The 134,995-nt window shown below is 54.9% G+C and overlaps 36 protein-coding genes across 36 annotated transcripts in view; 21 read left to right on the plus strand and 15 right to left on the minus strand.

Annotated features, from left to right (window-relative positions):
* Positions 1–1,453: 1,453 nt before the first annotated feature.
* GLRG_00110 (uncharacterized protein) lies at positions 1,454–2,806 on the plus strand (the record flags this gene model as incomplete). The annotated part of the gene is made up of 2 exons (XM_008090795.1): positions 1,454–1,656; positions 1,726–2,806. 2 exons carry the CDS (start codon positions 1,454–1,456, stop codon positions 2,804–2,806), a joined length of 1,284 nt encoding a protein of 427 aa, XP_008088986.1.
* Positions 2,807–6,944: 4,138 nt separating this feature from the next.
* Positions 6,945–7,352, minus strand: GLRG_00111 (uncharacterized protein; the record flags this gene model as incomplete). The annotated part of the gene is made up of 1 exon (XM_008090796.1): positions 6,945–7,352. The coding sequence occupies one exon, from the start codon at positions 7,350–7,352 to the stop codon at positions 6,945–6,947; it is 408 nt and encodes a 135-aa protein (XP_008088987.1).
* A 21-nt stretch (positions 7,353–7,373) lies between these two features.
* Positions 7,374–8,882, minus strand: GLRG_00112 (uncharacterized protein; the record flags this gene model as incomplete). The annotated part of the gene is made up of 2 exons (XM_008090797.1): positions 7,374–7,505; positions 7,557–8,882. The coding sequence occupies 2 exons, from the start codon at positions 8,880–8,882 to the stop codon at positions 7,374–7,376; spliced, it is 1,458 nt and encodes a 485-aa protein (XP_008088988.1).
* Positions 8,883–19,258: 10,376 nt separating this feature from the next.
* Positions 19,259–19,869, minus strand: GLRG_00113 (uncharacterized protein; the record flags this gene model as incomplete). Its single annotated transcript, XM_008090798.1, has 2 exons — positions 19,259–19,391; positions 19,415–19,869. The coding sequence occupies 2 exons, from the start codon at positions 19,867–19,869 to the stop codon at positions 19,259–19,261; spliced, it is 588 nt and encodes a 195-aa protein (XP_008088989.1).
* A 298-nt stretch (positions 19,870–20,167) lies between these two features.
* Positions 20,168–21,212, plus strand: GLRG_00114 (uncharacterized protein; the record flags this gene model as incomplete). Its single annotated transcript, XM_008090799.1, has 3 exons — positions 20,168–20,236; positions 20,291–20,854; positions 20,931–21,212. 3 exons carry the CDS (start codon positions 20,168–20,170, stop codon positions 21,210–21,212), a joined length of 915 nt encoding a protein of 304 aa, XP_008088990.1.
* Positions 21,213–21,678: 466 nt separating this feature from the next.
* GLRG_00115 (uncharacterized protein) lies at positions 21,679–24,029 on the minus strand (the record flags this gene model as incomplete). The annotated part of the gene is made up of 7 exons (XM_008090800.1): positions 21,679–22,263; positions 22,315–22,452; positions 22,502–22,917; positions 22,965–23,370; positions 23,417–23,566; positions 23,680–23,764; positions 23,881–24,029. 7 exons carry the CDS (start codon positions 24,027–24,029, stop codon positions 21,679–21,681), a joined length of 1,929 nt encoding a protein of 642 aa, XP_008088991.1.
* A 1,003-nt stretch (positions 24,030–25,032) lies between these two features.
* Positions 25,033–25,625, plus strand: GLRG_00116 (sybindin-like family protein; the record flags this gene model as incomplete). Its single annotated transcript, XM_008090801.1, has 2 exons — positions 25,033–25,432; positions 25,522–25,625. The coding sequence occupies 2 exons, from the start codon at positions 25,033–25,035 to the stop codon at positions 25,623–25,625; spliced, it is 504 nt and encodes a 167-aa protein (XP_008088992.1).
* A 545-nt stretch (positions 25,626–26,170) lies between these two features.
* GLRG_00117 (peroxin-3) lies at positions 26,171–27,935 on the minus strand (the record flags this gene model as incomplete). Its single annotated transcript, XM_008090802.1, has 3 exons — positions 26,171–27,216; positions 27,274–27,686; positions 27,778–27,935. The coding sequence occupies 3 exons, from the start codon at positions 27,933–27,935 to the stop codon at positions 26,171–26,173; spliced, it is 1,617 nt and encodes a 538-aa protein (XP_008088993.1).
* An 863-nt stretch (positions 27,936–28,798) lies between these two features.
* GLRG_00118 (uncharacterized protein) lies at positions 28,799–29,687 on the plus strand (the record flags this gene model as incomplete). The annotated part of the gene is made up of 3 exons (XM_008090803.1): positions 28,799–28,874; positions 29,072–29,407; positions 29,500–29,687. The coding sequence occupies 3 exons, from the start codon at positions 28,799–28,801 to the stop codon at positions 29,685–29,687; spliced, it is 600 nt and encodes a 199-aa protein (XP_008088994.1).
* Positions 29,688–30,683: 996 nt separating this feature from the next.
* On the minus strand, positions 30,684–32,900 carry GLRG_00119 (fork head domain-containing protein; the record flags this gene model as incomplete). Its single annotated transcript, XM_008090804.1, has 1 exon — positions 30,684–32,900. One exon carries the CDS (start codon positions 32,898–32,900, stop codon positions 30,684–30,686), a length of 2,217 nt encoding a protein of 738 aa, XP_008088995.1.
* A 7,801-nt stretch (positions 32,901–40,701) lies between these two features.
* On the minus strand, positions 40,702–45,312 carry GLRG_00120 (uncharacterized protein; the record flags this gene model as incomplete). The annotated part of the gene is made up of 3 exons (XM_008090805.1): positions 40,702–41,863; positions 41,915–44,443; positions 44,501–45,312. 3 exons carry the CDS (start codon positions 45,310–45,312, stop codon positions 40,702–40,704), a joined length of 4,503 nt encoding a protein of 1,500 aa, XP_008088996.1.
* A 2,156-nt stretch (positions 45,313–47,468) lies between these two features.
* GLRG_00121 (leucine rich repeat protein) lies at positions 47,469–51,365 on the minus strand (the record flags this gene model as incomplete). The annotated part of the gene is made up of 5 exons (XM_008090806.1): positions 47,469–48,926; positions 48,974–49,281; positions 49,334–49,618; positions 49,672–50,144; positions 50,203–51,365. The coding sequence occupies 5 exons, from the start codon at positions 51,363–51,365 to the stop codon at positions 47,469–47,471; spliced, it is 3,687 nt and encodes a 1,228-aa protein (XP_008088997.1).
* A 5,290-nt stretch (positions 51,366–56,655) lies between these two features.
* Positions 56,656–57,747, plus strand: GLRG_00122 (oxidoreductase FAD-binding domain-containing protein; the record flags this gene model as incomplete). The annotated part of the gene is made up of 4 exons (XM_008090807.1): positions 56,656–56,809; positions 56,867–56,948; positions 57,002–57,545; positions 57,598–57,747. 4 exons carry the CDS (start codon positions 56,656–56,658, stop codon positions 57,745–57,747), a joined length of 930 nt encoding a protein of 309 aa, XP_008088998.1.
* Positions 57,748–58,090: 343 nt separating this feature from the next.
* On the plus strand, positions 58,091–59,161 carry GLRG_00123 (pre-mRNA-splicing factor SPP2; the record flags this gene model as incomplete). Its single annotated transcript, XM_008090808.1, has 1 exon — positions 58,091–59,161. One exon carries the CDS (start codon positions 58,091–58,093, stop codon positions 59,159–59,161), a length of 1,071 nt encoding a protein of 356 aa, XP_008088999.1.
* A 1,097-nt stretch (positions 59,162–60,258) lies between these two features.
* GLRG_00124 (uncharacterized protein) lies at positions 60,259–61,854 on the plus strand (the record flags this gene model as incomplete). The annotated part of the gene is made up of 2 exons (XM_008090809.1): positions 60,259–60,748; positions 60,773–61,854. 2 exons carry the CDS (start codon positions 60,259–60,261, stop codon positions 61,852–61,854), a joined length of 1,572 nt encoding a protein of 523 aa, XP_008089000.1.
* A 543-nt stretch (positions 61,855–62,397) lies between these two features.
* Positions 62,398–65,598, plus strand: GLRG_00125 (GPI ethanolamine phosphate transferase; the record flags this gene model as incomplete). The annotated part of the gene is made up of 1 exon (XM_008090810.1): positions 62,398–65,598. The coding sequence occupies one exon, from the start codon at positions 62,398–62,400 to the stop codon at positions 65,596–65,598; it is 3,201 nt and encodes a 1,066-aa protein (XP_008089001.1).
* A 1,453-nt stretch (positions 65,599–67,051) lies between these two features.
* GLRG_00126 (nuclear transport factor 2 domain-containing protein) lies at positions 67,052–68,862 on the plus strand (the record flags this gene model as incomplete). Its single annotated transcript, XM_008090811.1, has 4 exons — positions 67,052–67,240; positions 67,301–67,375; positions 67,455–68,507; positions 68,563–68,862. 4 exons carry the CDS (start codon positions 67,052–67,054, stop codon positions 68,860–68,862), a joined length of 1,617 nt encoding a protein of 538 aa, XP_008089002.1.
* A 518-nt stretch (positions 68,863–69,380) lies between these two features.
* Positions 69,381–69,641, plus strand: GLRG_00127 (uncharacterized protein; the record flags this gene model as incomplete). Its single annotated transcript, XM_008090812.1, has 1 exon — positions 69,381–69,641. One exon carries the CDS (start codon positions 69,381–69,383, stop codon positions 69,639–69,641), a length of 261 nt encoding a protein of 86 aa, XP_008089003.1.
* Positions 69,642–71,584: 1,943 nt separating this feature from the next.
* GLRG_00128 (uncharacterized protein) lies at positions 71,585–72,689 on the plus strand (the record flags this gene model as incomplete). The annotated part of the gene is made up of 3 exons (XM_008090813.1): positions 71,585–72,037; positions 72,179–72,303; positions 72,410–72,689. The coding sequence occupies 3 exons, from the start codon at positions 71,585–71,587 to the stop codon at positions 72,687–72,689; spliced, it is 858 nt and encodes a 285-aa protein (XP_008089004.1).
* An 862-nt stretch (positions 72,690–73,551) lies between these two features.
* Positions 73,552–74,841, minus strand: GLRG_00129 (PH domain-containing protein; the record flags this gene model as incomplete). Its single annotated transcript, XM_008090814.1, has 2 exons — positions 73,552–74,266; positions 74,333–74,841. 2 exons carry the CDS (start codon positions 74,839–74,841, stop codon positions 73,552–73,554), a joined length of 1,224 nt encoding a protein of 407 aa, XP_008089005.1.
* Positions 74,842–84,489: 9,648 nt separating this feature from the next.
* GLRG_00130 (endo-beta-1,6-glucanase) lies at positions 84,490–86,034 on the plus strand (the record flags this gene model as incomplete). Its single annotated transcript, XM_008090815.1, has 6 exons — positions 84,490–84,951; positions 85,004–85,071; positions 85,124–85,175; positions 85,226–85,420; positions 85,476–85,917; positions 85,967–86,034. The coding sequence occupies 6 exons, from the start codon at positions 84,490–84,492 to the stop codon at positions 86,032–86,034; spliced, it is 1,287 nt and encodes a 428-aa protein (XP_008089006.1).
* Positions 86,035–87,830: 1,796 nt separating this feature from the next.
* GLRG_00131 (uncharacterized protein) lies at positions 87,831–88,385 on the plus strand (the record flags this gene model as incomplete). Its single annotated transcript, XM_008090816.1, has 1 exon — positions 87,831–88,385. One exon carries the CDS (start codon positions 87,831–87,833, stop codon positions 88,383–88,385), a length of 555 nt encoding a protein of 184 aa, XP_008089007.1.
* Positions 88,386–90,023: 1,638 nt separating this feature from the next.
* GLRG_00132 (uncharacterized protein) lies at positions 90,024–90,182 on the plus strand (the record flags this gene model as incomplete). The annotated part of the gene is made up of 1 exon (XM_008090817.1): positions 90,024–90,182. One exon carries the CDS (start codon positions 90,024–90,026, stop codon positions 90,180–90,182), a length of 159 nt encoding a protein of 52 aa, XP_008089008.1.
* A 76-nt stretch (positions 90,183–90,258) lies between these two features.
* GLRG_00133 (uncharacterized protein) lies at positions 90,259–90,462 on the plus strand (the record flags this gene model as incomplete). The annotated part of the gene is made up of 1 exon (XM_008090818.1): positions 90,259–90,462. The coding sequence occupies one exon, from the start codon at positions 90,259–90,261 to the stop codon at positions 90,460–90,462; it is 204 nt and encodes a 67-aa protein (XP_008089009.1).
* A 1,506-nt stretch (positions 90,463–91,968) lies between these two features.
* On the plus strand, positions 91,969–94,599 carry GLRG_00134 (uncharacterized protein; the record flags this gene model as incomplete). Its single annotated transcript, XM_008090819.1, has 2 exons — positions 91,969–92,119; positions 92,186–94,599. The coding sequence occupies 2 exons, from the start codon at positions 91,969–91,971 to the stop codon at positions 94,597–94,599; spliced, it is 2,565 nt and encodes an 854-aa protein (XP_008089010.1).
* A 1,030-nt stretch (positions 94,600–95,629) lies between these two features.
* Positions 95,630–97,561, minus strand: GLRG_00135 (general alpha-glucoside permease; the record flags this gene model as incomplete). The annotated part of the gene is made up of 1 exon (XM_008090820.1): positions 95,630–97,561. The coding sequence occupies one exon, from the start codon at positions 97,559–97,561 to the stop codon at positions 95,630–95,632; it is 1,932 nt and encodes a 643-aa protein (XP_008089011.1).
* Positions 97,562–100,557: 2,996 nt separating this feature from the next.
* Positions 100,558–102,820, plus strand: GLRG_00136 (sodium/hydrogen exchanger 3; the record flags this gene model as incomplete). Its single annotated transcript, XM_008090821.1, has 5 exons — positions 100,558–100,603; positions 100,667–100,696; positions 100,767–100,913; positions 100,972–101,631; positions 101,694–102,820. 5 exons carry the CDS (start codon positions 100,558–100,560, stop codon positions 102,818–102,820), a joined length of 2,010 nt encoding a protein of 669 aa, XP_008089012.1.
* A 1,082-nt stretch (positions 102,821–103,902) lies between these two features.
* Positions 103,903–109,285, minus strand: GLRG_00137 (uncharacterized protein; the record flags this gene model as incomplete). The annotated part of the gene is made up of 3 exons (XM_008090822.1): positions 103,903–108,868; positions 108,993–109,145; positions 109,224–109,285. The coding sequence occupies 3 exons, from the start codon at positions 109,283–109,285 to the stop codon at positions 103,903–103,905; spliced, it is 5,181 nt and encodes a 1,726-aa protein (XP_008089013.1).
* A 3,046-nt stretch (positions 109,286–112,331) lies between these two features.
* On the plus strand, positions 112,332–112,829 carry GLRG_00138 (uncharacterized protein; the record flags this gene model as incomplete). The annotated part of the gene is made up of 3 exons (XM_008090823.1): positions 112,332–112,386; positions 112,441–112,565; positions 112,632–112,829. The coding sequence occupies 3 exons, from the start codon at positions 112,332–112,334 to the stop codon at positions 112,827–112,829; spliced, it is 378 nt and encodes a 125-aa protein (XP_008089014.1).
* A 1,187-nt stretch (positions 112,830–114,016) lies between these two features.
* GLRG_00139 (uncharacterized protein) lies at positions 114,017–114,769 on the plus strand (the record flags this gene model as incomplete). The annotated part of the gene is made up of 1 exon (XM_008090824.1): positions 114,017–114,769. The coding sequence occupies one exon, from the start codon at positions 114,017–114,019 to the stop codon at positions 114,767–114,769; it is 753 nt and encodes a 250-aa protein (XP_008089015.1).
* A 303-nt stretch (positions 114,770–115,072) lies between these two features.
* On the minus strand, positions 115,073–116,005 carry GLRG_00140 (uncharacterized protein; the record flags this gene model as incomplete). Its single annotated transcript, XM_008090825.1, has 2 exons — positions 115,073–115,330; positions 115,457–116,005. The coding sequence occupies 2 exons, from the start codon at positions 116,003–116,005 to the stop codon at positions 115,073–115,075; spliced, it is 807 nt and encodes a 268-aa protein (XP_008089016.1).
* Positions 116,006–118,794: 2,789 nt separating this feature from the next.
* GLRG_00141 (snf5/smarcb1/ini1) lies at positions 118,795–121,080 on the minus strand (the record flags this gene model as incomplete). The annotated part of the gene is made up of 2 exons (XM_008090826.1): positions 118,795–119,127; positions 119,200–121,080. 2 exons carry the CDS (start codon positions 121,078–121,080, stop codon positions 118,795–118,797), a joined length of 2,214 nt encoding a protein of 737 aa, XP_008089017.1.
* A 1,466-nt stretch (positions 121,081–122,546) lies between these two features.
* Positions 122,547–124,273, plus strand: GLRG_00142 (DNA-binding protein; the record flags this gene model as incomplete). The annotated part of the gene is made up of 4 exons (XM_008090827.1): positions 122,547–122,562; positions 122,887–123,075; positions 123,140–123,952; positions 124,047–124,273. 4 exons carry the CDS (start codon positions 122,547–122,549, stop codon positions 124,271–124,273), a joined length of 1,245 nt encoding a protein of 414 aa, XP_008089018.1.
* A 1,270-nt stretch (positions 124,274–125,543) lies between these two features.
* Positions 125,544–129,885, plus strand: GLRG_00143 (PHD-finger domain-containing protein; the record flags this gene model as incomplete). The annotated part of the gene is made up of 7 exons (XM_008090828.1): positions 125,544–125,564; positions 125,616–127,675; positions 127,879–127,972; positions 128,286–128,614; positions 128,721–129,167; positions 129,225–129,408; positions 129,466–129,885. The coding sequence occupies 7 exons, from the start codon at positions 125,544–125,546 to the stop codon at positions 129,883–129,885; spliced, it is 3,555 nt and encodes a 1,184-aa protein (XP_008089019.1).
* A 1,192-nt stretch (positions 129,886–131,077) lies between these two features.
* GLRG_00144 (uncharacterized protein) lies at positions 131,078–131,566 on the minus strand (the record flags this gene model as incomplete). The annotated part of the gene is made up of 1 exon (XM_008090829.1): positions 131,078–131,566. One exon carries the CDS (start codon positions 131,564–131,566, stop codon positions 131,078–131,080), a length of 489 nt encoding a protein of 162 aa, XP_008089020.1.
* Positions 131,567–131,725: 159 nt separating this feature from the next.
* Positions 131,726–134,995, minus strand: part of GLRG_00145 (uncharacterized protein) — a gene marked incomplete at both ends in the record, with an annotated part of 3,628 nt that continues 358 nt past the window's right edge. The window contains one exon of the mRNA XM_008090830.1: positions 131,726–134,995. This exon is cut by the window's right edge and continues 58 nt beyond it. Within this exon, the coding sequence (XP_008089021.1) occupies positions 131,726–134,995 (3,270 nt within the window).

The following is a 134,995-nucleotide window of genomic DNA, read 5'->3' on the forward strand; positions in this document are numbered from 1 at the left end:
ACGACCCTTTAAACACCACCCCCCCTCCATCCTCCTTCAACTTTTGTTTTGTAACCTCGTCTCGTCCGGCGCTCGCTACCTATCTTTCTAACCTTCTTCGCCTTCCCCTACCCTGCTCTTCTTCAACTACTTCTCTCGCGCACCCCCCACCACTTCCCAGCTTCTCAAACCCTTCCGCGCCCGACCTTTTCTTACCCCGACGTCGCAGACGAAGTCTCTCGCTTCCTTTTATTTATTTTTTTCCTCCTTCGCCCAGACCAAAAAAAAAAACACCAACAACTCCAGTCTCCCGTTGATTTGTCTTCACGACCCAACGGAAACCAACAAGACGGCCCCTCTCGCAGTCTCGCTCTGACCCGCGTCGCTTAATAAAGGATATATACGTATCAACCCTCTCAAAAAAAAAAGAAAAAAAAAGGACCACCGACTTTGCCTGGCCGGAGAGATATATTTCACTCGCGAAAAAGAATCGATTCAAATCTCGGAGAGAAAAGAGCCTGACTGGGTTGATCTGCCTCCCCCTCCCTTGTCCTTGGCACTACCTGACACACGAGCCGACTTGACGAACCCTCCCCCCATTGTCTTTGTCAATCGGTCAAATTCACGCCCACAACCTGCCCCAAGCACCACTAATTTTTTTACCACCCACGATTGGCACTGCACAGCACACACTCCAGTCCCCGACTTGCCCCAGCACGTAACAGCAGCAGCAACTTCTCACTTTATTTTCTCCATCGACTACTCATCTTTCTTGTTTCTCGGCCGTCATTACTACATCAGTCGGACCGTTGTTACACAAGACGATATCCGCAGGACCAACCAATCTGCGTCTGCGCTCCGACTTTTTCTTACGGCCAACAATCGCACTGCTATTGCCGCCCACCGTCACCCGGCGTATCCACTACCTGGAAGGCTAATTCCTCTCGACCAGCCCGCTCTCGGCCATTTTCGTCGTCGAGCTCAAAGCGCAGGCTTCAAGCGTCTTTCCCAACGACCATCGCGCGTTTAAAAAGGGAAGACCAAGGACAAAGAGTTCCAAACCAGGCCTAGCCACCAAACAGTCGAATAAAAGTCGAGTCCTCAGCACAGGCAGTAGCCCTCGACACGACGAGTCGCGCACCTCGCCCATTCCGCATCTCCTCCACCCTCGACCCATTAAAAATTGGAGCATCCAGCAAGGGAGAATCGCGCATCTCAATCACCCATCCATTTGACAATATCGTCAGGTCGTATTCTGTGTTCCAATCTGCGACCGGCTCCTCCTTTCCCTCACACATTCGCCCGCTACAATCTAGCGACACGAGGCACCTTTTTTTTTTTTTTTTTTGCATCTCAAAAGGGCAAACAGGTGGCACGGGTGCTGCACAAGCAAACCCGCCTCGGACGGAGTTTCCCCTCTTCATCCTTTCCACCCATACCAGACAGCACAGCAACTATGAGCACAGCGATCGCAATGGCTCCTTCTCCCGCTCCTCACGACAGACCGTCGTTCTCTACTGATCACGCCCCTGCGTCTTCGACTCAGCACGCGACTTCCTCGCCCTCCCAACAAAGAACTCTCGCTCCCACTGGAACCCCCAATGCGACGGCACATCGTTCAAGCAGCGGCAGCCCCAGAGGCGCTGCTCAAGCCCCCAAATCATCCCCCCCTAGCGCGTAGGTTACATCATTCATGAGCATGCCTGACTTCTCGGCGCCAGTCGGCTAACATATGCTCTGATCTAGTTCCCGAAACGTCAACGGTGCCCCGAAGATTGTCGTGAAGAAGGAGCCCAACTCCCCCGATCTTCCGACCACTCGACACAGGCCACGCAAATTGGACCTGTCCAACAAGGGTGCTCATCCGGGCTCCAACACTCCCGGCACCGCCAGGCCCATGACCGCTCGGGAGAACCTGGGCATACAGGAAGTCGGTCTGGCATGTCTGTCGCCTGGCTTTGTGACCCAAGACCCCGTCATGAAGGAGCAGCTGCAACGCAGCATGAGCGTGCGAGACCAGCAACGCATGATCATCGAACAGAGAATGCAGCAGCAGTCGGCAAAGGGCGACGGTCCCGACACCTCTGGCAAGGACCCTGTGTCGCAATTTGCTGCCAAGACCCCCGGGTTGTCTCGCAGGAATAAGGCTCAGCTTTCCATTCTGCCGCCCTCGGCCGAATCCTTTGCCAATGAGCGCGTCATCCAGTCTGCTCCCTTGGGTCACTCCTTTACTGGCCGTCAACACCCTGCACCTCTGACCCGCCACATTGCAAACCAGCCGAACACGCTGTCCAACACTTCTCACATTCACCACGTTCCCGCCAATCAGACCAACAACCGTCTGCCTCCCATCAGCGATGTCTTCGGCCAGGTCTCTAGCCATCCCGAGAACGCCCCCAACTCACTGTACCCTCAAAACAGTTCGCGCCCCCCGGCGACGTCGCCCGGCCATGCTCCTCAGACGCATCAAGGCCCTCCGGCCTCCGGGCGTGCGCGGGAGTACAAGTCCGCCGAAGAGGCGCAACACGAGATTGCTGGAGGTCGCCCCGAACTCCTCCCCAAGATCGTGCACTACGGAAACACTCACCAACCCCCTACGCCGCCCTCTCCCGCCCCGGGAAGCAGACTCGCCGATCCCAGTCGCAGTGCCAGCCGGCGTCGCACCCGTGCCGAGTACGAGGACGGGAGCCCACCCTTGGGCCACGGACCCGCTCCTCAAAGGAGAGGACCGTTCGGCGCCGGTCGGGATAGCCCCGAGAGCCAGAGGGCAAAGCGCGATGAGTTCCTCAAGCTCTGCGAGAGGGCCTGGGACCTGTTCCACTCTTAAAGGTCTCGTTTCCGCGTGTCCGACTCTTCCATCTGGGAAAGACACCAATGTGTACTTCTCGGTTTCAACTACTTGCGGGATTCAATCCTGCCCTTTTGTCGACTCGATCTCGAATACGTTGCATGGGTTCGGGGCGCTCTGGTTTGCGTTCTGTGCTCTTCCTTGATCGCCTCACACCGGTGACAGAAATATATCGGCATGAGAGGCACTGGGTCAGGGAATAATGTCTGTAACTGTCGAGAGATGCTTTGCGCACCGCGGCACGTCCATTGAATGAATTAAACCGATCATCGCGGGATCCAGTTTCCTCGCTCGGGGGCAGCCATGGACGGTTTATGCTTATAGCCGGGTGGCGGGCACGAGGCGGTCGACGCTATTGGCTCATGGGGACTCCTTCTATTTCAATGAAGGGTTTTATCATTTCGCGGAGGAAAACATTCTCCCCTTGAAGAGGGACAAGACTTGCGCCATGGGGGCGTTTATTTGCTTTGTTATTCTTGGTCTTCTTGGGTGTTTATGGGAAAATGATAGGTTGGCACGAGACTCATGAGCAGAGATGTAGAATTCTTTGCATGTATTATCTTGGGGTCGTCTGCAAACGGGAGAAGGAAGGCGGCCGAGGATCACGGTCCTCTCAGTCGCGTGTCTCTTTTGTGGGGTTTTTTTTTTTTGTCTTTTTTCGCACTCATGGTGCCTGCCAACCTGTGCGTGCTACTTTATTATCTTGGGCCATTCATGTATATCGGAGCAACGGATACTGAAGATTTGGCACGCAAATACAAGAAGAAGCCTGCGGGTTTCTCTACAGGACACAACGTGATCTCTCCTTGCCATGTGTCTATGACGGGATATGCGGTCACAGCAAATGGCCATGAACGGTGCATCACAACGACGGGAGGCTCTGCAAGGCTTCCTTCCAGGTATACGGATAATAACGAACCGCTACCGAGTCCGCCTACCATTTGCTTAGAATGATGGGTGCTAGTGCAACAGGAGTGTGAACGAGAGGACGAACATGAGGATGGTGGCGTTGAGGACATGGGCAGTGGAAAGGCATCACAGAGGCACGACCCTGGGTTGCTAGCGGCCTGTTCCTTAACACGAGTAGGGGAAAACAGAAGTGAACTCCCCAACTTGACGGGGGAAATGATGTGGAAGGGGGGATGGACCCCCGTCATACCCCTGCAGGCCATGTGCCCGCGGGGATGTAATCGCGGTTCGAGGTACGTATGAAGCGACTCCCCGGCCTGTTGCCCGTTGTCTTGGATCCGCCGGGCCCGCCCCCACCAGAAGGAAGGGAGGAGGGGATACAGTAAGGGTCCTTGCGCCGGATGCGTGCTTGGAAGGCATCGGCCCGGGTTCCACCGCTTCGGCGCTGGGTGGGGTCCGGATCCGGCGCGGCCGGGGTGGCTTGGTTCCCGAACTTTGTTTTTCTTCATTGTTTTTTACCTTTGGCGGTTTAGACCCGGAGGGGGCAGGTCTTGGCGGGGAAGGCTCTATTTTTGTTTTCTTTTTTTTTTTTCCCTTTTGTAAGTGGCTTGCGCGGGACGCGCGTGCATCCGTACGAAGAGGGACAAAGGGAGTACAAGCGTGTGTGGCCGGCGGTCGTCTTTCTCTGCTTTTAGCCCGCTCCCCGCAGACCTCTACCACCCGCCGGAACTAGAAGACCTCTGAGGGTGTGAGAGGGGAGGGTGGGCCCATCTTAGGGCAGGGAGATGTGAGAATTGAGCGTCAGGTAGCATGGAGGATGGGGGGGAGGGGAAAACATCGATGACGCCCGGTGATCTGGATTGACTGTGTTTCCTCCGCCTCCTCCACCGGGGGAGTCATCCGGCTCAGCCCCCCCCCCCCCCCCCCCCCCCTTCCAGACCTTTTACCAAGCTGCCGGATCTTACATGGTCCGCCCCAGAGCGTAGGGCCACGAGGTCAGGTACGGCACCAGCTGAGTGTGGCCCGGCCGGGTCTGGTCTAGCTTCTTTTTGGTTACCATTCTCCGTGGGAAGGGTGGGCCACGAGAACAAGTCGATGGTGTGGCAAGAGAATGTTGTGGGGGGGGGGACGAGAAAAAGGTTTTGCTCGACGAGCTTGCATGTCGAAAAAAAAGAGGGAGGAAAAGAGGCGGTGAATCCGGTGCGCCTCGGTGCTAATGACGCGCAGGCGGCAGTGCGTTGGCTCGATCCATAGCTCGGTTGTCTCCCCCCCCTGCCTCCTTCCCCTCCTTCTAGGCTCCAAGTCCAACACCGAGATCACGATGCGCGCTTATGGTGTCTTGTGCCCTGCGTCCCATGGCACTCAGCCGGAGGAAATCATCTTATCTGAACCGACGTCCCTGGGTCGTGGCCGCCTCCAGGTGAAGGCCGCATGTGAAAGTCTAGAGACCACGGCGGTCGGAGGATTCGCACTTTGGAAAGGGGGGGTGGTCAAGTCATGGCCGACAATGACGTTTCCAAGCCGAGAGAGGGGGGGGGGACCTGCTATGCAAGCGCTCTGCGATACCTCTCTCCCGCCTCTCTCTCTGGCCGCGGCAGAAGTATCAAGCGTCCTCGATCACGAGGCGACGTCATCCACAGACACTACCCCGTGTAAAGGTGTCCTCGATTGCGCCGGGTGTGGTTGCGAAAACGAGTAAAAAAAGAAAGGGGTGGCAGAGGGAGGCCGGGGCAGGAAGCGAGCCGAAACCTCGGGACACAAAGGCCCTTCCCTCCGCCATCCTCTCTGTCCCCTGGCGCCGTGAGGTATCGTGAGAAGCACTCTGCAGGCTGGGACAGTCAACAATGGATCCCGAACTTTTTTTTCGTCGTTCCTCGTTTTTCGGGGGGGGGGGGGGAGGTTTCTTTTATTTTGCCGTGTCAAAACGACCTCAGGGTCCGGGTCCGAGTCCGGGTCCGGGCCCGCAGCTGTCCATCCTCCCTCCCGGCGTAAATGCGGGGACCGCCGCACGGAGGTGAGCCGGTGGAGCCCCCCCAGGGAACGTCTTTGAAGCAAGTTAATTGGGTGGGGGAGATGGGAGAGCAAGCACGCTGGTGGCGACCCTCCCCTGGCCCTCCGGGTCGAATGGAGGATAAACGCACGGGCGAGACCGTTAGGGAAGGCGAGAGGCCGCGCTTTACTCTCTCAATCGCCCTCCCCCCCCCCCCCACCTCTCTCCCCTCCTCCATCCCAACCTGAAAGCCCAAAAATAAAAATAAATCAGGGGACGGGAAAGAACGAACGAAAACAAAAAGCGGCATCCGCTCCTGCCGCCTTCCTCTAGATCTGTCTCATGCTCTGGCTAGCTGTGGATCTGGGGCTTCCGGCTTCTAGAGTTTTCCCTTTTTTTTCTCCCCTCCCCCCCCCCCCCCCCCAAGCCTTTGCTCCGGGGACAAGGCCCTTCCCATCCCCATTCCAAGACGGACGGACGGGCGAGGCTTTGCCCCGTCATCATCAGGCGTGCAAAGGTCATCTGCCAAACTCGTCCCAAAAGCCAACGGTTTCAGCACGTAACCCATTCGGCCAGTGGCTGGGCAACTCTATATGCTGCGCCCGGTTCTTGGGGGTTACCCCGTCCGTGGCAACGGCTTGCTGGGACCCTGCTGCCTCCCTGCCTGCCTGTCGGTCTGTCTGTCTCACACCGACAATTATAACGGTGTTTGTTCGGCTTTCCTTTCCCTCTCTACGAGGGCGGGTCCCCTCCCATGACCGCCAGACCCGCAAGACCTAAGTAAAATCAATGGCAAAGAGTGGATGAGCACACACACAAGAGCAGTCACGGAATGATCACCCAGGATGCCGCTCCTCTTTGCTTCTTCATTAAGTTTTTTTCTTCTTTAGAATTTTGGCTCAGAATACAGCCACTCACTGTAGGAACAAAGCGAGTGGATCAGAGGCGTAGGGGGAGGACAACACGATCTATCCAGAGTTGTGTCTGGCGAATGCATGGAGATGGATGAGATCTCAAGTCCGCACATGCATGCAGCCTCCCCGCAAAGTGTTTCCCAAGACCGATGCATTTGCTTCTGCATCTGTCCTTACCGATTCCTCCGGGGCCAGTCACCGTATCCCACGGGACTTTCATCCACAGACCCACCCCAGTTCCGCCTTGCCGTTTGATGGACGCCATTTTCAGTCCGTCGCTCATTATAGCTCCGTTCCGCGGGGATTAGGGACTCCCGACCGAGTCAACCCAACTTATAAAAATGTGGATCCCGTCTCTGTGGCGTTGTTTCGCGATGCCAGTTCCACGGACGGGTGTGTCATATGTACGTTGAACAGAAGGTAGTGTGTCGTAAGCAGGATGGGGGGGTAAACGCCAAACGCCAATGCTTGCGATATCGAGGTCGCATAGAGGGGGTGTCGTAAAATCGTCAGGAAAACAAGTGTAAAGGGTGAATCGTAGCAGGCTGAAAGAAGTCAAAGGACCGCCGGTTGACGCACGCTGTCTGTGCAGACGAATTGATCTATCGATGTACCGTGTGAAATGCCGGCCACTCACAATTTCCGCCGTTGAGAAATGGTGTCCACAGAAAAATACCGGGTGTTCGCCGCAGACAAGGAAGAGGTTGCCCATTCCGGACAGGTCGGGAATCAATCAGAGACCCTCTTCGCCTGCCTTGCAGAGCTTGATCTCGCGCCCCCATTCCGACTTGAGGACCTGAGAGGCTGTGATTCGTCGGGTAGGGTTGGGGTCAAGGATGGAGTAGATGACGTTTCTGCAGCGAGCCTACGGGACATTAGCGTTTGCCGTAGCCTTCAAGTCTGCCGAAAAACTCACTCTGTGCAAGGACTCGATCGGCCCATATCCCTCCTCGTCACGACGACCCTCCAAGTACCTGGCGTAGAACTCGTCCTCGTCCTTGCGCGCAACACGCCAAAGGTGACGGCCGGTACGCATGGCCATGTAGATGACACCGCAGGCCCAGACATCGACGGCGCGGGCATCGAACTCCTTGTCGGTGTATTCCTCGGGAGCGATGTAGGGGGCAGAACCGCAGAGGCCAGACACCATGTGGGGGTCCGTCTCCCAGGCCATGCGGAAGCACTCTCCGTTGCCAAAGTCTGTAATCTTCAGGCCGCCACGGGTAGTGAGAAGCAGATTCTCAGGCTTCAGGTCGCGGTGGGCAACTCCCATCTCGTGGAGATACTCGACACCTCGCATCATCTGTTTGAAGTAGCAATCCGCCTCCTGGGTCTCTAGCTTGCCGGCGGAGAGCACGAGGGTGTACAGGTCACCGCCCGCGCAGAACTCCATAACTTCGCAGTAGTCGCCCTTGGCGTCCTTCAGCAGGTCCAGGGTGTGAATAACGTTGGGGTGGCGGAGCGACGAGGAAATGCAAAACTCGGCAGTCAGGCGCTTGCTGTACTTCTTCTCCGTTTCCTCGGGGCGGCGGCGGAACTCCTTGACGGCGAACAGCTTTTCCGTTCCGTTTTCGATCTTCTTGTGGGATATCCTGACGATTCCGAAGGCGCCACGGCCTACGACCTCTTGGCATTTTCCGTACTTCTCGACGAGGGACGATGTCGCGTTCGGGCCATTCTTCTTGTCTCCCGCCATATCCTCCTTCTCGGCCTTGAGGGTGTCGACCCAATTGGAGACGAGCGACAGATCATTGTCGGCGTTCTCCTGCTTCTTGCCGATGAGGGTGCGCCACATGTCGGAGAGCTTCTCCTGGCGACGGCTTGACTTGAGATGGTGTTCATGGCCACCCTGGAGGTCGGGATTCGCCATGAATCGATGTAAGTCCTTTGCAGGCGGTTTGGCGGGTTTGGCGACAGGTTTTTCAGGAACCTTTTCTGCGGTGGTTGCCGAAGGCTTTCTTGCCGGGGGTTGGGGTTTGTCGGAGCCATTAAAGCTGGAACCACGGGGGCGTTGGGGCACCTCGATAGTGTTTCTGGTGGCGTCTTTCGTGGAGAACATGCGTGTGAGCTTGTCCTTCATCGAAGCCTTCTCGGCAGGTTTCGGCAGGGCCTCATGGGACGAGTTGCCGCTGGCGACGACAGACTGGCCATTTTGCGGAGGCAAACGCGGCGAGTTCTTGCCGTCCGACTTGACTGAGGAAGGTTTGGAACTGGCGGCCAAGGAGCTTGTTGGACTCGCCATAGCGGGGGAAGCTGAAGGCATGAGCGCACGCAGCAGCAGCAGCAGCGGCGGGAAGGTTTCTTTTTCTGTGTGGGTTGTTGGTGGACGAGATTCAAGAGGTGGCAGAAACAGGGGGGATGAAGGGCGGTATATACGCGACTGCGACCAAGCAGCGGCCTTTCGCCTCAGGTTTTTTTTTTCTGGTCTAGTTTTCCTCTTTCCGGTCTGATCTCTCTTGGTTGCTGGCTGTCGGTGACGGACAGATGGTGTCAGCCGCAGTAGGGGTGGGAAAAGTTGCAGCCAAGTAGAGCGAGAGAGGGTAGGGGTAAAATTTGGGGGGCAGCAACGGCGGGTTATGCGGGCGATTGGCGGGGTGGGGAGAGTTAAGAGACTGAGAGTTTTGCGACTCGAGTCGAACACGGAAGTGCCGTCGAGCGTCGAAGCGCAGGTCTCTCTGGCAATGGAAGAGTGCACGCTGTGGCGTCAAGAACGCCTCGGCGTAGTGAGAAGGGCTCGGGCCCAAGTAGACGTGACTCGTAGGACAGACAAAATAGCAGGCGTGTTTCAACCCCCTTTTTCTTTCCCTTTTTTTAAGGTTGTTCTGAGGTTGAGATGTGGAGGACGGGCACCGTTATGGTGAGAGTTTGGAGAAAATAGGTCAGAGGGAGAGGGTAGCAAGGTGAAGAGGAAGGGATGGATGTAGGTATTAAGGTAATATGTAGGTGAAAAGAGTGGGTGAGAGGCGAGATGAAGAGAGAGTGTGTGCGAGAGCGTGAGTGAGAGAGAGAGAGAGAGAGAGAGTGAGTGAGAGAGAGAGAGCCAGGGGAGAGAGCAGTGGGCAGGACACAAAGATGGTAGGGGCGCAGCAACAAGCGGGCGGCGGGCGGTGGGCGGTGGGCAGCGAGCAGCGGGTATGGTAGCGGTCTGGTGGCAGACTGCGCGCGCGGCGGGCAGTAACAAAGTAGCCGGAAGAAGATGGATGGGTGGAAGTGAAAGGGAAGAGAGGGGGGGGGATGGGATGGAAGGGAAGGTCACAACCGCAAATGGCCTTCTGGTGTAAGTAAGGTAAGGTAAGGTACGTAGAGAGAAGGGGCAAGAGAAAGAGAGAGAGAGAGAGAGAGAGAGAGAGAGACTAGCGTAGGATGTGTAGCGTCTTTCCGAGGTGAAGTACCTAGGGCCGGGGTGGGGCTTGATGAAGCAAAGATTGGATAGCCCTGCAGGTCAGTACAGCTGAAAGATGCACGACCTACAGTGCAGCGCAGTCAGTCAGTTTGCAGAGAGCAGATGAAAGGCTGGATGGACCTGGGCCCAAACCCGAATTTGGTACCTTGATCTAGGCTAGCTGGTGGTGCTGGTGGTGCTGGTGCTGACACTGGTACCGGTACCGGTGTTGGTACCAATTGTGGTACTGAGACTGCGACCGATGGCTTGCAGCCAACAAGGGTGGTTATAAGGTACTGCGCAGGTTACGCCGGCTGTGTGGTTATGGCACCGGTACCGGTGCCACTTTGTTTTGCCTTTGCTCTGCGCGAGAAAAGAAAAAAAGGAAAGAAAAAATGAGGGAAAATGGCTGAGGCGGACGGGCGGTGTAAGCGAGCGAGAGACAAGTTGGGTGACGGGGCCAGTCTAAGAGCTTCAGGGAAGCTAGCGAGTGAGCAGCCCCCCTGCTCCCTAAAGATTTGGGGAGGAGCAACAAGCTGTTCCGAACTGGAAAGGCTTGGTCACCGCCGAAACTTTGATATGTCAGCAACACCGGCCCCACGAGGTGGGAGTGCGTGTATGGGGGCGGGTGTGGGTGAGAGAGCTTTTGTGGTTTGGCTGCTTGTTGTTGGATGACAGGCAGGAAAATCTGCAAACACCAGGAGAGAGAGAGAGAGAGAGAGAGACGGGGTAAGACGGCGTGTGATGGGCATAGTTGCCGCCTCATGGTGGTCTGTTCTTGGTGTGGAAGACAATGGATTTCACACATGCTTTTCTGTGACTAAGAGATGCCTCACCTGCACTCTGTGTCATAGACACAGGGCGGACGCATCAAGAGAGCCCAAAAATGTCCGCAGGCCAAGGTTGAACAAGGCCACTAGGCCTGGACCCGTGTTCAAGGCAAACCAAAACCAAATGTGTACCTCTTGTCCAAAAGAAGGGTGTGGTGGATTAGAGATGGTTGGTGGTGGTTTGGTCACTGGCAAAGGGGATGGTGACTGATGGGAGAGGCGCGTGGACCGTGGTTGGCTTTGAGCTTGGTTGCTAGTAGTAGACGTTTGGTGTGGGGGAGACGCACGCCGCCGGGATGCGTTCGCTTCTCAGCGGTAGCTAGGCATTCCAATCTTTACGTGTGTGTTAAGACGGGGGGGGGGGGGGGGGGGGGGGGGTGCCGGAGTATCTCCAATGTTGAACAAGCCGTGGTCGTTTGGTTGGTCGGATGGGGCCAGGTCGACGACGCTTTCACTGTCGTGATATACGGATAGATCTAGGGGAGGGGCCAATAATGAAATGGTATTGCGGCATATGCCAGGATATCTCTTTTTTTCCCCTTCCCTTTTTCCCTTTTCTGTTCTCTTCTTTTCTCTCTCTCCTTCCCGGTGGTCCCACGTCCTGGATATTTTAGTGTGGCTCGTTCTTATTTGTCTTTCTTGCTTCAACGGAGACTCTTCGTAACCTTCCACGGCGGCAGATTTGGGGGGGGGAGGGGGGATCCAGAGGGATTGGCCAGGAGCAGGTCCGTCCATCTGTCACTGGTGCGGTATAAAAAAAAGAATGAAAATCCACACAAAGCCACCACCTCCATGCGCGGTTCGGATACGGAACGGGAAGCAGGGCAAGTACAGACGCAGCTGCATCAGAAGGGGAACATGCCTAATTGTGGACCGCCGGCGTTGGGGGAAATGACGGTGGTTCAAGATAAGGTTAGGTTAGGGTAGGTTAGGTCAGGGTACAACAAGAACGGGGACATGAGAAGGGGAAGAGGGGGGGAAACAACAGAGCAAGAGACACAACGAGTCGTCGTCAGCTACCTACTTAGGTACTTAGTTCAATTGATACTTGGCAGTGAATGGCGGCGCCAGTAGTTGTGGCCTCTAACTGTAACTGTCACTGCACATTTTCTGGCTTTTGGTCTGGGTCAGGGTAGGGCAGACGGAGCCCAGGTGCGCTTACCTAACAAAGGTACCATTTCTCTTACCTAGGTAGGTGGGTAGCCAGGAACTCAGGTAGGTAGCTTTCAGTGTTTGATTAGGTAGACAGTCGAGGTTAAGTTGCAGTGTAATCGACGATACACGTATTGCCGTCTCGTCCCTCTTTTTTTTTTTTCTTTTTTTTCGTTTTCCCTTATTTCCCTGCATACGGCGACCAGCCTCCGATGCTGCCGTCGTCGTCACGTCTCTTGGCTAGGCTCAGCCAAGCACCCAAGGTGCGACATGGCATCGGGCTCGAGGAAAGCCTCGGGGACGGGATGGGTGTGACACAATCCGAACGAGAATCTGCCAGCGCAAGCTGCGCGCGGATGGAGTCTGCATGTGGCGACTGGCTGTCGTGTCAGTCATTACGTAGAATTGCCCATCCTATCATTCATTCCTCCGGCCAGTGCCCATCACCTGTTTCGGGGGAACGCCGGCCATGCCCATCATTTCCCCGTTGAGAAGCAAGTGGTAGGTACTTGTCACCATGGTGGTCATTCTGCGTTTGGCTTTTTATTTTGTTTTATTCTTGTCCCGCCTATCTTATCCGCATTGCTGGGCTGAGGCGGCAGCCGGGAATTCGATGACCACATCGTCCAGGGTTTGCGGCCGGCGCATATGTCAAAGGGCAGATTCAAGCTTTCCGGGTGCTCTCTTTCCTTTTTTTTTCCCGCACGGGCTTGGTTGATGATGCGGGAAGAGGACGGTAATTCGCCCAAACGAGCAGGGCCTGGGGTGATGACAGGTCGCGGTGGTGTCGCGCAGCGATGCGCAGGGCAGGCAGGCAGGCAGGCAGGCAGCGTGCAAAATTGGGGCTTCGGAAGAGAAAATGTCAGATTTGCCAGATGTGACACCGCGGACATGGTACACGATGGGAAAGAGAGAGAGAGAGAGAGAGAGAGAAGAGGGGCACTCGCACGGCAGAAAAGGCACACTTGGAGGGGTTCGCCCAGGGTTCGAGCAAAGCCAAGACGGGGTCTGCACAAGGTGCACTGGGATCTTCCTGTGAGCTGTGTGTAGACTAGATCTTGGAAATGTCTTGGACGACCTCATAGCGTGGAACGGAAGTGCGGCAGCACTTGCAGAAATAGAAGAAGAAGAAGAAGCCTGGCACTTCTCTCATGTCATACAGAGGAACGAGAGACTTAAGACTTTGAGAGAAGAGAAGACGTTTGTTCTTCTCGCTCGCTGATTGGGAAACAGTTAGACACTAGGAAAGTACTAGAGCCCCTCCCTCCCTCCCTCCCTTCCTCATCTTCTTACCTACCTAGGTAGGTGGCTTCTGTTAATTGTGAGGGAAAGAAATTCGCATCAAAAATCCCTCCCGCCCCTCAGCTACCGGCCGGCTCATCTCGGTATAATGGGAAGGAGACTTGCTATTTTGTGCAATTTTTGCAGAAAAGTTTGTGTGTGGAGTGATGAAATATGGCAGGAAAGGCAAATCAACGAACCGGACCGAGGGTTCGGCAGAGCAAATTCACGGCAGTGGGACAGAAATAGTGGTACAGGTACGTGCTTTCCCTTCATGTTTGGTGTCAGGTCTGGTCCTCTTTCCCGCAGACGCCCAGCCCAGTATCGCGGCAAGCGCTATACTGTCAGATCGTTAGGCGCATGCCTAGGCAGGCTGGTAGGTACCCCGCACAGTGTCTGCGCAAGCCGATGACGTTTGCGCTTGCCGGCCGAATACGCCATCCGTACATATCCGTACATGATACAGGTTACCCGGCCCAAGACATCCACATACCGAATCGCAAAGCTCGTCGGGACTTGCTTCTTCTCTGCTGGGTTTCCTCATCGGTGCCTGGCGCGATGCATTCGTACTTGCTGTCTGCTTGTCTTTGCTCATCCGATGCCCGTTCAATATCAATACGCACGCAGTAGTTTTGAATCTACCTACCTATCTACAAAGTAACACTGAGCACCCTTGCCAAAGTCCGGCATGTCTCGTCTGCTCTGCTCCTCTCCTCCCCTCCCGGCTGTCCGGTCTCACGGAATCCCCGAATCAGGACATCATTGAAGCACGGCTTTCCATTTTGCCGCTTTCCTCATCGGCCACATCTCTCGTCCCCTGAACCCTTTCTCAACTCTTCCTTCAAAACCTCTCCCTCGTGCTGTATGGCTGGCTTGTGCTTGCTTGCTTGCTGCTACTGCTACACACCAGCGTTACCCTGTCCAGCTCCATCCCCCGCCGTTGCCCTGTTCCTTGTGTCATGCACTGCATTTCGTAGTCCTCTGATCCTCTATCCCCTGGTCCCCCCCGCTCCATCCCAACCATCCGTCCACCTCCTTGCTCGTGTCTTCACCTCATCTCGGGTCGTGTGACTTTCTCTCTATGGGGATCGGGTCTGTCTCGACTGCGCGACCACGCAACCATGGGACCTTCATGCACTTGCGTAACTTTTTTTTTCTTTTTACCGGCATCTACTCGCGCTCTTCTCATCCGTCATCTTGGGCAATGAGCTCATACCTAGTCCTTCGTTTCCCACCATTGGCACTGGCTGCCCTTCGGCCCCGCTGTCTGGTAGCCGGCTCCCGCAACTCATTTGTACCTCGGCAGCTTGCAGCGGATGTGAGTGCCACTGCTACTGCCCATGATTTGTCCCCCCAGGTATCCGTATATGCACTCAACTCGATTTACGACAACCCGTTTTGACAAAAACACACTCGGGCAGCGCTGCCCCATATCAAGCACGTCCAGTCTAGCCACTTACATAATAACAAGAAGGCAGGAGGCTGGACTGCAACACCGTCAGCCCCGTTCTAATCAACCCGCAGACAAAGGAGGAGCCTTGGTCTTGAGAGGCTTGAGAGGCTAAGCCTTTCCGGAGCATTCGGCACGGAAGTAGCTTTGGAGCCCCCTTATACTGCTCGGCAAAGTCAATTTGCTAAGTCTAGCTAGCCAGATGTTGTTGTACATGCGCCTGTCTTTGCCCGTTGCATGATCCAGTGGTGCCGCACTCGTTCATTCCTTGGCGGGCGTGCGGCAGAAACGAGCAGTCCAGAAGACATGTCAACACATGACAAATCTGCCACCAACCGTACCGGACTGCCGGTACGGTTACATCAATTTCCCGCCCATAAACCATCTTGATCTCGCTAAGGCGGTACTTTGACCCCTCACCTTGAGCCATCTCATGGTGGTTTCAGTTGCAGACAGAGACGCGGCGAGGGCAAGCAACTCGTACAGACATGACCGCCGCCTCTCCCCACTCCTGCATCCGCGTTGCTTTCTATGAGGCATTTCCCATCCATGTCTCTCAACCCCTCATGCCCTGCCGTAACTCATTTCGACTTGTCGACACGACAGACCTTCCCAATACTATGCCGCAGCGCCCGTTTCGGCCTGTGCCTCCTCTCAACGGCCTGACGGAACTCCCGTGTTTGGCCATTAGTCAGGCAGTACGCGCGAGTTGATTCGACAACCCCCTCCGAGCTTCATCTGTCCCAAGACATATCACCTTTCGACTAGCACGAGCGAGGGCATCGAGGATCCTTCTCTCCCCCCCACTCAGCTCCAACAGCTACATACATAGTATGCTAGCTGCGAGCTGTCCACCGGGTCTGAGGGGAGGCCAGAGCTTCCTCCGCCTGGCTGTTGTTGGCCCTGCATGTGAGGTTGGGTCGGGGTATCGACGATGCTACGTATCTGCACAAGTCTGCAGGACGAGCAATAAGCGTAGGACGGCTTGCAGCTGGCGGCCTCTTAATTGCGGGCCCCTGCCTCTTCTCTCCCTCACCTGGTCCTGGGCTGGCTTGGCTTGGCTTGGCTTTGCAGCTCTGATTCAACCTCAATAGCAGGGCGGCTCCCCCTCACCGTCTCTCTGAACGTCCCATTGCCGTAAGTGGTGATATGACTGCGTCCCTACAGCTGATGATGTGCTTGATTGTACGGATGAAATGGCCCGAATGTCGAGACTGCCTGCGGCCGCCTGGAACGGTCACCACCGCTTCTCTCCTGCTGCTCTCGGGCAGCACCCCCGGGTCAACGGCTTGGCGGTGATGTTCAGCACTCACCTGTCTTCACCTGCCTCGGCGACCTCGTGTAAACAAGCTCGCAGCTCAGTGGCCCGTCAGCTTCCCAGCAGTCTGGCGTGCTGTGTCTTGCCAGCGTGTACATACCCTTTCCGGCTGCACGAGCCCGCGAAAACGCCAGCCGAACCGTCTGGCAGATTGGCTCGAACGCGTCTCCCCACACGCGGCATGCCGCGACCTCTGGTGCAACTTCACGATGCATATCTGAGCTGACACGCCCACCCCACCCTCCTTCATAGTGCCCGCAGCACAACACGGGTACCTGAAGTGTTCATGGGAGCTCACTTGTCAGCCCTACTGCGATCATGTACAGCTCCGTATCTTTCCACACTTTTATATCTGTTCTTATCTCGTGTGAACCAAGGAGGAGCATTGGCCGGTTTGGTACTACCCTTTGCAAACCGCTGCCGTCCGGGGGGGGGGCGGAGAAGGCGGTTGATGGGCTGGCTGCCCAGCAAAGCGGTGTAGCCTCATGGAGTGATCTCCTACGGCGATCTTTTAAACTACTGAATCGCTGCTTAACGGCCAGGGTGAATGGTGAACCTCGTTTGATCCTCGGTGTGCGTTCAGAGGCCTACAATGTCGGCACGTGGTTACATGCCTGCCCGCGGGTTGGGACCTGAACTTCGAGGGCCTTTGCTTGCTCCTCGACAACATCGCCGACCGTGCCAAGGTAACCCGACACTAGCCTGCACCCTGTCAGATCTCATGGGACATGCACGAAAGGGCGGAGGGCGGATGAGCGTTCTTGTCTCGTCAGCCGTCTCGGCTAAAGCTTAGCATTGTTTCGTGTCGCCTGGTGGCGTTGTCTTCCTCGAGGCCTAGGAAACAGGTCGTTTCTCAGAAATCAGTCGCACTTCGCTTCGGGTGAACACGGCGGCGGGCCTGGCTATCGACAGATAAGGAGAGGCGAGGATTTGCGGTGTAAGTGCGTCAGACGGTGGACGATGGAGGATGGATGATGATGGGCTCGGGATTCCCGTCAGATGGTGTGCGACTTGGCGGGGCTGAGGTGAGACCTGTAGTCTGAGAAAAGAGATGTAGGTCGAGCGATGGGGTTGAGACACGGGATGGCCTGTTCTTATCGTTGTCGTTCTTGCTGTTGTCGTTGCACTTTCGGTTGGCTTTCATAAGGCTGGTTGGTTGAAGGGTGTATCGAGCGCTGGGGCGGGTTCTTGCCACAGCTAAGGCTCTCGTCCCCGAGAGCCTTGGGTCTTCTAAGCCAGCCTTCCATACAGTGTGCCGCTATGGTATCATGATGCTGGATAGGAAGTCAGACTTGTATATTTGAGCCGTGCAAGTATTCGACGACTCGGTTATGGGTCCCTTGGAGGCGCTGGTCTTCTATATTCGCGTTCCGGTATTTTCTTTTCTACTGTCAACCTAGGTAGTATCTCTGTCTGTCCGATCCCGAAACACATGTCAGCAGTATAGCCTCGTTTTGAAGGAGTCGGACTTTCCACATGGCAAGGGGACGGGACGGGACGGGATGTGTTCAATATCAGCCCCCCCAACTTTTGTCCTTTGTCGTTCCCAAATGTCCACAACGAACGATGCCTGATTCCACGTCTGGCCTAGGTTGGTTTGTTTATGGACATGTGCTTGTGTATTGAAGCGGGAGCTTGTTTATGATGCGCACAGAATTGCAGGCATAACTTTTGTAACGTATCATGAGCCCGGTATTGTCAAAGCATATTTGAAACTCCAGAGTATGTTTCACACAGAAATCCATGTGTTAAGGTGCCTGGCTATAAGCTGACTTCTATGTGTACATTTGAACCTCATTCTCTAAGTGCCAAATATCCAGCCTCACTCTCCATTTTCCCCTCGGCATGTCATACCCATGCCAATGTCCCACAATAGACTTACATGGCGTAGCCACAAATCAGTACTTTGGAGGTACATAGTCGATATACAAGAAATAGAGAAGAGACTGTTGGTCCGGTGCTTGTTGGCACAGATGTGTTGTTTCTCACCGGAAGGGGGGGGGGCAGGCGTTATTCTCCATTATGTAGGTACCATATATCCCTCGGGTGCATGGCGAGTGCGACGGCGTTAGTGAACGAAAGCGAGGGAATCTGCAGAGCCCTTCCGTTCCTGCCCGGGAACTCTAGTGTTATGTATAGACAGAGAAGACATCACAGAACTTGACTCTTAGGAAACCAGGATGTAGAATGGCCAATAGAAGGAAGTCTGTAGGCGTTTCTTGGCGAGGTGGGTTGGCCAGCTGCAGTTCCCAAGAGTGTTCTTGTAGTGTTGATGAGAGGTTGCGTCACGGCAAGAAAGCAGATGCCGCCGATCTAGAAGGAACAACGTCGGTGTTGGTTCCCCATCACGAGGCACGTGGGAACCACAAGCCCGCGGATAGCGCGCCAGGCAACCGGAAAGAGGTGGCCGACTCCCCCCCGCCTTGTTTCGACGTCAAGCGGTGCGTCATGGGGTCACATGTCTGCAGGTACGCCGGTCCTTCGTGGATATGTTCTTGAATTGCACCCCTTAAGCTACGAAAAGAGCGCCAAGAACCAATGGTTGAAGGTTTTCGTGCACGGCTTTGTAGGGATTGCTTTTTGGGTCGGTATAAAATTCCGCGGGTTTCATTTCTATATTGGGTGTATCAAGAAGCCAGGGTCCGTGATAGGGATTTGGTACAATAAAGATGTAACTAGGACCAAGGACAGGGCAGGATTGGTTCCCTGCAAGCAAGGAATGGAGAAGGCCCCGGGTATCGACGTGCTTCCTGGTTGTGCCCGGGCTACTCATCCCCCTCTTTCCACCGTGAAGCGGTGCGCATCAACCTAGGACGGAAAAATACTCGAGCATACCATCCTGTTCGTTCAGAGGCAGTATGAGAAATGTCAACACAATACGGGAATCATAGCGCTGAGAGCGTGTGATGGAAGATGCAGAGAGAGACCGGGTAAAGTTATATGCGACATTGAAAGCGCGAGCGCAAGAAGTTCTAAGACGAGCGAGCGGCCGGGTCTCTAGGCTACCCGTCTGTACACTTGGTGATGATGAACGGTGCGTAGTATTTGCATATTCAGCAGTGTAGAATAGCAAACCCATCTTCTCTTGTGCTCGTCTATCCAGAAGCATGCCCACAACCAACGCACATGGACTGGACGGTAGTTGCCAGCCACCAATATTTACACTGCACTGCTTGATCAATGACCTACTCCAGCGATCCCCCCTCTACTCCTGATGTGGCTCGTGGAGGAGACGAGTAGAGCCCGAGTACAAGATGAGGAGTAAAGGCGAAGGAAATTCAGGGTGCACACTGTTCCAACAGCACTGCTGGACCTTGGTGATGAGGTGTTTACCCAAACTGGCAGCCTATTAGTAGCAAACGATAAACTACGGGCCTCAAATTCTATCTCAATAGCGAATCTGCTCCATGCTGCGGGTTTGCCCCGCGCCATCACGTTCCCGCCATCCTGTGTTTGCTCTACCATGTTGTCATCACCAAAGATGTCCACACGCATTTCATTGATCATCTTGCGGCCTCTGGTGTTGAAAAAGCAACAACAGCAGTTGAACAGCGAACTCAGCATGAGGGGCCCCGTGCGGAAGCATTGCGTGAGTGTTGACGCCAGACCTCGCTGCATCTGCAGATATCCCTCCTCGGTGACGATAATCTCGTCCGGGAGGACGGCTTCCCAGACGCCGAATATGTCCGAGACCTTGCCGTCGGTGGTATGCAAACGGAATAGGGCCACGCAGCCGGTCATGGCGCGCGACAGGAAGGTGAGGGTGCCGTAGACGGCACCGGCGGAGCAGGCCGTGTGATAGTTGCTGATGGGCATGCCTGGGAAACACATGGTTAACCGGCGGCCTGGGCACCATGGACGACATGTCCCTTACCTTGGTTTGCTGCCATATGCGGCACAAATGTCTTGCTTCCTTGACGTGAATACGCCCAATGGGGGCCATGGGGGCCACAAGAGGCCCGTTGGAAGTCTGCCTTGGCCTTGGGTTTCTGTTTTTGTTGAATTTCTAATAAGACCCGTGTTGGCCTAGACGGATGAAGAAGCCGGTTGACGAGTTGCTCTCAATACTACAGAGTTATACCTGCCCTATATCCAAACCCTTGATGCCGCTACGATGGCCGAAGGCGCGCAAATGCCAGGAGCCTGCGTGATCGAAGCAAATCTAGATGCTACTGGGACGGGAGTTCGTCAGACCAGCGCACCCCGTTCTTCTCCTTCGTGCTTACCGTATCCATAGATCCGCGCTTCAATCTATACCCTCTGCTTGGCTTCCGGCATCCTCAAGACCATCATCCAGCTGACCACTTCCGAGAAGAACTATACCGAGTTTTGCCAAGCCATCAACTCGGCTCTGCAGCTCCAAGGCCTTGCCTTGCTCTGTACCGCCGTGTACCAGACTTTAAAAGGGCAGTTGACGCTGTTCCACGCCATCTGCGTGCTGCACCTCCTCTCGCTGCTCGGCTTCGGTCTCGTGGCTCAGCGCCGGTACCAAGGCGGCGGCCTCAACCGGTGGCTTGTGATGGCGGCGCTCCGGGTCATCATCGCCTGTGCCTTCACCACGCTCACCGCGTACATCTGGGCAACCGCGCCGACGTTCGGGAACCAGCCGGACTGCAACGCGTCGACCGTCTACGTCGTCTTTGGCGTCAGCATCCGAGCCACCAACGACATCTTCCGTTACGTCATCTTGGCGCTGATGGCGTCTATGGCTTTCGGCTGGGTTCTTAGTATGGTAATGTACGTCGTCCTCGCCCACTGCTGCTGCGGGGGCGCGAGGTCGGGCATGAAGTGGGCGAAGCAGGTGAACCCGGATGTCGAGGTCTTGAAGAAAGTCGTCGGCCGGATCAAGGTCTCTGACCCAAGCTTGGTTCAAGCAGAACCTCATCTCTGGGCAGGTGGTGCAGCTCTTCATCCAGACGGGCATCAATGTCTACATGATTGTCACACTGGAACAGATTGTCAAACGTAACAATCTGTCGAAGGAGGAGAAGGAATGGACTTTTGGACAGATCCTGGCCATCTTTGTACTACTTGGGGTCGTAGTCGAGGTGATTAACATCTTGCTTCTTAAGCTGGATGGCGACCTTGAGGGGGTGCCGATGCAGAACGAGATTGAATTGCGCCCGCAAGAAAATGTAGGCGGCAGGCGGCTGCCCTAAAAAGGGCAACCGTCTCATCAGCTGTTCTCACAATCAGCACATGCATTTGGGTATGAAAAATGTAACCCGTAACCTGGAAAGATGACGCCATCAGCGTTGTTGTAAAGAGCAAACGACAGTCCTCCCGCCATCTTCAAGACATAACCTCCGTCGACTTGATACCGAGATAGATTCTTGTTATCTTGCAGAGTGCATTGTGTAGGCTTACTTACAACACCTTTAGCCACCCAGCTCCATTGATGTTCAGTCAACATAACTCCATCATTCAATGTCACCCCGCCTCGCACGAATTATGTTATGATAGTAGAGCTCCTAGTCCTCGTTCCGAGGGCCTGATTGATTTCTTTAGGTCTTGGACACAAGCAGGCATCATATCAATAAGTAAAAGTAAATACCGGGCAACAAATTCCGACGCCTTCCGTCTAACGCCAGGCAATGTGCTCCAGACACATATATAACTGCAGCCTCAGGACCTCTCATCCTCGCCATCCGCCGACTTTGAAGCGCCCGTCATGCTGGAAACCAAGTCTGCGAACCGTCCTTTCGACGCGGTCAAGTGGCTGTCAGCCCTTGGCGTGCCCGCTGGCGTAACGCCTTGGGAGGTCCCCTCCACGACGTCGGCCACCTCCTTGTAATGCTCCCGGTCCTTGACGAAGCGCGTCAAGTACATGGTTGGATGACGCGTCGGCTTCTTCATTATGCGCTCCACCTCGGCCTCGTAGGCCTTGTCGTAGATGTTGAAGTCAGCATTAGTCGGCGACTCGGCTATGTCACCGGCGGAGGGCTCGTCCTTGTTGAATTCATCCCGCAGACCGACGCCGATACCGAGAATAAGCGGCTCCGATTCCGGCCTGTCGTCGGCGAGGGGGATCCCTTTCTGCGTCAAGTATGCGCGGCGCTTGGCAATCAGGGCCTCAATGTCCTGCTTCTGCGCGTCTTCTCGAACAGGATCAACCGACGGGATAGAAGGGGTAGAGTACCCGTCCCTTGACGATTTCGAATTCTGCCTTTGTCTGGAGAGAATTCCCTTGAATTTGTGAATTGCTTTCATCTGAAATTGTGGTCAGTCCTCTCCCATCTCGACTTCTAGAAGCTTACGTACAACACAAAGGAGATGGTTCATTTTTCGCGTAAAGGCGCGGCTTAATTCAAGCTCGTTTGGGAGCTCCACAATGACAGAGCAGTTGTCTTCCTTGGACAGCAAGGGGTCAGTCCCCTTTTTTGTCACCCATGGGTGTTCCTATGAACCGTCAGAAACATCGAAAGTATAGAGCAGCGTTTGCACCCACCCGCAACTCAGACATCCGAATTCGCTTCTGGGGATCCTTCTCTAGAATGCTGTTCATTAGGTCTACGAAGTCGGGGTTTTCGTCCTCTGGAAGGACAGGGGATTCTGTCTTTATGGCTTCGTACATCTCGAGCACGCCGTCCTGTTCGAAAGGGAGCTTGCCATAGCGCAAGCAGTACAGGGACACGCCCATAGACCAGATATCAGCGGCCCTGCCATCGACATCACCATGCCTGAGTATGCAGAGCTCCGGGGCCAGAAAGGCGGGGGATCCGGCAGACTTGGCCGTCTTCATACCCTCTCCAGGTTTCTCGAACATCTCCGAGACACCAAAGTCTACGATTTTCAGAACATCATCTTCTGTGAGGAGAAGATTGTCCGGTTTGATATCGCGGTGGATGATGCCTTGCTCGTGTACTGGGGTGGTGTCAGCTCGGCCGAGGACGCACCAGGGGACAACTCACGGTACTCGATGCCTAGGATCAAGTCCCGAAACCAGTAACGGCATAGATCTTCGCCATATGGCTCTGCTTTCTCGGTGAGACCGACTTTCATGACGACCCCTTTCTTGCACATCTCGAGAACCATGTACAAGGAATCCTCTTCTGGGTCGTCGAGCACCTCGATCAACTGAACCAAGTTTTGGTGGTTCAGCTTCTTCATGATAGCGATCTCCTCCCTGATGAAGAAGAGGGCGTCATTGTCGTTCCAACCAGCCTTGCGCTCCTGGCCAAAGTCGCCAAAGTGCGGCGAGAGCGGCGCGTTGAGGCTTACACGGTGGGCGAAGCGCTGTGGCCTACGAGCGCCCTGTCGAAGGATGTTGGATTGGGCGCGTTTCCGCAGACGGGCCTTGGAGAACTCCTTGACGGCCTACAAGAGGTGAGTGGGAATCTTGGTTGTGACCAGAAGCTCATACGTATTCATTGCCAAACTGGTCAGTCGCGAGGTGAACGGCGCCATAGGACCCTCGACCTATTTCCTCTTTGATAACGTACTGGTTAATTCGGTGGTGGCTCGAGCCATCGTGATCCCCGGCACCGTATTGCGTCACGGCATTGAGCGTTTCCTGACATTGGTGAGTTCTTGCATGCCCGGCGCATGTCATCGTAACTACCCCGCCCCCCGCTACGAATGACACAGCGCGGCGAGGTTGGCGGGACAAGTTCGTGGCAGACGCACCTTGACTTCACGATGGGCCGAGGGCGTTCGTCGATGGTGCCGCAAAGGGCTTTGAAACTTTGTTTGCTGGGCCGTCGAGTCGGATCTGCACCGAGTTTGCGACGGAATGTTAGATCTTTTGGCTGCGTGGTGGTGGAGTGCGGTGGAGGCAGTGCAAGTTGCAGCGCATGGCATAGAGAGTAACCTGAACGACAGACGTACATGTGGGCAGCGAGCGGCGGACGAGTCCCGGCAGATCCTTCGCCGTGGAACCCTACGGCAATGGTAGGTGATGGCATGTCGGGGGCCGCGATGAACGTCAAGGCCATGGCCGTCGTCGGCGGGCTCAGAGGTTCGCCGGAGTCCGTCATCGTTGCCTGCGCAGGTGTAGATGGAGGAGAAGGAAAATCAAGCTCGACGTGACGCGGAGAGGTGGGGGTGGGAACTATCGAAGCTACCTCTGCCAAAAGTGGATTGATGGATTCGAAGCGCGAGAAACCGAGAGAGAGGTTCAACGACGTTTGAGTGTAGGTAATTAAGCAAAGCAAGAGCTAGCTTTAAGACCTAGAGGAGGGAGAGATGGACATGTGCGACAGAAAAATAAAGATAAAATAAGCGTTTCTTGCTTCCAGCTGCGTTGGTGTCACCACCCGCCCAGCCCCGACGTCAGGTTTTCCCAGGATCAAGTCCCCAGTTTCAGCGCCCTGAGGTTCCGTGTTAGGTATCCATCTTGCCCATGCCTGACCGCGTACATTTCTCAAATCCCAGCGTCTCCAGCCTTTATCATTGGGCGCATTGTAGCTCGCAGGTCCCTCCACTCACTGCATCACCGTCTTTGGACTAACTATCCATTCCCGTAGGGCCAGCGCAAACCCACCCCCCCTCCTCTGCGCGCCGAAGGATTACGTTCCGTTCGGGGTGGTGGTGAGTGAATCCAAGAGAGCTCCACCGTAAGGCAGCCAACCTAGAAGAACAGGGCCCCGCCATAGGCCCCCTGTACGCAACCGGACCAGCTACAGCTCCAGGGTCGCAGTCGCACCTCCAAAAGCCAAACGCAACGGTAGCCGCTTTTCGGGCTGGGGCCACTCAACGACGACGTCCACCACTTATTCGGCTGCCCCGAGCTACCTGCCGAGACTCCTTGCGACTGTGCATTTCCCCAGACCCGTGATACCCAGCAGCTCCAACAACAAGCAGACACATTGACGACAGCCCCGACGACCCAAGTCGACGACATATCCCTCGACATACATCGCATACGACCATCCCCCCCTCCAAACGGCATGCGCCCTTAATCCCCTCGGCCTCCCCTCTCTTCACACGGTCATCCAACCCCAGCTAGGCGCACCGCGTCGCCGCCCCATCCCGCCCACGATGGTCGTCTACTCCTTCTACATCTTCGACCGGCACACGGAATGCATCTACACAAAAACGTGGCTCCCTGCCGAGCGACCGGCATCCCAAACGCCCCTCCCTGTCACGGGCACGACGCCTAGCTCTGGCGGCCCGCCGTCGCAGCAGCTGCGCCGGAGCCAGGTCAACTCGGCAAAGGACGACGCCAAGCTCATCTTCGGTACCGTCTTCTCGCTGCGCAACATGGTCCGCAAGCTCGGCGGCGACGACGACGCCTTCATCAGCTACCGCACCTCGGCCTACAAGTTGCACTACTACGAGACACCCTCGAACCTGCGCTTCGTCATGCTCACCGACACGGCCACCCTGAGCATGCGCAACGTGCTGCATCAGATCTATATTAACCTCTGGGTCGAATATGGTAGGTCTCCATTCATCCAAGGGAAAGAAAGGGGCCCGGTATCAAAAACGGCCCGATCGGGGGGCATTTACTAACTGTATCTTCTGCAGTTGTCAAGAACCCCTTGGCGCCGGCCGAGCATAAGGGCGGCGAGGGCGTGAAGAACGAGCTGTTCGAGCTGGGTCTAGACCAGTTCGTGAGGGGCCTGATGTGACGGAGACCCATCGCCATGGAGTAGCAAAAGCAAACAACACAACGAAAGGCGACACGTGGTCCCATGAGTGGACCTCAAGCCAGCCGGGTATCCTGATGGGCTATTGTTCAATCCGCCCTGGCGACAAGCTTGTGTGCGAAGGGCGGAAGCCGCAGAGGGCATAGATATCGAGCTCAGGTCCAAGCTCAGGGGGCGCGTGGGCCGAAAATAGAGCCGAAAACCAAGGTCGATGGGAGCCTCGTTACAATAGGGGTACAACTCTCAGGCCGAAGCCGTCAGACGGGATAGACTGAAAGAAAAGAGCGGAGCTGCCGCTTCTTGTTCTAGACCATACCCCGTTGGTAATGGTACAGATTCGAGATGAACCATCTATCTCTTGCCATAGATTATACAAATGATACCTCATAATTCCCGTACCCAGCTTCGCCCATCCATCCGCGCCATCGTATCCATGATACTCATTAAAACTTGGTCGTGTGCTCAACCCATGCATCAAAATCATATTCGAAGCGGGAGCTATATTCCTGAAAAGCTTGAGCTTATCCCTATTTCGTGTCAACGGCCCGGTCCCATGCACTCTCGAAGCTTGTAGCCGGATTGACCATGACTACGCTCTCCTCCCCAGTTCCCTGCGTTGTCCCTTGTGTCTGGCTGGGTATATTGATGGCGGTCGTGGTACCCTGGCTGGCCCTCACGTCGACGGCGCTGGCCATGATGCCGCCCTCATCGTCGTGGATCTCGTTCTCCCAGTTGCTAGAGTACACCACGGCTGCGAACCCCTCGAGGTCGCGCACCTGCTCCATCTCCTGGAGGTACTCATTGGGCATGCCGTTCCCAATGACGTGCGCCTGCCGCGTGAGCACTGAGAGGATCTTGGGTAGCAAAACAACCTGCGACGTGCGCGGCTCGGACTGCGCCAGGTCGGGCTTGCCGAATGCTCCCGATGCGAGCTTCTTGTCCACGAGCAGGGAGAAGCCTGCGTCCAGGATGAGGGTGAGCACGTGCGTGAAGGAAGGGGACTCGATGAGATCAGATGTCTCATCGAGGAGCCTCCTCACGGCGGGTGACGACGACGGCGACTGCGACGTAGCACTTTCAGACAGGACCACAATGCTCTCCTCGAGGATGCCCGACTCACGCAGGACATAGTCCTCGCGGTCACGTGGTGGGAGGAGGTAGGGCAGCCACTTCGCCGCCCTGCGCTCCTCGGGGGTGGCGCCCTCGACAATCTTGCGCACCGCGAGCGTTAGCTCCGAGAACTGCTCGAAGCTGAGCAGATCGCGCGGGCTGAGTTGGCCAAAGACTTGGCGGACGGCGGCCTCGACGCGCTGGCCGAGCTCCTTCCACCCTTCGTTGAGGAGCCACCAGCTGAAGGTCAAGTACCGGCGGTTTGTCTCGAAGTCGTTGCCGTAGGGCTGGTTGAGGCCATCGTCGTCATTGTTTTCGAGGCTGATAGTGGCCTGCGCGGTGCCGGTAGCCAGTGATATCACGCTCGACAGGTAGCTGCGGCGGCCGAGGAGGTTGAGTTGAACCCTCGTGAGCATTGTCAGCAATGCGAGGGTATACAGCAGTGTGAACGCTCTCGTAATGGCTACGCTCGTGGTCAGCACCTCCGTTATACGTGTCGGGTGCATTGCCTTTTACTCACAGCTTATCGTTAAATCGTTCCATAATTGCCTCTTGGACTTCTTGTTCTTCTGTGCCGCCGCCGCAGCCGCAGCGCCACCATCCTGCGCCGCACTACCCTCGGCTCTTTCCGCGGGCGCGGCTGACATCGCGTTGGGCACTGTCACTATGCTCGCATGCACGCCACTCTCGCTCTGTACGCTGCTACTGACCATGCTCCTGCCGTCGTCCTCGGTCATGGTAGTATCAGCAATGCTCGGGGGGGCGACGTTCTCGCCGGCCTTGAGACTCTTTGTTTGTCCCTTCATCTTCTGTATTTCATACGTGATATTCTCCGTATTCATGGCCTCTAGGATGTTGGTCGTCGCTGAGGGGAGGAGGGCGAGGACGGTGAAGGTGCAGTCTTCCTGGTTCTGCTCGAATCGACGGCGGAGGCTGCTCCCATCGCGGTTTATTGTTAGCCCAATGGGTTTTCATAGAGAACCAAATGGAAGTCAGGATGGATGGAAGGGAAAAAGAGGCTCACTTCTCCTTTGCGATGCGGTCGCTGCCCATGCGCTCCCGCGCATCGTTAACCTTGCCCAGAACATACTGCGTCACGACATAGCCGGCGCCGACGACCCCGACGCCGATGGCGAGAGGCGTCCTATTCCGGCGGAACCATTGCCGAGTCGCTTCCAACATGGTAATCTGATATGCGACGTGGCGACAGAATATTTGAGGCGTCGCCCGAGTTGGGGTTGGTAGTGGGTACTAAGAGACTGTAAAACGAAATTGAACGGTAACCAGGGAGCAGAAGAGATGAAGGCTGATGAGTCGATGATAATTTGATTGACTTAGTAAAACAATGTTTCGAATAATAAGAGGTCGAGAATTTGGATTGAAGAGAACTGAGATTTCTCTATTCTCCCAATGCACCCGAGATTGGCTGTTCTGGGTGAGCACCGGGGAGACTTGTCGGCAGGTAGTGACTTTTGGGGGCAATTGAGAGCTGCTGGTCCTTGCTGCTGCTTTGTGAGTTGTGAACCGTGATTACCTCGGCCCAGCCACACTTGCGTCCCGCGTCATGCCATTTGATTCATGATCATCGTCCAATTGGATTCCCCTAACAGCTGTGGCTGAACCGCCCCTCAAAGTAACAATGTCATCTAAGGTACCTTCAACAACGTACCGACGACCGCCCACTCACTGCCCACCGCTACTCCTACACGGCATCACAGGCAGACGCTCTTCTCCTCGGGACCCAGCTCGGGTGAACCCCCCCCTCCCATCTATCCCCTGCCTCTAATCCCCCTCCTCTCCTTCCTGGGCCATGCCCCCCTCCCCTCCCTTCTCCGCCCACCCCCCTTATCGGTGCGGCGCATCTGCGCTGGGCTGAGCTTTGCCCCTCAACGACACTCACTCCCTTATCACTATCAGAGAGGCCGGTCGTCACTGCTTACTTGGGTTGCGGCCATCATACCTACGCCTCACACCAGCCGCATTGTCCAACGACCACTACCGTTACAAAAACCACATACAACGCATAACGCCGCTCACCAGACACGATGCAGCAGCAGACCCCTCCCGAATTTATCCTGGACGCATTCGCTGACCCGGCGTCCGTCCGAGACGTGGTCAAAGGTAGACCCTTTTCTCACATGTCACTTCTCCCTTCCTGCAGCCCGCAGCGACAGCCCTGCTAGAACGTCATATCGCTCACCAACGAGCAACCTTCGGCACCCTAAACACCACTCTGCCCGCTTTCAATATCCTTCCACCTGCCCCGACATTCGGACGCAACTGTTGCAATTAGCTAGAAACTAACACCAACCTTATAGGAATCCTCCACACCATCTTCTTCCACCGCTTCTTCCCCGCCGTCGTCCCCTACACCCGGGAGGTCCTCGACTTGACCCTTCCCTACGTCGACGACGTCGAGCTCGAGACCATGATCGAGCAGCGCGCTACCGCTCTAGTCCGCCAGCTCGACGCCGAGCGGTCTTCATCATCAACGTCGACAGGCTCAGGAGGCGGCGGGGGAGGGCGCGGCCAGCTCAACGTCCAGTTCTTCGAGAAGAAGCGCCGCAAGGCCTGGCTCATGCGCGGCGACGAGGAGGTCTGCTGGGAGTGCTGGACCGTCAAGGTCACCGTCGCCGAGCCACGGACTGAGACTGGTATGTGTTCCCTACACGTTCCCGTGTCATTTCTGGACACACTTTCCTCAGAGGGGGAAGATAGAAACTGATAGACTTTGGCGGTACGGCAGAGCGCGCAAAAGTCCGCAAGGCCATGGAACAGACCCTGATGACGACCGTCATGAAAGTCATCACCTTTGTCAATGCCCACAAGGACCACATCCCTCCGATAACGACGCAGGGGTCGAACCCCTTTCCCTACCAGATCAACATTAACCAAAAGGAGTCCGGATGGGCCACGAGGATGGGTATATACTGACGGGAAATTGAGACGTGACCAGGGCCTCTGAGATCCGAGATTTCATGATATCGGCAGGGTCCTTTGCAAGGGGAGATGGTTATGAATGCATTTTATATTGTGACAATACTCAACACTAACGCGTGTCGGCAAGGATATATAGGAAAGGGCAAATACTTGGCGTTACATTTGGGACAGAGCGAGATATTTACACTAAGGCATAGGCAATCTTGGGCAATTGTTATCTAGAGAGCATTTCAATTCGATACCCGTTTCTGACTTGACGAACAGACACGCATGTTGACGTATATGTATGTGCAGAAATAACTTGACGTGGAGAACTGGATAGAGTATATACCGGTCTCTGAAGTAAAAGAACATGAGAGATACCGCCATGGTAGGTTTATGGGGCAAGATGGCGAACTCAATCATCTCACAGGTTCCAACATCTGCAGAGTGCTTGTTCCAGTACTAGAATTGATGATCACTACCAACATCTTCAGCAAGCAGCAGAGAAGCGTATCCGGCTACAGCTGCACACTGAACCCGTGTTGTCCTACACACAATACAACCAAAGGGCCGTTCTAACCCAACCGAAAAAGCAAAGTTCCTGCCATACCCATAGCAAGAGAAAGTGATCCCGAGTCCGAATGGACGGGGCAAAATGGAGAGAGAGAAAAAAAGGCAGAACCCAATGTCTCCCTGCTTTCCCCCTAAAATGATGTTCCTCGCCGCCAAAAAGCCAGATAATATGTGCACTGCTTCGTTCATTATCATAAGCAAACAATCATGGACAAGAGAATCGTGAAAGCCTCAAAGCCCGTATCAGACATTAGTCTTTAAAGCCAAATCAGCCCAAAGTGTTTTTTGGTTCCCGCTCCATTATCGTATGGCCCGAAACAATCGCGCGAATGCCTGAGCATCGGAGAAGTCATGCCAGTGAAGTGCGTTCATACATCGTAACGGTCGTCATGTCTCAGCGCCGATGAGACTCAAAGGTCTCATTACGAAATGAGATTAAAATTGCGAGGTGTAACTCCGTCCAAATGCGGGCTTGCCAGACTTGGAACCCGAAGACTTGGGTTGCGAGCCAGAGCCGATCTTTTCGAAGCCTTGCAGGATGTCGAGGCCCGAATATTCGGTAGCCTCTTCCGCCAGAAAGTCGGTTGTGTCGAAGGAGAAAGAGGGCCAGTCACCCTCCGCCGCCACCTCGTAGAAGGAGTTGGAAATCTTGGTCGGCGAAGGGAACCTCCATTGGGACGCACCGTCGTTGGCCTTGATGGGCGAAGAAAGCCCATCGAAAACCTTGCTGGGGGTCTCCCACATGGCGTTGGATTGCGCCGGGGCCTTCAAGAAAGGCGTCGAAAGCACCGACTTGTTGCCATTGCCAGAGTCGTTCGTGTCGGTCAAGGCATTGGCCGAGTGCGTGCGCTCAGGACGAGGCCGTTTTCCGCTAGATTTCTTGGAGGGCGACTCTTGCGGTAAGCCGTCGAAGAAGTCATTATCCATGTCTTGGAAGATGTCGAAATCATTAGTGGTCATGAGGTTGTAGTTGTAGACGCTCTCGTCCAAGTTGAAGGCCGGGCTCCATGGCGCATTGCCATCGCCAGTCCCGGCCATCTTGCGTATGGGAGACTGGAGCATCTGGCGGACATTTTCGCGGTGCATGCGCAGGTTGGTGTTGGGAGATGCAGAGGGCGGGGCCTTCGTGGGCGGCTTCAGCTTCATGGCGGGTGTGAGCGGTGGCAGCATCTGACCCTGTTGGCGGAGCGGCGACGAGGACGGCGGGGCAAATGCGTTGTAGGACCGACCCTTGCTAGGGCTATCGTAAGACGATGCGCGCAAGCGAGCAATCTCGTCCTCGGCCCTGCCTGCGCGACTGCGCTTCCGTGGACGGTCAGCTTCAGACGTGAGAATGCCAGTCTTTTGCGGGCGTACAGCGGACGACTCAAGGGATGAGATGTAACCGCTGTCGTCCATGGACGCAAATTTTCTCTTGTGCGATCTTGTAATCGAAGATGCAGGGCCGCGTCCAGGCGGAGGAGGAGTACGACTGCGGGGCCCCATGTGTCGCGGGATTGGCGGTGAAGAGTGCATCGTAGGAGGCAGAGGTGAGCATTCGTGATCCAGCTTGTCCTGTCCGTCTTCGGGTGCGGCCGAGTCCGAGACAGGAATGGTAGCGTCGGAGGAGAATTCGACAGCGACCGTAGCCTGCGAAGTAGGCAACGGCGGCAGCGTTGCATGCCTAATCGGTGCAGGAGGCGGAAGGGTCGGCTCTTGGATAGGCACGTTGGCTGGTCTCGAGGGTTCCATGCGGGTCGACATAACGGGCACGTTCTCGGCGGTCGTCGCGGCTTTCCTTGCTGGCTTGTCCTTCATGAACTGCTGTCCCATACCTTCCTGAATAGTCCAGTAGTTGCCCTTGCCTGGGTCGTCCTTGGGTCGCTCCACCTTGATGAAGGCCTTGTGAAGGCTAAGGTTGTGACGAATGCTGTTCTGCCAACCCGACTCCTCCGCCTTGTAGAACGAGTAGGTGTCGGAAATCCACTTATATATCTGGGCGAGGGTCAGACGCCGTTGTGGCGATCGTAGGATGGCCATTCCGATCAAAGTCGCGTAGCTATGGCCTGGTTTCGTTCCGTCGTCGACAATTGGAGGAAAGGAATCGTGCGGGGGCAAGCCTGACTCGTCGGCCTTGACTTTCTTCAGCGGCCTCGATTCCTTGATCGGGGCAGCTTCCATCAGTGTGCGCTTGCCCGGGCCCTTGTGCATATAGAACTGGTCGAAGTTGATCGTCGGTGGCGCAGGGTACAGTTGCGGGTGGACGTTTTCCTTCCCGAAGCCGGCGGCGAGATCCACAGATGGCGGCTTTTGTGCGACGGTCTTGAACTTGGATAGGTAGGGCTTCTTGTGTAGCGAGTCGGTGCTCTGGGAGTTTGTTGATGGAGGTGCCATTGACACCATGTTGAGTTTACTACCTTGCGATTTGAGCGGCAGGAAAGGTGATTTTGAGTTGCCCGACAACGCCTTCAAGGGCGAGTGTCTGTCAGAGGCGAGCATGGGAGGGTTGAGAACGACGTTGTTGTTGCTTGTTGCGCCGAGTGGTCGTCTTGGGGGCTTGGCAGCGGCAGGCATGGGCGCGTGGTTGACCATCTCAGTCGAGTTCTCAAAAAGGTCGTCTTGGTAAATTTGCAACGGTTCATGGGAACCGGCGTGCCGTGTTGGTTTGGCCATTTCGGCCGGTGAAGCTAGTCAAGATGGTTTGCAACAAGCGTTAATGGCGTTTGCGGCAAGCAGCGGGCTGTAGACACGAGGACATGTTAACGATCCACAAGGCAACAGGTTAGATAAGTAGTTGACGGAGTAGTCTTGATTCTTTTGAGCTAACTGAAGGGATGAGAACAGGTGAGGAGAATCAAGGCTCTCACCTTGGTCGGGTCTAGACTCTGGAAATGACTTGTGGGTCGTGAATGCAAGGGGGCTTTTTTTGGCGGTCAAATTCCAAGTATAGCGACGAATTGCGATTTTGGCCGAGGTGATGCGATAGGCCGAGCGGTGGCGGGTTTGTTTCGTGAATCGACTGAATTGAACGGACGCGATGCCTTCAGATGCCGAGCGTGGGTGATGGTATGTGCGTGTTGTGTTTGTGAGCGTGAGTGAGATATGGCTTATGGCTGCGGAAGGATGAAAAGAAAAGAGGGGATATCAGGCACGATACCACGCGAGGGAGGGAGAGGGTAGACAAGATGTAATAGGCGAGCGAGCGGCAATAGGCAGTGAGGAGGAGCAAGTAAAGTAGTGGAAGTAGCGAAGTAGCAAAATAGTGGTAGCGTGGGAATCGGCGGCAGAAGATGGATTGATTTCAGCCAAGGCGAGTGGAGAGGACCGGGATGTCTTTGAAGAGGTGGGCGGCCAGCTCAGCAAGCCCAGAGATGCCGGGTGGAGCCTCTGGAGCTCGGGAGGAATGGGCGATTGGACGAGAGGAGCGTGGGCTGTGACACGACTGACCAGGCTAGGGTACGCCGAAGGTGGCAGCAGGGGGTGTGCAGCGTAGACGACCTCCGTAGATGCAGGGAGTGTAAAGGTGTGTGGTGTGCGTGAATGCGCTTGATATTGCCCGGGGGTACAATGGCATACCATGCATGGATGACTGGGGCGAGTCTGTGAGATGGGGGATGGATAAATGGATGGATACGCGATGATGGGAAGCGCGGACGCAGACGCGGAATAGATAGAGAGATGGGGTCGAAGGGAAGCGAACGAGGGAGCATCGAGCGTTTGATGGAACACGCCGTCCCAAACGAAAAAGATAAAATAAAAAGTTTGAGGGTATGACGTTTGGATTGTCGGTCAAGCACGGGAGACTGTGCCCATAACGAGATCAGAGAGGGGGAACGAACGGATGAACGAGGCGCGATGCGCAGCACACACACACACACACACACTACCGGTATCCGTCCCGTATCTGGGGTCGGTGCCCTGGGCCGTTGGTTTCTGTCAGGCGCGGAGGATTTGCGTTCGTCTCTGCGCGTCTGCTTGGGCCGCGTAGTGGAAGGGAACGGCCGGCCAGCTAGCTCGGTCAGTTGGTCAGTTGAGGCCTAGAGCAAGGCGGAGCGAGTGGGTGTCCAACAGGCTTCCGACTCCATCTAATTCAGGTCGAGGTCGGAAAAAAGAAGCTCGAGAGAGTCAATGCTCTTTCTCCCAGGAGCAATCCTGTCAGCAGGCAGGGGCCAGTGGAGAGAGGGGGTTTCGATTGTGCGTGCGGGTCACGTCCAAGAGGTAAGGATATACCACACGTGTGGGAGACCCAAAGAGGTGACGACAATTGGACGAAAATGTGAATGGGCAATACCAGGCGACAGGCCAGGTCAGGAAGGCTACCTACTTACTTACCTACCTACCTACGCTACTGGCTATGCACGTATTGTAGGTATGCAAGCAGGTTTTGCGGTTCATGCGAGAGTCCGTAGTGGGCCGCGCGAGCTTCATAGGTCGGTCTCCTCTTTTGCCCTATTTCCTTCCAAACAGAAATATTGTGTGCGCCGTCTGTTCCATCTGCTCCAGTCATTACACAATGTCAAAGCCCACCGCTTACGCCCCTTCAAGGTCCCCTACTAAAGGACACCCAAAGGATGATTGCTGAATGTGGCAGCTGGAGACTGTGAATGCAGCCCGGCGGGTAATGGATTGTGTTGCATGCAGGGCTCTGCCGGGGGATATCTGTGGACGATGCAGGCGAATGATTCAAGCCACGATAGCAATTCCTTACACAGTATTTCCTTCTTGTCTCATCTTCGTTGTGGCGGCCGTTCGTTCAAGCCCGTCAAGAAACCACCGGATGTCAAAGAACGCCGAGCGGAACCGACTCCAGTTGGTAGTAGCCCCAAGGTCTCGAAAAAAGGGACACCATAAAATCAGTCCTTGCTTCCTCTGGGCATGGCGTGGTGTTAGCTCGGTCACGGTGGTGGTTGCACGGCTAAGCGCCCACCTGCCGTCATTCGGCCGATCTGCAGCCGTAGCGGTGCTGGGCTTTCCTATCTGAGAGGCGAAATTTCGTCAAGCGAAAGCTGTTGTGTGCGCTGCCTGAAGGCTGGCTTGGCTGGCTGGCTAGCGGGCGGGAAAGAGGCCAATGTCTCGCTCTGCGACAAGGTTTCCATCTGTGTGTGGCATCACCTCGTTAAGTCTTCCTACGATGGCCTTGTACGTGCAGTGCTGATGCTGGTGCTGCCGGTATTGATTGGGTCGAGAGCTTGAGGAAGACGAGATAGGTAGCATGAAGTTGGCGCGTGAATGACGCGTTTCGCTGGTTCGGGAAAGGACAACAACGCGTGCTCTTTCACCAATCAACTCACCGCGCTGCGATAGCAGGCCTCCTCTGATTGGCTATCGTGGTCCATCCGATGAAAAGCTGGGTTCTCCTAACCAATTCGCATATGGGGGGAGTCACGGATAACCGCCGGAAGGCTGAACAGAGAGCTCCATCTCTTTTCGTCTCAACCTTTTTTTTTTTTCCTTCCTTTTTTCTTTCTTGTCGGACGATGCGGCTTAGTAAAACTTTCGGTCCCTTGCTACCTAATTTCTATCCCCCCCTCGTCTAGCACTGGAAGAAGGAATTGTCTCGCGACGATTATCCCTGTAGTGAGACTGAGACCACCTCCCCAAAGAGTCAAGATCCCATCCTGAGCTGGCCAGATCGTCAGGTACGGAATGTGACCGGCGTTTAACTCTGCCGATGATAAAAGACAGGCGGCGATTGCGCTCGTCCATTCCGATCATGCCCATCTTTCGTTCCCGTGCACTCCTGAAAAAGGACGGCGGAAGTCACTGCCAGCCAGGCCGTGAGTATGGCCAGCTCGGACCCGAGAAACATTCCGACGTGGCCGCAAGTGCCGGTGGATCATCATCACACTCCCTCATTGACCCGTCATCCCAGCTGCTCAAGGGGGTAGGGGAGTCCCAGCAGAACCAACTTCTAGAACCTGGTTTTGCTGGGGACTCTATCCACGGATGGTGCCATTCAAATCCAAGCCGCATACCATACGTTGGAGAGGCTAAAATCCTATGGTGGGTGGTCCTTGCCTCGCCGTTGGAAAGCGAGCCCTGGCAAATAAGCATGCCATGTTCAGATGGCCCGTTGGTGAACTGAAGCAGACAACCGATGACTGCCATATCATACATGTCTAGCAATCACAAGTAAACGGGGCGGTCTATTGGCCATTAGGGATCGAGGTTCCGGAACCCTCTTAAACTCCTTTCTGCAAATGCCAAACGGAAGGCAAGTTTCCGTCTCACAAGCACCAGATGTACTGGAACGACGCGTTTGCTACGACATATGTCTCTCCCCTGGCCACTTGGCCCGAAACCGTGGGGTCTAGAAAGGCCAGCAACCGTCAGGTACGGGGAAATGGTCTCACAAGTCGAGACAGCATTATCCCATCATCGACGCTCCATCATCCTGCCAGGCACCGGAGACCATCGGACCACACGAGTTGAGAGGCATCTGACACTAGTCATGATGCATGCGAGCCTGCTGGCTTCAACCATCAAAGGTGCAAAGTTAGCATAACCCTACGTGCTGCGATGCTTTAACACTCGAGACACTCGGACTCCAGAAGCGACCCCGTCCGACGATGCGAAAATAGCAAGAGCGGAACCGCCCTGGCCACACTGACCTGTGACATCATCCCTTTCTGACCGTCAATCCCTTTGCACATGTTTCTTGCTGCTTCCAGAACAGGAACCTCGTGTCGCCGCCCGTGCCCAGTCGCGCGACCCCAGCTAACGATGCCCAATCAAACCGTTTCCACTCCAAACCGTCCCATTGGCTCCCCCTCGGCTGACAGTGTTTCAACAAGAATTGGGACCAACTCCCAAGTTCTTGACTGTTCCTCCCATGAGCTCCACCACGGTCTCGAAGCCACTTCCCAGTTTGGGCGCTACGTACCTGCTGCAAGTACTCACAAATGCGACTTTTCGCCCAGTCTTGCAGGGTTGTGCTACCTATGCATCTAGCGGAGGTACGGAGTACTATCCGTACACAAGGCACTGCACTGCCTAGGGACACTAGGCAGGCAGACGGACAGGGTTCTAGGGGACAGCTTCCCTTTTTCCTCTTGAGCTCACCCGAGCATCCTCCCTCCTCCTCCTCCTCCTCCTCCTCCTCTCAGTCGTCAGGTGCGTGCGGTACCTGGCAGATGTTCTTTCCCATGTGAATTCCGTGAATCCTCCCTCCCAATTCTGCGCATTGCGTTCACAAACGGGGAGGAGCCGTCAGGTACCTTTCCCACCTCGCCCCAGGGTTCAGCCCAGTAATCACTCCCTGTCAGTTGATCTTCGCATAAGATGCAAATCTTTCCTCCGGGAGATATCCCATCTCGCACATCATTGACAGCGCATCTAGCTCAAACCTCTTGCCCGTTTTTGGCATTTTCTGTTATTCTCTTTTGCCTTGCTTGGTTCTTGGGCCGAGTATGATTATTCTTTAAAAAAATCCCCAAAATCTGCCACATCCATCATCGAGATCGTGCCACGGAATCCACTTCCGATCATGTCTTCCCTTTCGCTTCCCTGCCAATACGCAGCAATTATTGGGGAAATTCAGAGACACGGAGGAACCAGAGAGTGACGAATCTTCGTTATTCTCTCTCCATATCTCCCAGCACCATCTTCCTTCCCCCCGGCTTGACCGACTGCCAACTCATCCATCAAATGGAACTCGCAATGCACAAACGGCCGCGGGCCACCCAACCCGCGTGCCATTGCATCACGCTGCTACTGTACCCCTCTCACCTTTCGATGCTCCCATACCCCATTCTCTCCCTTTCCCAGGCTGTCACTCTTTTCTTGCTGCCCCCCGGAGCGTGTATCCCTGTTTTACTGATATTAAAGCGCTGCTTTTGGTATACCCACCCGAAGTGCCGGCCTTGTTGCCATTGACGGGTCATTCCCATCCCATCTCCATCCCACCTGTCTGCCTTGATGGCTTTGTCGTCTCTCTTCCTTAGCGCAGTATCATGGAGCACCAGGCGGGCTGTGGCCCGGTCTGGTGGCCTTCCTTGCCTTACCTTATCATTTCCCAAATGGAGTCCACATGTAAGGGGCCCGTGCCGGCTGTCGTTCTGGAATAAGGCCAAGCGCCAAGGCAGTCAACCAAGCTTTGGCCGTCTTGAGCACATGCGCAATGTCGCCGTCCGTCCGTTTACCGATCATCCTTCGAGACTGTGATCCTCACCACCCTAGAAAGAAGCATTGATGGCCAAAAGCTGGCCGTGTTGGATGCCCAATGCCACCATGCTTCATGGTTCCCATTCCCGTCTTCCCAACAATGGGACAACGCGTTTGCCATCTCATTTGCTTTTTGCCCACTGCCTGCCTTGGTCTCCTGCCGAACTAGGTTTGCATATACGTGTGGAAGCCGGGTTAGCGTATGGGTCCTTCGCCTCCTGTCTCGCAATCTTCTGTTCGGAAGGATCCCATTCACGAGGGGGAAAAGCAAACGTGAGATATCAGCCAATATCCGATTTCCAGTCCACATACAGGGTCCGTTGGCCAATCCGTGGCATTCCTCTCGCATGACACCTCTCTCGAGCTCACTTACTTTCCGTCAACTTCTAAAAAAGACGTTGGCTAAAGAGGCTAGCTAGGTAGACCTCCAAAACCACACTTGGTTTACACTAAAAATTCTCCAGGAATATCGCACGCTTACGGATGCATGCTTCGAGAGAAATTCCGGGACCCCCCCCCCCCCCTCTCAAACGACCGCCCCGGACCCCATCGGCCCTTTCAGCATGCAGGCACACAGACTCTCAGGGCCGAGACATTGAGCGTACCTCACCAAGCAGCAAAGTCTGCCACCGCTGTTTCCTCGAATAAACGAAGAGAGGAAACGAAATTCTGGAGGCTGGTAAAGTTGGATCTCAGGGTAGCTTATGGGCCAACCTACCTGCGAGCAATATCCGCGCACATGTTTCATCATGTCGTAGTATCTGCCAAAAGAAAAGAGTACCAAGGGAATACAGAAGCACTGCAAAGCATGTCCTCTGCCGACGTGGCCTGCGGGATATCCATCTTGTCAAGGTTGCGAGTTACTCGCATCTACGTAGCTTTGCGGGTATAGGACTTTGATGTTGCTCCACCACCACCACCACCTCCTCCTCCTCTCCCCAGAGGGACCCATAGACCCACCCCCTCCTTCTTCCTGTCATCTTGGTCCCAGTCTTTCTTCGGCGAATGCAACCGTGTTCGAGCTTGAAAGCTGAGCTTTACGCTGCATCCGTAATCGTGCCCTGCTAGAGAACGACGTGCATATGTAGAACATCCTTAGACCAGTCTATGCCATATGATCAACTTACCTTTAGCCTCGCGCCCACCTTAGCCTCAACCATATCTCACCAGGACCAGCGCTTCCTGAGGGAGCCGGTCCAGGGATACCAACTGCTTGCTTTTGTAGAAACATCAGACTCGTAGACAGGTACTTGAAGAACATAGACGCTACGGCGGAGCCCAGCAGAGCAAGGGGCCGATCGCACCCGCACTTCATGCACCTCCAGACTACGCCCCGTTTGCCTCCTCCCCCGGGTCTGGTTCAACTTCATGTCAACAATCACCAGGAGGCGCCCGTGTATCTTCGTTGTCAGGTTCGATGTGTGCCTGTTAGCCGGGCCATGTTAACGTCAAACGTCTCGTGGGGTCCCTTGGCTGTGCGATCGTCTGCCCCCCCCAAAAAAAAGGCCAGAGGGATGCGCGAGATCGCCCATCTAGACTCCCTCCCTCCCTCTCTCTCTCTCTCTCTCTTCCCAAGTGCCAGTAGAAAAGAGAAAAGCCATCCGCCCGTTCGCTGGCGCACTCGCGAGGCCAAGACAAAAACGAGAAAAATTTCGAGTAGAAAGAAGAAAAGAAGGAGAGCCTGGCTCCCCACAACGTTCCGGGGAGCCTTTCTCTTCCCACTCCGCGTCCTACGCTCTTCATCCTCCGCAGACCAACGCCAACACCGACGCGGCATCATTCCCACCTGCGTACGGAAAAAAAGAAAAAAGAAAACGAGGGAGAGAGCTGTAATCGAGCTCCCTGCACAAACGCAACGCACCTCAGCCTTTCAATTGGCGTCTTGGCGCCGGTAATAGAATAGCGCTAGAAAATAACTTGAGCCACTGGCCCCGGCATCGGCGCCACGGCACACCTGCACCATGTTCAGGGTCTACGACGGTCTTTTTGCCCAGCTCGGATTCTTTGTTTGACACGACGGACTCGCAGACGGATCACGGGCCAAGAATGATAAAGAAAACTTGGGGCTTGCAGCATTACTAGCGGGAACTTCGGTCTGATACAGGACTGGAACATACACACACCTCCCCCCCTCCCCTACTTCCTCAATCATCGCCACCCGTGAATAGAATTTACCTCCAACAAATCGTGAAAGAGGACAAGAAGAAAACAAAAAACGGAGGGAAAGGTCCAAGCATAACTCTGCATCCCACATGACCCGTTCCTTCCCCTAGCACGGTCGATCTCGTCTGTCCGTATCGGCTTGTAGCACTTAATCCAAAACGCGGCCTGCAGTAGCGGCACCGCTTTTGTCACGAGTCTGTGTCTTCTTCAGAGCCCTACCCATTTGAATCTCGCTGAGCAAGCCTGATGGCCGGCCCCCTGGCGGCGGGCCTGAAGGTGCGTCACCCGCCGGTGGCGGGGGAGGCGGTGGTGGCGGAGCGCCCATGCCCGGAGGCGGGGGCGGGGGCGGAGGGGGGCCACCTGGGGCGGATGATGCCGGCATGGGCGGTGGGGGAGGTGCTGATGGCGCCTCAGGTGCAGGGCCGGGAGGCGGCGGGGGAGCGCCGGTCCCTGGCATAGGTGGAGGAGGAGGAGGGGACGAGGGTGAGGCGTCACTGCCGATGCGCGGGCTGACGGGGTTGGAAGATGGTTTGTCTCCAGTAGCAGACAATGGCCGGGGCGGTCCCATGGTGCCGAACAAGATGGAAGCCAGAGCCGCTGCACTACTGCCTCCAGGCCGGTCGTCGTCGTCCGAGTCTTCGTCGTCATCCTCCTTATCTGTGCCCCAATCATCATCCTCATCAGGACGCTTGCGAGAGAACGGACCGGAAGGCACCGGAGGCGTGGCAGCCGCAGGCGCGGCCTTGCTCTCTTGTGCCATGCGATGGAAGGGGTTCGTTGACTGCGCAGCTGCCGGTGCTGGCGGCGGTGGAGGGGCTGCGGCAGGCGCGGATGGCTCACTTGGACCCGAGATAGACTCGGACGAGTGAGAGATTATGCGATGGTACGGGTTGCGGCTCTCGCTGTCGGTAGGGGGGCTAGTAATCACCGTCGGGACTGCAGGCGGCGACGAGGGCTGCTTCTCCAGCTCCTGGCTGCTGATCTGGCTGCCGCCCTGCGTAGGGGTCGACGCCTGAGGGGTGATCTGAGCAACGCCGTCCTCGTCATCTGACGAGCTGTCATCGTCATTCATGGCCTCGAGCTGGCGCTGGAGCTCCAGCTCGCGCTGACGGGCAGCCTCGATCTCGGCTCTCTGGGCTGCAAGCTTGGCCTCCTTCTCCTTTTGCTCGGCAAGGGCTGCCTTCTTCTTGCGCTTCTCTTCTTCCTTCTTGAGCTTGCCTGCCTTGACCTGCTCCTCAAGCGCCTTGAGCCGAGCCTCTGCAGCATGTCGCTCGTTCTCCAGGTCATCTTGCTGCTCTCTGGCGTTGGCCCTGAACAATCATCAGTATATGGCTGTGAACAGCATGTGTGTAGAAACTTACTCCAACTCCCGGGTGGCACGCTGCTGCTCGTGATGCTCTCTAGAAAGACGCTCCTCCTCTGCTTGCTTGGCAGCTTGTTCCTCCTCAGCCTTCCGGGCAGTCTCTCTCTCAGAGGCGTCGCTCTTGGCAGCCTTCCTCGACGGCGGCGGAGGCGGTTTCTTCGCAGCCGGTGCCGGTGCACCCGATTCTTCCGCGAGACGAGCCTGCCGCTCAGCCTCGCGACGCTCATCCTCCTCCTCGGCCTGGCGCAGCTTAGCAGCCCGTTCGGCCCTTTCACGCTCCATTCTTTGAGCAGCCGTCTCACCAGGCTTAGTGGGAGCCTTGATGCCCAAAGCGGCGAGTCTCTCGGCCATGCGCTGCTCAGCCTGCTGTTTGATAAAGGCAGCGCGCTCCTCGGGGGTCTTGTACGACGAGTACGAGCCACCAGGAGTACTATTGCGTGACGGAGGAGCAGGGCTCTCATTACGAGCGGCCGGCGCAGCTGGGGCGGGCGATGCGCGAGCAGCTGCAGCAGGGGATCGGGACGAAGACGACGTAGGACGTCGGTCCTGAGCCCGAACACGCGCGGCGCGGCTGGAACGCTGGAGATCGAAGATGAAATCTCTGACTTCATCCTCGACGCCGAGAGCGTCATCCCAGCGGCGCTTCTCGTGCTCGTTGGTAGCACTCGTGGTGCCTTCCTTCAGACTATCTTCAATACCCCGAGCGAAATCACGCACCGAATCTTCGACATCCTTGACCATGCTCTCGTTGTTCTCCTTCTCGGTCTTGACTCTAAGATTCTCTTCCTCCAGGCGCTTGGGAGCCTCGTCGTCAATGCCCGATTCGACCTTCTTGCCAGTCAGAGCCGCCGTGCGCTGCTGCATCATAGCCTTGGCCCTGGCCTTGAGCCTGTCAGACTCGGTAACGGCACCGCCGGGCCCGGTTCCAACGATAGCAGCGGCACTATTGGGGTGAGCCTTTGCGTCCTTGAGTCTGAAAAGCTCGAGTCTTGCATCTGCAATGGCCTTTTCGGTCTTGCGAACCGCGGAAGCCAACTCAGGGACTTTGTCCGTAAGGGTCTGCAGCTGCCGCTTCAAGGCGCGTCTCTCGGCTTCCGAATCCCCCGTCGCCAGGGCAGCATCGGGGTGCGCATCGATGTCCTCCTGAATACGGCGAATACGACGGTACAGCTCATCTGCCTCGCGACGGTCGCGTCTATCAAGCATATCATCCTCTTCCAGGCTCTTCTCATCAGCAAAATCCATGGCCTCAAGAAGCACTTCCTTCTCCCGAATTTTCTTCCTCAGCTGTTCAAGACCAAGGTCGTCGTAGGGGGTAGAAGCAGGCGACTCGGGTCGAGGCGAGTTGTTGCCTACACGGCGGCGAGCGCTGGATCTGTAGCCCACCTGTTCGTCGTTGTTCTTAAAGACCGTGGCATCCTTACGTCCACTGCTGTAGCCACCAGGGGTGCCCCTCAAGGAATGTGTCTTCATGTAGCTGACTCCGGTCTTTTGGGGGAGCAGGGCGGCGCCAGACTTGTTACGGAACTCCGACTCCTGACTCAGCATCGACCTAATGGTGCCAATGGATTCATTGATGTTTCTTGTCGAAGGAGGGACGAGCTCGGGCGGCAGCTGGTTGGGAAGGGGGTAGCCGTTGAGCTTTCTGTAAATCAAATGCATAGCGACAGCAAACTCGTCAAGATTCAGACGGCCCTTGTTACCATTGTCTGCAAGCGTCCAGACGCGCTCGAGGTCGGGCTTTTCGAGACCGCTCTGCCCAAAGATTTCAATGGCAACATCTCCACCAATGAAGCCCTTGTGAAGGCCGTCCCAAGCCTTGAAAAGTGCATCATAGCGTTGCTTCTCGTCTTTGGTAATTGCCCACGGGATGACAGCATTGCCCTGCAAGCCCTGTGTAGTAAAGTTTTGCTGCTCACGCCCTTGTTGCGGCATCATTCTAGCCTGCAGAGCATCGATGTTGGGAAGGCCGGTCGCGGGCGTGTTCACGAGACCCCACTGGCCAGGCCGGCCCGTGGGTTGCGCGTTCAGGGGCGCAGCCATCGGCCCTCCTCCTGGTGTAAGGCTGTTGCCATACCCGGTGGGCATCGGAGGCATGGGGGGTCGCGGTCCCGTGTATCCCGTAGGCTGCGGGTTCATCCCCGTCGGTTGCGAGTTTATGCCGGGGAAACCGGTCTGCTGAGGCTGTAGGCCTTGAGGTTGACCAAAGCCTTGCTGCTGCTGCTGACCAGGAAAGCCGGTCATTTGCGCTTGCAGTAACTGGGAGTTTGATGCCTGGGGCTGGGGTTGGTGAATCGTAGATTCGGTGCTCGATCCGCCGGTGGCATTGCTGGCGGGGGTGGTTCGGCCAGCATCCTCAGCGATGCTAAAGTTGATAATGTCCACCACACTGGAAACCTCGTTCTTGATGTTTTCAGGCAGATTCGAGGGCAGAGCCTTTCCGGTGAGCTTCAGGTTGCAAAGGTACATTGCGAGAGCAAATTCGGGGAAGTGTAATTCTCCGGATCGGGTCGTGTCAGACAAAGTCCTGCACGTCATTAGTGAGAACTGGCTCTCGCAACTCAATGGACTAGGTAGAACTTACCAAATATGCGAAAGAGAGTCACCATCGAGACGCGACCGCATCAGCAGGTCTCTTGCCTTGTCTCCGGACATGGTGGCCCCCGGGCCGTCGCCCACTGCAGACTTGAACAGCGTCTCAAACTTGGACTGGTCTTGGGCAGTGATGAAGGACAGCCGGATGTTGGGGATCTTGTTGGCAGACTTTGGGCGTCTGCCGGCTGGCTTTGGTGTCCCTCCAGTCCGGAAAGAAGCAGCCATCTGGCTGAAGCCCGTAGGCTGAGGCTTCATGGGTGTAGCCGCCGTAGTGGACGTCTGCTGGGGCTGCTGGAAGCCAGTCGGTTGGGGCTGCTGAAAACCAGTTGGCTGAGACTGCTGGAAACCAGTCGGCTGAGACTGTTGGAAGCCGGTCTGTGAAGGTTGCTGCTGTTGCTGCTGACCCGGGAACCCAGTCTGCTGAGGTTGCAGCTGCTGCTGGAACTGCGACTGGAACTGCGGGGGGATCGAAGGCATTGGGGGGGCACCGGTCTGGAAGCTCTGCTGAGGCTGAGCCTGGCCTGGGTATCCGGTGAACTGAGGTTGAAGCTGTTGGGAAGATTGCTGCTGCGGCGGCTGCTGTTGCTGCTGCAGCCCCGGGTAGCCAGTGAACTGCTGTTGCAATGGCGCCTGACCAAAACCCGTGGGCTGGGGAGCAAACGGACTCGGCTGTTGTTGCTGCTGCTGCTGCTGCTGCTGCTGCCCCGGCTGCTGTCCTCCCATACCGAAAGAGCTGCCATATTGCTGAGCGCCGGGCCGCTGGCTATTGCCACCCAGGAAGGCGTTCGAGTTCGAATACATGGTGGGCGGGTTGGGCGCACGAAGGAGATCGGGCTCCAAGGCTCCTGATGAGGATTAGGGGACGGAGATAGGAGGGATTGAGTCGAAGACGGACGTCACGAGCGGAGAGTCCCCGTCGATCAAGATGGCCGAGGGCTTTCCGACCTGGTTAAGAGTTAGAGAATTGTTTGCGGAGAAGAGAATAGTAAATGTCGTGCCGGAGTGATGGCAACGCTGATGACGAAGCGCTTCACGAGTGCCCAGCTTGACACGGAGGTTTCAGTAGGAAGGTGCGGCAGCGGCTTGGACGGGGTTGCCAGTTGGAACCTGGCAGCAAACTGAACAGGGGTCCGCTGGCCCTCCCAATGTGTGGCTTGATTGCGGTGGGTCCCCATTGCAGAACATTACGTGACGCTCGCTGCATGGACTGGAACCGCGTATGTGCATCAGGTCATGCATATGTCCTTAGCGGAGCACCTGTCCTAGGGCACCATGTACACTGTAAGTACGCTGCACTCTGGCTGTTAAAGTTTTGCAACTCACGACAGCGACAGCGCCGTTTCGCTCAAGCGAAGCCTGAGCTGGAGGTTGCAGCGCACTTGGCTACCAACCCTCCCTTGTCCCCCCCCAATGGCTTACTTGACAGATCAATCCAAACAATCTAGGCCAAGCCGACCAAGTAATACCAGCCTCCTCTCCCTGCTAGTTTCTTACCTGCTTTACCTAGCTACGCTCGGTTCTCATTCAGCGCATCGGGGCTCTGCAGGCAGGCGACTCTGACTGCGGCATCTGAGCATAATACTTTTCTACCCACTCAAAAATCGCCTCGGATCCAGGATAGCATCCCCGCTGCCCCATGTTATGTTCTCAGCTTTGTGTCGCATCTGCAGATTGAGAGTTTGGACACGCCGACAGGGAGACAACGGCGAGTATCCAATGCATCAGCAAGCCGCCTACCAAGTACGGATACGCAGCAAATGTGCAGGGATCTCCGGACAGTCGTTGTTTGTTAAGGAGTGAACCATCCCAGCCCCCCTACTTCTACAGTCATGTACATCTGATACATCTGAATTGACCGAATATCCGGCCCTTCGAGCCGGCAATTAGCCAACCACATCCGGCTCCGTTGTGGAGTAGGCTCCGGGATGACGGCGTGGCAGGATGAGGGTTGGTGTCCCAAGGCTCTGTACCGGTCCGCATCTGAGTAACTAATAGTTCTTGTGTTACCTACACTATATCGAGCGACCGCAGCAGCCGCCATCGTCACCCATATCTGCAAACCCAACAACGCACGACCATTCATTTCACACCCCCTTGTCGTGGACCAGATAACTCGAGTCACCTAGCTTAACTACATACCACTCTCTGTCGGGTATCGCTGCAGTTCTCTTGCGGCCGCCGGGATGGAAGAAGCATTGCACCTGAGATTAGGTATACTTTGCCCTGAAACTAGAAAGTAAGACACTCGATCTAGAACATAACTCGGGTGACATAACATTTGAAATATCAATCGGCTAAGAGTTTGATGGAACTTAGTCCAACCGGATGATGGCCCCAGTAGCCTTCCAATCAGTCCACACGAAGTGGAGTATTGTTTCATTGTGACAGTCAAGGAATCAAATGCAATGTGCAGTCAGTAGACTCTATACTCTGAACAATATGCCGCTCGACGGCGACATATCGAATGACTACTAAATCTCACAAATTATATATTATAGGTAAGAAGTCCTGGTCTGTCTTGGGAACAAGCAAAGCCACATCAAGAAAATATTCCTACATCGAGAAGATCCGGAACAACGCTAAGCGAAACCTTATAACGCCAAACACAAAACTATGTAGTCAGAGCCCACGTACAAGAGGGGGGTAAGGGAACCAGTCGATAGTAATGAAGCTCTCCTGCGACTCTGGGTATCAATCCCGCGCGGTATCCCTAACACACGTTGCCCCCGTTTTTGAGAACGCCTGGTCCAATACCGGAAAAAGTACAAAATAGAGTATGTTGCCGTCGCTGATGTCTATTGTTCGGTTGTTGGGAGTTATGATATTGGGGACGTATTCAATCCTTTCTCATGTGCCTTTTTCTCTTCTTTCGTTCCTCTTTCTTTCATGCCCGAGGACTTCTTTTTTTTCTTCGAGGAGATTTTGTTTTCTTTTTTTCTTTTTTCTTGATTGGTGATTTATCGTAGTGTCGTGGTTGACACGGTGGTCCCTGCTTTCCTGTCGACGTCTTCGGACTGGGCCTGCGTCGCTTCATCGAGGGCAAATCCGTGTTGTATCATATGTTTCAGGAGAGAAAGGTCGAAGTCGTCGGCGTTTTCATCCAAAATGCGTGGGGCATCGCAAGATTGGGGTGCGCTCGATGCTATGGCATATTCCTTGATGGAGCTTTCTGCTGGTGCCCATTCGGGGGGGGTCGGAAGACCAGAAGAACCACTAGCGCCTTCTGTCGCGGGGCTTTCAATGACTTCCTCCCGTGTGACGTGATGCGGAGCCGCATAAGCACCAAACTCCTGCGTGGGCTCAAGAGGAGGTGTGTTGTCGCCAAAGTACACGCTTCCACGGTAACCGGGTTGCATGATCTTGCGCCGAGTCTTCATGGCCTTGACCGCGAGCCCGCCGAAAACGTTGCCGAGCTCCAGAGTGATCCAGTCCTCCTGGCTCTCTTCCTGAGGATCCCACTGCATGCGAGCCATCTCCTTCTCGAGGGACAACGTTCGGTTCCTCTCAAGGACACGATCAATCTGAGCTGTCTTGACACTCCATTCATCCTTAAGGTTTTGCATGAGAGTATTGTTCTTATCCATTTCCATTGCGAAGTTCTCGAACGCAGCCTTGGAAAGGACCTTGGATGCTCGGCGAGCTCGTGCAGATGAGGGCTGACCAGTGGGCATTCCCACGTTTTGGACGCTGGACTTGACAGCTGCATTGAGCTCGGAGCGCGAGAAGGGGCAGAACTCCTGGATGGAGCTGTTCTGGTCGAGAGCTTTCGCCATGTGCGACAGGTTCGACAGGTTGAAGTTGTTCTCCTGCACATCCAAAGTTGTTAGAGTCTGGTTAAGGTGGATGGCGTGCGCCAGGTCGCCGATGTTCAGATTGAGCTTTTGATTACGGATTCGCAGGTGGCGCAGTCCTGTATTCTCGGCAAGTCCAGACAGAGAGCGCGAGAATCCCAAGCCCAGCTGACCCTCGTCGAGCTTGGCAGAAAATCCAGAGAAGTCAAGATACTGGACCGACTGATTCGTGGCAAAAAAGTCCGACACAGCCATGCATGCCTCTTCGCTGACTTGCCCAGGAGTTGACGTTCCCACCAGACTGAGGAGCCGGATGGTCCGGTTGAGGGATAGTGCCTTGATGATCCTAATATAGTTCTTCTCGTTCTGGAACTCGATCATGTCCATGAACAACGATGTTGGCCCGAAGTTGCACGCAATCGCATTCGCCAATGCTTCCGTGCCAGTCTCAAGGTAATTGCCGCTGATGGAGCACGTCATCACTCTACCCTGGCCCATACTGTTGAACAATTCAGCAATCTGGGTGCCGGTCATCCCGCAGTTGTTGAGATCCAGCCTGCGCAAATAGTTGGCCTCGGGGCACTGCAGATAGTTGCCCAAAACTTGTAACGTGGCATCGTTCAGCTGCGTAAAGTTAGCGGATGAAAGTGCGCAGGTCTCGAAGCATTTACATTGATGTTCGAAAGATCCAGTTCCTCTAAGCCCCACCTCATGATAGTTTCATCAAAAAAGATGGGGTCTCTGAACTGGCTGAGACAGCTGCCGGCGATACCGAGCTTGCGAAGGCAGATAAAGTGGGAAAGGTTGCTCTTGACAACCATGTGATCTACATGACCGATATTGCGGGAGGTATTTAATGCTTCCATCTTGTATCCTTGGGATGGCAAGGCGTCCCATATCTCTTCCAAACTTTTCTCATCGAGATTACATCTCGAAATGTCCAGTTCTTTCAGAAGATCGGGAATGTGCAACACGTCCACTACATCTCGTCAGCCAAACATACGCAAGAGATCCTTGCCAAGCCTACTCACCCAGATCGTCAACCTCAGCTGCTGTCAACGGGTTTCCGCCGACAAGTAGAGTGTCGCAGGGGATGCTGCCAGTTTTGAGGAGTAGGAGGATCGGCCGAACAACTTCGGGTTCCTTTTTAGAACCGGCTCGAGTGCGCGAGACCCCCACAATGTTCCGCGACGCCAACACGTTGGTCAAGTCGATCTTTCTGACCGACCCGGAGGTGAAGGCAACGGCGTGGATCTCTTGGGACAGTAACGGCGCAGACTTGAGGATGTCGCGGTGCGCGCCGTCGATCACGAGTCCTGCAAGCGATTAGACAAATTTGCGTCTGGAGCCATCGTAGCACGCAACCTACCGTCCCTGTTGACATCTGCCACAGACTCATCCCAGCCCGGGACGTCGGTTAATCCGCACAGGGGAGAGAAGTCGACATCACGGAAAGATAAAGCCTTGAAGTAGTCGTTGAATCGGAGGGCCTTGAAGACCGCCAAAAGTTGGAGAGCCGAGTATCCACCTGGTTCCCTCGCAGGGAGAAGCCGGAACTCGGGGCAATGTTCCCTACGCTCGCACTTCCAGTTTACCGTCCATTCGGGAGCCTTGCATTTGAAGGTGGCACAGTAGGCTTCGAGAGTTCGCTTGAGGCCACCGTAATCCTGACCCGAGGGAAGCAGAAGCTGAGCAGTCAGGCCTCGGATGTCGAAAATGTCCCTTTGCATATGCTGAGGCCATGCCGGCCTTACTGCACGGTCTGCCTTCATGAATGTCATGACGATTTCTCGGTACCAGCGGCTAGCGAGCTCAAGGCGTTTTTCGTTTTCGCAAGGTAGCCTTCACTGCAGGTTAGCGACTGTAGTCTTCACGTTCGCAAGCAGATATCGACACATACCGGAACCCGAGAACAAACCGCTCCTCGTGGGGGACCATGGTAGCCTTCAACCGGACCAGCGACGTCAGGCCAAAAGCCACAGTGTTGATATCGATATCCTGGGGCGCCTTGTACACCGAGGTCCTAGCAACCCGAATAAGATAGCACTTGTTCTGGCCGAGGAGCAAGTAATAGGATGAGCCGTCACGAGACTTTTTCGCGTTTTCCGTGTTCTCGGCTTTGGAACTCAGAAGGGTAGTCCGGTGGACGACGGGGAAGATGTCTAGCGGGCATCCACGGCATGGCGGCTCTTCTGTCGCGACGATGGCGTAGATGGCTGCCTCGACATTGGACGCAATGAGACCTTTTGGCACAGTGGAAGAACCCACAGATTCACGAATAGCATGGCGAATTTCCGACATCCAATCGTCTCGTTCTGCAGGCATTTCAAAAAAGAGTTTTGTGCATGCCCATGATACCAACGGAGAAGTCTCGGACCACCATACATCCAGTCCAAAGTGCGGACTTACACCCTCTTCGTTGAAAATATTGACGATTCTGCACAGGGGGATCTCAACCCGGCCGTCTGAATGGGTCCCGTCCTGACTCAACGTCGACGAAGTTGATGACCTTTTTAGGCGTGCTGTCGGAGGAGCTAATTCGGTGAAATTCGATCTCGCTGCTTCGACGCTGCTAAATTTGATCAGATGTCCATCAGTCAAGACGACATACTCTGCGCGGGACTTCCACAAGCGACTGTCGGTCTTCAACGGTCCATGCTTGAGTACCCTGACAGGGTTTGAGGGCGGCTGGGGGCTGAGATAGTTTGGAGCCTCCTCAGACATGTGGGAGCTCGCGGACGAGTCCTTGGAAGCTCGTCGGTTAATACGGTAGAATATGGAGGACGAGTTCGAGCCACCGGATCCGTTGTTCTTGTGAAGGACGCGTTTTGACTTCATATGGAGGCCACCGGATGCGTCCTCGGACATGGATGCGAGGTCGGTGGAGGAGGTGCTGCCGCTGACCTTCCTGAAGGTCTTGGCTAGAAAACTGCGCCTCTTGCCCCCCAGCGACGATGTCGAGGCGCTCCGAAGCTCTGCGGCGGTGGTCCTGCTGGTAGTTGGGTCTCCATGGTGCGTCGTCTGAATGGTGGGCAGCATTGACTGTCGGTTCGCGGCGTCCATGGTTGACAGATTTGACGTGCAGTAATCGGGGGTCCAAGCCCAGCCTATTCCGCCGTCGTTGTGACAGAGTACCCCGGCCTACTCGGGCCCACGAGGCCGTCAAGGTCGAGAATGCGAATTATTGGGCCATGCAACGCTTACGAACGAACAGGCAGGTCGTCGAGGTCGATCGGGAGCTGGTGACGGAAAGGCAATTTACACTCGAGAGGGGGGGGATCGATGAAGGCGAAGAGGGCGATGTCTCCGTCAACGAGACAACGAAGTGAAGGGTCGAGATAAGGAACGTGCAAAAGAGAAAAGAAAAGAAAAAGAAAAAGTAGGAAAGGGTGTCAGGAGGGGGGTAAGAAGCGCAAGTATACAAACAAGACGGGTGACGGAGGGGTCTCTCTCTCTTTCTCTCCCTCTCTTTCCGTGTCTATCTCTGTCTATCTCGTTGGATCGAGCGAGATAGAACAGGGTAGGTATCTGGGAAGCAGGGAACAGCTGTTTGAAGGGAAGGGTGGGAGTTGCAGCGGACGTTCGGCGGCAGCTGGATACACCTTGCTTGGAAGGGAAAGGAAGACCTGAAGCGAGTCGGGCGGATGGTAGTGTAGTAGCAACGGACGACGAGGGGTGCAATTCGGATGACTGGGTGGGTGGATGCGGATGGATGTCGGGACAGAAGCGCAAGAGACCTGATCCTGGCTGCTGGGAGAGACAAGGCGGGTGGCGAGTCGGGCAACGGTACTCAGTACCAAGGGAGTGCGTGCGTATGGGTAGGTAGGTACGGGATAATAGAGCGAGTTGAATGAAGTCGAATCAGGAATTCGTCAGGCTTAAGGTACGGATACATAGGAGAGATGAGGGGTGCACGTGTGTATTGCGTGTACTATGGTACAAGGTGTGATGCAGGACCAGCCGGAGGTTGAAGGCGAGTGTGAGGCAAGTAGGTAAGCAAGTACTGATAGAACAGAAGCCACGAAGGTGGACAGGCAGGTAGAGATAGGTAGGTATGGTGGTTATGGGAATTGGGAGTTAGAGAAAGGGATGGATGAAGAGGAAAAGACGAGGTGTGGGTGTTTGTGTGTTTGCAGCGTAGAGAGAGACACACACACACAGCAGAGAAAAAGGGATTGGGAATCTGGTGCCGTTGCTGCGGACAGAGACGGCGGTAGGTGAGTACTTCGTAGGTAGCCCAGGCTTGATGCAGCTATGATGTTATCGAAGCATATCCTGTTTATGGCCCGCGTCGCCCAATGAGACAATACGCGGGGTTCCTGGTGTTGGCGTCCTCTTTACTTTAGGCAAGGTCCATGTCCGTAGCCAATCTCTCCTCTTTTTGCTTCTCCTGAATACCTATCCGTATTGAAAGAGACAACGGATGCTCCTGGTGGCCGGTAACCGTGGTACGTCACCAATGGGAGGCGTTTCTCGGGGCGGGAAGCCATGGGGCTTACAGTGGGTAATCTTTACCTGGATGTGTGCGGCCCTTTTCCATGCCATGCCATGCCCATGCCGTGCCATGCCAGTCGAATCTACTGTACCTACCTACGTTTGTACAGTGCTCACCCAAGGTACCTGAGGTGGTGTACAGGTAGTAATTACCTACCTACATACCTTGCCTAGGTAGGTAGAAGAGATGCCCGCCTGTACATACGTGCTCTGCATCCATCCTATGGTTTCCGTCCGGTTCTACCGTCCTGACAGCTGAACCGGCAGTTATTAGAGCTCACACCCAGCCGCTGTTGGTCTGGTCAGATATGACTGCCGACTCTTCTCATCACGCGCTCAACACGAACTGGATTTTTGATAGGCTGCTGCCAGCATCAGCGTCCACCAACATCCATCGAAACATAGGGTACACAATACCGTAGTGTGAACTAACACGCAAGTCCGCTCTTATCAATCCCCCGTTATGCGCGTTTCTGCGTGGACCATGGCGCCGTGGGTCCTTGACTTGCTTGCAGCTTGCTTGCCAAGGAAATGGGCCACAACTCATGCTACCTGCACCTTGTCGGTGCCACTACGGTAGTATAGACTGACAAGGCCACCGGAAGCCGTGCATCTTGGTCTCTCATGCATGCATATCTATTCCACCCCAAGAATCGTGGGATGCTTGGCGCCTTCACTCACTCCTCGGCTGCGGGTAGGCTGGCAGACGCAGCAGTGGGTGGTGCAACTCGAGCACGGCAACATCTAAAAGTAGGGCGAACTGTATCCGTATCCGTAGTACGAAGTATTATGTCCCTGTCGAGGAATTAGTGGCCCCCGTCGGGAGCCATGGGTTTGCGGCCCATAGCGCGATGTGCCATCCAGGTGTACTCATGAACATGCGGTACACTAGATTTCGCTGGTCGCAGATGGATCTCTCCCGCCACCTCTTGGTTCTTGGGCTAGGTATGCCAGCGAAGACGACGCAGACAAATTCCCATCGTGCCATCCTTCTTAGTGGCTCCGTTGGCGTCTTCTAGTCTCAAACCTGCACCTTCAGGCCTCAGACCGATTCATCCGCATCGCCGCCAAGCCATGCATGTCGTTCTTGGCCCACCCGGTCCGCCCAGGACTCTTCTAGTAGGGTTCTCTGCTCGTCATCACCGATTGCTTTGCCTGGATAGTCCGCGATTTGACTCCTCCATCTCCATATTTCCCTCAACCTTCTCTAACTTTCCACTTCATTGGAGGCTCCTGGTCGTGGAGACGCGCTAGGGCCGGCTAGTCCGAAAGTAAGGGTCGTTTCATACCACATTCAATATTCGAGCAAGAGGGGCGCCCTGGCGACCTGAAATATCTCAAAATTGCTTCAAATCTCTCCCCCTTGACCTGCCTCGCTGCCAGTTGCCGCATCTTCCGAACACACAAAGTTGTTCTGCACAATTATTTACAGCCTGAGTGTTGCGGCGCTCTCGGATTCCACTCTTTTTCTCGTGTCTATGAATAGGTGATAACCTCTCCCCTCCAAAGAGACTCGAGGTGAATTGGCAAAGGGCTTCACCAAGCTCGAGTGCCCTGGTCCGGGCCTTGTCATGCCAGCCAGCCCCGTTTTATACGGATACGAGGAGGATTAGCGGTCTTGGGACCCTTCTTTTGTTCACGACTGTGTTGTGCCTCGCTGGGCGCTTCCACCAAGCCTGCTTTCCCGCTTGCGTTCATAAGCACAAGAAATACGGAGTAAAGACTCAAGCATTATGCCGCCTGCCGCGTTGCCGAGGAGGGGCACAAGGGACAGGTGCGTCGGCCCAACGACCGAATGACCACCGTCTCTGAAATCGAACATATTTGTGGTACGAAGGATGAGGGAGTGACCGTGAGCAGCAACGTCTAATGCCATCATACCACGCGGCCGGTTTCGAGTACAGTTGGAATCCCGGACAGATTCCGCTGAGCCGTACCTAACCCTCGTGCGTGAATATATCCACAAACACCTTACATTTCCCAGTTCCAAGGAATGGAGTGCCCGGCAGCAACGCGACCGCTTGACAACCTGGCCGCCTCTGCACACTTCCAGCGATGAGAACACGAAAAAGCAGTCCGCCCCAGCCAATTTGGATGGTTTGAGGTGCCTCCTTTCAAGGAAGGGAAGCTGCAGGACCTTGCGGTGGGCTGCGAAGAGGAGCAACCTGTCGAGATTGGGACCTGTCTCTGATCGTCGTCAGCGCAGGGGAGTAACCTTTCGGCAACCCCTGTCGGGCTTGTTGGCCGTGCTAGTTTTCGGTCTGCAAATTTGCGAAAGGGGGCCTTCACTACGTAAAAAAAAAAAAAAAAAAGCCACTGCCCCACGCTTGGTGCGCCACTTTGAGGATCCCCATTATCCCACCATCAACTCGTAATCCACTTCCCACCGAACGATTTCGTGTAGTGTTTCTGAAAAGGGAGCAGAATTATGCATATACGCCTGTCGCTTTCCATCACCCGCAACCCCGGAAAAAGCGACATGTTCCCTTTCCAGCTGCTGTACGGATGGGCTATAAGCTCTGTCCAGTTCCTGACGAGTAGGTACCACTCGGTCACGATACCGGGGCTCTCTGCAGGCGGCGACTCATCGACACGCCTGTAACGGAGGCACCATGGTACGTTGTCTTCAGCAATCAGCCAAGGCACGGACCTCCCATATCCAGCCCGACGGTGTGTCTGAAGCGGCGTAGTGCTAAAGGCGGGGGCGGCCGGCACCGCTTGACAGCCGGACCGGTCGTGCTCAGCCACCGCTATCAGTCAAGGTGTGACTGACCTATACCTCCGTACCTAGGTATCTTGTTCAACGCAACCTCAGACGACGCCACGGGGAGCGCACAGTATCGGCAAGAGCGTGCTGATGAGAGAAATGTGTAATTTGGCCAAAATGACCTTTTTTCTCGCTCCTCCGGGGGCCCATAGAACAAGACTTGCGCAGGATCTCCACCGACCCGCGCTGCATGTCTGCTCTGAGACAACATTTCAGATTCCTGCCATTCTAGGTAGTTTATGTAGAGCCAGGACACCGCCTCCAAAATAGGGGTTTACTCAGTCTTTCTAGGTAGTCCTATTGCCACGCTGCCAGCTGCCATGATGTCATTTCTCAATCGCCCCTGAATGTTTGATCCGCCCAACGATGGGATAACACTGTCGCGCTGACAAGACGACCAGCTCGAACTTCCAAGCTCTTGGCATCATAGACATGTGGCATGCATATAGCAGGCAAATGGCCGCGCATTGGAAGTATCTACCTATCCGTACAGTTGTAAGCTACCTATGTTCCAGGTACATTATCCCCGGTCTCGAGTACGGCAGCGCTAGCACATCTTGTTTGGAAACCAGACGCGCCCCGCAGCTTAGAACATGCTGATCTTTAGGGGCGACGCGTACCCGCAGGGACCCCTAGAGCGGAAAGCCGGAGTTTGACAATACCGTGGCGTTGGACGGATACAGATACGTAGCTGGGGTCATCATGATTCCGCCGGTCATACGCACAGCCACCACCCTCTCTGCCGATGAGTTCCCCGCACCAACGCGCCGACCCTCGCAATCGCAAAGTTGCACTGCGGCTTGACCGCTCGCCGTTCCAGGGGCTGGCAGAAATCCGGCAACTCAACAGAAAATCGGAGGGGCTTTCCCGCTTTTGCGATCGCATGATATCTCGCTGCGCCCTTGCACCTCAAGCCTTCATCCTCACTCAACCCCAAATTGGCTGTGACAGCTTTGCTAGTAGCGGTCCTTTCAGTCAGTGCTCACGCTAGCTAACTGACTTGAAACCTACAACTCCCAAATTCCCCAGGCCTGGAACCCGATATAGCATAGAGCCAGTCACACGAGAAGAGCCTCGAACGTCGTCGTCAAAATGGCCGACTCTCTCGCTTCCCGCAAGTACTTCGACAATGTTTACATCCCCGCCGGTTTGATCATCGTGGGATGCGCCATCACCAAGAGCGAATGGGTCCCTTACGCTGTTCTCCTGTCGCTTGCCCTGGCGGCCTACAAGTTCAACTCGATGCGTAAGTTTGGCAACCTCGGGATTTTCGGAATTGGACATTGACAAACCCCGCGCGCAGAGATCAAGAAGGTTCTCAAGCCTGACGCCTTCCAGGAGTTCGAGCTCAAGGAGAAGACGATTATCTCACACAACGTCGCCATGTAAGTTGTCTTCTGAACACCGAACTCGATATTGTAACTCACGGCTTCCATAGCTACCGCTTCAAGCTCCCCTCCGAGAAGAGCGTCCTCGGCCTCCCTATCGGTCAGCACATCTCCATTGGTGCAAACTGCCCCCAGCCCGATGGCACCACCAAGGAGATCGTGCGCTCCTACACTCCCATTTCTGGTGACCACCAGCCTGGCTACTTCGACCTCTTGATCAAGTCGTACCCCACCGGCAATATCTCCAAGCATATGGCGTCAATGAAGGTCGGCCAAACGCTCAAGGTCAAGGGCCCCAAGGGTGCCTTCGTCTACACCCCGAACATGGTCCGTCACTTTGGCATGATTGCTGGAGGCACTGGTATTACTCCCATGCTCCAGATCATTCGTGCTGTCATCCGCGGCCGCCCAACCGGTGACAGGACCGAGATCGACCTCATCTTCGCCAACGTGACGGTCCAGGACATCCTGCTGAAGGAGGACCTTGATGCGCTTGCTAAGGAGGACAGCGGTTTCCGTGTGCACTACGTCTTGGATAAGCCCCCTGCCGACTGGACTGGTGGTGTTGGATATGTCACCGCCGACATGATCACCGTGAGTCTTTTGATAAGGTCTCCCGTTACATCCCGAGCTAACAAATATATAGAAGCTGCTTCCCAAGCCCGCCGATGATGTCAAGCTTCTTCTCTGCGGCCCCCCGCCTATGGTTAGCGGTCTGAAGAAAACCTCTGAGAGCCTCGGGTTCAAGAAGGCCCGCCCTGTGAGCAAACTCGAGGACCAAGTCTTTGCTTTCTAAACAAAGCATTTTAAATTAAACAATACCTTTGCGCAAGGAAGTGCCTACTTTTACGGCAGTGGGAAATAAAAGGAAGTGGAGCGGGTGTCCTGCAAAAGTTGAATGTTAGACTCATAGATAAACCTACCTGTGTTAATGGAATGCCTCTAGTAGCTATACGGAAGGTCTCCGCTTGTATTGAATGTGACCCACCTTACATAAGAATAAGACACTTGGACCACATCCCTGCAAGTTGACGTCGCAAGGTGAACCGGCCAATACTTTCTGCAATCAAGCCTCCCACGATCGCCATTTCTTTACATTCTCGACTCAACCCACCACAAGCTGTCCCGCTGTCAGCGCCATGTCAGACGGCTCCAAAGCTCCGAGGATAGCGATAAGCTTCGGAGGCTCTTCAAGCACAAAAAACAATAAGAGACCCTCCCGCGCAGACCCACCATCATCATTGGGCAAGCGATCCCGAACGAATGCGCTCGGCACCACCTTCGACTCAGACTCAGACGGTGAGCACGACGGCGGTCGCGGACGGCACGAAGCGATCACAGAGTTTGGCGGGGAATCCAAACAGAAAGAGAAGCTCCGCGAGCTGGTTATTGATAAGCAACGGAACCGCGACTGGAAATCGGAGTTGCGCGCGCGTAGAGGCGGCAAGAACCTGCTGCCTGCTGAGGTGCAGGCGCAGCAACGGCAACAGGAGAATGCCGCGAGACAGCAATCTGAGTGTGAACCCGCCGACGCGGATAAGGAAATACAATGGGGCTTGACCGTGAAGAAGCGCAAGACGAGCGAAGAGGCTGCGGCAAAACCTGTCGAGGATATGACAACGGGGCAGCCCAAGGAGGAGGAGGATCGTCCACAAGAAATTAAGGTCCCGCGGAGCGCAGATGAGGAGGCCATGGACGCGCTGCTCGGGAAGAAGCGTCGCGAGGAGGAGGAAGTCGTCATCCAAGCAACGGAGCAGGACGCCTACCTCTCCGACATCAAGCACGTGGGCGAGGACTCGACGCTTGCGGACTACGAGGCGATACCAGACGGCGAGTTCGGCGCCGCGCTGCTGCGCGGCATGGGCTGGGACGGTAAGCTGCGCGGACCGAAGAAAAAGCAGCCGACGGAGCGACGGCAAAACCAGCTTGGTCTGGGGGCCAAAAAGCTGGAGGGCGCAGAGGACTTGGGACAGTGGAACTATGGCGGAAAGAAGAAGAGCAGCCGGCCGAGGCTGGACGAGTATCGGCGCGATGAGGAGAAGAAGCGGAGCGAACGTAAGGAGCGGAGGGGGGAGAGTTACCGAGACGAGAGGGACCGCGAGCGTGAGCGGGACAGGGATCGGGATAGACATGGTCATCACGATAGGGACAGGGACAGAGATCGGGAATATTACAGCTCAAGGCATCGGGGTGGCGATTCGAGACGATGAAGACGTCAGGAAACTGTGAGGGGTTCCACATTATAGACTGTAGTTGAATACCATGACTACCGGGCACCGAGATGCGCCGTAATGGTATGGAGTTGTTGTTGCAGGTTGTATCTGGGGGCTTTCTTGGCAGCCCGATGGGTATCGTCCGACGAAGCCGTCTTCCTGGACCAAACGTGGCGAAGAATGAGATTGATTATACCATAGTTGCATTGGTCTTGCTCTGGTCCAGACTACGGCACCCTTTGCCGACCAAGTGTCCATGAACAACTACTCGAGGTTGCCGATGGCCCAACCCCTCTCTGGCTAACTCCGACAGCCCGATATCCTGGCAAATGGTCCTCGGGGTGCATTATGGTAGTTCGCGACGATTAATCGGAAACCATCCAGGTTGAAACTTGGTGCGCGTGGCATCCCTGGAGCGATTCCCAATTTCACCAAGGACAAACTGGCCATGACGACCTTAATTTCCTTCATCTCCCGACAATGAGATGAATTTGCGCCAAATGGATTTGTGAGCATCAACATCTTGTGCTTGGTTATCACTGACCTTGGCGGAGTGGAACTCTTATTGTCCAGGGTCAGTTGTGACACCTTTGATGGCGAAGGAGCTGGGAGTTGGGGATAACTTCCCTTCTCTGGCAGCTAAGAAACGGCTCCCACAAGCCAGGCGGAGCAGGATCTTCAACTGATTGCTGTTAAGCTGGCGATGCCGCATCTCTTCCAGCTGGTAACCTGCTCCTCCAGAATCTTGTGAAGCAACCGCATTGTCCTTCGGACCATCGATGGCCCCTTCCGCTACGCAACCGCGGTCATTCCTCTCCAAAGCTGCCCCCAAGACGCCCCTTCTCAATCCTGTTGGTTTCGAGCTGACAGCCTTTGTTACATCAGTGACAGCCACCGTTGGAAACAATGGCTATGTGTCAAATCTCTCGCCCCTCTATTCCACTTTTTGACGGCCTTTTTGCTTAAAAATACGTTTATCTCGCTATCGTGAGCCTTGTCTATGTTGTTTCATCCGGTCTGTATTGTGGCTAAACTCACGGTCAATTCCATACTTAAGCCCCCATTCCAAGCCCGGTTATCAACAGACCACCAGCATGTCTTCTTCGCAACATAGTCAGAGTCTAGACACCATCGCCTCCGACCCAGAGGCAAGAGCCGCCAGGGACTACGAGGAGCAACATTCTTACACGCAGACTATCAGCAAGTTCCGCCCTGCAATTAAGTGGTCCATTTTCTTCGCCATTACCATTGTTGGAGAGGGCTACGATCTTGCCCTCATGGGCAACTTCTTTTCCATGCCCCAGTTCCAAAATCTCTTTGGCCACTCCCCAGGACGCAGTGCCGCCAAGGAAATACCCGTCTTTTGGCAATCCATGATCCTCACCAGCAGCCAGCTTGGACAGGTTTCCGCGATGTACTTCGCCGGCCTGTCTATGGACAGATTTGGCTACCGTAGAACCATGATGTTCTCCCTCGGGACCGTCATAGTGTTCCTCTTTGTCACATTCTACGCGACGGCGGCATTAGCCACGAGAGACCACAGGGCAGGCCTCGGAATGATAGTCGGCGGTAGCTATCTCTTGGGTATGCCGTAGGGAACCTTCCAAGCCTGCGTTCTCGCCTACGTATCAGATATCTCCCCCCTGAAGCTCCGTCCGGTCCTTATGACGTTCGTCTCCATGTGCTGGATCCTTGGCCAGCTCCTATCAACGGTAGCGATCAAGAGCGTAACAACGATCAAAGACAATGATATATTGGCATACCGCATAGCCGTCGCTTTCCAGTGGGTATGGCCTCTTCCGATACTCATTTGCGTCTTCTTTGCACCCGAATCGCCTTGGTGGCTCATGCGACAATCTCGCCCCGATCTTGCGCGCAGTTCACTCGTCAGGCTCAACCCAGATCCGGCATACCCCGTCGATGGCCAAGTCAAGGTTCTTGAGCTCACCGACCAGCAAGAGAAATGCGATCAGAATGACTTCGAGATCACGTATCTGGAGTGCTTCCGTGGCGTCAACCTTCGCCGTACCATGATCGTCGTGACGACGAATATAACACAACAACTCTGCGGGTCTTCGCTCATGTTCTATTCGGCTAAGCTGTACCAAAAGGCCGGCATGAGCAGCTCCAAGTCGTATGACTTCACGCTAATCCAGTGCGCTATCGGCATTATTTGCATCGTCACCTCGTGGCCCTTGATGAAGTACATTGGACGCAGGACGATCTGGCTTTGGGGCCTCGGGGCCGCAGTTATTCTCATGGCCGGCGTTGGCGTACTGGGGTGTTTTCACGACGCACACGCGGCCATTACATGGGCCATTGTGATTTTGCTCGTTGTCTTTACTGGGGTTTACAACCTCTCGATTGGCCCACTGACAAATGCCATCAACCCCGAGATATCCTCGACGCGCCAGAAGGCCAAGACGCTTGTCATTGGCCGTGTAGCATCCCTTGTCGCTGGTCAGTTCAACATGTGGCTATTGCCGATTATGCTGGAGGATGCTCCCAATGGATGGGGTCTTGGACCTCGTACGGCGTTGGTATACTCTGGTATCAATGTCATCTTCTGGGTTTGGGCGTACCTTTTCCTCCCAGAGATCTGCGGCAGGCCGCAGGCGGCCATCGATGAGCTGTTCAAAAGGAGGATTTCCGCGCGCAAGTTTTCCCAGGTAGAGGTGGAGACTTTGTGATACAGAATGTCTGGTTTCAAACAGATGTTGGTATAGAGCCACTTGCACAGAGGAGCCTTCTTGTGGAGGGTTTCAAACGCTTCATTATATGGAGTACGAAGTCAAAAAGCATGAATCAACCATTCGAACTGGATGGGTCCATATTCATTTATCTTTGAACGGTGGTTAAAGATGTAGCAACGAACATCCACTAGCCTAATATCCCCCGGTGATATGCAGGTTCCGATTTCAGTCCTTTGAGTGGCCAGCCCAGCGGGTGCCGACCGCAAAGGTGCCAGATCCTTGGCCCCCCTGAATTCTATCCGCCTACCCCACCAAAGCTGGCCTGGCACTCCCAAAATTGAGCTCCTTTAGTCAAGATAATACACCACATCATCTCTCCTACAAGCTCCGATCTGAACGACACCACACCGAAATAGGGGCTTGAATAGTCTCCTATAGTCCAATGGCCATCGAGTGCCGACCTTGATCACTAGTTCCTTTTTCTTTTCTTTCTTTTTCTTTTACTTCCTGCCCACATCACCCAGCCAGGTCAAGCCCGCAATGCCACAACAGAAAGCCTCTCGAGCGAAAGCTCCGCCGCCGCCGGCCGACTACAAGGCTATCGCCGAGCAGTACGCGAAGGCGAAGCGCCAAAAAGAAATGGAAGAGGCCAGCAGATTGCCCGAGGAGATACAGGCCGAGAAGGAGAGGGCAATGCTGCTCGAGAAGCAACGCGCGGTCTTCGAGTCCCGGCGCAAGGACGCGTATGAGCGCAGGTGGTGGTGGACCGTCGGGTTCTGGGCCTGGATGCTGTGTCTGCACGCCGTTGGCATTGCTTTCTTCACTAGCGGGTTTCTTTTGACGCGGCTGGTTCTGGATGAGAAATCCAATTGCACGGCGTCGCCGATCGAGCTCTCCTCGAGCTGGAAGGGCCAGGGCACGGTTGAAGGCGGCTGCTGGCACCCCAAGTCCTTCGACAAGGCTGTGGTTATCGTCATTGACGCTCTGCGATACGACTTTACGGTCCCCATTGAAGACCAGGCCCCCTTCCACAACGCACTCCCCTTCCTGCACGAGACCGCCGTCAAGTCTCCCGAGCACGCCTTCCTGCGCCCCTTTATTGCCGATCCGCCAACGACCACGCTCCAACGCTTGAAGGGGCTGACCACGGGTACACTGCCCACATTCATCGACGCCGGTAGCAATTTTGCTGGTACTGCCATCGAGGAGGATAACTTGCTTATGCAACTAAAGGATGCCGGAAAGCGCATTGCTCACCTCGGCGACGACACTTGGTGGTCCCTTTTCCCCGGCTATTTCGAAGCCAACGTGAGCCGCGCATATGATAGTTTCAACGTATGGGATCTGCACACGGTAGACAACGGTGTCATCGATCACATTTTCCCTTTGCTCAAGCAAGAGCAAAAGGGCAAGTGGGACGTGCTTATTGGTCACTTGCTTGGTGTTGACCATGCCGGCCACCGATATGGGCCGGACCATGCGGCAATGAAGGAAAAGCTTCAACAGATGGACGGCTTTATTCGCGACCTTGTCGCGCAAATCGATGATGATACTCTTTTGGTCGTCATGGGAGATCATGGCATGGATGCAAAGGGCGACCACGGCGGAGAGAGCGATGACGAGGTTGAAGCGGCCCTGTGGATGTATTCCAGGCGCCCGTTCTTTGGTCGGACGAAGCCCGAGCTCAAGGAGCCGCCCACGATGGCCAAGATCAGGCCAGTCAACCAGATTGATCTCGTTCCGACCTTGGCATTGTTGCTGGGCCTTCCCATCCCTTACAACAACCTCGGACGCCCCATCGAGGAGGCTTTCGCTGGCAAGAAGGGCAAAGCCTGGGACAACCTCGCGACTGTATCACGTATCACTGCCGCTGGCATCCAGCGATATCAAGACTCGTACTTCGCTGCTCGTGGCATCGACCAGTCCAAGAGCGCTACCGCTGGCCACGTGTCGCATCTCTGGAAGAAAGCCGAACGCTCGTGGCAGTCGAAGTCATGGCAAGAGTCCTACGGCTTCTTCAACTTGTTCCAGGAGGAGACTCTGCGCGTTTGCAAGGATTTGTGGGCTCGCTTTGACGTGCCCAAGATGGTAACGGGCATTGTGGTTATGGCAGTTGGCGTCCTCACGTTGCTTGTCTATGCCTCCCGCGATGCTGATGAGGACTTTGCCGTTCTCGACGATCTCGAGCTCGACTTAGCGGAGAAGAAGTTGGAGCTCCAAGGTGTCCAGGCTGACGCGGCCACTTCGTACAAGACACTCCATAAGAAGGTTTTGCTTACTGCCATCCTTGGCGCGGTTCCCGGAGCAGCAGTCGGTGCCGGATACTCCATCTTCACCGGGCCTCAAGATCTCGTTTACGCTCTCGCTGGTGCCGCTGTCACCAGCGCAGTTGGTGTGCTGTTTTCTTTGTACGGCTTTGGCAAAACTTTCCGGAACCTCCTGCCCAACACCTTCTGGGGTTGGCTTGCTGCCGTCTTCACGGTTAGCCAGTCACTCGGTTTTGCTTCAAACTCCTACACCATCTGGGAGGACTCAATTCTCCTTTTCTTTATCACGACTTTCGGCGTGGCCAACGTCTTCGCCGCATTCTCCGTCCCAACAACGAGGGAGCGCACCCTCGCTATCTACCACTCAGTTGTCTTTGTCGTTCTTGGTCGACTGGCATCATTTTCGAAGCTCTGCCGCGAGGAGCAGATGCCCTATTGCACATCCACTTACTACGCTTCGGCTACTTCATCGACATCTGCCACGTGGCAGCTGGCCATCCCATTCGCCGTCGCCCTTATCCTGCCTTCCATCGTCCAGTCTTTCCTGTTACCCACGCGATCCTGGGAGGGACTTGCCCCGGCGTGGATTGGGTACGTCTACCGCATCGGCCTCCTCATGTCGGCCGCCTACTGGGTCCTCGATGCCGCGGACAACGGCGAGTGGTTCCCAAGTTTGCCGGCCAAGACCCTCAAGACTGCCGGGGTGTATCTGGCCCAAGTTATTCTCGCCCTGGTCTTTGTTGCCGGAACCACTGCGTTCGTCTGGGCGCCGCCATTGGTTTCTATCCTGACGACCCCAACCAAGACTGGGACCACCCAGATCACGGTCCTAGGCTACGGCAACACAAACGGAGCTAGATACTTGCTTCTACCCATGAACATTGTTGGGGCTTGCATCCTCCTCTCCAAGCCGATGGGAGGGGGTGCGCTAGCCCTCATGTTCTGGCAGATCATGTCGCTTGTGGAGATGCTCGACCTCAACTCCCTCACGAACGAGGCCATCGGCCCCATCATGCTTGCAATCATTGGCAACTTTGGCTACTTCAAGACGGGTCACCAGGCTGTCCTTAGCAGCATCCAGTGGGACAGCGCCTTTATTCCGCTCTTCTCCATCCGGTACCCCTGGAGTCCCATCGTCGTGGCCCTTAACACCTTTGGCAGCCAGATTGTCGCGGTTGCTGCCGTCCCGCTCGTTGTACTCTGGAAGGTTGGCCCCAAGAGGAAGGGAATTCTCGAGAGTGTCAGCAGAGGACTGGGCATTTTCATCGCCTATTTTGCTGTCGAGTCGCTTGCGACCATGGCTTGGGCTGGTTGGCTGAGGAGACATCTCATGCTCTATAGGGTGTTCAGCCCTCGCTTTATGATGGCGGCGACTCTGCTCCTAATTGTGGACCTGGTTGGTCTTGTGATTACGCTTATTGGTATACGGTCCAACACGATGGCTGTCAGTGAGGTCTTTGGTTGGGTTGAATAAAACAAATCACCAGCATGGGGAGGCGGAAGTGAATTATATAAATGGCTGTACCATTGCATCACAGTTGCACAGGGCATGCTTGTTTGACAAATTAGATAGTCAATAAAGGACCAGTACAACGATAACAAAGAATGAAGTTTGCATTGGCGTCTGACTTCCTTGCTTAGTGTTCTGATTTCCCATGCCTCGGTACCTAGGTAGGTAGGTAGACAGGTACCCTGTAGTGGAATCCCCCCGTAGGCGGAACAGTGGATGGCCGGCGCGTCGGTCATGATGCGCCATGTAAAGGATGTTTGAATCACAATAAGGCATGGCCCCGATGAAGACCGCGTGGACGGCAAGCTCTGTAACTGTGCCCAAACTGCAACCATCATTCAATTGCAGTTGGCCGTTCTTCCTACATGAGCTGGGCATTTCCTTTGCTAGAGCTGAGGGAGCTCGGCCAAGAGCTTGAGTTTGTCTAGATCCTGATTATATAAGCCGTTGGATTTGGTACCTAGACGGGCAGTCGTATACTTTGGCCTGCGTGACTGTTTTGTGGTCATGAAGGTACTCTCGAAGTACATGGATCTGTGCATACCTAAACCCCCACCTTGGTCGGTAATCAGCTTGCGGGCCTGCCGCAGGAGGAAGCCGTAGCCCCGGCAGAGCACAGGGCACGTCGTGATCTAACGGCAACAATTGTGTGTCATTTTTTTTTTACGGATAGTCTTCTGCCCCTTCCGGTTTGTGTCGTCGGATGCGCCTGGCTCAGGACCAACTGCCCAAAGTATTATTCCTCACGAACATCAACCGCAAACGAAAAGGAAAAAAAAGAAGAAGAAAAAAAAAACACCTCCACTTGCTCTTTCCTCCTTCTATACGCAACGCTCCGCTCTCTCCCACCCGCCCCGGCGACCAGGTTTGAACAGTCACAAACCCCCCCACACACACACTGAGCTGCTTTTATCCCAGTTCATAACAGTGCACATTCATTTTTCTTCCCTCGCCCATCCCTCTCACTTATCTCCGCACATCGCTCTCACGCGTCTCCATCTCCAGCTCCTCCTGCCCGCCCCTCGCCTCATCGTCGAAACCTTTTTTCCGGCGTCCTGGTCCTCCTGTCATCGCACCTTTTCGAGTCAGTTCTAGGCATTTTCTTTTGAGCCGTCCGCATCACCGAGGTATCTACAATCCCGCCCGCCTACACTATCCTCATCCCACTCCGACGATCTTTTGTCCTCGGCACTCTCGCCGCCGTCTCCCACTGGCGCATTTATCACCCATCTAACATTCCATCAACAGAAGGGTCCTTTATTGTCGACCGTCCATCCGCGAAAACATCTCCAAAGTAAAGCGAATCTCACCGCAGAAACCTCGAGCTTTCCCTCTTGCGCCTTCATCACCTCCTTCAATCCACCATCTACCTTCTTCGGCCCGATTGCGCCTCAAACCAGATTTCTCACACGCAGTCATGGCAACCAACGGTAACTACACAACCCCGGACCAGTTCAAGGACACTGTCGAGCCAACATCATCAGGTTCCACCGCTACCAACGATGCCGCATCGGCCGGTAACAACCACCTCAGTAAGGATGAGGTTGGCTGGTACTTCGTCGAGCAATACTACACAACCCTAAGCAAGAACCCGGATAAGCTTCATGTACGCCCGCGGGCCGTCCCCTGTTCGATCTGGATCTTGCCCTGTTAACATAGCTCGCAGCTCTTCTACGGAAAGCGTTCCCAGTTCGTTTACGGTATGGAGGCAGAGGTTGCCAACGTTTCTGTGGGCAGACAAGTATGTTGTTTGCTGTTGTTGCTTGTTGGTTTATCACACATTGACCGCATGCTAATTCGTATGCCGTTGTTCTTCGTAGGCTATCCAAGAGAGAATCAAGAGCCTTGACTTCGAGAACAGCAAGGTCCGCATCACGAATGTCGACTCCCAGGCCTCGTTCGACAATATCGTCATCCAGGTCATTGGTGAGAGCTCCATCAAGTCAGCCGAGCCGAAAAAGTTCGTCCAGACCTTCGTCCTTGCGCCCCAACCCTCCGGCTACTTCGTCGTCAACGATATCCTGAGATACATCAACGACGAGGACGAGGATGAGCCCGTTGCCGAGTCCGCTGCCGCCCCCGAGGAGCAGGCTGCCCCTGAGGTGGCCGAGGCCCCCGCTCAGCCAGAGGTCGAGCAACCCGCAGTTGAGGAGACTCCTGAGGAGGCTTCCGGATCTGCTGTTGACGCCGACGGCGCAGAGAAGAAGCTGGAGGAGACCAGCACAGCCCCCGAGGATGCTACTCCCAATGGCGAGGCTGAGACTGCCGCTCCCGAGCCCACCAAGGTTCCCGAGCCCAAGGTTGAAGAGCCCGCAGTCGACGCGGATGCCACTGCTAAGGCGATTGCCGAGGAGGACATCAAGGAGCCTGAGAAGCCCACCGACCCCGCCCCTACCCCTGTTGCAGCTACCAAGGCTCCTGCCGCCGAGCCCGAGAAGCCTGCGCCCGCTCCCGCTCCTGTTCCCATGAAGCCCATGTCCTGGGCCAGCCGTGCTGCTGCCGCCGTCGGACCCAAGCCCGTCATCCCTCTCCCCAAGACTGCCACTCCTCCCGCTGCTGCCCAAGCCAAGGCTCCCGCCCCCGCTGCTGCCTCTCCTCAACCAGCTGCTGCCGCTGCTGCCGCTGCTCCCGCCGCTGTCAAGGAGTCCCAGGCCCAGGCTGCGAAGGATGAGTCTCCCTCCGCCGAGTGGCAGTCCGTTGGCGCCGACTCCAAGCGTCAGAACCGCCCCCAGTCTATCTCACAAGCGCCTACCGAGAATTACGGTACGCTGGGATACGTTAAGTACGTGACCGACAAGGTCAAGGCGGATGACCTCAAGGCTGCGCTGGCCGCCCACGGCGAGCTCACCTACTTCGACATCAACCGCCAGAAGGTAAACATCAACTCATGTGGTCAATTATGAGTGCTTGAGACTAACGATACCCTAGAACTGCGCTTTCGTCGAGTTCGCTACCGTCGCGGGCTACCAGGCTGCCGCCGCCGCCAACCCCCACACGGTCAATGGCGAGAACATCATTGTTGAGCCCCGCCGCCCCAAGGCTACCGCCTACGGCGGCAGCAGCTACTCCACCCCCCGTGGTAACGCCGCCGGTGGCGGTCGTGGCCGTGGTGGATTTGAGGGAAACCGTTCCGGCAGCCAGGGAAACGCCCGCGGTAACTTCACCGGTGGTCAGGCCCGTGGTCGCGGCAGCGTTCGTGGCCGCGGTGCCTCTCAGACGGCGGCTTAAAGTTGCGGGACTCCCCGCGCGGCAGCCCGAAACCCCTTTATTGTCGACGGTTTTTCTCCGTCACTGGAACGGGCGCTGCTAACTGATGTTGCCGACCATCTGCATACTTCGACTCGCTCATCTACTGACACTGGTGTCCAAAGGGTAGCTTCTACCAACGGCCCCCAGACTTCATACACCGCGACCACAATCGAAACAAGGATTGAAATTGGTCTTAAAGTTACAAACACTCTCACGGCCGTCGGACGATGCCGACGAGGAAGGAAAAGAAAAGCTATATTCCATTTCTTATCTTTTTGTTAGGAGTCCGCAGGGCATAGGTGTGATATCTACACACCGTTTCCTGCAACCCACACACCACAAATCACCCTTTTCATTTCTCTTGTTTTTTTATTTTATTATGTGCGTGCGTTTCTGAAGCATTTGCATCCGCGCTGATGGTCTGGCCCTACATTTTTGCGGACAACTGCAGCGTAACGTTTGAGCTAGCTCTTTCCTTCACTGCCATGATATAATTGATGGTGAAGAGTTGGGAACATGTCTATCTGTATATTTGGCGAAGTTGGGGCGGAAGCGGAATGGACTGGGAGAAATGGAGAGGAAAATGGGAAAGCATGAACAACAAAAGTTTTGGCGTTCCAATGCTTTGCCGAGAGATGGTTTTCAGTCTTCGGAGGGAATGGAACGGGAATGAATGGGAACGGGGAGCCAGGCATTGGGCGATGATGCTGTACCATACCAAGACCGACACACACAACCACCACACAGAGGATCCCTAACCGGTTCTTTTAATGACAAAGAGACGACAATCACTAATAGCCGTCCTGAAATGCTTGTAAAACTGTTTCTCGGCGATGCCACATTGTCTAGATTGGCCCCTGGCAAGTGGTCAACAGTGTTAGGGGCAAGCACCTAAACATTCAACATGAAGAACCTCTCCCTTCCACCCTTCTAAGGAAGACCAAAAAGAATGCGTGTACCTTCAGTCAGACCCACAATGTTTTGATTGTCTCGTCTTTGCTGTTCTTATGCCCCCCGCCACCTTACCTGACTGACCCTACCGATGACGGCAGCCTTGTTTGTGTTTAAGCCTAGAAGGGCAACCCTTCTCATAGATACGAAGGCTTGTCCCAGCCTATATGTGCATAAACACCCACACCCACACAGCCTAAAACCAGGATACTATGTTAAAGCCACAGGCAGACGTGGTTGTTCATCAGAGCCCAACCGCAGGCCTCAATTCAGCTAGGAGTACTTCAACAATTTGTATAAAAGAAAAAAGAGGAGGGAGGATAGGGAAAGGCGGTTTTCTGGAGATGGAACGAGAGAGAAGGACCAAGTTAAGGTGTATATACCTCGCCCACGCTCCTAGCAGCCTGTAGTACGGCAGCAAGGGGACGGCGACACAGAGACGAACCGGACCAAATGTGCAGGGGAAGCAAGGGGTTGGCATTCTTGTTTGTCGGACAGGCGGTGACGAAATGGACGTTTATCGGTCCCACCTTTCTGGCGCTGATTGCGCGTTTGGTGTTTGGACACAAGTTGATGCGCCCCTCTTGCCCTCGCCAGCCGAGCCTGAGCCAAACTTGCCACAGCTAACCAGGCTCTAGCCGCACCAAGCTGGATACCTGTTTGGTGTTACCGGGTCTCCGGTCCATGTTTGATCATGGCCAATCGTTGCGACTGAGGGTTCTGAGGAATTTGGGGTCGGAAACAAGAAGGATCGATTTCTCAGGTGCTGCCTTTTGCGTTGAGGGGACGAGTGTCGCGTGTAAGCGGTTCTAAAGGAGGGGAACAAGGGGACAAGCCAACGATGAAGCGCCGTAATGGCAATGTATAGTTTACCGAGTGGGAACATCAGATACGTCGGAGGATTATACGTAGCGCTTACAAATACCGCCTCTCAGTAAATGGGCAGCCCGTCTCGAACCCAGTGGTGATGCGTGATCACTCATTGATGGCAGGCGCATAGGCTGGACGCAGGTACCGCGGATGGAATATGACGACTTTTGCTCCTGTAAAATTTCATACCCTCCCCTTACTTCTGAAGTAAAATCCATATCCCGCTCTCTGATCAAAGAGCGGTGGAGAGGCAAAGACAAGCCACATGTTGGGTATCAATGTCATTTGTATCGCGACTCCATTGGAATACGCCTAGCGGAGGCACCCAAACGCCTGGACGGAGAGGGAACTGCCCTAGTGACCTTGATCAGCAGTGAGAACATGGTGGAATAGGCTCGTTTACAAACAAGTTTCCGAATGCGTCTGCTGTGTCGCATGTATCACGTTGTGCCGTTCCGACTATAGGGATATCGAGGGAGCTATGGGACGTCAAAGGTGATTGATTACCTAGCAAGCTTGTTGTGTACCTTCCTGGCCTTGACGGATGGCCAAGCCCACCCCTGTCAAGCTTCAGGAACACCCGCTGCCGGCCGATAAGCGCTGTTGCTTGGCGGTCCATCCCACCGCCGAGGCAAGACCGCACGTGAACCTCTGTCATACTCGCGCGCCGCTCCCTGGCGCCCCCGCCCCCCCCCCCCCCCCACCAACATCGCCGCCGCCGCCGAAAACGCGTCTCTTTGCCGGGCCCATCATCTACAACTCCGTCGTCGCATTTCACATCTCGAGCCGCAAGACCCGCCAGATACAATAGAATCTCCTCCCCCGCCCGGTCCGCCATCGCAACGGTCACAAGGACGGCGACCGACAACGGCCGCCCAGAATGTCCGCCTCAGATCAAAACAACCAAGAGCCACCACCCCAGACCGAGCCGCATCGAACGACGCAAACACAGGCGCACGACCACGCCGTCCAACCCCCGACGGCGGGATCCGACACGCAGACCGGCGCCCCGTCGATACCAACAGCGGCAACCGCCGCAGCACAATCATCACAACACCCACAAGAAGGAGGAGACGCAGGGGGAGGAGCTGGAGAAGAACATGAACACCAGCCGCCGGGCTCCCCTCCCCTACCGCAAAAACACACCCCAGTGACACCGGGTCCGCGCGCAACCCGATTCACCCAGCTCTACGATCTCGCCCTCCAGCGTACACTCCAAAAGGTCAGCTACGACAACTTCGCGTCGTGCTTCCCAACAATTGCCGTCCATGCGCCCAACACCCTGCGCAACGTCCAGAAGCAGATGGTCGACTACCTCGAGGAGAGGTGTAACGTGCGTCTCCGCCCTTGTCCTCTTCTGTTCATCCCCATGAGTGCTGCTTCACGTCGTCGAATTGCAGTCCCCGCAACCGACGGGAATCGTTCGCAATCGAATCCAAGAATGGGTAGGCTGACCACGGTAGGATACATACAGAAGGACTTCCAATCGATCCTGGTAGACCGCGATGTCATCCGGAAACTAAACGACTTTGAGAACCTCGTCAGCGACGCCGAGCGCAGGAGACAAGAAAGCGGCGACTCGGCAGAAGAACCGATTCCGTAGGCAGCCCCCCCCCTCCGCGTGTCTCCGTCTCTGCACCACCCTTTTCTCTTTCTCTCTCTCTCTCTCTCAAAAGCTAACACGCGCGTTCCCTCTCCCAAATAGACCGCACCTCCTGTCCCCCGACGAGGTTCTCGCAGCCCACCTTGCGCCGCGCCTCGTCTCGCAGCAGTCCCATCTCAATGCCCGCCTTCAAAACACACAGGCCTCCAACGAGTCGCTCTTCGCTACCATCCAGTCCCAGCGCGCCGAGATCGACGCCCTTCTCGCCCAGCTTGAGAGTCACGTCGCTGACATTGACGGCGCCAACGCCATGCTGGTGGACGTCGCTCCCGAGCTAGCTGCCGAGGCGCGCGCTTCCGAGGCTCAGATGTCGGGAATGTAATGGACACAAGGGAAATGGGAGGTTTGATCCGAAGCAGGCGGGAAAGTGAAGAAGATGAACAGGAGGAAAGGAAGAAATCCTTTTTTTTTGTCGAGCTTGTTTATGTAGTGCACTAGATACCACTTTGATATTAATAGGGTCTGTATCCATTCCCCTGCCTGAAGCCTTTCTGAGCCGATGTCGAGGAATAAGTGGCATACCCGGCTTAATCGAGACCGAGGTGCTGGTGGAACAAGCCAATATACGAGGCTTGCAGCGCAACTTGGTCCGGTGCGTTACCTTACCGCGCAAGTCCACCATCACATAGACTGATTAACATGAGAGTTGTTTGAACATTTAAATTTATGCAGTGGGGTCTACCTAGCCACTCGATATGGCGACAGCAAAGGTGGGCTTAGAGACACCCATTACTAACGTATATGGGAATCGCCAAGGCTTCCGCGATGCCAATGCTGAGCATCTTGTGCAGCACTGTAATCGAGACTGCAAAAGAGAAAGAGAGGCAGAAAGATGAATAGAAAAAGTAACGGAAAATAGTTCCTTTAACAACGCCACCCAATGATGATATGCACGCACGGCTGGTAATGCTCTCCCACTCTCGCCTGCCATGAAGGACATAGGAGATAAGGCGAGACGAGAAATATTGAGGAAAATAGAAGAAAATCAACATCCAAAAATGCATATGCCGTGCCGTTCCACCTGGTTTTGTTTTTGTCCACCGTACCTCCTGCCTGTGGGTATGGTAGATCCGTGTCGTTTTATGTTTGTGATTCGTTCTCGTGACGATGCAGAAAGGCTCTCGACATAGAGAGCACGTAATATGTATATGTGCAGTAGAAGTGAGGGAGGAATAATAAAGCCTTTAGATCCTCCTGTTTTCCGTGTGGATAACTTGCCAAGGGCCAAAGAAGTCGATCTCGCCATAAGCCGGCGGCAGGACTCGGACCATACGACCCGTTGCCCAGTCCACGAACCACTGCTTCCCCTTACTGATGATATAGTTTGACTTCCGCGGGCTCTTGAACAAGAGAACTGAGTAGCAAAGCTTAGCATACAGCAAGTCATGGGCAGCAGTCCATTGGTGCTCGGGGGCCCATTTGCCGGTGTCTGGGTCGATGGCCTCATTTGGATACGATGTCGTAGATAAGCGGCTACTGATCTGCTCATTGCGGGCGGGTCCAGGGCCGTAGATGGACTCGGTGTCTACGATGGCCGTCTCGCCGTCGCCAATAGGAGACTCGTCAATGACAGGTTCGTCTAGGATAGCCTCCAACACCGACGAGGACGGGAAGGGGTCGGGACTCTCGGCAGAAGCCACACGGTGCAACTCCGGACTGACAGGGCGCGGCGTCGGTACGGGATAGTTGTTCGTATGCGCTGGCGTCTGGCCCCGGAACCAGCGGATGCGTTGAATCCGGGGGATGCTCTGATCGCGGGGGTAATCTCGGTCGTCGATAGGGGCGGCAACATCGATGGCGGCGAAAAGCGCTTCCAACCATTTCACCATGGTGCTCAACTCTATACATGAGAGGAGAAACTGATCCGTCTCAGCCCTAACACGGATGACATATCGCCTCCTATGTTGGAGTCAGTTTCTTGGCAGGTCTTGGCACGGAATGAGGCTGAACACAAGGGCAACCTACTTCTTGTAGTCGGCAGCAATACCGACGTCTGCGTGCTGGAGACTGTAGGCCTTGTCGAGAGAGGCTTTCCGTACCCAGGGCGGGTTGTCGGGCGATATCGTCGGTCCGTCCCTCGTCCGACCCCAGCCCCAATCCTTCTTCACGTTGTAGAAATTCAAGGCGGTACCCCGTAGTTGGACGAAAGTAGTGTGCCAATTTCTGTCTTCGGCCCTTTTGGAGGTATTTTCAATCTCCATCTTCTTCACCCATACGCCCTCCAGCTCTATGTCGCACGAATAGCCCGGCAAACTTTCTACCGGTCCATGCTGGACATTGTTCTTGCTGGCCAACGGTCGTCTTGGTCTGGCGTCCCGCTCATAGGGGGGCGGTTGCGAAGGTCGTCGGAGAGGGGACGTCATGACTTCCTGGTAAAAATAATCCTCCTCCATGGATAGTCGCCGCCGGGGAGGCGGCGGCTGGGCAGCGGTATTAGATGGTCCATTTCCGCGGTAGTGGCTGCGGGAATCCATGGGGCAGGCGAGGTTTTATACGACAATAGTATAGCGACTCGTGTCAGGCCAGAACCACCAAACAGCGGGTGGCAGCGGAGGCAGAGGCCCGTTCCCATGTGCCTGTCTCGGATGGCTTGCCTTCGCGACGGGGGTTCATGAAATGTGCTTGGCCCGGGATCTATGCTGACCCGCAAATCTTCATGGTGAGGGCCTTTTGTCGGCGGCTCTGTCTTGGGGCCGCACGGGGCAGAGTAACGTAAAACAGATGCGAAAGCAGGGCCCCGGGATGAGACCGGTAGATTGAGGTGAGATCGGGGGAGTGGGTAAATACAGCCAGGAACGAATGTGTAGGTATGGAGAAGGACCGGGTAGTGGGTGATGATGAGAAAATGTGGACGAGGGAGGGAGTGATGCGCCGAGAAGCGCGGAAGCGGTGGCAACGAGCGGAGGGTCCAAGTGCTCTTCGCTCCAACCACGGGGGGTCAACGTCAGTTCGTTGGAGGTTTGCGAGACGAGCAGGCAGCGCACAGAACAGAGCAGGATAGAGAGACGAGATGGGATGGAAGGTAGGTCAAGGTTGCAGTGGGCTGGCAGGAGGAGGGAAGCGGAACGGGAGGCGTCGAGTCATCGAGTGGTGCCAGGGCGAAAGAGCCGCTCAACGAGGTTGGACTGAATAGGAAGCCCGATGATGGAAGCAGCGCAACGCGGATGCGAGGAAACGGATTCCTATGCAGGGCCGAAGAAGCGCAAGAGGTTGGAGACGTTGCCCGGGACCGCCCAGCAAGGGCAGTAAGACCGTGTCCAACGACCAGGGCCGCAAGGGGAACTTGGCTCTGGGGGTGGATCTGTTGCGTCGGTTCAGGCTAGGACAGGCCCTGTTGAAGAGTGACGGGTGGGAACGTGTTGAGTTGCTGACAAGGACAGCGTGATATGGCGAAAAGATAGGGTAACAGAAACCAGAGGCGGGCGAAGAGCGTGCACAGTAATTGGTGTGTTCCTGGGGACTGCACGAATAGTGGTGGTGATGGGAATAGTGTATGTAGATGGATGGGAGGAACCCGTGAAGGGCGTGCAGGTACGGTGTGAGTCCAGCGAAACAGGCCGCGAATGGCTCAAGACGGGTTCCGATGGGTGCTAAAAGGTGATCGGATTGTAATTCCCGTCTCGGATGCGAAAGTTGGGGTGCTACAGTCGGTGCCCTCTCGGAGCTTTTGCGTGGTATAGGGCGATTCGATTTGATACCGTAGTAGGTACGGAGAGAGAGAGAAGGAGGAGAAAAGAGACGGAGGCTCGGATTCTGGCCGTGCGGCGGGTGTGGACGTAGCAATGCCCCGGTTAAGGCCCAGTCATGGAAGGGATGTGAGCACCATGGTGTGTGTACGTGCAGTACGTGGTGAGATCTGCGAGGCGTACTTGGCCTGCCCCGGGGTGGTGCGATCTGGCGGATTCGCTTGTATCCATGTACGAGGAAGTCAGGTCGGAGGCTGCCCGGACAGCACTCTGATGGCACCTGCTGTGTTTGCTTAGTGTGCAAACGACAGTAGACAAGACGGGAGACGAGAGCCGGCGACGCTCTTGCTGGAGGTTTCAGGCGAGCGAGGCGAGGCAATGCAAGGCAGGACAGGCAAACGGCAAGGAAAGCGGCAAGGCGAATGGTGGTGGTGGTGGCTGCCGTCAAGCAATGACAAGCGCAGCGCAGAGTTAGGGCGACGTCGGTGCCGACGATCGTCAAGACGAACCATCGGCGGTCACTGGTCCACGAGCAATTCTTGGCCGGTGAATGGCCAGCGGTTCATCTGGCTTGTGAAATTCAAAGGGCCCTTGCTAATGTTGAAAGCAAGAACAGCGCCAAGTGGACCAAGGCCTTTTGTCGAAGGGACTAACCGTTCTTGGGAGGTGGGAAACCAGATATGCGGCGACCGGGGTGGCGCGGGCCCATGGCCCATGGCCCATCCATTGACGTCGTACTCTGTAGTTTACAATTAATTCAATTCGACCACACCGGGCTCAGGGCCCTCTACTTACATACATAGTAGTAGGTTTCTGGGGCCTCTCGGTCGCTGGTTCTGCTATCTATCTGCCTGCCGACAGGATGCACTATACGGTATCAGTGGAATTAGGGATAGGGGCGGGAATTCAACATGTACGCAGTACAGACTTGCCAGGAAGTGGACTGTGGTTGAAGGAGTTGCAGTCGTTCAAGCTGACAAAGCCAAAAGGCCGCGACTGGGAGAAGGTAGTGTAGTGTAGTGTAGTGTAGGTCAGCGCGTTAAGGCAAGGGACTTCTGTCGGGCGAGTCCCTCCATTGGAACCTTTGAAAGTACTCACCTTCCTTATTTCGCCAACGAGGTACCAGTTGCCGAGGTCAGCTGGGTCATGGGTACACCCTCCCCCCCCCCCAATACCTAACAGGCTAACACCAATCACGGCATTACGGGACTATGGCACAAAAAGGCGGGGGTCTAGCCCGGCACAGGCCCGCCTTCCGTGCACGAGTCGGACGCGACCCGAAGAGTGAGAGAGAGAGAGAGAGAGAGAGAGAGAGAGAGAGAGAGAGAGAGAGAGAGAGAAGGTGTCCTTCCATCATCGTTGTTTCCACTGAGTCGCGTCGCGTCGAGTCGAGTAACGTCAAGTAAAGCAGGCGGGCATCAAGGTCGCAAAGTGGCTTCGATCCAGCAAGTAACAATGCCATCTCGGAAGGGGGGGTTTTCCAACAAAGAAAATGCGAGTGCTGTATGTGTGTATCTGCGTCATCCTACTTACAGGCCATCTCGGAAATAACAGAAGCGGAACCAAGCCGAGGATGTTGTTGACTTGATGACTGACTGTGGGGACGGGGCCCATTAAGGTACCTATCTACTTACTTACCTATCTACCTACCTAAGGTGAATTGTCAAGCTACCCAAACTACATAGTAGAAGTTTCTGCTCAAGTGCGGGGGTATCCGTGCCTGCCATGAAGCAAAGCCTATACCTAGTTTACCGCGGCGTGGCCGTTGGCACTGCTGAGGCACTGAACTGACACTACATACCTCCTTCACACAGCGCAGCCACTACCACTAACGCACACACACACACACACACACAGAGAGAGAGAGAGAGAGAGAGAGAGAGAGAGAGCCAAGACGAAATAGGTCGGATATCCGCCGCGGCGCCCAATTCGCTTTCATCTTTCATTCCCCAATTCTACCCTCCTGCTGTCCAATCAAGCATTTCCCCGTCATCCATCCATGTCGCCACGCTTTTCTCTTTGCCCTCGAGTCTGACTACCTACCTACCTGTACCAGCAAGTCCGTCCTCTAGTTCCGCCGCCGCCGTTATCGTCTGCCATGCCTGGACGATCTCTTGGCTCTGCACTGCAAGTCATTGGGCAGCGAGGTTAATAACACAGTACGGCAACATACACAGTAACAGCGGCATTGGACACGCATGATGCACATGGCGATCCCGTCCATAAGTGGTTTGGACCTGATAAATCGGCCGCCGAGACACGGCTGTCTCCGCGCCTCGGGCTGCGCATCCTTCGCCCAAACGAGACAGCCCGGCCCGGGGGTGTGTCTCTAGACAGGAAAGAGTCTCACTGCCACTCAACTCTCGTTGACGCTCAACGCCAGTACGCGAGCTCACTGCTGGCTGCACGGCAAGCTGGCGGGAAGACAGCACCACAAACGAGATGAGAAACGGCAGCCGCTGTGAGCGGCGGCTGACCCGAGCCACCTGCTACCCTCGCACGCACTTTGTTGTCTTCGCAGGCGGAGAGTCCGTTTGGCTGTCGCATTATTACTAGTACTAGGTATTAGCAAACCTCGAAGGATCTTTTGTGAGCGGATCCCAATCAGCCGTTCCCTCTACTTGGACTAACCAACTAACGTACAGCCAGCCCCCTTGGTCAATCAATTCTAGTTGGTCACTCAGCCCACAGCACTCGCAAAGAAACTGGGCAAAGTAGATCGGACTTCGGTTCAGGCCCTTCGTGGGAAATGGACCGCCGTCGTTGCTGGTTCCCTTGGGAGTATCACATCCCTTAGGTTTGGATCCGATGTTCTGACTATTGCAGGTCTGACGCGTTTTCACCATCGCAAAACGGGCAACTCTCCAGGACTTCCGGCCTGTCCCGCAGGTTCTGATTCAAATCAAGTTTACTCCAACCATCACGCCATGCTTGCTGAGGGGGGAGGGCCGGGGGCTTCAAAGAACCCCTGTCCCCCAGAAAACGACCCTGCTCAGGGGATGTTTCACTCAGCACGCTACCCAAGTCAGTGTTTGGCCCTCCAGCAGCCGTTCGTCATTCACACGTCGAATTGTACTTTGCTCCATGACACTGGGTGCCTTGAGGGCTGACCCAGTGTGGGCAAAGGAAAGACCGGTGGTCTGGTCTGGTCTGGTCTGGTCCATATACAACGAAACTACTGCCCAAACCCAGTGCCATGCCACCACGCACACACATCCCGAACCCGGCCGCCCGTTTGTGCTTCTAGCGGCTTCGTCCAATCTCTTGGAATTTTCTTGGAAAGCTTGAGTGGACGCCGTTCCCGTACCGCAGCTCGCGCCCTGCTGCCGTCTTCGCCCTACACTAAGTACATAGTCAGCTCAGGTTAGTCGACTCGTCGTCGACAGATTTACTACCATCGGGAACCAGATAGCCGTTGATTTGCGGCCATCGAGATGAATATGCTGGGCCACCACCTTGTCAGAAATCAGTAATCATCCAGAAGGGATTCGCGGTATCGGCCAGTGTTAACCCGCCCAGTCAGATACATATGTGGCCCCCGACCAAGGCTAGCTCGAACTATGTACTACCGGAATGTTTCCAAATGATCAGTCGCCTAGCCGCTCTTTTGCGGTGATCTTTGATCATCACCGGCAGTTCCTTATCGGCCATTCGAATGCATTCATCACAGTTATTTGTTCGTCAGCCAGACTGCTTGCGGCCCGCCGCTGAAGGTAGCACAAGTAACCGCCACCAGTCTGGGCTAAACCTCCCCACCCACTCCCTGTTTGAAGAGTAAGAATACTGGCCAGGGGATGATACAACCCAACCGTAGGTTTGCTCCCCTCTCTGGGATGTCGACACCCTAAGGAGGCAGGGGGTTCGACGACAAATACGGCATCTTGTGGGCGGCTTTTTGTCAAGGTCTAGGTACCACCTAATCGCGAACCATTGACGCGGCCGCCATCTCAATCGAGAAGGTCACAGTGAGAATATGTGTGCACAAGAGAATACACTTGCGCAGCAGAACTTGCGACCTTTACAATATCCGAGCCGAGCCCACCGACAAATGACATTCAGGACGAAGAGAGCAAGACTGCGGACCTCAGTTGTCCAAGTGGGCAACCCACCCCTTTACCGCCTTGGACAGCAAACCTCGTCAAGCTACCTAACAGGTCGTTACGGATGGGGATGGGGATGGAGAAGAGACAAAAATCCCCAGTCCGCCTGCCGAGAACCCGAGACTGCAGCTATCCGTCCGCTGCTACTGCTCCTGTACGTATGCACCTTGACGGTCGTAACGAGCATTGTTACATACTCTATCTCTGTGCTGGAAGAGACTGTACGATGGTGGAGACCAGCGCATACTGACGGCCTACGGTCAGCGCCTGAAGGCTTGGCGATGAAGCAAAGCTCGAGCATTTTCCATCGTAGACGAACTTTTGCAAATTTCTCGTGGCCCCTTTGCTGGCTCGGCCCTGCACGGGTGACCCAATCATCGAGACATATAGAAGCATTTCAGCGGCAGTGCCGAGGCCCTTGGGCTGTTCCGAGTGGAATCGCACGCCCAAAGGCCGGCCATGTTCAGGATTCATCCAGGGCTGCCTGTCTATGCAACGTTCCGTCTCCAGGTTGTTTTGTCACTTTTTTACTAATACAACCGGCTCGGTAGCAGGCCAAACTGTCCCAATGATACCGCAACGTGGTTCCGGTTGCGATTAGTGGCCAGGATACCATATATACGATGCTCAATCCTTGCCCATCGACGTGGGCCCCTTCGTCCATGATGCGGCGACCCAGAATCAGGCCAGTCGAGTGACTGCATACCTCCTTTGGGCGAGACAATCAAGTACTTGTCGCAATTTGTGTGGCATGACCAGTTGCTGTGGTTTTTCAGGGTCGTTTTGCACGAGAGACGGGTTACGGGTCAAGTGACTCCCATCGCGAGCCTCGAAAAGATTTTCGGCATCTGGCCACACATGCACGAACTATCGAGAGAGCTCCCGGGGTCACTATACTACATCATTGGCCGTAAGGCCGCCATTTCTTTGCATTGAAAGAATTCTGGTGGGGCACAGGGCATCAGAGACAGTCTGGGCCACGGAACCATTGACTTCCAGGAGCGGAGCCGCAATACGTCTCCTGGCGAGACTCCTGTTCGAGTGCTGGATCACGAACAATGATACCATCAGTCGAGGCTTTCAGGGTTCCAATGTGAGCCGGATTCATTGCGAGCGTGTCCACATGGCGCTGCATATTGAGTGCACCGAGTTCTCCTAGCCCGTAGAGGTTCCTGTGGCCTAGGAGACGCCTGTCTAGGCGTTTTCATCTCGCCGAGGCCAATGATGCGCCTCAGGGAGCAATGGAATACGATGCCTCCCTTCCCATACCACCAGCGCAAGTTTATCCATCAAGGTCAAGGGAGGAGACTCACCAGCTATACTTTGCGGTTCAGCTCTATGATGGAATATGGCAAACTTGTCTCGCCACAGTCAAACAGTACATTTGGTAGGAGTGAGATTGTGCTCAGTGAAGGGCGGGTAGATCTGAAGAGCTTTTGGGCATCTCTACCTGTGATACACCAGGGCAGCACATACTCCCCCGTCCGCAAATACGAACCTTTAAGGGGAGTTCAAGGTGTGGTGGACAGACTATGAGCAAAGACACCAAAGCTGCTCTCAGTCCGTATCTTCCGCGACTCTCTGGGAGGGTCAGCAATTAGATGTGAAGATTTCTCACTCATCAGAAAGACCTCTGCGACCTCCTACACGGCAGCACGGAGATCGGTACCAAGATCTTCGGCCAGATGACCGAAGAAGAAACTTGCTGCTTCCCATTGAGTTTCAATTGGTAGAGTACATCGTTGAGACACAGCGGTCTTTAACTTATCAGCCTTTCGTGTTCTGCCTTGCAGAAGTTGAAGCCACATGGTAAGGACACACGCAGGCTGCTCCGACTGGTATGTCAAGCAAGGTCAGTCTGTTATTACGCACGTTAGGGTCGCCTGCCTTTTATCTATATAGTATGATTAGTGTTTCTCGTTCTGCATCAATAAGGACAAAACACATATTCCACCTACAAGAGCGAATAGTCGAGACGGATGTGGATGTATTGTGTGCTACTAACAATCCACCAATCTACAGGAGGGCTACTCTGCAAGGACGGGCTCATCTACTGGCTAGATTATTGGTCGTTAGTATGGATTACTCTGATCATTCATGTATTTACAAACGGGTCTCTGCTGCCGTGCTGTCAGTAGATTATCAAACCTTTTAGGCGGTTGAACACAATTAGTGGTTCCATTGATACTCTATAAGTATTGTCATACATTTCTCCGATCAATTATGTTATCCAGCTATCATCTAACTCGCCCGTCTCACTATTTTGGAGAACAACAAGGACTGGCGCTTGCTACGCGACTAGACCAAGCAAGGAGCGTGTGCCTTTGGAGAAATTCATATCCATGAACAACCATAACATTAGAAAAATAGAGCCTGTTGATTGAAAACGACTCTGGAACTCCACCTGGGTATAAATATCCACAGCCCGCCCTGCTCTACATGATCACGATCCCAGGTTAAGCATACATTCTGCTGGCCGTCCCACCATCTCGATACCCTATGTATGCAACAGTCCGAAGTGATGTTTGTAACAGCGTTGAATTAGTTGGGAGGGCTTTCAGCTGCGAGGGTATTACAAGAAGCCTGATAAGTGACACTAGCCCCCCGGAAGTCTCGATCGGTCTATCCATGGCTACGACGACTACCTTAAGATTCTGACGGTTTCGTCATCTTAATGTTCAGCCCGGAAGTCGTTGTCTTCGGTCCTCTCCGCTACCACGGTAAACATGGACAAGTCCATCTTCAGACGACTTGTTCGTATTGTCGGTAGTCTTTCGGAGACTTGGGACTGTGTTTACTAGCAAGGAGGTCATCGCCTCTGTCGGTGCTTTCAGTAGCACTACTCGGATTCTCGAAGTTCGTAGTGTTGGTCGTGCGTCCTGCTTCTGTATTTGAAGCCTTCATCGGTGATAGAGAACGAGGACCAGTACTCATTGGCGATCCGGCGTATTTCAGGGGCAACTACGGATACTTGAACTCCCCAGCAAGCTTGGACTGACGTAAATTTGAGGACATGGTCAACCCTCACAAGCCACAGCCGCAATAACGCCGGCATGGTTAACCTAGCGAGCATTCACCCACGTGATACGTCTAAATTCATCACCTTCCATAGATCTCCCGGAGGAACTAGGGGTGGTGATGACATACAGGCCGTGTACGAGGGCTCGAATAATAGTTGAGGGGTCTGAAAACCTGGTCTCGCTTGATGGTGCCTGAGCATAAAGCTTACGATGACAAAGGCAGCGGGTTGAAGGCACTGTTGTCTGAGCACGAATGACAAGCCATCCCCAAATAGAACGCTCTTTGTGGGTTGATAAAGATGCTACTGCAAGAGATCCCTGATAAGATGATGTAAATTAATGAAAAGCGTCTGCTATCAGCTCTTGTTCTTTTGGCTTGCAATAGTAGATTTGCAATTGATGAAGGATTCGCTATTTAAGGGCAAACTCATACCGGAATGACGCATCATATACAGAGGCGGTCTTGTTTTCTTTTTCTGGTGGACGCACTTGACCAATCAACATGACATTTTCCGTATTCAACCCAGCACTCTCGTCTACATACTACATATGGCGCTCCCAACAACAGCCGCAGCGCTGACTGCATCACTGATTCATGGCTGAGGATAGAACCAAACCCATGTGAGATGACACAACAGTTGCCTACTTTGGCAACTAGGACCAAACCGAGTAGAGCATGTCATCGGCTCGAGACCGGTTTTCAATGCAGCTAAGGAGACAGGGGGGGTCGGGGCGCCAGTCAGCAATCTTTCTGTCAAGTCTCTGATCAGATCATCAGATGGAGACCAGCTCCAGGCAGCCGTCAATTCCCCTGCTTCGAGACCGGGAATCTAAGTAGTTGCCCGCAGGAACGCGACCCAAAGGTCGGGAGAGGATTGGATGAACTCCAGCAATTCAATGGCGGAATCTCTGCGAGGTGCCTGGGCCCTCCCGAAATAACCTCACACAAAACGCTATCTTGCTTGGCGGCAAAGACACTGATGGACAGCTGAGACAATGCCTGCGCAGCTACGAGGGTCGATTGGCGAACGCGAGGTCTAATGTGTTCGTTCAATGATCGGCATTTTCACTAGCGTCTTATTCCTGATAAATCTCGTGCCACCACATCACGGCTGTGCTCCAGGAATCATTTCAATTTCTTACCGCATGGCTTGGGCTAGCGGACGGAGAGTGTTAGGATAACCGTTACGGCCCATGAGGCTCCAGGAAACAGAAGCTTGTTAAGACGGCCGGTCACCGCCCGCATCCAACCTTGTCCTGATACCTTCTGCACTCGTCTCGTTCCAATCCGGCCAGCAAGCGATTGCATCGTCAACATGGTTCGTCTTAGTATCCTGACACTTGCCGCCACCATCCAGCTCTCTCACGCTTGGCTGCCGAACGATGGTTCCAGGAAGCTGCTGGATACCCGTGGGTTCAGCCTCTTCGATTCGCAGAACGCAACCGTCGAGGAGTCCGATGGCGTAAGTAAGCGTTGGTGGACGGCCTCGGGCAAGATCAGGGGCGTCAACCTGGGCTCGCTCTTCGTCTTTGAGCCCTGGATTGCCAACGGAGAATGGAGCAATATTGGCTGCGGCGGTCAGCAGTCCGAGTTCGACTGTGTCATGAACACCGGCCAGGAGAGGTCCGATGCGGCGTTCCAGAAGCACTGGGACACGTGGATAACCGAAGGCGACCTCAACGAGATGATGGGGTACGGTATCAACACCATCCGGATCCCCCTCGGCTACTGGCTTGATGAATCGTTGGTCGACAAGAACTCGGAGCACTTCCCAAGGGTCCGTACAACATCCGACACTGCAGCCAAAGGCAAAGGCTAACTTTTCACAGGGAGCTTTGAAGTACTTGATTCGCTTGTGCGGATGGGCCAGTGATCGTGGCTTTTATATCATCCTGGAGTGAGTCGCTCCCGTCCAGGCATGTCTTTGTGTGGGACTAACAAGTTGGAAGCCAGCACGGTGCCCCAGGAGCCCAGGTTGCAAAAAACTCGTTTACCGGTCAGGTAAGACGGCCGCCCCTGTCGAGTTGCGCTGCCCTTCTGACGTTTAGTAGTTTGCTCCAACCGCGGGGTTTTACAACGACTACCAGTACGGCCGGTCTGTCAAGTTTCTCGAGTTTTTGAGGAAGCTTGTTCACGACCACAATGAGCTTCGAAATGTTGGCACTATCCAGCTCGTGAACGAACCCACCAACTGGGCCTCGTCAGAGCCATCCCTCCGTAGCACGTTCTACAAGAAGGCCTACAACGTCAGTCACGGCCTCTCCTTTCCCACTTCCGCTTTTCCCACTAACACGCTCCAAGGCTATCAGAAAAGTTGAGCGGGATTTCGACGTGACGGCCAATAACTACGTCCACATCCAGATGATGTCCTCGCTCTGGGGCTCGGGCAACCCGACCGAGTTCCTTGACGACACATACTTCACCGCCTTCGACGACCACCGCTACCTCAAGTGGGCCAACAAGGACGAAGTGCCCTGGACTCACGAGAGCTACATCTCGACGTCGTGCGCTGATAACCGCAACGGTGACGGCGCGGGGCCGACCATCGTCGGCGAGTGGAGCATCAGCCCGCCCGACGATATCGAGAACTCGGACGGCTGGAACCGCGACACGCAAAAGGACTTTTACAAGAAGTGGTTTGCGGCCCAGGTGCTGGCGTACGAGAGGTCGACCGCCGGCTGGGTGTTTTGGACGTGGAAGGCGCAGCTTGGCGATTACCGATGGTCTTACAGAGGCGAGTTTTGTCTCAGCCTTCTTGATTGTTTGCGATACGTGTGCTGACTATTCCCTAGACGCCGTGATTGCGGGAGTCATCCCGAGAGACTTGAACACGATTGCGAACTCGGGCGTATGTGGCTAGGAGGTGTGACCGGCAATCGTGATGGCCGTGTAAAAGGGTACACGATATGTCACGGGGATTCCTGTTGACCCAGTTCAAAGGGAGAAAGGAATTCGTGATAGAGTTTGTCGAGGCTTGACTGGCTTATCGGAGTTCCACGATGCTTCTCGTAAACTTGGGGGAAAACATGCAACTCCATCCCTTTTGGCGTCCACGATGACCCGGTAGTGAGACCAGCAGCCGTGGTACCGCGCCCGCGTTCAGTAGGATCTCAACCCCTCCCCAGACTCTTGTTGGCAGCGGCGGTGAGACCAATATTGCAGTGTGCATCAATGACAGGATGGCGTCTATATGAGAGATCGGCATGCGGCAGGGTTGGGTTGTAGATGCCCGTGTTTCCCCTCCTCGCCCGAAGCTAAATGACGCCCTAAAGCTCAACGCAGCCACGGCCTCCACAAGAATCTCCCTTGTACGGACCAGGCGGAACGAGCCAAGAGATCCATGCGGGCCGTCGGCACAATCGCGTTAGTTCCAACGTCATACACCTCACTAGTGAGTGGTTCCACGCTGTCTTCACATTCCGTTCTCTGCAGTTGCCCCTCACTCCATCGTCCCCTTCGCACATGGCCCGAGGCGGTGGTCTGAATGTAGGTAGTGTAACGTCGTATTGCAAACACGAGGAATATGCTCACGGGGGTGGGTTGCATTATACGTTTGACGTCCAGCGTAGAAAGACGTACCTTCGCCACCAATGACGTGAATGTAGTATCAATTCGTACCGGTCAGCGAGCGCCCAAGCACTCTGGACCTGCGATGCAGGAATCCAGGGGCTTTTTCTAAGATTATTTTCCAGAGAAACAAAACAAGATGCGCGCTCCCACTCGGCCGGCCGGGAACTTGGGAATCGACCCGCGCAGGAAGGTTACATGGCCGCCGTGGTCGATTGGCATCCGGGTCGACCCAGCATGATGATACTGTTGGCACGGGTTGGAATCTGTGGTATGAGTTTGCAATCAGTCAATTGTTAGCGGAAGGGCTTTTTGCCTTCGAGGCAGTGATGACCACCACCCATGAACAGCATAGTGACGATCCAAATCAGACAACCATGACAACCGATCAGTTTCCCCAGATTTTACCCCGGCAGTTCCCTTTCTCACTGGTCCACCTGCACGAGCCGCTTGCCCATTCACCGGATCCGGACTATGGACTATGGGGTGGTGTGTTGGTCGGTAACTACCTATTTCATCGAAGCTTTCCGTTGGTCGTCGTCTTTTGGGCCCGCATATGCGTCCATGTCACCCTAGGAACGGAACGCGCTTGTGGTTCGGCGGGGTTCCGCACGAAGTTTGGCGACTTCCCCGACTGCCTGCCTCCCTGCCCTCTCGCGTCTTCCCGTTACATCCGTCTTGGGGTGGTAGATATTCGTATACGATCATCAGGTGACCCAAATCAGAAATGATCACAGGGTAGGATGGAGGGGAAGGGAAGGGACGGGAAGGAAGGGCGGGGGCTAGTACGACGACGGTGAGGACGGACGACAGTCGCGCCTGTTCGAATATAAACCACTTCAATCCCGTCGTCCTTCGACAAACTCATGTGCATCCGTCTACAGCTAGATCCCAGATTCCATAATACCAATAATCATTGAAATCAAATAACAAGGGGCGTATCGTCATACCTCAAATTCTGTCAAGGTACGCCGGAGCTCCTGAGAATCAGCAAACAGACGAGGCTTACCTAGGAACCAGCTCATCTCCAACATCATCAATAATCACTCTTCCAATCACAACCCCGCCACCACGTCTCCAGCGGCCAAGATGAAGACTGCCTCCGTTCTCGCCCTTCTGGGCGTCACCTCGGCCACCGCCCAGTTCACCAACCAGACGAAGCCCTTTTGGCTCAAGTTTTCCCCCACCAACGATAGCTCTGTCGTGACCTATCTCGCGTCCTGCCATTCGGGCGCCGGCCAAGCCGGCCTCTGCCCGGAGACTGGGGGATCGAGCCACACGCAGTACTTCCTCAACGAGACCCAGTCCGACTACCAGGGCCACATCCTCGGCGCCCTGACCTGGGACCAGCCCATAGGCAACGGGAACCCCATCTCCTCCGGCATGAATCTCAGCCCGCAGCTCGTTTCCAACGGCGCCATTCCCATCTTCTCGCCGGGCGACAGCGCCTTGTTCACCCTCGGCTTTGATGAGAACGAGGCGCTCTTCATCGCTACCAACGCCGACGACTCCAGGGCCGCGCCCAACGCCCCCAACTACTCCCTGGAGGCGTATTACCGCTGGCACGTCTGCTGGACGTTCGTCGGCAACTACTTCTACAAGTCACTCGTCTGGGTCACCGCCGGTGCTCCGTCCAACCCGTAAGAACCAATGCCCATCGCCCATTGCCGATGTACAACATGCTGACAAAGTCTCAGTACCTGCTCCGCTGTTAATGTCTACAGAGAGTGGGCACCTTCGTCCTAAACTGTACGCTTTCTGATGTTGGGAATGACTCGAGCCCGGCCGCGGCGTTGTTTTTGAGGACTCGGGCCAAGGTTGGTCTCGGCATTCCACGATATCCTACTGCCGTCTTTCATATGAGCATCTCCTGTCTCAGTGGTGGTGGTGGTGGTGGTGGTGGTGATGATGATGATGGTGGTGGTGATGATGATGATGGTGATGGTGATGATGATGATGGTGGTGGTGATGATGATGATGATGATGGGCAACGATCGAACTCAATACCTAATCGTAATCAAAGCTTTCTTAGAATCCTCAAAATGCGAAACGTCCTCTCCTATAAACCTTTTGAGGCAATACCAACCGAGTCGTTGATTCTGGTGTCAATTGAACGTATGGATTCTCACAGCTTGTCAATCACTGAGCCACATTGAATACTTTGATGTCCAAACTGGGGGTCTGATATCATGAAACGGTCAGCACGTTGAACAAACGAACATTATAAAAGACATGATTGGCCGATGCGCGTCTCGATAACCGAATCTGTATCGTTCACCTCCTCTCGGTCAATGTAGTAAATGTAGCTTCGATCGGACGTTATCCTCTCTCTTTGGATGCGTCGTACGATGAGGCAACGAGGGTGACAACGATAACGTAGGCGCAAAGGCCGGTAAAGTTCCGTCGTGTGTCAAGATGGGGGGGCCCGAGACACCCGCATGCAGTCGCAGATACGCGGAGGGACGGCGAGACAGAGTTTGTTCAGTGAAGCAATGCCTGTACCCGTAGCGGTTATGATGACGGGCCGTTGGCGATGATTACAACTTGCCCATACGTGCACATGAACGGAAACGATGCGCTGCGTACCCTTTGGATACCGATGCCCGATGACATGGAAGGCTGATGCCTGGAATGCTGTCTGGAATACCGTTTGCTTCGTCTAAAAAGTAGTCGAGGACTTCCAGTTCGAGCATCATCAAGTTCCAGAACCACTCGAGTCAGGCTGGCGCCTCCAATTCCTTACCCGTTCACGCAATGTCGCATCATCAACATGCCGAGCCTTCCAACTGCCACAGATGAAGAGGTCGGTTTTCAGCCACCCCTTTCCATACCTCTTATAAACATGCCGTGTCTGTTCCGGGCTGGGCCTCGAAGGGCAGAACGTGGAGGGCCCTGCCGCCGATGGCCTGTGAGCCTACCAGCAGCCAGGACGGCATCATCCACTTCAACCCGGTCATCATTTTCTTCATGTCCCTCATAAAATCAGAGGATTCGGTCAAGATCGTTCGCTCTGCCTAGAAAAAAAGGGTTCGGAGTTCACGAACGTCATGGGGATCTTGGATGCCCAGAGCTTCTTCGTCTTCGCAAACAAGATGCTCAAGTGGACGCCGACTGAGAACGTCGAGGCCAATGACATATAACGACATCCTCTGCCTGTTCTATTCCATCTTGGACTAGGAGCCGCTGTTGGACTTGCAGAAACCCGCTCCGTCGGTAAGCCCTAGAGCCCGCTGCCCTGCTGGATACTGGATAGTGGTGTTTGCTCAGCTTATCAGGCTTTTCATGGACACTCCCGTGTCGATCAGCGAGAAGATGTTCCAGACCTTCGTCGACTCGCCACAGTATGCTACCCACGAGCTCTTCTTGACGGCCATGGTTATCGAGAACGATCGTAAATGCAAGCCTGAGGCGCCCGAGGCGCCCGATTCGCCGGACCAATAGTGCTGCAGACGAGGGGCTTGGTGGTCATTAAGAACCAACTGCTCGGCAAGATGGCCGTGTTGCGATAGACATAGCCATGGTCTTCTCGGCCAATGTGTCGGTGCACGTTAGACATGAGCTGAAGAAGGACGACGATATCTCGAGCTTTTTGTTCGGCGGGCCAGACATCATTTGCGTGTTTGAGTCACGGTCCGGCCTGAAGCCCGAGAACTTCGTCCCTTCGCCTAAAGACAACTACTCTAGGGTATGGAATCATGCTGCCGAGGGCTCCCGGGCATGATTCGAACGGGAACTTCAACGTACACCACTGATTGGCCGGGGTCATGACGTTGGATCGAAGCGTGTAGCACTGATAGTTGAGTCTGACAATGGAAGTGAAGGTTCCTTTGTCCTCCACCGTGCCCTCGAAGTGAACCTTACAGCCGGGGATCTCGGGGTGTCCATGGTCCCAGACTATGATAAGTTGATAACACAGCACTGTTCGTGCCCAACAGTAGAACATCGGCCGAACCCGTCTTTGAGGCATCCGCCACTTGCGACAATCCTCCACGAGTTCAGAGTTGTAGTGTCCGTTCCTGAAACGAGCTCCGCTCGGCGTAGACCAGACGGGGACGAACGCACGGAAAGGCGAAAAGGCGAAGAAGCGGACCGGCCCGTACGAGACGGGCTTTTCGCGTAAAAGGCGGTGACTGCAGGGGAAAGGGGGGGTTTATGGGCGACGCGATGCAAACGGGGGCTTACGACTCGTATCCAGGGGTATTGAAGGTCGGCCTCGAGAATAAAACTCGATGCGAATTGGATGGCTGGGAAAACGGAGTCGGTCGTGGTTGGGTGACGTTGCAAGTGTTGCTTGCGCTTGTGCAGCTTGACGTGTCCGACGGTGGGACACCGCTTTGATGCTAGAAGTTGTATCCGCAGGCTGCACTTGTTTGCTGGTTTCTGGCTCCGTTATCGAAGCGAAGCGGCAGGTGGCATGCAGCTTTGCATGTGACTCACTTTTCCCGCCGAATCTGACGCCTACTCTCTCCGTTTCTTTTCCAATGGTTTACGACGTCGAAAAATATCAATAAAATCGACCCTTAAGTGTAAATAAACAGGTTCTGTCAAGACCCCCAAGTCAAACTGCGCTTGCTTGGTTCATCCTAATCAACCCCAACCACCGGATTGTTTAAATGAACGGGGAACCTGGTTTCCCAGTGGATGAGTCTCACGTGAAGATAAGAGCTTCAGCCAATCGATAAGACGCTGACAGTCGCATTTACAGGGGGGGTGGGTAGGTGGCGCCGGGCAAGGCTTCATCACCCCGCGCAACCACGTCTGTAGGACTGGTCGGGTCCCAAGTGTCGGCGCGCAGACATGCAACCTGCTCTTGATGGTGAGCTCACAGACAGGGCGGGCACAACCCACTCACTCTTCCTTGGGGGAAGTCTAGTCCCCCTCTCACACCCACCCTCTCTCTCCCTTCCGCGCGGAAACTAAGAAGACTTTACTCTGAGGTCTTTCCCGATAATCCTCTTTTGTTTTGTTTTAACACCAAGATTTTATGAAGCAGAGCTGCGTTTTCTTTGCTTCATGAAATCCAGCCCATCTTACACCACCCAACACCGATATCCCCCACTTGCATCCGGGCCGCTCCCCGACCACCTCAATTTCAAGACAGTACACATTCCTCGGTCGTCCCTTTCCGAGTCTAGTCGGCCACGATAGAGACATAAACGGATAACCCGCATTCCTCAACCCGGACCGCGCTACCGACTGAAGGAACTTCTTGCCCGTCGTCGCCATCATGGCGCCGGCAAATGGGTACTCGGCCCCGGGCGTCGCTTCGTACGACTCCAACACAATGTCGGTCGGCGACGGCACCTGGGATTTCGAGAAGAACACTTTCCTGCTGCCTAACCTCGTCGGTCTCAACTTTGAGACGATGCAGTACAATGGTGAGCACCCATCTGCTGGGCGAAGCCTCGGCCGCGAATGTCAACTAACACGCCCTCGCAATCTAGGCATGGGCAATCGCTTCTCAACAGTCGCCCAATACCATACTCTGGTACTCGCCCATGGCGTCATGGCCGCCATCATCTTCCTCCTGATCGTTCCGGTATCCGTCTTCATAGCCCGCTTCTACACGGCGAAGCCTGGTTACGCCATACCCTACCATGCTCAACTGAACATCCTTGCCGCGCTTATGCTTGTTGCCGTCTTCGTCTTGGGCTGGTTTGCGGTTGGCCCCGAACGGAGCTGGACCAACCCGCACCATGCCATCGGCCTAGCGATCTTCATCTTGTTCCTACTTCAGATCATTGGCGGTCGACTTGTGCGCAACATTCGGGGGCGCTCGATCCGGAAGATGTTTCATCGCTGGAGCGGGAGGCTCATTGCGCTGCTCGGCATCATCCAGGTGGCCCTCGGCCTTACGCTCTACGGCTCGCCCAAGTGGACCTTTATCATCTACTCCCTCTGGTTGGCTTTCCTGCTGCTCATCTACTTCGTCCTCAGTTATCGTGCCGAAGGCACTGGGCGTGGCCGCGAGACCTACATCAGCGGCGGCCGCTCCGAGGGCCCAAGCGGCGAGTCGGAGTACTACAGCGATGTATACACTGAGAAGTCCAAGGGTAACAAGTGGTTGGCGCCCTTGGCAGCTGGCGCTACCCTCGCAGCACTGCTCGGTCGCAAAAAGTTCAAGGAGAAGGAGAAGGAAGCCAGCCCGGAAAGATCCAAGTCAAGGAGCCGCAGCCGTGGACCGGAGGTCGTTGGTTCTAGGCGGGGCTCGGCCAGTTATCTTACCTCCAGAAGGGGCTCGGACACCTACCTCGAAGACGAGAAGTACACCGAAGTGGACTCTCGACGGGATGGCAAGAAGTCTGGGGGCGGGTTCCTGTCGAAGCTGCTCGGCGTCGGCGCCGCCATTGGCGCGGGAAAGCTGGTCTCGAACCTCTTCAAACGAAAGGAGAAACAACCACACGACGAAGAATATTCCGCCGTATCGGCAGAGACCCCAGGACGGCGCCCAAGCCGAAGCTACCCTGCCACCAGCGAATACACGGATTATACCGACTGGACCGAGGATACCCCGCCACCTAGACGTGGGCCACGCGAGGGTTCCATCCTGCCACCCCCTGGAGGCCCAACAGCCGCAGCCGCAGCTCTGAGTGCTGCCGAACCGCGAACGAACCGGCCTCCGCATGCGAGAACCCGATCACAGTATAGCTTCGAGGATTCGGAATATTCGTCATACGTCAGCCCTTCAAGACGGAAAGACGATCCATCCGCCGGCCCTGCAGGTGGGGCCGGAAAGGGCGTCATGGCCGGCTTGGGCCTAGGATGGCTCGCTAAGAAACTGGCCGACCGAAAGTCTAAGCGCGCAGAAGAGCAGAGACTCCGTGACGAAGAAGACATGAGATCAGGAATCACCGGATCAAGGTACACGGGAGACGGCTTCTCATCTCCGTCGCATGACCAGAGAGGGTCTCATCGTGCCAGTGGACGTCGTCCAAGACCGCCCATGTCGGCCATTAGCACTGAAATCACAGAGATGACTGGATCTTCCGAGTTGGAGCCTCGACCCCCCGGCACAGGCTACGGAGGGCCACCAATGCCACCACTATCTGCAGGACCCCCACCCCGACCAAGGACACCCGCAGGGTCTGGTGGATACTCTCAAGCAACCTCAAGGCATGATGTTATCGACCCAGTGAGTATGCCTCCAATGCCTCCCGACCCAGCGGGAGTGCTCCACCGCGAGTCGGAAAGCGAAGGCTACATGTCACCTGGCGGACGACCTCGCCGACGGGACTCATCTAAACGAAGGAGAGCTGGAGAAGAGGCGGCTGCTGCTGCAGTTGCATCGGCCAGCGCGCTCGCAGCGGCGGAGGACCGCCGCCGGGCTCACTCCGAGCGCTCGCAGCCTGTGAGCGTCAAGGTCAGAGTCCACGATGACAAGGATAGAAATATTACACTGCGGAGGTTGACCGAGGAGGAGGCCGCTGCTAGCAGGCGCAGCGAAAGCAAGAGGAGACGTGGCTCACTAAGCAGTTTGTCCGGAATCGAAGTCGGCAGCGGCCGACGATACCGCCGCGACTCGAGCCAAAGACGAGCCGAGTCGGCAGCAGAGTACGCTGCCGAGGCTGGAGATAACCTGCCGCCGCCGAATCCCGCATTTGCCGCAGGCAGGAAACCCAAGGACTCGGCGTACTACTCCGGGGGCCCGCCGGTGCAACCGGCGCCCATGGCCGGTGCGACTGTCTCTAGTATAGGCAGTGAGAACACTCATGGTACCTGGAGCCAGATGAGCCCCTCGCCCAGTGCACCACAGACTAACCCTGTTGGGTCCGCAGCAGCCGATAACCGTCGGAGAAGGAGACAGGAGCGCAGGCGGAGCAGCGCGAGCCGGCCGACGGGGGTGGACATGTTCGATTAACACGAGACAAGTTTGTCCGATAGCGGAGACTTGACGTTTACAACAGGCATACGACGACCGACGATGAGCAAACAAAAGACGAAAGACGACGACGTTGATATGAGAGCCCCCCCTACAACACACGGGCGGGTAAGTATGACCGGCGGCGGGATACGATTTCGCGTATCGGAACGGAAGAATGCATTGGGTCGGTGTAACCTGTCGCAACTCGGAGCCACAGGCCCGAAAGGAGTTTATGTATTGTTTTTTTCCCCTCCTTCCACGAGAACTAGCATTTTCACCGACGGAGGTCTGAATATGTTGCGGTTCCTTCACCAACCTCACGGGTTTGGGCAAGGAACGGCGAGAAGAATTGATGGTCTGTGTTTGATGTTGCGTCTATGAATGTATGCAGGAGTGCACATGCATGTATGTCGATAGATGAATGTATAAAAGAAGAACGCAGTGGAAGCTGTAGGTATAATAATTGGAGGCTTCACCACCTCTAGCTCCGTCTATACATTCGCCTTACTCTCTCCTCTGTGTCTGTGTGGAACTCGTGTATGGACTCTCGCTTTGGAACCTGTAACGTAGATTGAAATGCGCTTGAAACTTTGCAGGATTTGGTCGGCTGCGTGCCGTGTCATTCTAAACAGGCGAGGCCGCTTCTTGTATATCGTGGTCTCCCACATTCTTAACCTCCTCCCTCGTTCTCCCGTCGCGTTCTAAGGTGATGATGAATATGATGATGAAAGGAGAAAGACACCTGATCTCCCGGTCCCGCTGTGTTGTTGTTCCCTTTACTGCATGCACTCCGTCCAAACAAAACGATCTTGATTCAAGGGGAAAAAAAAGAAAATAAGAGGTCGGGAAAAGCCCCTCCTTTCCGTCTTGGTCATTTCTCGAGCCCGAACTCCTTGCAAGTTTCCAAAGTCGTTGATCCAATTCGGAGAAGGGGGGTAGCTGACATTATCGATGGTTTCATGGATCCCCTTTCGATTCCCTGGCAAAATCCCAACGCCAAATGAGTGAAACCCCCAAGTACCGTTTATTAGTACTCGGCACCTCCAAAACTCTTGTTCCTCGTAATGGTCGCACGCTTGATGCTGGCCCGCGGAAGATGCTCATAGCTCTTGTTACGGCTTCGAGCCGTTCCGGGGCGGCTTCCCGCGGCACCTTCACCCTCACCTTCCTCAGCGACGATCATGGCATCTGCCGGCATCGCGGCGCTCTCCTTGATGCTGGCCACGAAGAAGGACGACACAAGCACGGCAATACCGCCAAACGCCAAGACGATGGCGATGGAATGATCGCCTGGCGTACCGCGAGGCTTCTGCCAAACTCGGAAGATGACGCTCGAGCCGACGGTGGCGATGATTTGGGGAGCGGCGATAGCCATGTTGTGGATACCAAGGATGACACCAGCCTGGTCTGGCTCCTCGCCATCATTCAATTCCGAGTCGGCGACGGAGTCCAGAGAGGGCGACGCCGGACCCTCTGCATCCCCGCTGGGGCCGAACTGCCTTTGCTTCGCCTGTCGGATCATTGCATCTCTTCGGCTGATTTCGGCGCTGATAATGGCCCAGGGCGCCCACAGGGTCATTGCCCAAGTGATTCCTACCAGTCCGATCAGGGCTGTCGCTGCTTCTACCGTACGCACAATGACGGTGCAGAACATGGCGCCCGAGAAAAGAAGCAGAGAGGCGAACCAAGCCCGCTTGAGGGTGAACCCAGGGATCTGCAGCTTATCGAGCCATGACGACTTCTCATTGTCATAGTCTGCACTGTCGGAGTCTCCTTGAAGGTCGTCGATCGGCTGACTGTCGTAGGTGGGGGCGACGAAGAAGGGAAGAAAGACGTTGGTAAGTAAGCTAACAACAGAGTTGATCAGAAGAGCAAAAGTTCCAATCCGGGTTGCGCGTTCGTAAAGTCGATCAAGCTCTTCCGGGGTCATATGAGGGTTGGCCTCCAGGTACGGCTCGACGTAAATCTCACCAATGTACGAAGAGGTGTAGAAGAGAAGTGGGAAAAAGCCGACCCAGGCGCAGAGCTGAACCTGACAAACTTTCCTAATTTGAGGCGGGAGCCGCTTGATAGATGCGAATATTTGCGTGAAGAATGAAAAGACGCCGGGTTTGCCCAGAACTGGCGGGCCCTCAAGCCGTGGGTCGCGTTCCTTGATTAGTGTCGTGCTCACCACAATGGTTGTTGCAAGGGCTATGCTGGCGATAGCACACAGGACCTTGAACTGGGTATCACCCAGAAACCAGAGGTAGGTTGGCAAGTTGATGTAGCCCGCGACATATCCAAGGATGTTTCCGAAGCCGGTGATCCGGCTGGCCATAGCATTGGCTGCCTCCTGCTGATGGGCTGGCGCGCAGTCCACGATGAAGGCCCTGATGGAGGCTTGCACGGTGTTGATGGCGAAATCGAGGACATAAATGCCCACCACCGCGACGCAAATGATGGTGTTTCTGACGGCGCGAGACTCAATGTCTGCGCCAAAGAGGCCTAATATGCCGGTCACGATTTCCCGAGTCCAAGCCAAGAACATCAAGGAGATGATGGTTGCCACAGCCCCGCCGAGCATGAATGGTTTCCGCTTGCCCCACGGCAGCCGGCAGTTGTCGCTCTTCATACCGACATAAGGCTGAACCAGTGTGCCGGTAAGCGGGCCAGCAATCCACACCAGGGCCATCAATGATTTGCTCAGCCCAAGGGAGAGTAAGTAGGGAGACCCGTTGGAGAGCTCGACAGACCATGCGATTTGTAGACCGCCGATGCTGATTGTGAGAAGAATCAGGTACCAGGTGCTCTTTGTCTGCTGGAGATCCTCCTGATCCGCCAGAATCGTGTTACCGTCGGTGGAACCCTCGTCGTCATCGCTGGTCGGAAGTAGTAACGGCGATCGCTCACTGGCTCTTTTGGAGTTCGAGGGCATCGGGCGACCCCTCCTGGGAGAATGAGACTGAGACGAAGGCATCTTCAATCGTAGAAGACGTCAAGCCGTGGCAGGCAGTCTTGTTAATGAAGTGGTTCGATGAAGATGGGGTTCGGACAAGCCCACGAGCGGGGCAACCTGGGGAGTAGTCGTTCAGTTCGGAGTTGGCGTCGGTTGTTGGGAGCGAGGCGACAGACTGGCCAACAAAACAATTCCAGAGAAGAGCGCGCGTAAAAGGGCGATTGGGATGCGCAGCAATAAAGAAGAAGGTTGGATGTGGTAAAGTCAGAGGGGGAAAAAGAAAAAAAAAGTTGTTGTGTGGCCGTCACGCGGTCAAGTAGGAGGACGCCACGAGACCCCAGAACACGGGCTCTTGGTACGGGGTGATTTGATTTCTGACGATGACAGAGCCGGCGGCAGGACTTTGCGTCATTCGCTGGCTGCAAACTCCGCCCTCGCGGAATGACCTACGAAATGGTGGAGGTCGGTTCCTGATTCGAGCCTGGGCTATGCGGTAGGAGGCGGGTGAGGGCGAATGAAAGCAAGTACCGCTCGTTGAGATGGTGTGCTAGGGTTGCGCCTATATGTCAATGTACCTAACGCTAAGGTAAGAAGATGCCTGGGATGGCAAGTTCGAGGCTTGTCGGGTCGAGTAACAAACGGGTGGCGGGAGAGCGGCAGGCGAATGCGCCGTGGGGCTTCGGCGGCACTGAAAGAGAACTCAGGGGCGGATCGCAGCTGAACGGGTCGCAGGAGGCGAAAGGAAACGCAGCTGTTGATGGGCAACGGACTAGAGGGCGTCTAGATGAGTCCGTGAATCCGGCGAGGCGAGGGATGCGACACTGAGCAGGCAGGCTAACGTAGTGTAGTAGCACGTTGGGTACGGATGGGCTTGTCGGCTAGACACTCTGGACGCTACACGTATAGGTAGCTAGCTAGCTAGTCACTTTTATAGCTAGTGATGGTGACGATGAGAATGCGGGCAGGGTGAGAGGGTCCAGACGCGCGACGGGCGGAAATAGAGGGGAGGGGAAGTGCTTGTATTTATTTGTTTGGGGTAAAGTCAGTTAAGTGGTGGAAACGATCGAATCTTCCACGGCTAACAGCGCAGGTTCCGCAAGAGGGGACAGGCCTGGTACCCGAGACTCCAAGTTAAAGTCACGATGGCATCGCACAGTGACGGTCAGAGAGAAGAGACCTGTCTGCTGTGCTCATGGACACACCCCCGCACCCGGTACGTCATCCCCGTAGCTCCTTCTCCCGCCCGCCCCATTTGTTCCTATCTAGCTATCTATCTAGGTACCGTAGGTATTTAGGGGTATCTCTGGTTCCCAAGCGAATCGTCCACCATTTACTCCATTTGATACCTGCACTACTGGAGAAGCCCTGCACGGCGACGTTGTCATTCTGTCATTCTATCTGATCCAGCGTGACATCCAGAAAACCAAAATCAACAGACTAGAAAAAAAAAAAAAAAGGGAAAAAAAGGGAAAAAAAAGGGGGCCCCTCCAGGGACCCAGCCTTTGCGTACAAACTCCATCACTGGCCATGGGTTCCATTCATGTGTAAGCCTCGTGCGCTGTGCATAAGACCTCCTCGGGCAGGCCAGGTAAGGTACCGTAGGGCACAATCTCACCATCTCACATCGAATGGCGGCCAGCCCCGTATAGTCGCGTGCGGCCAAACATCTGTCTCCGGCAGATTAATTAGCTCTCCCCACGAGGGATCTTGATCAAGTGCTACCACGGTTTCCCAGCCAGTCTTGCGACAACACCCTCCCAAGTGCAATGTGTCAGATGCTTCCCGTCAAGTGCACCCACCATTCCCAACGCCCTCGGCTTGCGTGGCTCCATGAACTACCTACTGTTTTCACTGGACCTCTTACGGCCCCCCAGACCACCCATCTGGGCCTCTGCTCTGCCCCTCTGCCAGGAGGAGGAGCAATGGGTTCGGCTGTGATGGGTCTGGTTTGCTCGAGATTCTTCCCGCAGGAATCTAGACCTCTGCTAGTTGGGCGGAGCGAGCACGTACCATGGCTGATAAAGTCATGCGGCCCGCCTCGAGCTTTCCCGCCCCTTTAATGTAATAAGAAGCATGTCTCCATATATACACAAATCGGGTGTTCTCCAAACAGCTCAAACGTCGCTATCAGGTATTTTATCCCACCAGGCGTTTCTAGTCTAGTAAGCATCCCTGTCGGAATCCGGTCCAACCGTACTCAGGAGCTACGGCCAGAGAGTTAACAAAAAAAATACAAGTTTAATATATATTAAATTTTATCTAAAGAAAAACATCAAATAAGTATAAGGTGTATTAACTTAATAATATTAATATATAGGTACTAAAAATAGAAACTATATTAAGAAACCCTTATAAAAATCCTTAGATCTATACTATATATTAACTATAGAATTTATTATTTAAGTTGATCCTTATAAATACTGTATTTTAAAAAAAAAATACAAGTCTCTATACTCCGTACAAAATACACTTTTAACTCTCTGGCTACGGCAACCGGTGCCTATGTACTCGGTACTTCGAGACCGACACTTGGCGCTCGACTTCCACCTTCAGCCAGCGACACCTGCCCATGCTCTATGTAGCTCTACCACCCCACCGAGGCTATCGCAGGCAAACGTCCAACTGCCAACCTGTACGGCGACCAATCACCGCATTCCCATAGAGTCAGCCACCTAAAGCCATTGCCGCCTCCGACCAGTGGCCGGCTCCCTGCATTGATGCCTCCAGTGGACACCTACACGAATCCGGTGCCTATTCTTCGCATTGAATTAATTTTGAAACCTAGCAATACATCTCAAAAGCTACCTTGTCCTCTTGTCGTCAGCCTACGAAGCTCCGCCTACCCGACCCCTCCTCCTCGAATCTACGGCGTCCGACGAGCTGGCCTGTTCATGATCGCCATCTGTCACTTTCGGAGCTCACGCGCGAGCCGCCGGTCAGCCTGCTTCCCGCTCGATTCTGGATCTTACTCCGTCACCAACCCGTGAACGCCGAACTCGTAAACCCCCTCTTTCAGAATGATATCGGCGTCGGATATCGCGGGAACGGCCCTGCGCCTTGTTCGTATGTAATCTCGATATTCTGCCTTTGCTGGCCCAGGTGCGCAAACTGACACTGCTTTGCTAGAACGCGCCGCCGAAGAGGGCGACCCTGAGAGTACGCTGCCGACCGATTCCTTCCGGCCTTTGCGCGCCCGACGACGATTGTGACTGACTCTATAATACAGGCTCCGATGGCTCCCAAAAGGAGATCTTTGCGGCATGGGCGCTCTTCATCTCCATTATGCTTCTCATCATCGCCTTCCTCACGAGTTACTTTCTACAAGAAAGAAAGATCGAGGCTGTCCACGAAACGGTCATCTCCATCTTTGCAGGTTTGTCCCTTCGTTTCACTCCCAATTGCTCGATAGCACCTGACAGTTACTTCCACAGGAATGACTGTGGGCCTTCTGTTGCTCGTGACCTCGGGCGATTCGATTCGAAACCTTATCAGCTTCAACTACCAAATCTTCTTCAACCTACTGCTGCCACCGATCATTCTTGCTTCGGGTTACGAGCTACATCAGGCCAATTTCTTCAGGAATATGGGCACCATCTTGACCTTCGCTTTTGCTGGAACGTTTCTATCGGCTGTCGTAATTGGCCTCATCCTATGGCTCTACGCCCTGACCGGGGTTGAGTCTATCAGCATGTCGTTCGTCGACGCCATTTCTGTTGGCGCGACTCTATCGGCTACCGACCCCGTGACCATTCTGGCCATCTTCAACTCGTACAAGGTCGATCCCAAATTGTATACCATCATTTTCGGCGAGTCAATCCTCAATGATGCCATTGCTATCGTTATCTTCGAGACGGCACAAAAGTATAAGAAAGGTGATGCGTCTAAGCTTGGTTTCTTGAGCTTCTTCGAGGGTATTGGCATCTTCTTGATTGTCTTCTTCGGTAGTATGTTGATCGGCGTGCTTGTGGGTGTTATGATAGCGCTGCTTCTAAAGTTCACTTACATTCGACGATACCCTAAGAACGAAAGCTGCCTGGTTGTGTTGGTTGCATATGCGACGTATTTCTTCTCTCATGCTATCCACATGTCTGGTAAGACTTTCTCGCCCGTTTCTTTCTTGGATCATATGAGCACATCGCTGACGGCCTCGTAGGCATTGTGTCTTTGCTGTTCTGCGGCATAACGCTGAAGCACTACGCCTATTTCAACATGTCCCGGCGAACCCAGCTTACAACCAAGTTCATCTTCCAGATTCTGGCACAGCTGTCAGAAAATTTCATCTTCATTTATCTCGGTCTTGCCCTATTCACCGACAATGCTTTGCAATTCCGGCCTCTCCTCATCATCATTACCGTCTGTGCAGTTTGCGCTGCACGGTGGGTGGCGGTGTTCCCCTTGTCCCGACTTATCAACTGGGTTATTCGTTACAGGGCCCGCCGGAGAGGCGGAGATGTGAGCGACGAGCTTCCTTACAACTACCAGGCCATGATTTTCTGGGCTGGTCTTCGCGGAGCGGTCGGCGTCGCCCTTGCGGCTTTACTCACGGGCGAAAACTCATACGCACTGAAGGCTACAGTTTTGGTGGTCGTGGTCCTTACCGTCATCATATTCGGTGGCACGACTGCGCGTATGCTGGAGATCCTTGGTATCCGAACTGGTGTTGTAGACGAAATTGATAGCGACGATGAATTTGATATCGAAACCTTCAGCGGCGGCCAATATGCTAAGCGCACTGGCACCGGTATCGGTTACACTCCTCGGCAGAACGGCAGCCTCTCGCTGGATAACATTGGGTCGCGCAATGCCACTCGACCTCCGGCGGCGGGGGAACGCAGCAGTTACGTTTCCGGCTCACACTCGCCGAACCCAACCAAGAGGCAGGGGAGTCTCAGCCGCAAGAACTCGGAAATCGAGAGAGCCGATCTCCTGGGCCGCAGCGGTAATACAACGGACTCGGACTTAGAAAGCGACATCGATACATCAGATCTCCCGCCTCCGGCCCGTCGTGAGCCTCGCCGGAGGAGCCCGACCATTCCTGGCACCTCGCAGTCGGCCAGTTCCGGCGGTCTTCTCGCGCAAACCGAGCCCACAGCCGCCGCTGCCGCCGCGCCCCACCACGTCTCAGCGACGTCCGCCATTAGACAACTCTTTAGCCACGGTGCCGAGGACGCAGCGGGTCTGTTCAGGCAGCTGGATGAGGACTATATCAAGCCAAAACTGCTGCTTGATGGGGGGAGCGGCCGGGGGAACGGCCCCGGTCCCGGCCCGGGCCAGGTTTAAGGTGCTTGTTTATCAATGATTCTTTTTCTTTGCGATGTTGGTTTCTTGTGCAAATGCCGTTCAAGGCTGGTCGGTGGGATTTCTCGTCAAGAATCGGGCATGTAACGCACTCCTAGGCGATGCTATGAGGCTTAGTCATCACGGCGGCGTTCTGGGCGTATACTATAGATCTGGCTGGGCCTTTATGCCTAAAGGCCTGCTTACTACGTTTTCTCAATGGTAAACCTGATGAAATCACTCTGCTGCATCACCGCTCGTTGTGCACGACGTCACATTCTCCTACGGTGACTTAGCCGTGGTCGACAAAATAGCCAGGCCGGCGTCGAAGGAACGACTTCATATCGTCTGTCTGGTAATGTGATAATGGTGCATAGACCATCAGGGCAGTTGTCCGAGTATGTGACCGAGAACTCAGCCACCATACGAATCAGCGCAGTCGATGGGCCATAACACACAAGTTGGCAACGGAGATTAGATCACGGACGACGAGAGGGACAAACATGGGATGGTTTTCCTTACTTTTTCTTCTTCTTTTCTTTCTTCTTTTTATTTCATTTCATCTTTTCCTCGTAGGCCAATAGCGTATCTCGCCTTCTTCCACCATCTAATAGTAGGTAGTTCGTTCCCCAGCGTAGCTGCTACTACAGCCGCCGCCTGTCTGTCTTTCCGAGCCGCATTTAAAAAGTGATATGTACAACCTAGGGTTGCTAGGGTGTCTTTTCTGCGTCAAAGCCTCTCCGCTGACAGCGAGAATCTCACAATTGGTGGGGTGTTTTGCTTATATATACATGTACGTCTGCTCGCGTATTATCCCGTCCTCTTGAACGCCGTCTAACTCGCAAAATGAAGTATTTGTTGACGGGACGGGGTAGCGAACAGCGCGATGACACTGCGGGGGCGCTCTGATCTTTCCGTTCCCTTTTGGGCATCCTTCCGCGCCCTCCGCGACTCCTTCTCTAGACGTGGTCTCTCTCGCCACATCCTTGGCGATTGTCTTCGCCCCCTTCATAGACATCCAAGTCGACTGCCTGTGATGGTTTGGTGTATGTGATGCCGGTAGAAATCAGGTTCCGCTACCCAGCTCACGTGGCGGGTGTGCCAGACGGTGTTGCGCTGCCGCTAGCTTGACGCTGCTGCTGAGCATGTTGTGCCACTTGCTGGGCTTGTTGCTGTGTATGCTGTTGGGCCTGCTTCTGGCCCTGCTGAGCCTGCTGAGGTGTTGCTGGTGCCTGGGCCTTCTGCAGTTGAGGTGTTGGAGCTTTCGGCATGTGAGGTGTCGTCTGGGCTTGCTGCATCTGTGGCGTGGAAGGCTTCTGCACCTGCTGGGCGGGCGTGTGAGGCGTGGGAGGCTTCTGTGCTTGCTGGGCCATCTGAGGTGTAGGAGGCTTCTGAGCCTGTTGAGCAGGAGTGTGAGGCGTATGAGGCATTGGGGGTTTCTGGGTCTGCTGTACTTGCTGCGACTGCTGTTGTTGCTGCACCTTTTGAGCTTGCTGGGCCTGGGCCTGTTGAAGGTGCTGTGCTGCTTGGGCGGACTGGGCCGATGGAGGTCGTTGGATTTGCTGAGCTTGATGCTGGGGCTGCTTCGGCACCTGCTGCGTTGGAGGGGGTTGAGGCGTGTGCTGGGGCTGTGGGGTAGGTTGAGCTCGAACCTGGCGTTGCTGGTGCTGAGTATGCTGCGGCTGGACATGTTGCTGCTGGCCACTCTGTTGCTGCTGAGCATGATGCTGCTGCTGTTGATGGTGATGATGCTGCGCTTGTTGTTGACCATGGTGCTGCTGGTGGTGTGCTTGTTGGTGCTGACCGGTCTGAGGCTGCCCATTCTGAGCAGCCGCAGCAGCCGCTTGCTGTTGCTGTTGCTGCCTCAGCAGAGCAGCATACTGGTGGGGGCTGGTGGTGGCTGCAAGGCCATTAGCAATACCAGGAGAGGTAGCACCTCCGCCTCCAGCAGCCGCATTCATAGCGTTCTGCGACATGGTCGTTCTCTGTGCAATCATCAAGCGCGTGAGGTATTCTGTAGCAGCTTGACGGACCTGCTCGGGCGTCAGGTTCGGGTTTTTTGCTCTATATTGAGCCTCTAGGTTGTTCAGCTGCACTTGAATACTTGCAGGCACCTGGGTCAGTGGCCGAGGTGAACCTGATGTACCATTGGGCATATGAAGGCCACCAGCTGGAGGTGTCGACACTCCGGCGCTACTGGCACTATTGATTGACGCCATCATGGCTTGGGCATTTGCATAGATGCTCTGTTGGTTGACGCCGTTGATGCCATTGACGCCATTAACGCCGTTGACACCATTCGCACCGTTCACACCGTTGACCGAAGCAGGTCGCATATTAGGCGGAGAATGAGATTGAGACGCATGAGAGGTTGGCGTGCCCTGGTGTATCTGCTGGGCCTGCTGGGCCTGCTGCTGCTGCTGCTGCTGCTGCTGCGGTTGTTGATGCTGCTGCGATTGCTGAGGTTGTTGATGGACCTGTTGGGCCTGCTGCTGGGCCTGCTGCAACTGAACAGCTTGCCGTTGCTGTTCCGAGATACGGCGAGCCTGCAGCATGAGGTTGACGTCGGGCTGCGGGTTGGGCATCGGCATCCTATGCTGGGCCTGCATTGCTGCTTGCATTTGCGCTTGAGGCACTCCATTCATTTGCATAGCTGGAGGTACAAGCCCGCCCATTTGAGCCGGGACGCCACCCATATTGGCCGTCGGTGCTTGCATCGGCATACGGCCTCGGCCAGCCTGACCCGGTACAGCGAGTTGGTTGGGTATGTTGGGACGGGGAATGTTGCCGTTGACCTGTGCCGTGGCGTTTGGCTGCACCTGGGCGGTACCAGGAGTTGTTGCAACCTGAGCAGCGACTTGACCTTGGCGTGCTTGCATGGCAATCCTTCTTTGAGTCTCCTGGCGCTGGTGGAATTGGGCCACCTTCTCGGCGAGTTGCTGGTCACGCTCCCACCTCATCAAGCTGTAATCTCTCGGCGTTTTGGTTGGGCCTCTGGGCTGCGCAGCCTCATTAGCCTTGCGCATGGCAGCCATTTGGGTGGCATGCTGCTGCTTCTGAGCTGCAGTCTCTCGTTTCTTGGCCAACTTCCTCATGGCATCGATCAGCGTCAAATGCTTCTGGTTGCGTCGCCGCTCAACCCTCAGAGGCGTTGATGGTCTGCGCCTTGCGACCGGCGTCGCGGGCGTTGTCGAGCCAGCAGCTTGTTGCTGAGCGATCTGGTTCTGTTGCATGATGACGCGGTTGGCGGCATCGATCCTGTTCTGATATGCTTTGAAGTACTGAGTCTTTTGCATGTCTGTAGGAAGGCCTTCAAGGTTGATCCAACGCTCGAAACATTCCCATGGCGTCCTCCGTTCTGCCCCAGATGTGAAAACAGACCTCGGAGTGAGGAGACTGGAGATGAGTGACCAATTGTACGAATACTCGCGAACTAAACTCCTCAACTCGTCGTCCTCGGGCAAAGTCCACTGTGACGGGCTGCGGCACTCGTAGAAACTCTGCATCGGCATCTGATACTCTGCAGGTGGTCGGAACTGATGGCCCGCGTGAAGGCGATCTCGAATTGACTTCATCTCAGGATGGAACAACGCCACGTCGATGTTCTGCGGCGGCAACTTCATCTTCTTGGTAGGTTGAGATCCGAACACTACCTTCTCGTCATTGTCATCTTCCTCTTCCTCGTACTGATATCGGCTCCGTTTTCTTGGGGGGCCGTCTGATGAAAGTTTCATCTCGCCTTCGACGTATTTGCTCAGCGGAAGAGCTGGGCGGCGCCAGTGCGCATCGGGATCAAACTCGGGACCAGTAAAATCAAATGAAGGAACCTTGAGTGGCGCTCCGTACATCGGGAGCTCCTGCAGCAGTTGGTCGGCGGCCGGAGAACTGCGAAGCTCAAATACAACGTCGTCCTCTTCGAGAGCAAATATGGCAGAGGGTGCGACAGTCTCAAGAACCTCTTCACGCAGCTCGTCGACGTGCTCGGGGGAGTCGTGGTCTCCGGAGGGTACCAACTCAGGTGTTGTTCGGGCATCGGCAACATCCAACATAGCGTCGTCCATTGACGTGTCAGTCTCGGTATCAAGAGGCTGGGGCTTCGGCGGGATGTAAGCGGAAACCTGAAGGTCTTTACGTTCTTCCTCGGTCGAAGCAACCCATTCCGCGCAAGCATGTGCGAGGTTGCGAGCAGCCGCAAGCTTCCACTTCTTCTCTTCCCTGAAGTCCGTCCTCATCCACTTCATCTCTTGGAGCAAGACATCCAAGTGGGACTCTGGGCGCACAGGTTCCGGGCATCTCTTAGGCTGCCGCAGCGACCATTTGTCATGCTGCTGCAGGTGATAAACGCGGCGGAGCACTCGGCATGCCTGGTTATCTTGAATGGCCACATAGGCATCTGGGGTAGAGACCGTTTTATGGGATTGGTTGAGGATGACTTCGATGGGCTTCATCCACTTTGATGTCTGAGTAAAGCCTTGGACAAAGAGTGGCGTGAAGTAATCATCCGTGGGAAGAAAGCTTTGCTTCTGCTGACTGGGCACTATAGACTTGTCCACAGATCGCCTGGTTTGCTTACCAAAGACTACTGCAGAAGGTTTATTCTTGGCTTTCTCTTTCTCCTTCTTCTTGGTCGCAAAGGTTTTTGGCCTGTTGGGAGATTGAGGTGTAGATGTCATTGGCGTAAGCTGACTGGGGGGTGCTTTGACGTCCGGATCAATCTGAGTCTCCGTTTCCCCCAATATTTCGGCAACGGACTTCTGTGCCATAGCGCCTGAGGCGGTTCGAGTGACTGCTCGCTCGAGGTCCTGTGGTGCTTCCGGTTGTGCCTGAGATGGGGGTTGAGCCCCTACTGAGCAGGGTTCGACACTGGTACTTTCTTGTACCTGGACGGAAGGTTTTTCTTCTGTCTGGGTACTGGTGGGCGGATCCACGTCCATTTTATCTGCGGGCTGTGACTCTTGGCTTTCTGAACTTTCTTTGGCTGCAGCAGGAATCTTTGACTCGACTGTCGTAGGGTGAGCATCCTGGGAAAGGGGTTGGGCAGAGGACGTTATCGGCTCTGGCGCATCCTTTAGAGGTACAACGGACACAGCAGGAACAGTAGGTGGCGACGGCTGCTTCGCGACGGTTTCAACTGGCGGTGGTGTTGGCTTAGTGTCCATCGCCATGGACTCTTGGAGAAGCTGGGCCTCGGGCCCGTCTGGAATTCTGCCATTGAACGGATCGGCATCGGGAGAACGCGTGGTATCGGAATCCTTTGCTTCCTCGACACTATCCGCTGCATCGGCCTCACTCCGACCCTCCACCCGTTCCACATATTGAGGCCCTTCATTATCGGGGCTGGTATCTGTGGAAACATCATGAACAGCAGGGGTTGCGGCTGTTTGTGTTGTCGAGCCTGGTGAAGAGAACCCATCTGCTGCCTTCGTGGCATCAGACGGCAGCTTCACAGCAGGGGGGTTCGTATCATCCGATTTCTTTGCCTCTGGCCGTGGGGGCAGCTGAACAGCCGGTGGTTGGGGGGGCACCTGCGGCGCATCGGCTGGCCGGGGCCCTGCTTGCTTGGAGATGCCAGCGGTGCGCGTGGGAGAGGAACCAAGCTTCTCGGCAACATCAGTATCGGTAGCCTCGCTAGCCTCCTCTCGCGATGCGTGAAGAGGATCGTTCGTGGGAGCCGTCGCTGGCGGTGGCGAGGGGAATGAGACGGGTACAGCAGAGGATTTGACGGCTTCGGGTCGAGCCGAAGTCGCTGGCGTCGCTGCAGCAGATACAGGCGTCGGGGGCTTCGGCGGAAGCGATGAGGGACGAGTAGAGCCGGGGAGTGTTCGAGGCGACGGTGCGACGCCGTTCGTGTCGCTGGTTGCAGCTACAGACTGTCGTTGAGACGGCGTAGTAGTGTTCTTCGTTTGCGATTCGGTCGACGCATCTTGCTTGGTGGGAGGCGCGAGCGCAGTCTCCGGTGCGAAAAGGCCAGAATTATCGAGGGAGTTCCGCAAGACATCGTAGCGCAGTTGAGGTCGGGCAGGAACATTCGCTTCGTTGAGCTTCCGCCCTCTGTAAGTCGTGTAAGCGACGAACCAGCAGCCAGGGCAACCGGAACGCGACCAGGCCAAATAGAAAAAAGGAAAGAAGGAAAGGGGAAGGAGGGGGGAAGCGCGACAAGGCAGGCGAAACGTACTGTGAGATGTCGCAGGTCTGCAGGAATTGCAGTTCGGCTGCTGAGGTGGGCGGCGCGTCAGGGTTCGCGAAGTCGTTTGTCGGGAGTGCATCGCTCTCGGTCGCGACAGCGAAGAGCTGTCGGAGCTTCCGCTTCCTCGACGTTACAATTGAACTAAAAATTGTCAACACCATGATTTTGGTATCGCTGAGCTCGCAAGAGCGATCTCTATCGAACAGTGCAATTACTTACGAAAATTCATCGCGTTTGGATCGCAAAAGCCTGGAGCGGTCGGCAGGCCCGACCTCAGTCATGTCATGAGCTGCCGCGACATCCGTTTTGGGCAAAAACGGAGTGTCGACGATATTTTCCGGGCGTCGTAGGGATGAAATCAACGATCAAAAGTGATGGAAAGGGCGGTGTTGGGTCGTGGCAATTGATCGCGATTGAATTCTGTCGTGGATGGTCGACCAGAAATTTGTCGGTCTACGGGCGCCGCTGAACGAGTAGGTGATTCTGGAAGTCACAGGCCGGATGGGCAGTTGCTAGATTGGGGGGGTTGATAGAAAAGATTTGTTATCGGATAAGCTAGGCACTGTACAGGCGATAGCCCACCCTTAACAGGTGAAAGTAGACAAATGGGTGATGCAGAGATGGAGGGCCGGGGGAGGCGAAAAGGAGAGGGTACAGTGCGCGTAATCTCTCTTGCCAGATAATCTCTCCAATGGGGATGCCTGGACCAGGCCCTCCAACTGTTTCGGCGCACGCTTCCTTGCAGGTAAGTAGGTAAATACCTACCTACCTACCTACCTATGTAGGATACCTATGGATAAGTACCTACCTTACTTAGATAGTCTGGTGGGAAACCCTGAGAAGGGTGTAAGTGTGAGCTCTTCTCATTTCACACACTCATTCAACTCGAAATCTCAGATCCTGCTACACATACAGAGTACGTACGCACCCTGAAGGCTTCTTTCTGGTGAAGCAATCTGCCTGACGTGTAGTGTAAAACACACAAGTTGCATATCTCGCTGATTGTGCAGTTTGGCGAGTCCTTCTGCTTGTGAATCAGTCAGTGAGTGTGTGTGTATGTGTGTGCATGCTACGCCGCCATGCCGCATTCGTCTAGACCAACCCATTCTCTCAAAATGTTGCGTAGTCTGGCATCTAGTCTCATCGGCATCCCTGCTCTGGTCGCATTCCCCAGGTGCATGCATTTTCCGTTTGCTGTTTGCTTGAACGCATTGCAATGCAAGGATGCCAGGGGGTCTGTATGAATCTGGATCTCACTTGGTTTCCTCTCCGGCTACTTCTGGGCTTGCTTCCATCTCGTCGACTCATGCCCTTTCGAACATTCTGTTGCAAGAGCTTGGCATGCAGCCCTTCAGGCTATCGTTGTGGACCATACTTGTCTGTTCTCTTCGCCCGGTAGATGCACCTAGCAGACGTCGACGAAGCTGGATCTGAACACACAAAGGTCGCTCTCGTAGTTGTCATCCTCAGCCAAGGGGGAAGCGCTCTTCCCGTACGAGTATCAATGCCGTCACTCGACGCTCTTATGTGGCCTTTCAGTGTCGTCGCTGTACAAACTGCTTTAGAAGCCGCGATACACTCCTATCTCACTCGAGAATCGCAAACGAACGCGGCCGCCCGCAGGACTTCCCAACGAGGCAAGATTCGCCAAACCCGAATCACTTGATTTGTCGGAACGCGATGATGGGAGCGACAGACCTGCTGCCGTTGGCGTATTGAAGCCCGAACCAGGATAAGACTGAGGATACTTGGGGACATGAGTCGAGGAGTTCTGCGCTTTGTGAACGCTCGTTCCAGAAAAATCTCACCGGAGAGCCCAGCGCACTGCACAGCTTTTCAAGGCCCCGCCACGGAGCAGTTTCTCCAAAACGGAGGTTCGTGGGTTCCGAGTCAGTCGCATACCTCAGAATGGTGCCCTTGCAGAAATTGGTCAGTGACTTTTGAGAGTAAAACAACTTCTACATCGAGTGTTCGAGGGCGTGCAACGTCGGATTGTTTACTACACCAAGGAACATGACAGTCTCATCTTACCATGGCCACTCATCGTTGACGAGCTGTGTCGAACCCTGCCGGGAAAGGGAGAAGAAAAATGAGAAGGCTCAATACTAAAAGCTGTGTGGGAAAAACCACAGTGGTGCCTTAGTCGCTGCGCTCAGAGCATTTATTGGCGGGGGCCCATACTCCCCGACGAAAAGCCCCTCAACGAGAGAGAGAGGCCTTCTGATGACCGTTGTGAGGTCGATGAACGGCTTTCTCAATGACCTCGTAAGTAAAATGTTGTCGAGACTTTGCCGTCGCAATTGAAGGGGAATCTTCAGTAATGTTAAATTCTTTGAGTCTTTGGGGGAGAGTCTCGCGCTTAGGGACTCGGAAAGGAGTGGTAGTGAGAAACGAGTGGCTGATCCGTTTGGTACCTAGGGATGCGAGTGTGCTTTTGCCAAGACGTCGCATTCCCCGCGGGTGAGAACCTTGACTTCAAACGAAACGGCCCGGCAGGGAAGGGAATCGAAATGCATTGCCACAAACCTCGGATGCTGTATGAAAATTCGGCGACGTCATTAACAATTATGTTTCGACGTGTCCGGTTTGGAGGCTGGACAGAATGTGTGGTGGGTTCACCAAATTGACATCCGGAGAAAAGAAAACGCATCGGAATGGTTCCAGTTTGTGTGATACCATTCCGCCCCCCCCCCCCCCCCCCCAATGGCAGGGCCGGGCTTGAACCTTGGTGTGGTTTTTTTTTGGTTTTTTTTTTAAAAATCCTGCGAGTTATGTATGCAATGACAAATGTCAGATTGGTCGGTTCGGATAAATGCCAACTTGGATGTGACATCACGACCATCAGTACCTCGACTGGGGTCAAGGCGGCGCTGGCCAATACAGCAATGCACCTGCTAGACATCTCCATTGTATCGTGTTGTAAAAGTGACATCACCAAGAAAAGTTGTAAATTAACTGGCCTTCATGCCAACAGACAATCCGAGGTAGTGTTCTCGCAATCGTCCGTTATCGCAGATGCTGTCTTTCGGTGACAGACATTTGGCACCGATCCCTTTGGAACTATCTGAAGGTAGTGATATGAATAAGGAACTTTGCAAGCCCAACCAACTTACGCAATCAACCTACCTGGCTTGAGCAAAGTTCGCCGAATGCTCCATCGGACCATGTTACAACTCGTGCTTCCGAGGATCCCACGTTGAATAAATAGACCTTCTGTTCATGTATGTGTAGTTGACGCCCAAGTTCGGGACATACCAACTAATTCTCGTGCCACCTGATTCATTTCGATCTAACATTACTTCAGCATGCCTGTCACGCCCCATCAAGATGTCTTTACTCGGTCTTGATCTTGCCCAGAAGGCTCTTTCACTCTACACTGTGAGTAAAACTTTCTCGTCTGTGATGCTTCTCAAGCTAATCGCACGTAATTTTCCAGCAGCCTTTGTGATGGCAGTGCTGCCCAATGTCTATGCTATCATGTTATCGGGACCGCGTTACGACAATTGCAACCCACGGAAGCTCCAGAGCACCATCACCGCCGACGACAAGCTGGATGAGATTGTAAGCATTCGCCCGACCCCTACATGGTCCCTAACCCACTCAATCATTATCGCGTCCACGAACTAGACAAAGGCACGTATACTCCGTGCCAAGGCCGCGTCGGAAAACATATTTGAGACGCTCGGGTTCTATTCAGCTGTCGTCGTGGCCGCCAACTTGACCGGCGTCGATGCCCACGCTGTCAACATCATGACCCTGAGCTACATCGGCTGCCGAGCTTTGTACAACATCGTCTATGTGCGCCTGGAGGACAACCGCAACTAGCCCCACTGCGAAGTGTTGCGTGGATGGCCAGCATGGCTTATCACCTTCACACTGTATTTCAATGCCGCTCCGCAATTGGCGTCTTCCTAGATCATCCCATCAGGACACAGCTTTGGCCCAACTGACTGCTTGTATAATAATCACCAGCCCATGGTTGCTTGTAGCAAACAATGCTGAGTCTTTACACACCTAAGCCGCTCCTAGATACAGATCTACTGGGCTTCCCTTATGTTGATGTTCCCTCGCGACCATGAAATCAACGAGGCCAGCAGCTTGGCTAGTTTGCTTGGCAATATTCTGTCAGGACGCAGGATTCAGCGGCGATGTAATACCTGAACAGCGGGAACTGGCATTCTGCAAACACGGGACGCCATGTCGTCTAGCATTCGGCTGGATGAAGATAATCAAGTTGTCAGGGAGCCTGTTCACCATATACCACATCAGTATGCAGTGAAACAATTCTAGAATGTCCTCTTCTTCAGCCCTGACCTTCTGTGGAGAACACGAGTCTCTCTTTCCCTCTCTCTCCCTCACTGTCTGTCTGTCTGTGTTTGTATGTGGAATATCACTTCACCGAGGGCTTCGGTCAGACTGTATCTCTGTTACATCCATCCGCCTTGTGCCACACGTCGGGCTGACTACGGAGGCGAGTCTGGTCACTCAAATGAGCGCTTTCCCGCTGATCTTCGCTTCCGCCCTCTTTTCCCTTTTGACAAAAAGGGATAAGGCGGCCAAAACGCGAACGTAAATCTACTTGACCTCGATAGTCCATGACAATCTCATCTGGAGAGGACGATATCCCTGTCCTACTCTCCTGACATATAAGAGACCCTCGTTGGGCCGAACAGTGGCAAAGCTTCTTGGCTCTCGGGATTCCTCCTTCAAGTTGCTCTCACTTGAAATATTCTTTCTCTTTTCTTCCCACTACCCAACCCCCACCTGCTTCAGCAGGCGAGGTATTTGGCAACTTACATTTTGCGTTGTTGATTCCCTTGACAACTCTCCAAGTTTGCAATCTCAGCCCGACAACCAACTAGGTATTCGCAGATCTCAAGATATTTCTTACAAGTTTGATCTTCCACTGGGGTGGGTTGTTTGCCCAGAAGCAAAAACGGCTGTTCGCATCTGATCGATAACGGCACCAAACAGCCCTCTCTAAGCTCACATACGCCGTTCTATCGTTCACAATGCGGGGCTCGGTCTCTGCCCTCATCATCTTCGCAATCATACCGGTAGGTCTTGGAGCCGTAGTCGCAGCCGTCGCCTTCAAGGGCAAAAATGTTGAGCCCCACGCTGCGTCTTCCTCATCGGTCACGACTGCCATCATCAAGATGACGGACACTCCGACTACCACCCCTGGCGTTCTTGAGAGGAACTCTCTCTGGACCATCAACACCGCAAAGCCTCAGTCAATCGTGATCAACATCTCAACCGACCGTCCCACAACCACTGCGGCTGTTGACGGCTCCCTCACTATCAAATGCGACCACGAATGGCACCAGGACAGCACCCCTATGTGCACCTACGGACCTGGCTTCGCCCGCCGTGATTCAGTCAAGGTCCATATTCCCAACGACCCCATAACTTCACTGGGCAACCCCCCTGGGCCCATCCTAATGGGAGACCGCCAAGACCTCGAGACTCTGGACAAGAAGCAGTACGTTGCATCTGTTGCTATGGCTGCTTCCGCTTCCGCTTCTATCGACTGCAAGTACAAGTATTGCGATGGTCAGACCCAGTATTGCATGTACTGGGCCGGTGTCACTGGCTGGAACCCATCCCTCGGCCCGGTTCCCGGCATGACACGTACTGCTCTCAGTGGTTGCCAGGTGCCTGCAACGGAGTTCACGACTTACAGATCGGTTCACACTACAATGGCGCCGACAAAGAATCGCGTTTGCAGCACCAAAACATCCAGCTTTCGAGCACTAGCCGTGTAGCAGGCATACACAGCGACTCATGGGACCTAAGACTCTCGCATGCATAGCGTTTGGGGCGACAAGACTCACACGGACGGGCTTTACAAACGGCATGGCGGGTAAACTGACTGAAACCCGATCTGAGATAAAACGTTGGCATATGAAACCAAATACTCGAGGTTACCAATTTACTTTCCCCACGTTGCAAGAATGATATGTACTTAAGGTTAGGCGATATATGTTCATCGAGCCTGCCATCCGCAAGCACTGTCGTGGATTGAAATTCCAGGGGTTTTCCTACGCAGCTGCGTTGATAGATGTCAGTCATTGACATCTTGGCCTGTGTTGTTGGGGCCTACCTGGTCCAGTGACGGAGGTGGTGATGGCACCGTCCTCGACGTAGACACCGGAGAAGTAAAAGTCCTCGTTGGTGTCGGAGTAGCCGCTGCGAGGCAGTTCGAGAACGCCCAGGTGCCAGTCCTGGCCATTGGACGAAGTCGAGGCAGAGACCGGAGCTACAACCTGCTGCAGGGGTGCGCTGCCCTCAGAGTGCCAGAAGCCAACACTTCCGCTGGAGAAGTTCTACACCGCATTGCCGTTAGCCTTTGCCTCCCCGAACTACGTTTACGGCCCGCCTTCGTCGAATCACAACGGGCGAGGGCACAGAGAAGAGCTTTGGGAGAAGACGGCGACAGCAACTGGACTCACAATCTCATAGGCAACGTTGTGCCACACGTCCGGCTTCCACTCGGTCTTCCAGAGACTCTTGCCCTGCACCATAAACTGCAAGTTGTTGTTGCTGGTGCCCTGCTCGCCACTGATCCATCCGCTCTTGAGCTCGGTGAAGTGACTCTCGAAGAAGGCGATCTGGTGCTCGCGGAAGACGCTTGGAGCGTTGACGTCCTTGCGCGAGATGCTGAAGTGGTACCAAACCTTGCCAGACGCGATGGCGGCCTTGGTCTGAGGGATGAGCTCGGTACGACGCATATTCTGGCCGTTCCAGTAGGCCGTGCTGTCGAGCGTGATCTTGACTCCCTGCTTCGATGCCGCGTCGCTGGGGTTCTTGTACGAGGGCGACAGGTTGACGTACTTTGCCACGTCACCAGAGCCGTGGATGTAGTACTGGTAGGGGCCAACCTGGTTGGACCAGGACCAGTTGTTGAGGTCCGTGGACGAGGAGAGGTCGTTGAAGCGGCCGTCCCAGAGGACCTTGGCGGACGCGAGGGGTAGGAGGGACAAAAGGGCGGCGGTCTTCATCTTGGCAGCTTGATTTGGTGAACTATATGGGCGAGCGTTGTTTAGGACTTCGATGAGAAACGAGGGGGTATTGAATGATCGTGAGACGGGCTCATCATTTATATGTCGTTTTCAGTAGAGGATATTCGTGCCGGAAGCTCGGGACGCGAGAATCGCGACATTGGATATAGTATATTGCGAACACTGGTGAACGGCTGGATACGTCGTTCGACAGTACTAGATGACGAGCAATATAAACTGATGACGGGCGGACCGAGAAGCCAGGAATTGGCAGGGGGGGAGCAACAGGCCTTTTTATTCACGTCACATTTCGACGGACACCACCCTCCGACCCTTAGTACCATCCCCAAAGGTAAGTTTGGGGAAGCTGGGCGAACACAATATTTAGCCGGTATTGAATTTAAAGCCTGCCACACCTCCAGAGAGTCGGGGGCAAAAAAGAAAAGAGGGAGTGCATCCGTTTGGATAACCACATCCTCGTCGGAGGTGAAACTTTGGTCAAGCAGCACGGCAAATTTTTACGTGGAAATCTGGAAGCTTTTATTCCGGAATGTTAAAAGGACGAGATACTATCAGTACAGAAAGCGTCCGGGGGGGAGAGCCACCCGCTGCCAAGCAAAGCTTGTTCGAGTACCAGTCATGATACAGCCAAATGACCAGGCCTGGTCATCTGGGGGCACTGAGTATGGTGGTGTCGTGGAACACGTAGTGCGCGTCGCAAGGGTTACATTCGGAAGGAACCAAGGCGTTCTACGACCTATTACACATGATTGCACCTACGGAGGGCAGCGAGCTAGGTAGATCATGGCAAGTCGGGTACCACCGATTCGACTTTCGGATGGAAGCTTAGCCTTCTCCAGCCGCGGAGGTACCGGCTCAGTTGATATAGGGGGCTATCAGATTCCCATCGTGCTTGATGGATTGTTTCTGGCGACGGGAGCGCAAAGATTTCGCTTTGGCCGCGGCTCGTGTCGACTACTATACTCTTGCCATACAAGATGGGCCTATACAGGCTTTGTTCGTTGGGCATGGCTGATTCTGTCACTGGCCACGGTTGAAGTAGGCAAACGGGATTGCTACCTTGTTGTGATATACTTGATGTGATTGCCGCTTGTATAAAGCGGACTGTGATTGACCGCTTATAGGGGAATACGGCAACTTACACTATCGTAGATACATGGTTCCTTTTTACGGTTAAAGTGTACTTACTTGTTGCGGCCCAGGGCTTTCAAACACTTATGGCTCTTGGGTTCGGCTTTCAAAGTCATGACAGTCATAGATGCAGATGCGATGGAAACGGCTGTCAAAACCTCATATACAATTCGGGCGATTATGTAAATAAACAGCTGCTAGGTAGGGTTCACCCCGAAAAAGGCCCGATCACCACTTGGATTGTTGGGAAATGCCTTTGAGCCTGTGGTGTATTGATCTTGAGGCAGGGACAGCCTCAAAAAACTCATCACAAACTACATGGAGCGCATTGTCGACTCCAAGGAACTCGAGGAAATCGAGGACAAAGTTTTGTAGACCTGTACTGAGATGAACGCGGGTTTCCCTGAGGCCTAGGAGGACGCCGTCTGTGTTCTGGAGGGCCGTGAAGTTGATGCTTCGGTACGTTCCTGGATACTGTGTTGGTAGGCCGTTGATTATGGGGAAAAGGAACAGAAACTCCTCGGGAGACGGCGGCTCTCACCAGGAGTTAGAAGAGAAAAAGTTGCACTTGGTATTTGTGGCCCTTTGAACCCCCCCCCCCCCCGGCTCGGGTAGACTGAGTTCTCATTAACAATGTATTTGACGTTGGTGGAATGTTGCAGCATAACGAATTCGATGGATCCATTTAGTAAGTTCCAGTGACTCGCTGGTGGTTTTCAATGTATCTACGCTCTGTGGCAAGTCGTGTGTTTGCTCTATGATGGATGATGCATCGAATGGCACATAAAATAACCTTGATACTCCTGCAACAAAACGCAATGTGATTGAGGTGCCAGGAGGGGAGAAATCGCTCTGTCGATGGCACACGCGCGAGCAACAAGAATAAAACCTATACAAGGAATGTTGATAGCTTGAGCTTCTTGGTATTGTTCTTCCTACTAACATCCCCCCACCAAGAAGCTGCGCTTGCAAAAGTCGGATGTACAGTTGCAGCCGTCAACTTCCTTTGTCTCTCTAACACTCTCCCCTTCAGTCAGTCCTTATAAAAGTACAGGCACACCCGATTGACAAGAAAAATCCCGGCTAATTCTTATCCTGCCATACCAGCAGGATGTGAACTCCTAAAGTCTGTTATGACAGAAAAGGAGAACGAACCCCTTCAGCCGCGAGATCGATCTAGTGCTTGTCCCCTCGCTTCTCTTTTCTCTACGCCCTCTCTCAGACAGCTTCTGGTCATGACCATGATGCCCATGCGATAATGTCTTTTGTTCTACAGGCAACACGTGAAACGACAAACGAAGATAGGGTCTCTTGCACAAGCGTTATATGCTGCCAACCATTCAAAGGATACGCTCTTCACGTGCCCAGACTTTCTTTCTGAAGTTGCGGATGATAATGGATGGACCGAATGAAGTGATGATAAGGGGCTGGTCTTGCCGATGGGTTGTAGGTGCTGTTAGCAAGATGTCTAGTATTGACCCTTGTGCGCTGTCATCCTGTCTTTCATTTCACCAGCCAATGGTGAGCGGTGGTAGCAGGTTACCCACCCGGGGCCGAGTTGCCAAGTTGGCTTCGTTATGCTCGGGTTCACTCAGCCCAGACATTCAGTCTAGAACCAATACGGTTATACAATCACCCTATGATGTTCCGATAGCAGCGGGTGACGTGTCCTTGCCCACTCTGGCATCCACCTTCTGACGATGCTGCTTGTTACGCAGATGGACCTCGAAGTTGCCGGCTGTCATCTCAGGGCCAGGGGTATATAGCTTGCCAGGACAGTCAAGACAACGAATGCGCGGAAGGAACATCCATTTGGCCCCCTCTGGTGGCTGTGATCCTGCGGGTACGGATATGGGCATCTCAGTGTCCGGATTGATGGCTGAATACTTCATCATGCCCTCAAAGTTGTCAAAGGTGTAGGTATTCTTGAGCTGCTGCAAGCAGTCCTTGAGCCATTCAGGTGGCGGAGGCTGACCAGTGTTAGCTTTCGTTTCCAATAATACCTGGTCCCTATTATGACGTCCAAGCAACTAGTTACTTACCGGAGGTGGTGGTGGTTGACCAGCAACGGGTGGCGGTGCAGGTTGTCGACCGATCTGGCCCTGAGGAAGAGGCGTGCCAAGCGTGGTGGGAAGCGTTTGGCTGTTGGAAGCTGGCGTAGACGGCGGAGGCATCGAGTTCGCCGCCGCAGCCGCAGCAGCAGCGCTGGGTATGCGGGTGTGTGCGGGTGTAGAGGGTGTCTGTGATCCGCTCGGCGTAACCCTTGATCTCGGGGTTTGGAGTAGTCTCCTTAGCTTGTCCTTGCCCACTTTCAGTGTGACAATCAGCTGGCTAGGCTCCTCAGTCTCGTCGCGAGTGTCACGCAGCGTGCGGCCAATGTTTCTGCGAGTCTCGTGGTGGTGAATGATGCTCGCCTCGGGGGTTTCTGAGCGGCCGAGATTCGTAATCCTCTGCTGAGCAGCGCTTGCAGCCCCGCGAAGTCCTCTGGTCCTGGCCGTGCCACCGCCGAGTTGGGAGACGCCCGGCGAATCCGGCCCAGAGTCTTCGCTGTCGTCGGAATCGGAAACCTCGCCGTCGCGGGCTCCCGGCCGCTTGCGGGTGTTCGGCGCACCAGCAACGCGCTTATACAATGTGCTCTCTTCAATGTTGGGGGCGGCTCCTGGAAGCACGGATGAAACCAGGAGCGTCCTGATTGTGCGCTGTCTTTCTTTGAGGTCTGGAAGTTGGGGGCCGCCGCGACGGTTGATGGAGCGCTTTTGGCGCCGCAGTTCTCGGGAGAAGATGACCTCGTTTCGTTCCAAATCGGCGTCGCTGAGCTCGTACAGATATGGCGCATAGTCCTTGGCCTGCTGCTGGGGTCTGAAGACGGACGGTAGTGGAGAAGGTAGAAAGGCGGCGACTAGATCGGGGTCTTCAACTGGGCGGCCATCGAAGGGATGCCCAACACTGTACAAGCTTCGTGTGAACAATTGACATTGCTCTCGAATGCTATGTGCGATGGCCGTGGTGAACTCGCCAGACAGCGCCATGTCGCGAGTCATGGAGGCGGCGAATTCCTCTGGAGAGTTTAGAGGATTGTTGATATCCCACTCGAACTGGTCGACCAAGGTCACACCGCCGATGGTGACGTTGAGCTTGATCAATACCCTCATCTCGTCATTTTTGTAGGCAGAATAGGGCAGCTCCGGGTCGAGCGCGTCCTCTTCTGAGAAGACCAGGGGGTAAAAGTCGTTGAGCTGGTCGCGCATCTGCAGGATGACCTGGTCGAGGACGGGTTTGTGCTGGGCATCCAGAGGGACGCCCAAATCTTCGACGAGGTGCTGCGCAAAAAGCTCGGCCGGGATTATCCTGTCGTGTAGGTTCCAGGTGAAGGTGTCGCGTAGCTTGATCTTCTCCCAATCAACGTCAATTCGTACCGGCACGAGCTCTTCGTGCTGCTCCGCCTGTTTCTTCAGCTCCTTCTTCTTCCATCGTAGGGGATGCGACTGGCGTTTTCCCGGCCGCGGCTTCTGGCTCGGGTAAATGACCTGGGCTGGAAATGGCGCTCTCATACGGGGATCGATGTCGGTGTAGCCGTTCCCGAAGCCACGGTACCCTTCGCCGTACAGCTTGCTCGGAGGGAAGTATACGCGCTGGGTCTTGACGATGTTGTAGTCATCGATCTTATCCCTCATCTGCTGCATGTCCTTCTCGAAGCGCTCCTGGGCATCCTTCATCGCGACGGAGTGATACCAATCGCGCGTAACGTAGCGCTCGACCTGAAGCTTGTTGAACGAGTCCCTGTTACGAACGGGAAGCGCCTTGGCCGCGGCCGATTGGGGCGTGCCATCGTGATCGTTGGCGGCGGACGCGGATGTGGAGGCCGAAGAGGATGCTGTCGCGCCGGCCGCGGTGGGCGTGAACGTGGATGGCTGAGCGGCCATGTTGGGGAAAAGTGCGGGCTCCCGAATCGCCGCAGCGATGCGACTGCCGTGAACTCCGGACGTAAAGGCGCAAGCAGGTCTATGCTCGTATTGCGCGTGTCGTGGCGGTTGCCAATTGGCGATGGCTTCAACGTTGGGGCTCGAGTGAGAGGTGGATTCTGCTACGTCTGTCGCAGTCTCTCCTGTTCTCCGTGTTGGTGTTGGACCGGGGAAGGCTGGCGCACATGGGCTAACGCATCAGTTGTATCGGGGCAGTGTCTCGCGGCCAATATATGTGGCAAGTTCTGGCAAGAGACCTAACGGTGTTAATGCGGACTGGCCAATACCAGGCTCGCAGGGGTCCCAGCACCGATGGTGCAGTGAAATTTACAACCGTGTACCTCCCCATATAAATTGGTAGAGCTGTACATCCTTGGTCACGTCCTGAGCGCGTTCTGAGCTCTCATCGCCTCGCCTCGTTCATCCGCGGTCTCGCACCGCCTCACAAGCGCCACACCAAAGTTCATCAACCAGTGTGGCTGGCTGTCGGAGCAAGAAGCACTTGGCCCTAAAGTGAAGCCATTTTGAAATCTTGTGATTGATATGTGATTCAGACGGCTTCACTTCGTTGTGATATCTGCTGGACGCGTTACATGACGAAGACTCCTCTCCATCACTCAGAGGAACTTGAGTATCCATAACGCAGCGGTGAATGAACCCGCTGCTAGTGGTTGGTATTTAAGAATGAGGCCATTCACTCTGCACTGGCATGGTATGGCTGTCGTAACGGTACGAAGAGCGTATGGCCTTCCAAGCCCACCCATAGGTATAGGCGGGGCGGGTTGTTCCGAGTTCGGCTGAGTTGCCCCTCGGGGAGCTTGGGACTCGGCCGAGTCTCAAGATGCTTTCTTGCTTTTGTTCAGTCTCTTTCTTCCTCTCTCTCTCTCTGTGTGTGTGCGTGTCTGCCTGTGTGTGTGTCTGTTCGTCTCTCCAAGAGTTTAATGACCTCACAGCAGTTGCAAGCTGCAGACCCAGACCCAGGCAAAATTTCAGCATGCGACCCACCGCCAAAACAAGAGACGCATAACTCTCTGCCGCGCCCCCAGTGCGAGTATGGTATGCATCAAAAGGAAGAGCCACATGAGAATAAGCGTAAGGGGATTCTAAGCAACCCTTGCTTGCACAAATAGTCTCCACCATAGGTCGGTAGTGTGCACATCACGCTGGACCTTGGACCATACCCGCACCCGCACCTTGACCTTGACCTGCCCGAGCACCCACAAACAGCGACGAGCCCCTCCTTCCCCGCCCTGAAAATCGACGTATTTGTCGTCAAAATACTTGCGCCGGAACACAACCAACTTTGCACTGCACCTGCATCTCTTTTCCCAAAGTCCAGTCCCCCGAGATCTGGATCGGTGCATCACTATCGTTGAGATATCCTTCTGATTTTTTAGTCAACACACCCCCCAGAAAATACCGCCAATATGTCGGAGGAAACCGGTCAGTCCCTACCTCACTCTCCTTGTTGTAGCTAGCTATCTTGCTGTCTTCCTTACCTGCCCCTCGAGGCGGCGGCGGCGGCGGCGCCGCCGCCTGCTGCTCCTACTCGTGCCTTCCTGCTCGTGCTCCTGCTGCATTTGCGTCACACACTCCAGCACAGTCCACGCTGCTGCTACACCCCGCTACCACCCGGAGCAACCAGCCATGCAAAATCACACGAGGATCCCTCCCTCTTCCTGCCTAGGAGACTCAAGACACTCGAGCTATATTGCCGCCATGCCATGGACTCGACACGAAATACGACAATCGCTGACCATGTCATAGATTATACGCTCAACAACCCCGACACGCTCACCAAGTACAAGACCGCCGCTCAGATCTCTGAGAAGGTCCTGGCTGCTGTCGCCGAGCTCGTCGTTCCCGGCGAGAAGATCGTCACCATCTGCGAGAAGGGTGACAAGCTCATCGAGGAAGAGCTTGCCAAGGTCTATCGCGGAAAGAAGGTCAACAAGGGTCTGTCTCTACTCGCCGGCCGCTGCCTGTCGCAAACATTGCTGACTCTCATCGCCCTGTGCAGGTTTCTCTCACCCTACCACCATCTCCCCGGCTTCTTTCGTGACCCCCTACACTCCCCTCACCTCCGATGAGGCAGAGGCCAACGTTGAGATCAAGGAGGGTGAGCCCGTCAAGATCCAGCTTGGTGCTCAGATCGATGGCTTTGGCTCAATTGTTTGCGACACCGTCATCGCAGCCCCCAAGGACAAGTCCGGCGAGGAGATCACTGGCCGCACTGCCGACTTGCTCCTCGCCAACTACTACGCCAACGAACTGCTTCTCCGTTTGATCGTCCCCCCCGGCCTGCTCGCTTCCGGCACCGATGAGGAGAAGGCCAAGGCCGCCGCCGCCAAGCCTCCATCGCAGCAGAAGATTACCAGCCTGCTCGAGAAGGTTGTCAAGGCCTACGACTGCAACCTCGTTGAGAGCACCACCTCATGGCTGTTCGAGCGCAACGAGATTGAGGGCAAGAAGAAGATTGTCCTTGCCCCCGCCGAGGGTACCAAGGGCGACGGTGTTCCCGAGGTCGGTGAGGTTTGGGGTGTCGAGATGGGCGTGAGCTTGGGCGCCGGCAAGGTCAAGACTTTCGACCAGAGAACTACTCTGCACCGACGCACCACTACCAACTACGGCCTGAAGCGCCCGACTTCCCGCAAGATCCTCTCCGAGGTCCAGAAGAAGTTCGGTACTTTCCCCTTCAGCTTGCGCCAGCTTGAGGATGAGCGCGATGCCAAGTCCGGCGTCGTCGAGTGTGTCCGTGGCAACGTGTTCCGCGCGTACGAGGTTGTCGGTGACAAGGACAACTCCCCCGTCGCCCGCTACCTCTCGACGATTGGTAACCTCCCCCCCCCCCTTTTGTATTTTTATTTTTATTTTTCATTACTGTCGCTGCACAGCTTCAAATGGCCAGAGTGCTAACACGCCGATAGCCATCACCAAGAACGGCATCACCAAGCTCGGCGCCCCCCCTGCGCTGGACCTCAGCAAGGTTAAGTCGGACAAAAAGATTGAGGACGAGGAGGTCCTCAAGATCTTGGAACAACCTCTTTCCAGAAATACCGGAAAGAGCAAGAACAAGAACAAGAAGAAGAAGAAGCCCGCCAAGAAGGCTGCTGCTGCAGGCGGTGAGGAGGAAGAGGAGAGCGACGAGGAGTAAGCCGAAAGTGGGAAACGGCGGTGATTGTCAATGAGAGGACCAATGGGGCGGCCCGATTTTGCGCCCACAATTGTTTTGTCGTGAAAGTCAAAATATGTGATTTTGCTCCTGGGGCAGTCGATATGACTGACCTCTGCCATGATGAGGCCGGAAATAGGAAAGCTTGCTTTGCTTGTCCCACGCCAGAGCTGGCGGACTGACTGACTTGCTGGCTGCGCAACTGTTTATCGGAATGCCGAGGAGCGGCTCGCTCGCCTGAAGCTTCGCTCAGCCAGCGGCACCCGCAGCCCTGGGCAGTTCCACCGGGAGGCCCGGCAAGCAGCTTCAGACGTGCCGGCTGGTTTACTTTTTGGCAGAGAATAGGATGGAGACCTGCCGCCGAACAAAGACAAGTCATCTGCATACACTTCATCTCGGACCTTTGAGCATGACTGACTGCCGGAACCGCTGGACCTAACCCTTGAGTGATGAGTGACCCCGAAGAATCCAGAGAAGGGAATGATTACTTTGCTATGTGCTGCTATACCCAGCAGCGTGACGATGTCTTGCCAACCGAGGAAACAGAGTGTGAAGGACGACAAGGGTGGGTGGGGAGGAAACGTCGATGAGACTGAACACGCCAGGAGAAGTCGTCGGCCGGGGGAATAGCGAGCCACGAGGATGAGCGGCATGAGATTGCTCCAATTCCAGAGGTTCTCCCACCCTGGTCGTCGTCGATACGGCAGAGACCCGCCGGATGGATGGTGGCTGTTTAGTGAGTTCCCGCAGAACCCAGCCCCTTTGGAGGCGAAGACCCTCATTCATCTCGAGAGCCCGGGGCGAGTAACGCACGACTAATACTCATCTTTCCTTCTGGAGGATGGTTCTGCGTGCGGTACATAAAGACCAAGCGACGTCCTCCAAGCCTTCATCTTGCTTCGGGATGTAGACGGAGAAGAGACAGTTTGGCTCACGCCAACGTGCAGCAAAAGTATGTATAAGTCACCAGGCCAGCTGTGGGTGGTGCTGTGGCTCTAAGCTAAGGGGCCCCAAGAGCGCTGTGACTCGCCCCCCCCCGCCCCCTGCTCGTCGTGTAGCCTGCCTAAGTGGTATCCTGCCTGGGAGCACCTTCTGCTGGAGCAGCTTGTAGCTCTTTAGCCCCCAGTCCGTCGCCAACGAAAATCCTCGAGGTCCATCCCGCAGCTTCGCACCCTTTCCCTCCCATCCCTCCTGCTCCCCCAAGCCCTTCGCGTCGCAAAGTGGAGGGAACGCGCCCGAAACGAATCGCTGAATGCCTTCAAAGACCAGAGAAGTAATTATCAACTATATCCCAGTACAAAGACACGAACTAACGCGATTGCAGGCGTCCGAGTCGGAGCGTTTGCCTGTCTGGTTGAAGGCGAGGAAGTCAGGGGCCCCCGAGAGCCCTGCTGCCATGATGCCCACGAGCACGAGAGCCACGCGGTCGCGATTTTCCAGTCCGCATCAGCAAGCCAATGGAGGAACGGAACCGGCCAAGAAATCGAATGGATCGAGCGAGGCCTCGAGGACATTCATGCAGAAATGGTTGGAGCCGACGGTGCAGAGCAAGCCGAGCTTTGAGGAGGCTGGATTGGTGCGATACGGCGTCACAGAGAATATGGCGCCCCTCGGAGCCCTTCCTAAGGCACCGGCGACGAAGAGGCCGGGTCAGGATGGCACGGGACCCGTCAGGAAGATCATTTTGAAGTCAAGCTCAGCAAGTTCGGCCGCTGCAGCCGCAGCCTCAGCAGCAGCAGCAGCAGCAGCAGCAGCAGCAGCAGCAGCAGCAGCAAGTGCGCCAGCAGCAAAGCGCTCAGAGACACCACCTCCGTCCCTTCCTTCACCTCCTGCCGCGGTTCAGAAACCGGCCAGAAAGTCTTTGCCTGCGTGTGGTCTGGACGAAGACGGAGAGGACGAGGATTACACGCCTAAAGCTGTTGTTGGAAAGGGTCTAGGTCGTCGTGCATCAGCCTCGCATTCACGGAAGAGTCTGTCGCGCTCCTCGGTAAGTCGCCGCGCATCTTCATCAGTCCATCAAGCAGCGCCTTCTAGCGACGCCGTGCAGCCTTCAGAGTCGACGCCTGAGAACAAGGACATCGTTGAAAAGGCTGTGGAGGTCGCAGTTGAGGAGGCTCTCCGGCATTATCGCTATCCCACTGCGTGGGCACTCCGGACCCTCTACGACGAAAATTCTTCCAACCAAGCCTTCCTGTCCATGCTGGAGGACGTCTTCCACCAAACAGCCGACGAAGACACCCTGGACGAGTTTTCGCGCCTTATCGAGGACAAGAAGAGAGAGGGCAAGAAGGACAACCAGGCCTGCTACTATTTTGTGCCTCCTTCCACCAACTCGCGCTTCACCCCTCACAAGCCAAAACCGGCACCCTACGGAAATCTTCTCTTGCTCGACCCTGCCAAATCCGACGATCAGGAAGTCACGCCGACCAAAAAGCCTACCCAACGCAGAAAAACACCCGAATCGTCCTTTGACGACGTGGACATGGACGACGAGCCTACTTTGCTGGCGGCCGAGACGGCCATGGCCGCCACGACACCGTCACGCAGGCGCGCTCGGAGAGATTCGGCAAGCAGCGACTCGTCGTTGTCGGAGCTCTCTGCGTCCCCGTCGTTGCCACCCGACTCGCCTTCTCCCAGCTCTCCGCCCGTTCCCGTGGGATTCCAGCAAGGGGACAGCCACAGTCGCCGTCACAGTGCCACGACTGTTGCCACGACGGCTGCCACGGCTGCTGGGGCCGACACCGAGACCGCCTCAACCAGCGCACCACCGCCAATCGACCTCCAGCCAATGAAGAGGCGCGGCAGATCCCTTGCTACTAAGACGAGCGTGTCTGACGCATCCAACCCAAACTCACCCACCCTCCCCCCAAATGTATCCCAAGCTGCAGGAGCTGGCAACATGCCTGGTCGACTTTCCTCACCCATCTTCCCCAACCTTTCGACGACGGCACCACCATCCAAACCGCCTGGCAAGAAGAATGCCAATAAGGACAAGACTCACCGTGTGTTGCCCGGCGACGACGCGAACACCGCACGCAGAAGACATGCACGCGATAGTACCATCAGCCAGACGCCCCAGCCTGAGAGCCATATTCGTGGATCAGACATGAGAAGCTGGGCCGGCTCCGTAGCTGCCTCTTCGCCAGCGGTGAACCTGCGCAAGTCGACTCGGACGCCCGTTCCCAACCCGATCCCTAATCTGACCCTGAGCACGAGGACCACAAGGTCAGCCAAGAGGACACACGACGAGATTGACAATATAAGCTCTCCGACTGCGCCAATATTCCTTGACGACGTCACGCCTACAACGAGCTCCAGGGCCGCGACGCCCACGAACCTTCGCCCAACGAAGAAGCAACGGACGGGTCTGCGCATCAAAACCTCGTGAGTATTCTTTGGCCCCTTTTTGCATCATCATTTTTCTTGCCCTTTTCGTCGATACGTGTTGGCGCGGGTTCACGAGGTGATTGCGGCAGCTGGGCAGCACCGCATCCCGGCATTCTCATTGCTGTTGTCATCCTGATTAGAAACCTCACCAAAGCTTGTTCTTCAGTCGAACCTGGTCGAATACTAATGCGTCTTTCCAGGCCTATGAAGAAGAAAGGAGGCACTGCGGCTGGCGTACCCCGACCTAGCGGCGAGGGCGGTGCATCTGTCACGAATGGAGGCCCAACGAACCAGGTAAGCAGGCAATTCACATTTAAACCATTCCAGCGTGAGGCTGCAGTCTTTCCAGATGCTTCCGTGAGGACTGCAGCCAATGAATGCAGCCAGCTTCGGGGGTATGGGGGCATGACGGGGGAGCACAGGAGCATTCAGCTGCCTGAGATGCAATCGATTTCGGTGGCCAAGGCGCTCATTCTATGGAATACTGAGTTTAGCGGCCAGTTCCGACCTCTCATTTGTGCCGGCCAGCCTGCACCCACACCCATGCTCACGCTCATTTCATTCATTTCGCCCCTTCGAGAATTCGTTGCTGATTAACTTCTGTCAGGATGAGAACGACGACTACTGCTCGGCGTGTGGTGGTGTCGGAGACCTGGTTTGCTGCGAGAACTGCTCCAGATCGTTCCATTTTGAGTGTGTCGACCTTGGCCTGGGCGACACTCTCCCCGAGGAGTGGTTTTGCAATGTCTGTTTCAGCAACAGATACCCTACCAGGGTACCCGAACACAAGGGTCCCTTTGGCGGTTTGCTGAACAGTCTGGAGAAGACTAATCCCCAAGCCTTCAAGCTGCCACAGCGTGTCCAGCTATATTTTGAAGGTGTCAAAGTTGGCCCCGAAGGCGAGTACGAAGATATCGTGGTTCCGACGAAGCCCAAGTAAGTGATGAATCTCGATGTTTGTCATCTGATGATCTCGGCAGCACTCTATTTTGAGATTGGTCTTCATCGCCGAAGAAACAAACATAGCTGACAATTGCCACAGGAAGAAAGGGTATGAAGAAGCCCCGGACTTCTTCAGAGTTCGAGACACCGATGGTTCTGCTGTTCTCTGTCACAACTGCCAACAGCCAGCAGCCGACAACCGTGCCATTCTTCCCTGTAGTCAATGCGGCCTTTACTGGCATCTGGACTGCCTTGACCCTCCTCTGGCAATCCCTCCTGTGTTGCGGACATGGCGTTGCCCGATGCACGTAGACGATTTGTTGGCTGAGCTGCCCAAAGAGCTTGCACCAGCTCACCGTTTCCGGAAGATCAAAGGAGCCCCTGCCATCACCCCGGCTTTCAGCCGTGGCATGAAAAATAATGGCGTCATTGAGATTGAAGAAGAGGAGGAGTCTGAAGGAGAAGAGACAGGGTGGAACGATGTGAAGACTTTTGGGCGTGTCTACAAGTTACCTGCCAAGGGCGTTGTTCTCGACTTCATTTCTCAGTGAGTTTGGTCCTATTGACTGAATATAGGTCCTTGGCAACGCTAACAACTTTGTAGGCTTCGTAAGGATGGCGCAGGCTACATCAATGAATTACCGTCTTTGGCCAAGACCCAGCCACAGCCAGCCACTATACCTCTGGGTGCGCGTTCGCGCGCAGAGCAGCAGACAGTGCTCAACTTGGTCGAATTGGCATCTAGCCAGCCGACCACCAAGCTTGACGACCTGACGCAGGCCCTGCTGGTAAGTTAAGGTGCTCGCCATGAGGATTAGCTGCACCTTCAACTGACATGTCCTTAGTCAACTGCCGATCCAGCTATACTCTCGCTCATGGCGCGTGGAAGTGCAGAAAACTTCGCCAGCGGTCATATCAATGCGGCGGACAAGCAGAGTCTCCACGCCATGCTGGCCCAGATGGACGCCATGTCAGACCGCATCAGAAGCCTTCTTGGGGCTGGCCAGCAGGTTGCTGATGCACACGATGCAGAGGGTGAGCAAACCATGATGATCGACTACAACGACACATACGGTACTGAGAGCGCCGAGGGCGACTCATCCTCGATCAAGAACGAGTCCATGGAGCCCCCTGCCGACTTGCCAACACCTGCAACCACCACCCAGGATAATCCGGAACCAATCAACAGCCTGGGTGAAAAGTCATCTCAGGAGATTCCGAACGACAGGAACGAAGACGAAATGGCCATCATGGATATTGACTAGGTCACTATTGTCGGGCGGCCTTGAATACATCGCTTTTATTTTATTTTCAACATTATATTTGTCGACGCACGGCAGTTGATTGGGCAGTCTCCCTTGTTGGAGTCACGAAGGGATATACCGTGCCATCAGTCGCGGTAACCCATTGCCTAGTCCCTTTTCCTTATTATCGTTCAAATGATTCCCCAAGATATGACCCCACACGGATCTGGAGTTTGGAGGAACAAATCATTTCGTGATTGAGATGGGAAAAAAACCGCCCAAGGCGGTGACGGTTGGTAGACGGTTAAATACGCGAACAGCTGTCGAGAAAGCGAACCCAAGGTTCTTGCGAATCTCCAGCGTTGCTGCTGAGAGAGGGTACGTTTGCATCCATCCCCTAGCATTTCTTGTCCTCGCTGAGTTTGCAGTCGGAATTGCAGACAGACGAGCGAGCGTGGACAACACAGGGGATGCGTGTGCTTTTTCGGGCATCTGGTTATATGGCCTGTATTGGAGGCAGAAGGGGAAGTGGAATGGGCCATGCGTATTGAGGTGGCGGCCTTTTTCCGTTTCTATTCTTGTTTCCCCCTTTCCTTTTGATTTTGCCTCACTTTGTATTATAGGCTACTACTTTCCATCGTCATGATTCCCTCTTTGGGACTGAGGGAATAGGGGACGGTAAAGCAGACAAGGGCGTCTCTTATTTTCGAGGCAGGTGGAGGGAGAAGGAGAGAGAGAGAGAGCAACAAAAGGAGAGTACGCATTCTGGACCGCGCTGGCCGATTAGGTTGGCCCGACCCTTGCCAGGGTTGGGAATGAACTTAAGGGAAGCAGAGAGCCCCAAGAGGCATCAGATAGAATGCTACACCGTATGAGCCGTACCATCCCATTCCATAACATGCCTGCCCTCCTACCATTACCGTGCCCTTTCATCGCCCACGACGACGAAAAGAAGAATCAAGACCGGCATAGCATCAGCAGGGCGGTGGACGTTTGGAATAACAACTAGGTTTTACGACAATACCCACTAACAGTACTAACACCCTTGCTCCCCTCCCATGCCATCTAATGAAGAAACCAGCCTGAACGTCATTGAGATAAGGTGGTGACGAGGCCTGGTAGCGAAGTGAAGGTGGAAGCCACCTCGGGATGAGAGAATAAACGAATGACCGACTGACTGACCCCAATGAATACTTGTTTTCATCTTTTTCTTCTAAATGACCAAAATCCCATACACATGCCACAATGCTTTGCTGATTTTGTTCTTCACAACCATCGGCTCAGCTCCACGGACACTTCGTGGTGACATTTCGACTGTGACAGCAAAGCTAAATGCAATTTTTTTTTCTCTCTGGCGTCTGCCTTCCTCGCGAGGGGCTTCAGGACAACATCCGGGCCGCCCTCCCTCGGGTTTTCCTTCTATATACCACGCCGCAAGCATGGTGAGGGTAGTAATAGTAAGTGTGTAGAAACTTCCCCAAGTGGTTGGAAAGAAAAGGACAGGAAGGTGAAGAAGTGCAATGGGCTGCTGGAGCCTCGGGTGAAGCGAAAATATAAACCCCTCTCGTTGCTGCGACCACTTATCCGGAGGCGCAAGCTTCATGGTGTTGACCTGTCTATCATCAAGACATGACCTACTCCTCAACTGGAGTGGCTTGTGCATTTTCCTGGCACATCGGACGGCGTGTACTCCTGCAAACATTCTTACATGACGAACCAGATCCACTAAACTCCTGTGCCGATCCCATACCAAGCCATCCCTTATCAAGCAAAACAAAAGAGCGGCATGAACCAGTCAGACCGTCTCTGACCGGCAATTTGTCTTTACAAATCGGCTTCGAATCATCTCTGAGCCTTCCTGTCAGTCATACCGCTGCTTATGTTGATGCTGCTGGGAAGCGAAAGGGGATTGGCTTACTCGGCCACGTCTTCCGTTGACTTGCTCCTGTTGCATGTAAGCCATGCTCTGCATGCCCCCCATGTTGCCGTAACCGCCGTAGCCTGTCATGCCCATGTTTATACCGAATCCAGGGGGTGCGTACGGCGCTTGGACTGGTGGCATCTGAGGAAGATGGTTCGCCGGCGGCTGGATGGGGCTGCCGTTTGCCAGATTCTGGCTGCGATACTGGTCAATCGAGGGACTTGGGCTGTTGTAACCTCCAAAGCCTGCCTGCATCGGAGGAAAGAAGTTATTGACAGGGGGTGTTGCGCGGTTGAGCATGTTCTGCTGGTACTGCAGCTGCTGCAAGTTCGCAGGAGTCGGCATCGGAGAGTTCGACGGGTTGTACATTGGGTTCTGTACACCATACGGAGGGAAAGGCGGCATGTTTGTGTCGGCAGGTTCGTTGCGTTGGCCACCGAAGCCCAAATCGTAGTTAGAAGCGTTGGCAGGCGGGTTCAACGGGTTATAGTATTGCTGCTTGCTCACGTGTGCCGCTTGTTGGTGGTGACTGTTCATGTTGGCCTGGCGGGACGTCGGTCGCTGCCGCTGCTCGTTGTTGCTGTTGGAGTTGGAGTTTCCGTGCCCATGGTCACGGCCGCCGCCGCCGCCGCCGCCACCGCCACCGCCGCTGTTGCGAGTTGACAGACCGACCTCGTCCATCAAGCGCTTGTAGCCTTGTCCGGGCTGGGCCTTGATGCGTACCAGCACGTTCTTGACATTCTCAACCACCTGGCTGCGAATGCTCTCGTCGAAGAAGGGGGTGGTGAGAACCTTGAAGATGAGGGTGGCGCCACAGGCGTGGTCGCTGAGAATCGCCTCGAGGACTTGGTCGTTGGGTGTGAAGAAGAGTGCCTTGAGGATAGTGTCGCGCGCTTCGGGCTCGGCCTTCTGGTTGATTACCTTCAACACCGTGAGATAGGCCACTTTGTGAGTGCATAGGTGTACGAGGTAGGGGACCAGCTGAGGTGACAAAACGGTCCTGCGCTGGGGGAACGTGCAGGTGTCCAGGAACCAAGTCAACAGCAGAGCTCCGTTAGCGTTGGTAGCAAGCTGAACGCTGTGCAAAGCGATTGCAGCAGCAAGCATTCGTTGCTGCTCCTTGGTGGCGTGGTGACTCTCTAAGCACGCACGCATGGCTCGGGCGCCATAGCGGCCTTGAGCAACCTCCCACATCCGGCTGAGCATCGTCTCGAAGATGAAGTCGTTGAAAGGAGCTCCAAACTTGAGGCATCCCTGGAGGACGTAGTTGCCGTACTGATCGAGGAACAGGGGGATGGTGTAAGGGCGCAAGTTCTCCACGATCAAGGTCATCTGATGAGGAGTCTTGCAGACGTCAATGATCTTCTGCGCAGCCCATGTGCCGTTCTTGTGTACGCCGATTTCTGCCATGTGAGGAGAGATTGCGACAAGCATGGCGTCCCGGAGTTCGTCAGAGCAGTGCTCGAAAAGCTTCTGTACGACTGTGTTGCCGAGGTAGTCGGACGAGAGTTCGGCAATCTCCGGCAGCATGTCAAGGGCGGTCGTCTCGATCTCAGCCTGAGACAGACTCTGGTTGTCGATTCTTTTCCTGATATCTCTAAGCCGCGGGGCATCGTGAACCCGGGTGTGGGCTGGTTCCCGAATGGGGGGGATCTCGTCGACAAAGTTGGTAAACTGAATAGAAGACTGGAGGCTACGGGAGATCTTGGCTGTATCCTCATCCGAAGCTTGGAACTGCTTCACAATTCGCAAAATGTCGTTCGTCATCTCGGACAAAGGAGGGACAGTGGGAGCTGCGTTGGCTGACTGAGCTGCTGTGTTCCCGTTGTCGGCGGCGGCGCCAGAGGCTGCATTCTGCGGGGTATCCTGGTTCTTGGAGAAAGGGTCGGGGCTGGGCGAAGGGAAAACCCCGTCGTGACCGGGAGTGTTGGAGGCAGAGGGTGGCTTGGCAAAGTTGATGCGGATCGGGCCAGCTCCGGGAAAGATTTCCTTGCCGTTCATGCTGGCCTTGGCGGTGATGGCACTCTCCATCCGTTCGAAGTTGACAAAACCACAGTTCTTGTGTGTGAGAACGCGGGCAGACAGAATGGGGCCGTACGACTTGAACATTTCGGTCAGAGTTGATGTCGTAGTGGAAGTCGGGATGCTACCGAGCCAGAGAGCGCTAGTAGGACCCTCGAGGCCCTGATCCTCCGCATTGAGCAGACCGGCATTGCGACTGCTTGACCGTCCGAGGTTCATGGCAGCCACAGCTTGAGGGAGGTCATCAAATTCCTTTTCGTCTGGGAGGCGGATCTCGGCAGGAGGCACCGCGTTGCCCATCCCGTTGCCAGACATGTAGGTACGCATGAGGCGAGAACCAGGCGTGTCAAGAACACCGGCGGTTCTGGCGCGGGGGCGGGTGGCCTGGTTCGCGAAAGCTTGCACAGCCAAGTTGTGATTGTGGATAGCAGCGTTGGTGGCCGCGAGTTGGTCCTGGAGGTGGGCAACGTACTGACTCTCGAGAGTCATGTCCTCAAAGTCGTCCTCCTCCTCGTCTGCATACTTGTCCTTGTTGTTGACCGAGTATGAGCGGAAACGGTTAGCCTTAGTAAACTCGTTGAAGCTCGGTATGTACGGGGTTGCCAATTGAGCGCGGGGAGGCTGGGGCGTCTCAGCCAGTCCCAAGTAATCCAGCGTCCTCATATGAACATCACTCTCTCCGCCTCCTTCTCTAGAAATCTGGGATTGGGTCGGCGAACTTGGCCCGTTCGTCGAGCCGATGCTAGCAATGCTCGCAAGTGTCATACCCCGGTCGCGGCCGGTACCAGCGGGGTTCCAGCTGCTGAAGATGGAGGGACCAAATGGCGAGCTTGTGCCCGGGATCTGCGCAAATGGGCTTCTCTGGGGCATCGATCCTGCACGAAGACGCGAGAGCAGGGCGGAGTTGTTGGAGGCCGTCTCGGTTGGTTCGAGGCCAGGAGATGAAGATTTGAAGGGGCTGTGGGACGGTGTTGGTCGCGACGACTTGGGGGCCATCGCAGAAATGCTAAGCAAGCCATTGCCAGCACCACCAGGCGAGAACCGCGAGGGTACAGTTCCAGCACGGGCTCGTCTCGCCTGAGGCATAGAATCAGGTGTGGGGAGTTGAGCAAAGTCAGGGAAGCCATCGGTTGGCGACTCGGGAATGTTCTCGCGAAGGGGCGTGGAGTTGCCGCTCGTTGGCGGACC

The sequence above is a fragment of the Colletotrichum graminicola genome, assembly GCF_000149035.1.
Source record: "Colletotrichum graminicola M1.001 genomic scaffold supercont1.1, whole genome shotgun sequence".
Lineage (NCBI taxonomy): Eukaryota > Fungi > Ascomycota > Sordariomycetes > Glomerellales > Glomerellaceae > Colletotrichum > Colletotrichum graminicola.